Genomic DNA, 144,179 nt, shown 5'->3' on the forward strand with positions numbered 1-144,179 from the left:
TTTTTCTCAGCCCCTACAAGTCTGAGGAACCAGTCACAGTAGTCTAGTGGTAGGGCGCTTAGTGATCACTAGCCCCTGGTTCGATTCTCGTTTGCCGTGCCCTGTCAAACCTAAGACGTAAACATAGGTAGTGACTGTTCCTTCGCAAAGTCAGGGGTCTTTCAGATGGGACCTTAAACAAGAGGCCCAAGGGCCTTGAATTGCTCTTCTGATAAACTGTACAACCTATCACTTCTATTTGAAGCCTCTAAGTATCCTGTATATTTAGATAAACCCTAGAAATTCCAAAGGTAGGTAATCATGACCTACATTTTAGATAAAACACTCTGAGAACCCAAGATGATTCTAAGCCAATTAGTACCTGAGAGTTGGTCATGGTGACCTACTTATCACTTGTCATTCTCTGAGGACCCATCAACTAAGTTTGATGATTCTAAGCCAATTAATACCTAAAATATTTTTTAAAATTATAACCATAAAATTTTATAAGTAGGTCAAAGTGACCTACTTTTCAGTTGTTGTACTCCACGCACCCAAGATTCATAGACTAACGAAGTTTGATGATTCTAAGCCAATTAGTACCCGAAATATTTAATTAAAGCCATAAATTTTCAAAAGTAGGTCACGGTGACCTACTTTTCAGTTGTTGAACTCCGAGGACCCAAAATGCATCAACTGACAAAGTTTGATGATTCTAAGCCAATTAGTACCCTAAATATTTAATTAAAGCCATAAATTTTAAAAAGTAGGTCACAGTGACCTTCTTTTCAGTCGACCTACTTCGTAGACCCAAGATGCATCAACTGACAAAGTTTGATGATTCTAAGCCAATTAGTACCCAAAATATTGAATTATAGTCATATAAATTGAAAAGAAGGTCACAGTGACCTACTTTTCAGTCAACCTACTTTGAGGACCCTAGATGCATCAACTGACAAAAATTGATGATTCTAAGCCAATTAGTACCTGAAAATACTTAATTAAAGCCATAAATTTTCAAAAGTAGGTCACTGTGACCTATTTTTCAGTTGACCTACTCTGAAGACCCAAGATGCATCAACTGACAAAGTTTAATGATTCTAAGTCAATTAGTACCCGAAATATTTAATTAAAACCATAAATTTTCAAAAGTAGTTCATGGTGACCTACTTTTCAGTTGACCTACCTCGAAGACCCAAGATGCATCAACTGACAAATTTTGATGATTCTAAGCCAATTAGTTACTGAAATATTTAATTATAGTCATATAAATTGAAAAGTAGGTCACAGTGACCTACTTTTCAGTTGACGTTTTGTGAGGACCCAAGATGCATCAACTTACAAAGTTTCATGATCATAGACCTCAAAATGTCCAAATTATGCCTCTAAAACGTTTTGAAATAGAATGCCTGGAAAGTTCAAAAAGTAGTAATTTTCCTAATTATCTCCCCTTGTTAAAGGGTCACAACCCTAGTTTTAGTATAAAAGGGAGCCCTTGGGCCAAGGATACCCTGTGACAAATTTGACAATAATTGGCCAAGGGGTTCTTGAGTTATGGCCCATATTCTAAAAAGTTTACACACACCACACAAATGGCCATAGCATTAGTTCTTTGAGCCTTTGGCTCAGAAGAGCTAAAAACAAGATCCCGTGTCAAGGTAGGCGTTGGCACAATAAAGAACCCTCACTGCTCCTGTGTGCTGAGTATAGGTCTAAATTTGAAGCCTTTCACCGGCATACACTGACATGTCTATATGAGTGAAAAATAAAATGGGTAACATTTATATTGTAAAAACTTTCTCTTATTCAGATTTCTGAAGTTCAATACAATTCAGTATAATAACAGGGAGAGATGTGCAACAATCCAGACCGACTCTAACCATAGTTCACTGACTTCTAAACAGGTGCTGCATTAACTGAGCTACATGTACTTGGTCAATTGCAAATGAAAGGTATACATGTAACAACCACACAGTTTCCTCTCCTAATGACATTACAGTCCACTCAGCTGATTAACCTTTTTTCACACTGCCCAGGTTTTCAACATAAAGATGACTTCAACCTTGAATTCTATTCTAAAATTAGCATAAAAAATAAACTGAAAGCAAACTTTTTTCTAAAGTTTTATTTTTTCACACAATACTCAAAAGCATGTTCATGTATCAATGTAAATACACATGAAGCAATATCTGTACGTAAACCGGTATTCTGCAGGAAAAAAGCTGCATAGAATGCTTATTCTTCAATGCTTCAGAAAAGTGGAATATGTACATGTAGCTTTATTTAAGTTTGACATAAAATGCAATTTAAACAAAATAAACTTATTAAAAAAAAAAAAACTCCATAATGCTGAAATACATGATGATTTATGCATCTTGTAAAGCATATACATATATATAATTTTAATACTTCGAAAAATGAAACAACATTGAGGACATGCTCATAATCTTTTATTAAAGCACCTTATACAAGACTAAAAAATCTTGACAAAAAAAAGAAGTACATTATTTCAACATCTTGAATTATATACCTCATTAAAATTTAGTCCCCTACATCAAATCTGTATTTCATAAAAATCTATTAGAAAATCAGCACAAAGAAATTCTCTTTTCAGCATTTTTGCTCAGACATTGTATTGTTTGAATTTGAAAGGAAAAAGTATACTTCTGGTTCGGACATATCAACACTGTAAAACCACACAGAATTTAACAATAAAACTTTACAACAACTCGATCCATTTAATTTCATAATCTACCAACAATACCAATGTTTCTTATAAAGACGTGAAGATTACAACCTTCTACTTGATTAGATACATGTATATCTGTGACAAGTTCTGAATCAGATCTCTACACCTGAATCTTCTCTGCCAAACTGCAGGTTAAACCAGTTCCATCTGGTTCAACATTCACAGACTCCACCACGCCATCTTTTACTACCATAGAGTACCTAAAAAAATAAAAGTTTGAAACAGATATGACATTTTAATATTTTTAAGTTTAGTGCATGAAATGTATGGACTGCTTTCTGCATGGCCAAAAAAAATTGTTAATTTAACATTTTGCATAAAAATATAATACTGAGCATTATAAATCTAGTGTTTGGCTAATTTCTGTTTACCTCTTTGAACGCTTGTTTCCAAGGACAGCTGCTAGATCAATTTCCATGTCAACAGCCTACAAAAATTAACACAGGTTACAATGATATTATAATATCAAAAACACTATCATATGTAAAAGATTATAAGCATTAATGACAAATATAAGCCCCACCAGAATTAAAGTTTGAAAATCAATCAAAATTACACATAATCTACACAGAGATCATCAGATGTCAGGAAAAAGAATATCAAGCACAAGTTTTGAAGATACTGATCAGATGGTATTTGATGTGGGAAGTGATTAGGTCCAAACATCATTTGGTCTGGGGAAGTGCATATATAAGATTTGATAAAATCAACTCCCAATAACTGTTTTATTTTTTAGATCGAGAGGTGGGCTCATATTTAATTCTTTGCTGAAGGTACTCACACTCATTTCTGTTAGATTAAAAAACAATGCAATTTCATGAAGCCTGTTTTTTAATACCTGGACTCTCAGAGGAATTTTTTTTAATAGGAAATGAAAGCATTAAGTCTCCACTTTATATTGATGTTTGAAATGGGACATTGGGTCTTGGTCAGTTAATTGGTGTATGGGCAGGGCCATTTTATGATCATGATGATTAAAGTGAATCTAGAACTTCTGAAGGATTTAAGCTTCAAATCTGTGTCTATGCTTTTTTAAAATATGTAAAATTCAACAAATGATAACTAATGTGCTTTTTTACCTTTGTGAACTCTCCACAAGTATCTGCCAACATTCTGATCTGTAAAGAAAAAACTTGAGCATCAGGACATGTTTAAGCACTTAAAAGGTTCTAAAAAATACCATAGGAAATAAAGGTAGGGCAAGTTACAAACCTTTCCATTGGCTCCCTGTGCCTCACCCCAAGCATCCATGACAAACGGGTCATTGACAGAGATACAGGCAATGCTGTCTACTCCCTTGGATTTCAAGGCATCACACTGCTGAACATAACCTGGCAAGTGGGTCTAAAATAGAAAAAAAAAAAAAAGATGTGTTTGTGAAACACCGATGCTCCCATATGGCAGCTCAAGGCCAAGGTTAAAGTTTTCCAAACCCAAGAGTTCAAAAATGTTGGTATCCCAAAGAAAGGTCTTGTCACAAGGAATACACATGTGAAACATGACAGTTCTAGCACCAATCATTCAGAAAATTATGGCAAAAGTTAATTTTTTTTTCAAAAGTAAATCATTCTCCAAGGCCAAGGTCTTGAGGTCAAAAATACTGGTACCAAAGGAAAAATCTTGTCACAAGGAATACATTAGTGAAATATGAAAGCCCTAGCACCAACTGTTCAAAAGTTACAACCAAGGATGGAGTTTTTACAAATGTAGAACTCAAAGGTCAAGGTCAGGAGGAAGAAATGTTGGTACCCAAAGGAAGGCCTTGTTATAAGGAATACAAATTTGGTATATGAAAGCCCTAGTAGCAACCGTTCAACACTTGTGGCCAAAGTTAGAGTTTTTCAAAAGTATGTAAAACTCCAAGGTGAAGGTCAATAGGTTAAAAATGTTGGTACCCAAAGAAAGGTCTTGTCACATGGAATAGACAAGTGAAATATGAAAGCCCTAGCACCAATCATTCAGAAAATATGGTGAAGGTTGAAGTTTGGTAAAATTTTGCAAAAGTAGGTCAAACTTCAAGGTCAATAGGTCAAATAGGTTGGCACCCAAAGAAAGGTTTTGTCACAGTGAATATACTTGTGAAATATGAAAGCTCTAGCACCAACCATTCAAAAGTTATATGCAATGTTAAAGTTTTTGCGGACAAACTGACAAAAAAATTAACAAACAGATGGACAGACCAAATCTATATGCCCCTGAATCTTCAATTACGGGGGCATAAAACTAATGTAATATCTTCAAATGCTATGTGAAACAGAGATGGCATACCTTAATAAAAATTCTTGAAGAGCTGAGGGTGTCACATATGTATTTCTTAATATTATACTTTCATGTAGATTAGTTGAATCTGATTCGTCGAGAAACATTTGTAAAAAACACTATTACCCGCTGAATGATGAAGCCATGCCCTCCAGCATAGCAACAGTCAACATTGCTTGACGACAGGTGATATTCCAAAAAATAGTGACTGCGCAGAATTTATGCGCATAAGGTTCACTGTTATATGTATTTGTATAAAACATTCAGTATTATATAAATAGTGCACGTTTTTGGGGGTAACAGTTGAAATTGACACCCCAAGGAAAACCATTGTCAACCGACGCGTCAGCGGAGGTTGACAATGGTTTTCCGAGGGGTGTCAATTTCAACTGTTACCCTCAAAAACGTGCACTATTTATTTTATTATACTGAATGTCTTATTGACTTCGGATGTCATTAAAAAATTCGGAGATCGACGTTAACTTCACGCTTAGAAAGCTTTCAAACTCCCCACTTCTATTTTTCCCAATAGGAAAGCTTCGTAAAAGATTTACCAACCTCTTTATTATTTGTTCGCTACTCAAAAAGTCCTTTATCACCTAAAGTTTGCACTCGCAAGGATGTTTCGTCTGTCGTTTGTCTTTTTCAAGTAAGCCACATCGGACGCAAGCTTTTATTGACGTCGTTTATTCGGCTTCTTTCAAACGCACAACCGACGTTTTGAGAATTCTACGGTGAACCGTACGCGCATGATTTGAACGCATGTGATATTTTCGTAATGTTACCCGTTGTCAAGTGTGTTGCTAACGCTGAGGGTAATATTACGGATTGTTAAATGTGTCTAAACCAATCAGATTTTAGTATTTAACATGAAAGTATAATAAAATATAATAAATATTGCATGTAGTTGAGTGTAACATTGAAAATTTTCACCCCAAGAAAACCATTGTCAACCAAGACTGTACCTCGGTTGACAATGGTTTTCTTGGGGTGAAAATTTTCAATGTTACACTCACCTACATGCAATATTTATATACTGGTAATCACAGCTACATCGTTGGATACCCATGATATTATCTCATCAGACAAGATCACCCCATGGGTATCCAACGATGTTACAGCCACTACTTGTTGCTAAATCCCTTCATATTAGGCTAATTATTTGTTCTGTGTACCCTTTGTTGAGACAATCAAAGAGAATTTAAAATCAAGTAAAATCTGAGAAATTTTATTTTTTTTTAATAGCCAAAAGGCTTAAATTAATTGAAAAACATGGTTTAGAGACATTATAAATTTGGAGGTGCTTTTGTCAGAACATTTTAGTTGGAGTGTACCATATATTACATAACATGGACAGATGATACAAAATTAATTGCTTAAGACTGATTTCCCACTGAATGTTTACATTATCCTTTATTATCAATAAAAAATAATGTATTTCTTCTGTAAAAAAAAAGTCACAGTTTTCATGAAAAGAACAATTTTACTGCTTCAGTGGTTAAAATAAAATATATGAATTCTGTTCAGAATTATGAACTGATTAAGTTCTCATTTACACTTTCTAGGTAAAAAGAATGTTCTGTTAATTGAAATGTTTTAGATAAAAATTCCTTTACAATATTTCAGCAAGAATAAGCTGAATATTTCAATATAAGTGACATTAAGGATTTAAATAACCAAACTTTAAAATCGTATAAGAACTTTTTACAAGTCTTTGAAAATCAAACTACACATAAAGTCCAGTACAAATTTCACTTTTAAATTGTACATGAAGACTGGTTTTAACTCATAACTAGAGATACTGTATGTGAGCTCACAAGAGGCATCCCCTGCTACTCTTATTTCTTTTTTTCTCACTTTGACCTTTTGTAAATAACCTGTGGTCAGTTCAATACCAATTCTTACATTATGAACAACCTTTTTATTTATAGGTACTTTATAATCTTTGATGCATTTTGGTTGCAATGCTAACACTTTTTGGGCAAGTGACATTTATTTATCAATATGATTACAGAAAACAAACTAATCAATAAGGTGATCATCAGAAAGTAAAGATAAATATTCTGTATGGAAATTCCACACACCTACACGAATTATATCATAAGTATTTCTTATCAGAAAGTAAAGATTAATATTCTTTATGGAAATACCACACATCTACATGAACTATATCATAAGTATTTCTTATCAGAAAGTAAAGGTAAATATTCTTTATGGAAATGCCAGTACCACACATCTACATGTTCTACATGATACCATATTAAGCATTTCTTATCATGGCATGCTTATCATGTATCAAAATTTCACCTCTAGTTTGAACTGATAAAAAATACTTAACAGTGATAAGACAAAATGAGAAATACAGATGAGAATAAATCATTAAGTGTTATGCAAACACAATGTGCTCAATTTTAAGTATATTAAGTATATGCATGGACTCATAATTCACAAAAATTAAAGTCAACGGAAGTTAATACTTAGCATTTCATAAGAATAAGTATGAAACTCAGCAAACCTTTGAACATCCTGGTGTGAAAGCCCCTGGTACAGCAAAAATAATATGCTTTCCCTTTCCGAATAATTCACCAGAGTTCACCTTTCCACCTGGGTCCTTTTCAAACAAATCCACAGCAGGAAGCTTGTCACCAGCCTACAGCAAATTATCATTTATTTATTTAATCAAACTTCTTTATATGCACAGAGTGCACCTTTTAATTTCTATTATCATTCAGTTTTTCTCTTCATACAGATGAATACGGTAACAATTATTGTGTACATATTGTTGCATTATATTCTTAATTTAGAGCATCTTCGCTAGCCAAGGGTTTCTGATACGCTACTCTCCTCATAAGCCCTTGGCATACGGTGTTAAAAAAAGTTGGGATTTTTTTCTCAGGCTGTGATTGGAGTTGATCGACATCATTCGACCAATCAGCAATTGTTTTTTTGTAAATGACGATATCTGCATTCGGGATATATCTTGACTCTTTAATATCGGGAATGAAAAACGCAAGTAAACAACGATCCGTAAGATAACATGCCATTCTATGAATAGCCATATGGTGTCATCCAATATCTTAAGCTACGTGCAAAATATGTGATTAAGAATCTATACTGAAGATGTAGATTTGCATTTTAACATGTTTAAATAACAAATTAACATAACTCAATACCTTCTTGTTAATTATTCTTTAAAAACATTATATTTTTAAATACGCTTTTTATTTCTGTCGATGACGCAATCTGTGCGTACCTGGTAAGAAGCGTGATCACGTGACAAAAACAATCCCATCTTTAGTCAGCACCATATGCCAAGGGTTTATGAGGATAGTAGCGTATCAGAAACCCTTGGCTAGCGAAGATGCATCTACTGTTGGTGACCCAATAAATACAAGTGACCCTAGGGCCTGGAATCACTCATCTGAAAGTTGTACAACCTATAATCTCATCTGTGTTAAGCATCTTGGTAACCTATAATATATATAAGGATAAAACCTTGAAATTCCAAAAGTAGGTCAGCATGGCAACAACTGACAAAGTTTGATAATTTCAAGCCAATTAGTATCTGAAATATTTAAATTTAGCCATGAAGTTTCAAAGGTTGGTCACCATGACCTACTTTTTGGTTGCTAAACTCTGAGGACCCAAGATGCATCAAGTGACAAAGCTTGATAATTTTAAGCCAATTACTATCTGAAATAGCCATAAAATTGCAAAAGTAGGTCCTACTTTTTAGTCAACACATTCTGAGGACCCAAAAGGCATCAACTGATAAAATTTGATGATTCAAAGCCAATTGGTATTTGAAATAGCAATCAAATTCCAAATATAGGTCACTAAGACCTACTTTTATATTGACACACTTTGAGGACCCAAGATGCAACAACTAACAAAGTTTGATGATTCTGAGCCAATTACTATCTGAAATATCCATCAAATTCCAAAAAGTAGGTCACAGTGACCAACCTTTTTGGTTGACATACTTTCAGGACCCAAAATGCATCCACTTACAAAGTTTGATGATTCTAAGCCAATTAGTACCTGAAAAAAAGCAATCAAAGTCTAAAAGTAGGTCACAGTGACCTACTTTTTGGTTGACACACTCTGAGTACCCAAGATGCATCAACTGACAAAATTTGATAATTCCACCCCACTTAGTATCTGAAATATTCAAATTAAGCCATGAAATTGCAAAAGTAGGTCACAGTGACCTTCTTTTCAGTCGATACACTCCGAGGACTCAACATGCATCAACTGACAAAGTTTGATGATTCTAAGCCAATTAGTATCCAAAATATGTCTCCAAAACAATTTGAAAATGAATACCTGTAAACTTCCAAAAGTAGGTCAGTGACCTACTTTTTCAAAAATCTGTTTCAAGGCCCCTAGGTGCATTAACTTACAAGGTTTGATGATTCTAAACCTCTTAGTCTCTGAAATAATGACCTTTAATGTTTAGAAAATGAATAGCCCTAAAAATTTAGAAAGAAGGTCACAGTGACCTACTTTTTGGTTGACACACTTCAAGGTCCCATGACACAGTCTTCAAAGTATCCATGTTATGCATCAAATTTAAATGAATACCTGCAAAGTTCAAAAAGTAGGTCACCATGACCTACTTTTGAGTCAACATGATATGAGGTCTGAAGATGCATCAACTGAAAGACAAGATATGATGATCCTAAGCCTTATAGTGGGCAAAATATCAAAGATTAAACAAAACGTAAATTTTGGTCAAATTTGAAGTGACCTTGAGACCACACCCTTTACCCCAGGGTGATGCCTTGAACAATTTTTAATCTACAACATATCCTCATCCTTGTAAGTAAGTTTGGTGATAATCTGCCGAGTGGTTCTTGAGAAGAAGATTTTTTAGCAACCACTACTTTTGTTTTTATTTTCCTTATATCTCCCCTTGTTTAAGGGACACATCCCTAGTTTTAGTATAAATGAAAGCCCTTGGGCCAAGGATACTCTGTGACAAATTTGAAAAAAATTGACTAAGGGGTTCTTGAGATGTGGCCCATTTTCCAAAAAGTTTACGCACATCGCACAGCATTAGCTCTTTGAGCCTTTTGCTCAGAGTCAGACATGTCAGAAGAGCTAAAAATTGAGTCTTTGTTTCAATTTGTAAATACTGTGGAAAATAATCATGCATGTGATAAATATCACATCATAAAGAGAATAAACTCTTACAATGATTTTTAAATTTTGAATTAAAAAAAACAAGATGTTATGAACACCCTATTTTGATTTTTTTATCATGTTTAGGCCAAATAAAATAAATGTGTGGTTCCGGTTACCCGACCTTCCCTATTTTATACCCCCGACCCTTAACTTTTTTTGGGCAATTTTCATATTTTTTCCGGAATTTTCCCCAATTTCCATTAATGGCTCCAGTTTAAGTTTTAGTTTCAGCAATGACAGCCTCCTTGCAAAACACAGTGCAAGTGTTTAATAGTGTTAAATCCAAAGCAAGCTAGCATGTAGGTGTCTCCTACCAATATTGACTAGTATATTATCACACCTCATCTATATGCCATTTGCAAAGCAGTGATGATATTATTTAGAAAAAATTAAGAAAATCATTTTGTTAAAAAAAAAAAAAAAAAAATTCCCTACCTACCTACCCTAATTTTTTTGGAAGTGTAACCGGAACCACACATATTTTTTTGTTTGGCCTTATTTCTTTGAGCATGGTAAGTAATCAAATTCTGTAGCAAACTGTTCTCAGAAGAATTGAATTCAGAATTACAAAGATCTCTACTTCCTGCTTCTGAAATCAGCATAGAAAGGATAATTGTAATTTTTTCCTCTTTTACTGCAAACATTAGCTGTTTTTAGACATGTTAGGTTACATATTTATCTCATTGACTCAGCACGGGAAAATTCGCCAGGCTCGAACACTATAAGGATTGTTGCTGATGTTACACCATATGTGCAAGGTAGTACATGTTTTATCACGTGGTAGTCCACATTTTTTTCGAACTTCCTGGTAGAAAACTTAAGCATGAGCCAAATGTTTTGACTTTATATCCAAGGTCGTAAGATGAACGCTTAGCAAAAGTTTATCCAATTCATTTGCTTTTATCAAATCACCTACCTTGATCGGCATTGCGGACGAGGCACTAACGGTAAACTGGCGAGCAAATGCGGTGCGTGTTTGTGTCACAAATCGGTAAGAGTTGATAAGAGGAATTCGCATGATCAATTTAACTCTCAAAGCCAATAAATTTAACTGGTAGTTTGGGAAGGGTACTAGTTGAACTAACCTAGTAATGAAACCTTTACGGTCAAAGATTATTTCTCCGGATTACCTCAATCACCAATTTTCCTCGTCCATTTCCAAAAGATTTACTATGATGAATTTTTATATCCAGTAAGTATTCGAATCAAAGGCGAGCAAACAAGTTGTACATGATATGTGCCACTACAAAAACATCTTACAAAAGTATGATAATCCATTGAGCTCATTTTCATAGGTAAAAGAAATATATATTTTACATCAAAACTTCGCAAATAAACGCTTATCTTTCGCCGTTTTGCATTATACACTGTATGAAGATCGCAAATAAATACGTTACATTTTAATGCCACTTTTTTTTTATGCCCCCGTTTCGAAGATTTGGGGGTATATAGTTTTTGCCCCGTCCGTCTGTCTGTCTGCAAAAACTTTAACCTTGTCCATAACTTTTGATTGGTTGGAGCTATGGCTTTCATATTTCACTTGTGTATTCCTTGTGACAAGACCTTTCTTTGGGTATCACCATATTTGACCTTGACCTTGGAGTTTGACCCACTTTTGCAAAATTTTACCAAACTTTAACCTTGGTGCTAGGGCTTTCATATTTCACATGTGTAATCCTTGTGACAAGACCTCCTTTGGACACCAACAACTTTTACCTTTTGACCTTGACCTACTAGGAGTTTGACTACTTTTGAAAAACTTTAACCTTGGCCATAACTTTTGAACAATTGGTGCTAGGGCTTTCATACTTTACATGTGTATTCCTTGTGACAAGACCTTTCTTTGGATACCAACAACTTTGACTCTTTGACCTTGACCTTGGAGTTTGACCTATTTTTGGAAAACTTCAACCTTGGCCATAGCTTTTGAACAGTTGATGCTAGCGCTTTCATACTTTACATGTGTAATCCTTGTGACAAGACCTTCGATCCTTTGGATACCAACAACTTTAACCCTTCAACCTTGACCTTGGAGTTTGACCTACTTTTGGAAAACTTTAACCTTGGTCATAACTTTTGAATGATTGGTGCATCTGCTTTCATATTTCACCTGTGTATTTCTTGGGAGAAGGCCTTTTCTTGGGCACCATTAATTTTGACCATTTGACCTTGATGTTTGACATACTTTTGAAAAAACTTTAACCTTTTCCAAATCTATTCAATGATTGCTGCTAGGTCTTTCATATTTGACAGGTTTGTTCCTCGAGACTAGACCTTAGTTTGGGTACCAACATATTTGATTTGCATTTGAGAAAGTTTAACCTTAAAAATGCTATAAGTTGCCATACGGGGGCATCAGTGTTTCACAAACACATCTTGTTTTTCTCTATATATTCTCTATAAGTTAGTCCTCACCATTTAGTGTTTTCTTCAATCTTCTCATATGGAAGTTTTTGAATAAATTCTGCTTCATCATGAAAATAAACATAGGTAATCAGAGATTACAGAGCTCACCTCAACGAATGTTGTCTTTAAGTAAGGCAAAGTCCCACACTAAACTAATAATCTAGTAGTGTGCATCCCTAGATGCAGCATTTATGCAATTTTGGTCTGATATGGCTTGCTGCTTGGGAATGGACTTATCTAAAAACTTAAAACTAGTCACTCATCCAGAAAATGTAAGTCAAATCCAGCATATGAAGCAAGTTTGAGAGTGTTTGTCCCTTGATGCATCATCCATGCAAGTTTGGTTTCAGATAGGCCTTATAGTTACTTGGAAATGAGATCTGCTCCAAAATCTTTTACCTGGTCACTCATCCGGAAAATGTAGGTCAAGTCCAGCATCCGAAGCAAGTCCAATGGTATGCATCCTTAGGTGTATCATCCATGCAAGTTTGGTCAATATAGGGCTTATAGTTACTTGGAAATGAGATCTGCTCCAAAAACTTTAACCTGGTCACTCATTCGGAAAATATAGGTCACATCCAACATCTGAAGCAAGTCCAGTAGTGTGCATCCTTAGGTGTATCATCCATGCAAGTTTGGTCAATATAGGGCTTATAGTTACTTGGAAATGAGATCTGCTCCAAAAACTTTAACCTCAGGTCACTCATCCGGAAAGTGAAGGTCAGATCCAGCATCCGAAGCAAATTCAGTAGTGTGCATCCTTAGATGTATCATCCAAATTTGGTCAATATAGGGCCTATATTTACTTGGAAATGAGACCTGCTCCAAAAACTTTAACCTGCTCCAAAAACATTAACCTGGTCATTATTTAGCTGAAATTGCAGCATCTGAAACCTTGACTGGTACAATGAAACACAATAGAAGCAGTCTCCATGCATCTCTGATTGACATAGGGCATAGAAGTACATGAAAAGAAAACTGCTCTAAAAACTTTAACCTGGGATGGCAATGCCGAGGGTATTACATAAGCTCCCCCAACTTCGTTGAGGTGAGCTAAAAACAGATCGGCTAATAAAGGAGCACAGTTAGTGCCCATCTGAATTCAAAAAATTTGTTGGAAAGATAAATGTCAACGAGGAACTCCAGCATCATTTTAATATAAACTCAAAATACTTGTTTGTAGAATCAGAATAATGACGGAACAAACTTATGAAGTTAAAATTTGTCTTTCTTAAAAAGTTTTTTTTTAAGCTGTATGCTGGGCAGGGATATATACTTTTCTACGTGTAAATTACAGTAGAAATGCCTAAACCTGTTCTGACATTAAATATGAGATTTGGTTACTTTCAGTGGGTGAGATTGTAGTGCAAATAGGTATGAATTATTAAAGAAATAATTCCCTTGTCGTCAGAATTGTTGGAGAATATTGCCTGATAGTCGGGAGAATATGTTGGCAAATAGAAATTGAGCCCTTTGGGCCTTTGGGCTCGGTTTTATTTGCCATCAGATTTTCTCGACCATCGGGGTATATTCTCCAACAAATCTGATGGAATTATTTCTATTCTGCTACGGCGAATATTTCCTTGGTTATCTTCCACATAGAGAAATGCAGAAGCTAGATTTAGTCGTCATCAGAAGTATTTTATGATGTCAAAATTGAATGCTACTCCTTGTTCATTTGCATTTAAAGCAATTTAGAAAAAGTGCAATGTTATCCACAGGTAAAATAATTTTTTTAAAACCTATTTGCATCATAATCAATACTACCTTATCCTTTTACAGTGAAGACACTCAAAATAAGAGGAAACCAATTTGAATTTAATAATTTGTTGATGGCATTTGTGATTTATTTAAGAAATAATTCCCACATAGGAGGAATTGTTGGAGAATATACCCCAATAGTCAAGAGATTTTGTTGGCAAAGAAAAACCGAGCCCGAAGGGCGAGGTTTTTATTTGCCAACAAAATCTCGAGACGGAGTGGTATATTCTTTAACAATTCCGATGATGAGGGAATAATTTCTATTCTACTATGGCAAATATTAAAACCTGCATGAAGAAAAATGCAGAAGCTAGATTTGGATGTCATCATAAGTGTCTTAAGACGTCACAATTGAATGCTTTCCTCGTTCATTTGTATCTCAAGGCTTAGAAAAAGTACAATGTAATCCAAACCCAATGTAAATGTTTCCCATCAATTTGCGTCACAATCAAAAGATACCTCTATCCTTTTCCTAGTGAAGGCAGTCAAAATTAGAGGAACCCAATTTAAAATTATCGATAATTTGTTGATGATGTTTGTGGTTTATTGGAGAATAATTGCCGCAGCATCTCTTTGATCTTTGCAATAACCATAGTAGAATTAACAATATGCTTTTGTGACTTTGACATTTGAACCTCTCACATCATAATCAACTGGCCGAATTGGGGTCATGTTTTTGTTATAGATAATAGAGAAGACACTATTTTCAGTCAATTTCCTAGTCAGATTGATGAATCTCCTTAGTGTTTCAAGACGGTTCCATGTTTCCTAGGAGGAGGTCCAAGGTCATTTTTTCATTACTTTTACATAGAAATTAAATTACCCCAAATTTTTTTTAAAAAGTCTGGTCCCCCTTCCCAGATCTGCCCTTTTATTACCAGTATATACCTCTGAAAGAATTACTGTTTTTTTTATGAATGTTACATAAACATGTAGATAAATTAAAAAATAATCAACAGAATTTCAATCAAGTTTAATAAGTACCAATGACTAGGACTGTCATTGATGATTGGCATTTATCATATAAAATCTGACAATCAAATAGAAATATGATCCCCAAACCCTGAAAACTAATATGAATACTGATTTATGATTTATTAATACATGTTCAATCCAATCATATATCCTCCAAAAGATATTTCAGTCTGTCTTTACAGCAGTTGTCACAATCAGAACATCACTCAGCTTTTTCCATGAAGTCAAGAGTTTTTCTCGACACCGCAGAAAAAGCCGAGTGATCACTCCGCCTTTCCCTTCCAGTTTCATGTTTTTCTTGACATGAGGTTAATGGAAAAGGCTGAGTGATGTTCAAATTGCAATACTGTCAGTATACAACAATTCTTTTGATATATCAATCCTGATGAATTTCTTAGTACAGTCAAACCTAGTTATATCAAATGGGACCAAGAAAAAACTTCCGAGATATCTGAGGATTCAAGATATCAAAAGTAAAATACTTAAAGAATAAGGGGTTAGGACTTCCAAATCACTTCAACATATCCATGGCAATCGAGATATCAGTGTTTAAGATACTGAAGTTCAAGTGTATTTAAATTTCAGTTTGTGTGATTAATGTATTGCAAACAGTTTCAAACAAAAGTTTCATGAGCTCATAAACATATGATATAAATGCTCATTATCAAAACCTCTCAAAATTCAAAAGACCCATGCGACACATGCGAAATCAACTATTCAGAGTATTTTTTGTAAAGTAGGTCAAAAGTCAAGGTCATGTGACTTGAACACTGGTATTTTTATTATACAATTAATTACCCCTTATGAGGTCAACATGGTGAAATAAGGACCCTCGACCTGGCCCACTCGCTGACCTGACCTGACCTCGGCCGCGTGATCCCTAAGTGTTGTTCTGCTCTGCAGGCAACACAAAAAGTGACTGATTATTAACAAATCACCTGAAAATATCTAACTTTAATGCATTGGTTTTCATTCACAGTATCAATATTATACTGAAGGATTTTAAATTGATATATGGATACTAAAATCCATCAATGACAGCCCAACCATAACTACTGTAAAATCTCAAATTGACAAAGTAAAACACTTTAAAAGTTAATATTCCATGCTATAATAATGGAAAAACTTAAATGTAAAAGAACACATGGGTGGCTGTTCGTCTGAGGGATTTCCATCTACCGAAATGGACACCCATTGGCCCAGTGTCCCCTGTGACCTGAAAGAGAATACAAAGATTTGAAAAGTAATTCAAGTTCACTTTTCCTGTCCTTTAAAATTATCCCCCTTTGAATTTTATTCTATGCTAAATATTTTATGTCCCTGCATGTACATATTTGTGCACATGCATATCTGCAGGATAAATCTCTATAGACAATCATGATTTTACTGGTATAAAACCTGATTTTCTTTTCCTTCATAGTAAACTTAATATTTATCCATTTACTTACTGGAAATTGGCAAAAACAGAGTCATCATATGGTATCACAAATATTTTCATGTATTTGTATGAGAAATTGCCTAATTCTTTTCTGAAGTGATAGATAATTTATTTAAGGAATAACTGTCTAATTTTTTGGTTTCATGATGTGACCAATCGATTGGCTTGCGTGATAATTTGCATAAATGCCGAAGGCGTTTATGCATAAAATTATCACGCAAGCCAATCGATTGATCATCGTCATGAAACCAAAAAATCTGACAGTTATTCCTTATATTTACATGCTCTTGATTCTGCAAATTCACGTGCTACAAGCCCCGCTTCTGTCTCTATTTGTCCCGCCCCGCATGTGATTTTTTTTTTCACCACGCCTATCAATGAACCAGTAGATTTATGTAGAAATAAAGTATTTTTACTATTTGAAATTTTATCTCGGACAAAGACATTGGAAATGTAAATATTCATGTATACAAACCACAAACATAACAATGGCCATATCCTCCATAATAAACCCCTTCCTCTCCCTCTATTGAATCACTGTCGGAGGGGTCACTGTAGAAATGGGCATTACTGTCACTACTACTGACACTCTCACTGTCACTTAATTCCTCCGCTTCAACCTCCTCCCCAACCACTTCCTCTTCCACTAAACCAACCTCCACGTGTCCTCCATCTGTCTCATCATCACTCTCAATTATGATTGGTCGATGTCCTGCTCTGTTTTCAACGGTGTTCTGGGCTTGACGTTGGCCCCTCCCACCTCTACCCTGACCCCTTCTCCTTCCCCGCCCACCTCTGGCTCCCCTGTTATTTGTTCTATTATTGGTTCTTGCTGGCTCTTGCTTTTGCCTTTCAGTATTTTCCTGCTCCTCTACAAATATTCTATATATCATATAAATGTGTTTTCATTTGATGGATCCAATACAGGTAAAAAATCTTACATGTTATTCCAACCTTTATTATGGGATATTTCAGCTCATTCTATGCATTTTTGATAGAGGGTTAATTTTTATCTGACTTGTGCAGTACATGTAAATGCCCTTTAAGACAAAACTGCAGTAAAAGCAAGCATTACCTTTTCTGGAAGTGACAAGCTGTTTCCTTCTTGTTTTTAGCTCTTCACTGAGATGCTCTACCATGGTGTCAATATAGTTATCCAGAGCAATGGACTTCATTTGTGAGGTGACTGGTGTTCTGCAGATTGGACATTCTCTTTTCACTTTCATCCACTCGGCAATACACAGAGCACAGAAAGAGTGTGAACAATTCAAGGATGTTGCCTATAAAACAAAAATTATTAAAATTATAGTAAATTCAAATGATTTAGTGGTTAATGAAATGGAGATAAGCCACGGGTTTTGTGTCTGTTCTATTTCCATAAACCTGTGGCTGCCTTCTGCAAACTAAGAGCTTTCTCTCGTTCTCGTGAATGAATCACTGAAAATTTAATTATACTCTTGACCAATAAAATCACTGTGTAGCAATTTCTGGTAGGTTTAAATGGCGTCACCCATTATGAAATCGTTCTCTATGCGTGGCTGATTTATTGATAAAAATATGATGGATGCTGAAGAAAAGGGGAGAGTAAAATATATATTCTTATATACTTACACAGCTTAACATTAAAAAGACAGTGGTTTTATGCAGATTTGTGTAAGCTGAATAGCATTACTCGTTTTGACAAGGAAATTTGAACCAAAGTTGAAGTGCGCTTGTGGTTATTTCTACATCCAAATATAGGATAGATTAATCATTTTCATTGGACAAAGGGTAATAATTATGAGAGCAAGAGAAATTATTTAATATGCAATAGGCAGCCATAGGTTTGTAGAAATACAATGGACACAAAACCCATGACTTGTGACGATGCATTTTTTGTAGATGCTTCCATATATATATGACTAATCATGGCACTGCTTTTCTTGAGAAGAAGATTTTTCCTATATGTATTCCTATGAAAAACTTTGATATCCTAATGTGTTTTGAACAAAATTGAATCTATACTAGGTAATGAAGCTTTCTACGTATGAAACAGATGTGTCAGACTCTGTATTATCTTTTATTTCAAGCACTCTGGAATATATCGTGACGACATAGTGGTTTTTGAGAACATTTCTGAAAGATGCCATTAAATTTAACTTTTTCTTAATTATCTCCCCTAGAAAGAGAGTGTCGTCCTTCATTTGAACAAACTTGTATCAGCTTTACCCAAGGATGCTTTGTGGTAAATTTGGTTGAAATTGGTCCAGTGATTCTGGAAAAGTTGAAAAAGTGAAGAGTTTACAGGTGACAAACAACAGACAGATGTACACCAGACACTTTTTATTCAGAAAAGCTCACTTGAGCATTTCACTCAGATGAGCTAACAAATCTTGTTAATGATGTTTGCTATGTATTAGACTCCCTTCTCTACTCCATCACCATAGCCTTGGATCTAGAAGTTTTATTAAAAAATCTTAAAAGTGAAGTTCAAGGTCATAGGGAAGTTTAAGATCAGAAAAATTATGACATTGTTCAACTGCTCAGACATTGTACCAATGTAAGAAGTTTTATAAAATATCATGAATAGCTACCGGTACTTTGAGACTGAGACAAACAAGATTTGTTTGTGAAAACTTATGCCCCCACATGGCAGCTTATGGCAAAGGTTAAAGTTTCTTAAATGCAAGTCAAACTCCAGGTCAAGAAATCAACAATATTGGTACCCAAAGAAAGGTCTTGTCTCTAGGAATATACCTGTGAAATATGAAAGCCCTAGTACAAACCGTTGAAAAGTTATAGCGAAGGTTAAAGTTTTCTTAAAGTAAGTAAAACGGCAAGGTCAAATGGTACCCAAGGGATGTTCTTTTCACAAGTGATACACATGATTGTGAAATGTGAAAGCCCTAGAACTGAACGTTCAAATGTTATGGCCAATGTTAAAATTTTTTAAAAGTAGGTCAAACTCCAAGGTCAAGGTCAATGCCAAAATTGTTGGTATCCAAAGGAAGGTCTTGTCACAAGGAATATACATGTGAAGTATGAAAGCCCTAACACCAACTGTTCAAAAGTTATGCCTAAGGTTAAAGTTTTTCAAAAGTAGGTCAAACTTTAAGGTCAAGGTCAAGGGTCAAAGTTCTTGTTATTTAAAGGAAGGTTTTGTCACAAGGAATGCATGTGTGAAGTATGAAAGCCCTAATACTAAATGTTCAAAAGTTATTGCCCAAGGTTAAAGTTTTTCAAAAGTAGGTCAAACTTCAAGGTCAAGGTCAAAGTATCAGAGTTGTTGATATTTAAAGAAAGGTCTTGTCACAAGGAATGCATGTGTGAAGTATGAAAGCCCTAACACCAACTGTTCAAAAGTTATGGCCAAGGTTAAAGTTTTTCAAAAGTAGATTAAACTCCAAGGTCAAAGTCAAAGGGTCAAAGTTGATGGTATCTAAAGGAAGGTCTTCTCACAAGGAATGCATATGTGAAGTATGAAAACCCTAGCACTAAATGTTCAAAAGTTAGGTTAATTGTTTTCAAAATTCAAGTAAGTCAGACTCCAAGGTAAAGGTCGAAAGGTCAAAGCTGTTGGTATGCAAAGAAAGGTCTTGTCACAAGGAGTATACATGCAAAGTATAAAAGACCTAGCTCAATTTGTTCAAAAGTTATAGCCAAGGTTAAAGTTTTTTCAACAGTAGGTCAAACTCCATGGTCAAGGTCAAAGGGTCAAAGATGTTGGTATATAAAAGAAGGCCTTCTAACAAGAAATACACTTGTGAAGTTTGAAAGCCCAAGCTGCAAGTTATGCCAAGATTAAAGTCTCATAAAATTTTGCAAAAGTGAGTCATACTTTAAGGTCAAATATGATGGTACCAAAAGAAAGGTCTTGTCACAAGGAATACACATGTGAAATATGAAAGCCATAGCTCCAACCAATCAAAGTTATGGGCAAGGTTAAAGTTTTTGCAGACAAACACACAGACAGACGGACAGACAGGGAAAAAAACTATATGCCCCGAATCTTCGATTATGGGGGCATAATAAAAATGCAGAATAGGGAATAGGAGGTAAGGTCATAGGGAAGGTCAGAAAACAAGAGGCCCATGGGCCACATTGCTCACCTGAGCACCTTGGCTAGGAAAGAGTACAAATAGGTTTAGTATTGAAAAGATTACATGGGAAGGGGAGGAGGGGGGGCTTGAGCAGAAGATTTTTAAAGATTTTTGTAAAAGATTTTTTACTATTTATTCCTTTGAAAAAATCCTTCCTACCCCCAGGGGTCATGATTTGAACAAACTTAAATCTACACTACCTGGGGATGCTTCCATATCAATGACTAAACATGGCTTTGCTATTCTTGAGAAGAAGATTTTTTCCTATATTTCCTATCGGCTATGTAAAATTTTGATCCCCCGTTGTGGCCCCATCCTACCCCGGGGGTCATGATTTTAACAAATCTAATTCTACACTACATGAGGATGCTTTCATATCAATATGTCTAAACATGGTTTTGCTGTTTTTGAGAAAAAGACTTTTAAAGATTTTTTCCTATATATTCCTATGTAAAACTTTGATTCCCCTTTGTGGCCTTACCTACCCCTGGGGGTCATCATTTGAAAAAACTTGAATCTACACTACCTGAGAATGCTTCTATATCAATATGACTAAAATAAGGCTTTGCTGTTTTTCAAGAAAAAGATTTTAAAATATTTTTTCCTATATATTCCTAAGTAAAACTGATCTCCCATTGTGGCCCCACCCTACCCCTGGGGTCATCATTTGAACAAATCTGAATCTACACTACTTGAGGATGCTTCCATATCAATATGAATAATCTTGGCTTTGCTGTTCTTGAGAAGAAGAATTTAAAAGATTTTTTTTCTTACAAATAGCTATGTAAAACTTTGATCCCCCATTGTGGCCCCAACCTACCCCCAGGGGTCATGATTTGAATAAATTTGAATAAAACTGAATCTACACTATGTAAAAAAAGTTTCCTATAAGTTTCAATTATTTTGGCACTGTGGTTCTTGAGAAGAAGATTTTTAAAACATGCTACCAAATTTCCACTATTTCTGAATTATCTCCCCTTAAATGAGGGCATGGCCCTTCATTTGAACAAACTTGAATTCCCTTCACCCAAGGATGCTTTGTGGCAAGTTTGGTTGAAATTGACTCAGAGGTTCTGGAGAAGAAGTCGAAAATGTGAAAAGGTAACAGACGGACGGATGGACAGACAGAGGGAGAGATGGACTACAGACAAAATGTGATCAGAAAAGCTCACTTGAGCTTTCAGCTCAAGTGAGCTAGTAATGATGCAGTTGAATAGCTCATACCAATATATATCAGTTTATGAATTTTGATGGAAAATATCTTGAACAGTGTCTTTGAACCTTAGCTATTGGCAGATTCAGATTGTTTGCAGATTGTGATGGATGGACAGATAGAAGGAGGAAGGACAGAAGATGGAACACTATATGCCCAGCCATATTCATAGTGGGGATAAAAAATAATGTGTTTTTCCTCCTTATATAGTTTCCTAAACAAAACTTTGGATTCCTTCTGTACCTCCATCCTGACTCTAGTCGCCATGATTTAAATACCGGTACTCTTGAATTTTCAGTGAATAATAATTTTCTACTGAAATTTGGTCAATTCTGAGTCTGTAATAATTCATAATCAAGAGGCCCATGGGCCACAACACTCACCTGAGTAACTTTGTCCCTGCTGCTTTTTAACCAGATTTTCCCCCTTGTACAGTGAAATTTGTCTAATCCAGATGTTGTGTAAACCGAAATCTTGTCTAATACGGAGTAAATTTTATGTCCCTTGCAGTAAATTCAATTGATTTAAATGTTGTCTAATCTGTAATGTTGCCTAATCCGGCTAATTTCTTTGGAACCGGACATGTCCGGAATAGACAAGTTTTACTGTAATACTTATCGTGGCCCCACTCTATCCCCGGGGGCAATGATTTGAACAATTCAGAATCTACACTACCTCATAAAACTTCCACATAAGTTTCAGCTTTTCTGGTCCAGTGGTTCTTGAAAAGAAGATTTTTAAAGATTTTTCCTATATATTTCAATGTAAAACTTTGATTCCATATTGTGCCCCCACCCTACCCCTGGGGGTCATGATTTGAACAATTTAGAATCTAAACCACCTCAGAAAGCTTCCACATAAGTTTCAGCTTTTCTGGTCCAGTGGTTCTTGAAAAGAAGATTTTTGAAAATTTTTCGTATATATTTCAATGTAAAATTTTGATTCCATATTGTGCCCCCACCCTACCCCCAGGGCCATGATTTGAACAATTAGGAATCTACTCCACCTCAGAAAACTTCCACATAAGTTTCAGCTTTTCTGGCCCAGTGGTTCTTGAGAAGGTTTTTTAATGACCTCACTCTATTTTTGTCTTTTCTTGATTATCTTCATTTGTAAAGGGGTTTGGCCCTTCATTTTAACAATTTTAACTCCCCTTCACCTAAGGATGCTTTGTACCAACTTGGTTAAAATTGGCCTGGTGGTTCTTGAGAAGACAATGAAAATGTGAAAAGTTTACAGACAGATGGACAACGAGTGATCAGAAAAGCTCACTTGAGCTTTCAGCTAGGGTGAGCTAAATAGGTAAATAAACAATCCCATCATTTTTACTTTTGCTAAATTATCTCCTCATAAATAAGGACATGCTCCTTTACACAATATACAATTTCCCATGATCCATACATGCTTTATGGCATACCGTATAACGGGTATTTTCTGCGGTTGTCCAATTTTTGCGGAATTTTGCGGATAGGACAAATCCGCAAAAATTACAATCGCAAAATATTTTTCAGTATTTCTTCAGATATATATTTTATACATGCAAGTATGATAAGTTGTGCGTATGTCACAGGATTCTCATTAACGCAAGAATCTGCGTACTGGATGCAGCAAAATTATTTGGGACGCAAGGTTCTTAAAAACGATGCGTCCGCAGACTCATGAGTGGACACGTCCTCGTTAGCGAGAATATTCGGGTGTCATCGAAATTCGAAGATTTTAGATGTAAGAATTTGTCAAAAACATATTGAATCAAAACGTTCCTGTAAAGTCAATTTAATAATTTTATACAAAAACATCTTTTCTTGTACCTATTTCTTTATTTTATACGGATAAGCATGTAGGCCTACATGTAAATGACTAAAAGAGATTTCACAATTATTCGTCCAAACTCCGATAGCTGCAAACAACACATATTAGCTTTTCTTTCTTTCTTTAACACTTTTTTTCAATCTTGTGTTTTATCTTGAAACCATAATTACTCCTTGTATACACAATGTGGCTTGATTGCCTCGTGAATTTCACTCAATGCAGACGACTGACAGGATTAGTTACGCCTCATTGCACATGGCACCTGTGATTGTATACGGTCAACTTTAGATTACTTGATTATGCAACTGTTTGTTTGAGCTTAAAATATAAACACCAGGTTAATTTTGATGGCAATTACCTGTAAGTGTATTTTTAGAATATGGCTTGGATGCATTAATTATTTATATATTTAAATATTTTAATAGATCGCATAAAACGTTTGTTACAATGTAGAATAAAGATTTTCGTTGTTGCTTGGGTGGACTGATACTGTAATAATTCATTTCAGTTGGGACTCGACATAATTTTACAAAGACTAACTAAAAGATAGTAGTTTAATTAAGCTTAATAGCTTAATACAAGTTCTCATGCACCTTTGATCAATATGTCTCAATGAATTTATAAAACGTAAACATGGCAGCTATCTGATAATTCTTAGAGTTTGGTGATTATACCCAGTATATATTTTTTTGCGGTATAATGCACCCGCAGAAATTGAAAACGCAGAAATTAATTTACTATCTTTTAGGGGTTAAATCGCAAAAATTTCCAACCGCAGAAAATACCCGTTATACGGTATTTCATTGAAATTGACTCAGTGGTTCTAAAGAGAAAGTCCAAAGTTTATGCATGACAGACTCACATCTTAATTTCAGAGGTCCTCATAAAAAGTGCATTTCAAATTCACTGCCACAAATATATCCGATGAATGATCTCTAATGTATTAAATTTGATGAGTATCTGATACTGTTTAACTGAGGAACAGTACCTGTATATATAATTCATTACAGATGCTGCACTGTAGCTCTGTCTCCATCAGGTCAGAAAAATTGGTTAGTATGTCTTGTCGAGCTTGAAGTATGGCATCTGACTGCTGGTTATTCTCTTGTTTTGTGGCCTGTAGCTGGGCTTCCAACATTTTTTGTTCCGTTTCCTTCTGTGTAATTACCTAAGAAAATAAGACAGAACATAAGCAGTCCAAATTCTGATATAGCCTATGATAGGAAACTTATAAATCAAGTTCTCGCTCAGTATATAATACAAATTCTGATGCTGTCTGAAAAGTACCTTCTCAAGTCTCTCCTTTTCTTTATGAAGTTGTTCTTCTAGTTCTCTATTTTTCTCTTCTAGTGCTTTCTCCATGGCTTTTTGTAAATTCTCCTCCACTCTTTGTTTCTCTATAATAAGACCCTCTTTTTGTGTCTGAAGCTGCTCAAGAAGCTCAGCCTCTTTGCTCATCAGCTGGTTTTCTAATTCCTCCTTCATTTTCCTTTCATCCTCCTACAATGACAGAAGCCATTACTGGCATTAGTGGGTTTGAAATTTGTTTCCATGCATGTAAATGCCAATGTACATCTCTTGTTTATCAACAAACAGTATACAATAATATATACTTAAAGGGTAGGACATACTCAGTGTACTACCAGCTTCTGCAAGGGTCTGGAATTTTTTTTTAAGCCACTTGCCCACGGGCAAGTAACGACTGGGAATCCACTTGCCCAGTTTCAAAATTCACACACACACCCCAAAAAATAGAGAGAAAACCATCTAGTTTTACTGATTTATTTATCTGAAAACATATCAGAAAATCGTTTAATTTTACTTATTTATTTATTTCGGAAAATATCATTAATTAACCCAAAACAGAACTTGAAAACTTAAACATTTTTTAAATCTAGAAAAATATAAACAACTCTATTTTGTTATTATTTTTTTTATTGTGAGTTCTTAATGTATACACTACTTTGAAAGCAATTAGTATGTACTTGTTTGTTATTTTGTTAAAATATCTACTGATTTAATTACATATGTACTAAGACAAAACATAGTTTTCATATCATTGTTTCTGTTTTTAAAGCCATTCCGTAATTTTGAGATCTTTCCGGATTGGTTCTGATATTATACAAGCAACTGGACTTCAAGCTCCAGACAGCTCAGCATAACGTTACGCTACAACTCCATATCATTATTCGAAAGTAGTCCCCGAGAATTGACACTGTATGGAGTATTACTGGACTTCCAATGATGAGTCTTGGAGATTAAATAAACGAAATGTAGCAGACTTGTGCAGATTCTAAAACAGTGTAGTTGGATGTTTATTGTTATTGATTTATTTTAATAAAGTAAATAAACTCAAAAGGTTTTGATGGCTCAGCCTGAAATTTATTACTTTCCCGTTTGGGTAAGACATTTCACTTGCCCCTGGCAACGGGAAAGTGTAATTCTAGACCCATTTTGAAAATTAAAAGTTCTCTTTAATGAGAGTCCAATGAGCAGCAAAAAGGTTACTTCCTTGTGCTTAGACAACAAGACTCAATGACAGCAAACCAAGACCAATTTAGCCTCCAGGCTAAATATACAATTAGCCATACTAACATGAAGAATGAATTGTTTCTTTTGTATTTAAAAAAAATTCTAAAGATGACTATATGTTTTCTAGATTTACAATTGTGGAGATATAAATGGTAAATGCTATACATGTACCTCCCGTTTCTGTAGTTCAGCTGCTAACTCCTGTTCTTTTTCCTTTAATTTTTCTCTCATTTCATTGGTCTGGTGTTCCATCTCATCCTCCTTCTCCTTTAGCCTCTCTTTCATCTGTAGTGTTTGGTTTTCTCGTTCCTGTTTCTCTGCCTCTAGCTGCCTCTTCATCTCTTCATGCTTTTCTTCCTTTTCTTTCAGCATTTTTTGCATCTCTGCAAGTTTGGTTTCAAATTCTTTTAACTTTGAATCTGCTTCTTGCTTTTGCTTCGTTAGCTTCTCCTTATAATCATCAAATGGTAGCTGCTTTTTCTGAATATTTTGCTTAGAGCATGAAGGTTTGTCATCCAATTCATTTTCAACAGAGTTCAGCTTTACTCGTTTTAGTGGATTGTGGTCTTTATTAATCTGATTGTTGTTAGAGCAGTCTGGTTCATCAGAACTCTTTGGTCTTACTCGTTTAACTCTAATCTTGTAGTGAAACTTGAAGATAAATTCGGCAGCCTTCTCACCATCCTTTGGGACTCCAAACTGAACTTTGTCATCCTCTTGTAAAGTATAGGGCTTGTGTGGTTCTAGTTGCTTTCCATTTATGAATACTCCATTAAGACTCTACAATAACAGATGAAGTTTTAAAGAATTATGATTTTAAGAGATTTATTAGCAAATTGCAATTTATGCATATCAGCTCATAAATTGATGATTGAAGTTGGTAGATATTCTAGCATTCCTAGAACATGTAGAAATGATAATCTGTAAAAATGAAATTCTGTATAAATGCAATTCTGGTGAAATATGAGATGAGATCTATTTTTTGACTGCATGTGATAATTTTGTTAATGACAGAAAACCTTTTATTTTTTAATTTAGAAGAAAGTATACGCAATTTTTCTACACTTAATAAACAAAAAAAATGATATTTATACATGTATTATGTTCTGATAATACATTTATTTGAAATGCCCCTGGAAAATATATTTTGAACAACATTTTCAACTAAGCCCAGTATATGTATATTGCACTATGAAATATTTTATGTTTTATTTAACTATATGAGGGATTTTCAAAACATTCATGGACTGGCACCATAAAATTAAATTCAAGTCAAAGCCAAAGTCAAGTGATGATCTTTATCTTTTGTAACAATCCATTTTAATACTATTTTGTGTTTTGTAATCATTTACAATTTTGTGTTTTGAGATTACCTATTCATGAAATTTTAAAGTCATGTAAACAAGATGGGTTTCAGTCAGTATTCAACACTATGGTTTTTCATTAGGAAAAGTGAATTGAGGCAAGAGAAGTGTATTGAGAAGCAACGATGTTGTTGAATTCATTCAACTCAATGACAACAGCCCCGAGAGACCATATAATAATGTCTTTTGTATTTAATGATAAATTGGCAAATTATCAACATAATTAACACGCAAAAATTTTCAACTTAGCATTGATTTTATCACCTCTGTCCACAAACTTTTTGATAGCCCCTGGTATATTCCTCTGTCATAATCAACATTGTGCCTCTCTCTATATGTATTTCACACTCATGCTGCCCCATGAGGGTCCTTAATTGGTAATAAAAGATACTAATACATATATTTCTATATTTGTGTCACTGTCTAGATTATGTACGTTCCACCTTAAGCCTTGTATAAGAAATGGAGCTATGTTACATGTAGGAGCACATATGGGCATATTAATGTGAATTTAGTGAGACACTCTGTTACACAGTCAAATTACGACCTTGCCTTGTTATCTTTGATGCTCCAAGTATCTCCTTCTTTTTTAAACACAGCATGGCATCTTGAGATCATCGGGGACAAGAAGCAAACTGTGGCATCCTGTGATCTTCCTACTGTTATCTTTAAAAAAAATGTTAAATATGTAAACAAAAGATCTGAAGGTATAGACAAACAGCTAACTTATTTCAGACTTCAGAGATTTAATGATGTTTTTTTCCCAAAAGACAAAACAGTTAATCACAGCGAGGTTCGTCGAGACTAAAAAATTTGTACTGACGCCTGACGTCTTAGTACAAAATTTTTAGTCTCAACGAATCTCGCTGAGGTTACAAAACAGTAAAATCCCTCAAAAGGAATATAATCTACTCAAAACACAGTATAAATTTTGCTATTAATATCAAAATACGCATTAGTAATGTGTATTTATATCTTTCTAAGATAAGGGATTTTTTTCTTCGAGGAAATTCGAAACACGTTATCTCTGGTATTATTAAATGAAAACAGTTTGCTGCAGCAGAAATGCTACTTCTAATACCTCATCTTTTCCACAAAAATCAATCAGCTTATACTTTTTAACATTATCACCAACTCGTATGAGTCCAATTGTGAAGCCCTCTTGCGTCATTTGACGTTTTCTTGAAGAAAAAATGAAATCTAATATCCCCGCTCTTGGTGTTATGAAAAAAACGTCACCATTTTTTGTGCATTTGGGTAATGCTAGCTTAAACTATATCGAATTCGTACCAGACTTCACCTTTTATAGGGGATAGATTTCCCCCAAAATGTTAATTGACTTAATTTTATTTGTACATATATTTAATTTTAATATTTTAATTAAGTTTTATATATGAGGAAAACGCAAGAAAACGTTTAATTTTTTCGTGAGAATTTGTTTTATGATCAAGTTAGCCATTTTCCAAAGATGGAGCTGCAAGAAGAAGATATGAATCGTTTGATGAAGTTATTTACTGAATTTTTGAAAGTATGTGTCTTAAAATTGTTCAAGACAGTTGCACTTTTCTTCTGAATTTTTTTTTTTTGGAAAAATATTATATATAAAACTATGAATGAGACGAAGAAGAACACGTGTTTTCTGTCATGTATATGTATGTATAATATGAATGCACTAAAAGAACTTTTTTTCTTCATAGGTATTGTACAATGATTTCAATTTATTAGACGTTTTACCTAGAGATTCATTGGAGCACAATGTAGATGTGTGTACAGAAGAATTTATCAACAGTTTAAAGAGACTCGTAACAGATTTAAAGGTAAATAGTAAGATTCAGAGGGTTGGTTCAGTCCTATTCGATGCCTAATAAATGAACTAAGACTTAAAGAATATTCCATATTAAGAACATTCCTACAGCTACACAAACGTTGGTCTACAGTGACAGTTTTGTCGTGAAATACAGTAAAATCATTTTGTTAATTGTATCAAGTAATCATTTGGTCAGTTGAAAAAAGTAAGACATCTTTCAATGACAAATTTTGGTGAAAAAAAATATAAAAATTTGGGGGTTTTTTTACAATACAGTACTAGTACTTGTAGGTACTGTAATATTTTGCTAAATTCATTTAAAAGGATATACAAAAGAAATTACAAGAAAATCAGGACAAACTCAACAATGATAAAAGCACAGATGATTCAGTGGAATTAGGTGACACAAATGTAGAGATGGAGATGATTGAATGTAAGGGTGATAGTTTACAACATAAGACTCAGGATACCTATCAAACCCAGTCATCTGTCCAAGCTTGTGAAAAAGACAACATTGCCAACAGTAACATACAAATTAAAGCTTCTAGCCAAGAGGTAAGGGATTATTCAGGGATATTAAGAGCATCATTACTGGATACAGTATACAGTTATGGAATGGGTACTCTGGAAATAGCAAATTTATGGTTCCCCAAGGGAGGAAACCATAAATTTGATATTGCCCGAGTACCCATTCCATAACTGTTTTATTATACCGTAACAAACAAAGGAGATTTATTAACTAGAAACTTAGACATTTTTAAAACAATATAGAGGCATTTATATAAATAATCCAAAATGCATGTGATTCCAATTTTGTTAAATATATTATGCATCAATGCGGAAAAAATTATTTTAAAAAAATAATAATTTCACTGACATTTTGAAGGATTATCGTTGTCCTCTTTTTGCTTAGAAATTCCAGTATGATTTTTATATCGCATGTCGAAAAGTTTTGACGTCATAGTTACATTGCTAATAACATTATGTCACAGACTCGAGATTCCTTGAACGCTCCGCCCACTGTTCATTTTAATTGGTTAAAATTAATAATAAATATTCATGAGGGAGTAGCTCTCATTTTTCAGGGAGTAGTCCTCAAATTGGGGAAATAGTATCTTCTTCGGGGAAATAGACAGTTTTATGTATTAATTTTATATAGAGTAGAGGTATAATAATCTTTTTTATTTCAAATGAAAAAAAAGGAAGAGCAGGGAGTTCCATCATATATGATACCATTAGATTTGTCAGAAACTATCAAAGAAATAAAGTTATTAAAAAAATGAACACATACTTTGATACCACTTATGTTAAGTTTTATTATGCAAATTTTTATGAAATTAAACTTATAAATATGCATGTAATGCAGTTTCTTAAAAAACAAATTTCCATTAGCTGTGTTTCAAATTATATCCATTCTGAGGCACCAGCATGTCAATTTCCTGTGTAGGTTTTACAATAACAACTGTACATGTTTTAGAGAAAAGCTTTTTTAAGCTCGTCTGAACCAGGGTTAGGTGGGGCCATGATGGATGATCAATGTCTTACATGGGAATACATACAAAAAATATTTTAAAAATCTTCTTCTCAAGAACAGCAAAGGCATGATTACCAGTGTTTTTTGAATAGGATTTCCCCCATAGCCAGTTTTCTCCCCTGGAATCTGTACTCTAAAGTAGGATTTCCCCCCAAGGGGAAATCTCACACCATAGCCAAATTTCCCCCTCTTTCTTTCTCAGAGTAGGATTTCACCTCTTTTATTTAAATGCTTAAATCATATCAACAATATTGTGGCAAAAAGTTTATATGAAAGTCAATCCCTGAAATGATTTTTTTAATAGAAATGGGTGAATTAAAAAAAAATGACCACCAAACTGAATTTTTTTGGCAAAATTCAACTACTTATAACATATTTTTCACTTATATCATCATATTGCAAATGCATTCTAGTTTAAAATCCTGAAGTAGCAATGGAATAGACAATCGGATTAAAAAGTTTCAGAACTTTTATTAGCAAAATTTCTTTTGAAAAAAGAAAACATCATTACACCTTGAAAGACTTTCTAAAATACATAATCACAAGAAATTATAGATTTTTATGCTTCAAAATGGTAAAAGGGGTATAAATGATTAAATCTATACCTTGAATGAGTATCTTCTCTTGTACATGTGACAAAAAATTGGCTTTTTGATTGTTATTTTACATTATTTTTTCAATTATGGTTTGAAAAGTTTTAATATGAAAAAAATATGAAGCAATAAAATTCCCCAAAGTTCACTTTTTTGTCCGTTCAAGTCAATTCTTTAAATCTAGGCCAAAAAAGAATTGTTATATACGAGTTCTCTTACAAAAAATACTAGATTTTGAAGTGACCCTATGTTACATTATTGTGTTGCACTCCTGACATCTGATATGTATTTTATTTAACATTGTTTTAAAAATTATAACACACAATAACCCATTCTTACTTTGTAAATGAATTTGTCGTTTTGATATTTTTCATCGTTTACAGCAGGTTTTTCATATTTTGAAGACCTTAAAACATGATTATTTGCAAAGTGTAATATATATAAATTGTATTTAAAATATATGTGAAATGATGAAAAATATTCCCTGAATTGACTGTAAATTTTCTGTAATTTGTTGATAGACATAGTGTTTTGAACATCAAATAGTATCAAGCATTTTTTTCAACTTATTTTTTAGTAAAGATAGTTAAAAAGCATCGGTAATTATGAACCAGTTTTGTTGCACTCCTGACTGCAGTAAAGTTTAAAATTAAAACCATAGAACACAAAAATTCATGAAGTGTTGGCAACATCAAGTGGTAATGAAATTGCGCAATACTTATAGTCCAATACTTCATAATTAAACAGATGAAAGTATTTAAAATTCACATTTTATCTGGAATTATACCCTATTTTATGCCAAAAAAACTAGCTTAAATGTATATTTAGAAGATAAAATATATTTTAAAGCATATTTTCCTTTAGAAGACAAACACAGTAACCCACCAGAAAAATTCTACTCATCATTTTTTCTTTATTTTTATTCTTATTGGATGATTTATAATTCTAACATATTTGTTGCACTCCTGACCAAAAGCATTGGTGCCTTTAAAGTAGAATTGTGAAGTGAAAATTACATAAGAACTTGTTCTGTTGTTTCAGTGAAGTTGAGGAGGAATTACTTGAATTTAATGACAATGTTTTAGTGTGTTTATTTTTAACGTTCATTAAAAAAATCACAAAAAAGATAAAAACACATCTGAATTGATAAAATTGAAAAAGGAAGGATTTTAATAATAAAACTGTCAATAATTTAGCATTAAATTATACAAAAAGATCATTATTAATTAATGAATACTTCTAAGCATGAATAGAAGTCTTTTCTTCACACAACTTGAATCTTTAAAAAAATGTGTTGCACTCCTGACCATAGAAATATGGATCTGAAGCACAGACAGATCCTGTAATTGATAAATTTATTTGGTAAAAATGTTCTTAGTGTCTTTATTTTCCAAAATAAAAATCAGAAAATCATGTAATGATAATAGTTTTTTCATGCTTGGGAGCAAAACATCAAATGTTGCACTCCTGACATTTTTGGGTATGCACATATACTTGACTCTCATTAATGCTGCTTGTGATTTATATAACATTTTTAAGTTTTAAAATGTATATCAGTTATTATTTTACACTTCCAAAATTCTTTTTTGTCTTAATTTTCTATGAGAATTTTACAATTGATGTTTTTTTGGCAACACTACATTTTTTCTGTTGCACTCCTGACATGGTATAACATTTTTTTAAACATCAGCCACGACCACAACTTGAGTAAACAAAAGTTATGACAGTCCACATTTAAAGCTCAATACTTTGGTGTCAGAAGTGGGATCTGTTTTTCCAACGACAGGTCCAGTGATACGAACCTCATAAAAGACCTTGATTATTTTAAGGTCATCCACAGAAAATGTACACTAGGGGCAGAGCTAAGAATGATGCTTCAGCTAGCAGTACAGATGATGAAAGTGTAAAAACTCTGAATGTAGAGTATGATAATGAAAACAAATGTCAAACTATGAATGAGGATGCATCAAAGTTACCGGTACATGTACACACATCTGAGGTTAATACTCTTGAAGTGATTGAAGTGCATGCTACAGATGAGAGCACTGATGAAGATGACAAAGGGAAGATAACTCCTCCTACAATACGTCAAAATAGAATGCCCACAATTAATCCATCAAACAGGAACTCCCCAATCCACAGAAATAGTCCAAGATGCAATATGACTGGAAATCCGGTCATGCATCAAATGGTGAACCAGTTACATGGTATAGATACCTGCACCGTGGATCCTCTCCTTGATGAACAGAACGTTGGTCAGAGTACTATGGGTGAGCCCTGTATTCTGCCCAGTAGAGGTCAGATTGATCTCGTGGACACTATGAAGTCTTTTATGACTACTATGACATCAACTGTAAAATCCATGCAGTCTGTTTTGGATGCAGCAGTCAAAACTATGACACATCAAACAGAGGGAGGAGGAGAAAGTTTGATAGGTCGCCCAGAGAGCTCAACTAATCACCATGGTAACCAGTCTAACAAAACAAATATGGCCCAAGTCATCAACAGAGAACAACTAAAAAGTCCTGCATACAGTGATCATGGATCAAACAGCCAGCAGATGTTTGCAACAAATACCACAGGAGTCACAACAAGGGAAATAACCCCGTCAAAGTCTTACAAAAAGAAGCATAGAAGGCATCACAGAAGCGTTGTTCAAAGAGAAACAAGTGGGTCAGAAGATGAGTCAATGGATGATCACAACTCTGATGTATCTACAGTATCTACAAACAAGTTGTTTAAACCTAAAGCTAAAGAGTCCTCTAAGCTACCAGTTTATACAGGCAAGGAAAACTGGGCAGTATGGCACACACGATTTGAAGCTGTAGCTGAACTAAGTGGATGGAATGATGAAGAAAGACTACGTCAGATTTTACCCAGAATTCAAGGACTTGCAGCAGATTTTACTTATGGTCAACTGAAGGCGACAACTCTTAAGAATTATAAACAGTTAATTAAAGAATTAAAGAGTCGCTTTGGAGAGATAGAATCTTGCAAAAGTTATAGAACAAAATTCAACTATAGGAAACAACTGAAATACGAATCTCCAGAAGAATTCGCAGCAGAACTCAAGAGATTATATGACAAAGCACATCCTACAAGAGATGCAGAGACTAGGCAGGAAGATCTAGTTTCTCATTTTCTAGCTGGTCTTACAGATAATCAAGCACGCATATATGTAGAGTTGAACAAAGATCCACAGACAATAGATGAGGCTGTTCTTCATGTCGTGCATTATAATGAAGTAATAGAATACAAGACCTCCAATCGCTATGGTGAGAACAGTCCTAACAGTGGTCATCACAGAGTAAGAAAAATACAGCTCTCAGACAGAGGAGATAATGGGGTCAATCAAGACAAAAGAGTGCACAGACCAGATACAGGAAAAGAAGAATACAAAAGAAACTATGGGAAAATAGGATCACAAACTACAGAAAGAAGAAACTACAGACAAGATTTAAAACAACGAGACTGGACAGAAAATCTATGTTTTACTTGTCACAAACCAGGTCACTTCAGTAGGGAATGCCCAAACAACACGTGGAATAAAAGCCATCATGAAAGTTCAAAAGAAGAGAAACTTAACCCAAGAGCTAGAGAATTTAAACCAAGGCAGAGGACAGAAGAGACTCAAACTGATGAAGTCAGCAGTACTTTAAATGGCAGAGGGTTGACTCTGCAGGCCTAGAGGAGACCCAGAAAACAGAAGAAAATGGTCTACTGGACAATCAACTAGATGTAACCATTAGGAGAGAGAGAACATTGTATGATGGGTTCTATGTACCAGGAAAAATTGAAAATGTTGATGTTATGTTTACTACTGACACTGGAGCATCCAGAACTTTAATATCAGATGAAACATATGGGAAGATCCCAGAAAATACAAGACCAAAATTAGTATCAGCCACACCACTGAAGAGTGCAGATGACTCAAAAATACAAGAATATGGTAAAGCGGTATTTTCAGTCGAACTTGGTGATGAGAAACTACAACAGGAGGTAGTTGTAGCGGACATTTCTGACGAGGGTTTGTTGGGAATGGATATATTGCAAAATGGCCCAGGCGGACCAGTAGATATACTACTATCACAAGGAGTGATAGACTGGCAGGGTCGAAGGATTCCAGGGTTCCGGGTAGGAATGCCTGATAAAATTTTAAAAGTAAAGGCTTGTGAAGATTACCATATTCCGAGTGAGAGTGAGGCTATAATAAGAGTAGAACCTGATGTCAAGGAGACAGATTTTGACCAGAATGTAGATTACGTACTAGAACCATCTGATTTATTTGTAACACGCTGTGGAGTTGCAGTAGCCCATGAAGTAGTGAGTGTATGTCAAAGTCCAGAAGGCCAAGGAGTAGCAGTAAGAGTGCTCAACCCATTTTCTACACCTGTTAAGATAAAGAAATGTGAAGTCATAGGCCATTTAGAAGAAGCTGAAGTGCTGACAACAGATCTGAATAATGTAGGGGCCATTTCTAGGAAAGTACAACAAACAGAACCAGTCCAACAGGACATCGAATCTTCCCACTCTCTAGAGAATAGGACTGTACCACCCCACCTTCAGACACTGTATGATAAATCTATCATAGGCAGAACTCCAGAAGAACAAAAAGTGATTAAAGATGTCCTTATCAAATTCCAGGCAGTATTTTCCATGAATGAAAATGATATAGGAAGTACCAAGCTGTATGAACACAATATAGATACAGGAGATGCCAAACCAATTAAGCAACATCCACGCCGTGTTCCTATTGCCTTGTCAGATGAAGAGAAGAAAGCAGTCCAACAAATGAAGAAACAAGGGGTGATAAGAGAATCGAATTCACCTTGGTCATCACCTATTGTTCTTGTTCGGAAGAAGAATGGCAAAATAAGGCCATGCATAGATTATCGAAAAGTAAATGAAGTAACAAAAATTGATGCATTTCCGCTCCCACGGATACAAGATTGTTTGGACGCTGTAAGTGGAGTAAAGCTTTTCTCTACATTTGACTTAACTTCAGGATACTTTCAGATACCAGTTAGGGAGGAAGATATACCCAAGACTGCATTCGTGACAAAGTATGGCTTATATGAATTTACGTCCATGCCATTTGGCCTTTGCAACTCAGCAGCAACATTCCAAAGAGTCATGGAGATAGCTCTAAGTGGACTGCAGTGGTTGACCTGCCTGATATACATTGATGATATTATAGTATTTGGGAGAAATTTCGAGGAACATATGAAAAGAGTAGAAGATGTACTTGACAGGATAAGAGCAGCAGGTCTGAAACTAAAACCAGAAAAATGTGAATTGCTACAGGAAGAAGTTTGTTTTCTTGGTCATGTAATCAATGAAAAGGGAGTACGACCAAATCCAGACAACATCAGTAAAATACTTACATGCCCAGTACCTAAAAATGTTACAGAGGTCCGACAGTTCTTAGGCATGGGAAGTTACTATAGACGGTTCATTCAAGGTTTCTCAAATATTGTAAGACCACTGGTAAATCTGACCAAGAAAAATGTTCAGTTTATTTGGGACGGTAAATGTCAGACAGCCTTTCAATCCTTAAAGGAAGCACTTGTTAGTTCTGAAGTAATGGCCTATCCCACGGATCAAGGAACATACATCCTGGATACTGATGCCAGCGAATGTGCAATTGGAGCAGTCTTAAGCCAAGAACAAGAAGGAAGGGAGAGAGTAATAGCTTATGGAAGCAGAACACTGAACAAAGCTGAATCAAACTACTGTGTGACAGACAAGGAACTTCTAGCAATCCGCTATTTTGTAGAATATTACCGTCAGTATTTATTGGGCAGAAAATTTAAAATCAGGACAGATCATCAAGCGTTAGTATGGCTGTTTAAACTACGTGAACCAAAAGGAAGGGTAGCCAGATGGATCGAGATTTTGTCACAATTTGATTTTGTTGTTGAATACCGACCAGGAACCAAGCATCAAAATGCTGATGCTATGTCTCGCATCTGTAATCCAAGAGAATGTAACTGTTGTAATGCAGATATGCTTGAATCACTGAAGTGTGGACCCTGTGAAAAATGTAAAAGAAAGTCCCAAACAATGATAGGACCAAATCTAAGTGTGTCGATGGAACAGGAAATCAAATCTAGTCTAGGAGATAAGTCTGACATACCACAAAAGGTCAACAGAATAAACACCAGATCAACAGCTCTATGTCAACCACTTACCAGTTTTGGACTATATGGAATACAAGAATTAGCTCAACTTCAAAATGAGGATAATACTTTGAAAGAGGTTGTGAGATGGGTAAAGAAGAATCAACGTCCCGATTATAAAACCATTGTAACTGAAAGTCCAGCGCTACGTCATTACTGGCATTTATGGTCATCCCTGTTCATACGAGATGGAATTTTGTACAAAGAGTACCATACTAAAGATGGACTCTCAAAACATGCTCAGTTCATGGCTCCCGACAGCATGAAATCTGAAGTTTTACGGTTGACACATAATAGTCTACTTGGAGGACATTTAGGCCAAAAGAAAACAAAAAGGAAACTACAACAGAGGTTTTACTGGTTTGAAATGAGGGAGGATGTAAACATATGGATCTGTAAGTGTGATGTATGCTCCCGAATGAAGTATGGTTACCGAAAACCTCGAGCTGTTTTAGGAGATATGCATGTTGGAGCACCGCTCGACAGAATATCTATTGACTTAGTAGGACCATTACCAGAAACTCCTAGAGGAAATCAGTATATTCTTGTCCTAACTGACCATTTCAGTAAATGGGCTGAGGCTTATCCAGTCCCAGATCAAACAGCCTTGACCTGTGCAGATGTAATATGCAGAGAGTTTATCACAAAATTTGGATGTCCTTTATCTATTCACACAGACCAGGGGAGATGTTTTGAAGCAGAATTATTCCAGGAAGTCTGCAAGTTATTAGAAATACAAAAGACACGAACCAGTCCTAGGAACCCTAAATGCAACGGACTTGTAGAAAGATTTAACAAAACGTTGATCCAAATGATTAAATCCTTTATTAGAGGGGATGGTACAGAATGGGACCTCAATCTGCAATACCTGACTGCAGCCTACAGAGCTAGCACACAAGAGAGCACAAAGATGACACCGAATTTGATCATGTTAGGGAGGGAAGTAAGATTACCAGTCGATTTAATATATGGCAGAACAAACGATGTACAAGAGCTGTTGAATGTAGGGGAATACGTTGAAAAGTTGAGAGCCACACTTACAAAAGCACACCAACTTGCAAGAAAACATCTAGATAAAGCTCACAACAGGCAAAAGGACCAATATAATCAACAGAGTAAGGACCAACATTTCAAACCTGGGGATTCTGTCATGATTCCGAATGAAACTAGAAAACCAGGAGAAAGCAAGAAGCTCCAACCCTTATACTTGGGTCCAGTTGTAGTTAAAGAAAAGATCAACGATTTGTTATACAGGATACAGATGGATCAAAAGGGAAACCAGAAATGTCTGAATGTAGACAAACTGAAGAAATATGAGGGAGATAATCACCCGCCATGGAAGGAAGATATATAAAAAAAAAAAAAAAAAAACCTGCATACTACAAGATTACCCACTTAAACATTTGTTTACTATACGACGTATTAAGTAGATTGTCTTCTACTATCGTGTATCTGAATGTATGCCATGTTTTGTAAAATATAACCTTGGCTGATTGCTTCCCTTTATTACCTGGTGTATGATCTGTTAATATCCTGGGATGCCCTTTTAAAACTTAAAATAAATATGTTAGGAAAGTTTATATAGTATATTTGAATAGTACATGAATGTTCATTATATTCATGAGCTTCATCTTTCTTGTTAGCTTACAACTATGGAGATGGAGAAAATAGACAAAAGGGGATTTGCATATGAATGTCTAAAGTGCTTAACATACAGAGGGGAGAAGAGATACGTGGAGGCGCACATTTATAAAACGCATCTTAAACCAGAGGAAGTGCCATTTTATTGCACTTTGTGCCAATACATGTCTAGGACAGAGAGGGACCTGACCAGACACCTGAAGGGGTACAAACCCCATAAAACTGCTATCCTAGAATTGACAAAGAATGGAAAAGCCACTCCAGCACCTGAGGAGATGTTGGTTAAGAACCCTAACCCCCGCCCAATAGATGGAACCCTGATGCAAAGGTTGTCAGAAACAGAAAGCAAGAAGGTGTGGAGTCAAAGGGTCCAGGTGACATCCATTCCATCCAACATTATAAACAAGGATAAACCTGCTACTATTACTAATGGAGAACCTGCGGAAACATGCAAGAACAACCAAACTAAGCCAGAACCTGCTAAAGAGACACCATGTTGGACAGATGACTTACCCTTACTTAATGATCAGGAAGAATATGACCTGTTAAAGGATATTTTAGCAGAAGATTCCACGGAATTTGATGTCCCTGAACCTGAGGAAAGCATTATCCACAAGGAAACCTCTGATACTCCTATTCTACAAAACATTCTCACAGCCATGACAGACCTACAGAAATTACTATCACAACAGAATCAGCTCCTCACCTCACTTAATACTGGCATAAGGAAAAACACCATGATATCGGATGAACTTGTCGGATGTTTCAGAAGCATGGAGAGGAGAGAAAGGGATAGAAGAATAGCAGTGTCAGGGTACAGAAGAAGGTGGTTTGAAAGACCTAGCAGAGCATCGCCAAGGAACCCAAGAGTTAAGTCCCTTGTAGTAAAGAAAAATTAAATATCATAAGGTGTATACAAGAGTGTAAAAATGAGTTAGTAATGATTATAGTCTTATTTTAAGTGCACACTCTTGTCTTCATATATTTCAAGAATCATTTTTTTTGTTACTAAGATGGTTGAAATTATTGTACATTACACCTATACATGAAGAATTTTGAGTGAGTTGGATGGTGTTGTATTTGTAAATTACAAATATTTTTACTTGGCAAGACCTAGTGCTTATTTAAAGGTTTACAACACTTTAATTCATTGAACCTTACTGTTATTTGAATTAGCATATTGTCCCAATTTAAGAAAAATATGTTGTTTGATGTTGATATGTTATTAATGTTTATAATGTTGCATAAATATTTTGTGTTAATATGTATAGTTTCATGAGGACATTGAAACTTAAAAAGGGGAGTAAAATGTGGAGCCATGTGTCTCTGATAGGCATACATTATGTTATGGCATTGTCATGTTGATATAAATAATAATACTTGTAGTGATCATTTATGCAAACGGTTGATCGTTTTCTGTGATCAGCTGATTTAGTAATATTTTGTGTTGTTATACGACCCCTAAATTAACATGTGCTCGATGTTTGTAAATAACGTGGTATATATGAATGTTCATGACTTGATGCATTGTTGTTTATAACATATTTACATTGCATAAACTTCTTTTATCACAGTGTTACAGGGATATTGTTAAACGCTACTGATATGTCATGTAAATAACAGAGTTTTCATGTTCTATTTACCTTCGTCACATGTGAACTGCCATTTTACCGGAACTGATTGAGTTGTAATTTATGCATTTGACCTTAGGTCACTGTCTATTTTCGTCTGGCGGTCTTTTTGAATGTATATTGCCATTTCTTCCGGGTTGTGACATTTATTTGAGTGACGAAGATTCTTTGTAGTAAAATGTTTACAGTTATGTTACTTTATGTATAATTAAAGTTGTATTAATTATTTTATATGGAAGCACCGATAGTGTCTCCGGTGGTTTCCAACCTTGCGCGTGTGTTACCCCGGTGGATTGAGAAGTCTATATAAACAGCCGGTAGACTTTCTCCGGCACTTTTTCCAGCTTTACTTTTGGCATATACACGTTACCAAAATCACGGAAGTAAGTGTAAGGAAATAGAAGGTTATTCCTTCTGCCTTTGGATAAACGGTAATCTAATTAACGGGTTAATCCCTTAATTAATCACCTAATTAGTGCAAATTAACGAATTTCGCAGTTTTTATAGAAAAAGGACTAGGAATTAGCGTATTTAATTAATGGGTTAATCCCTTAATTAATTACCATCTGAATTTTAATAGGAATAGAACTAGGAACAACTTTATTTTCATAAAAGTCAACTAATATTATTATCTAAGATTATTTAGAGATTATTTCTCTGAATTCTGGACTTCGTTGATCATTATTGAGATCTCTTGATTATTTTAAGAGACTTAATATAATTCTTCAGGCATAAGAGTTTAATTTCACATAAATATATATATATATATCAAGGGTTATTCCCAGGATATATACTTCGGATAAAGTGATCCCCCCATTTCTATAATTTGGAATTATAAAATAGAGCCAAGGTTGTATTGATGTTGTAGTGTACGTATAACAAAGTGAATCTTTGTGTGTTGTATTGACATATGGTGTGTATTTATGTCATTGAGATGGTTGTATATGAACAATAAACCTGTAAACTGAAAAGTCTGTTTATTTAAGCTGGAAAGTCAGTCTGGTTATTCTGGACTTAAAACAAATCCTGACAAGAGTAAATAAAGAAAACATCCTGACATCCTATTTTTAGTAAATTATCGTAATAAGCTCTACCTCTGGAGAGCGTCACAATACTTTGAATATTATCAGGAAAGTCTTTATTTTCAACATGAAGCATTATTTTTTATTTTACAGATCTCCAAAAAATATTGAAATTTCAAAATGTCACAAAAAGGTGTTGCACTCCTGACAATTTTAGCATCATTTTTGGGCATAACTTTTTTGTTAATTGAGATATCAACAAGATATTTGGCAGGTATTTAGACACTATCTAAAGACAAATGCTGAGACATAGAAATCTATTTTCATTGCATGTATTTTTAGTGTGGGTTGATAAATATGCGTTTGGTCATTTTTTTTGAATTCACCCAAATGTGAGTGTTTTTGACTCAAGAATTGTCAGATTTAGTAGAAATCTTAAAATATATACAGTAGTTCAAATTCATTTGTGGTAAATTTTAAAATTAGTCACTCAAAGAATCTTAAGACTCGATGTCTCAACACCCTCTAGGCATAGCGGTATGTGTTTGCTCACAAGCTTAAAATTATATCAGGGCACTTTTTAATTAGTGATTTGATAATATTTTTTTTGCATTTCAAAAGCCCAGTATTTCAGCATAAGTATGTCCCTTTGACCATAGCAATGTATTAATATTGGATTTGAGAACAGAGGGCAAATACTCTCTTAAAGTTTTGCAAAATTATTAGAAAATTTTAGTTCTGAATCCGTGGAAATATTTAAATACCAGAATTTTGAAGAGACACGCATCAATATCATGAACATGTAGTCTGAAACATGACTGGAGAAAAAAATCCATTTAAAATAAAATTTCTGTTTGCTTCTATGTATACAGTTAAATGTCAAACCGATTACATTGTACTAATTTTTTTTTTCGGAAACCAGGTTGACCAGATGAAAAGAATAAGATTTTAATGCTTGAAAAAAAGTTGGCCGGTTACTGAGAAAAATGAGATTTAAAATTTTCATTTTTCCAACTTCATATTTTTCTATAGAGCTGGTTGCCATTTTGAAGAAGGGACACTTATAACAATATGTTGCGTCTTACCCCCTCATAAATAAGGACAGCCATGATATTTTATTGGGGGGGGGGGAATTGCACTCTATAACTATTTCACAGAGTAGGATTTTCCCCCCGGAAAATTTTATCTTGTGTGGGATTTCCGTAGGGAAAATCCTATTCTAGAGTCATTTTTCTGTCGGGGAAATCCTAGTCTAGAGCTTATTTCCAGGGGGAAATCCTACTCTAGAGCCAGTTTTCGGGGGGGGGGGGGGGGGGGAATTTTACAGGGGAAAGCCTACTCTAAAAGACCTGTAGTCATATTAACATGGAACTTTCTCAGATAGTGTAAATACAAGTTTGTTCAAATCATGACCCCCACCAAATAGGGTGGGGCCGTGGTGGGTGATCAGAGTTTTACATCGGAAGATATCTTTAAAAATCTTCATCTAAAAAACATCAAAACCATGATTAGTCATAATTATATTGAATCATCCTCATTTAATGTAGATTCAGTTTTGTTCAAATCAAGGCCTCTTGGGGTAGAGAGGGCAATGATATGGAATTAAATTTTTACATTGGAATATAAAGGGGGAAAAAATCTGCAGATGAAGAATAGGAGGACCAGTGGCTCAGGTGAGAGTTGTGGCCCATGGTCTCTTGTATAAAAAGTTCAAAATCTTGTCAGTTGTGTTATAAGATTTTTCTTTGAAATCCTCTAACAAATAAAAGTTCAGTGAGTTTTAATAAGGGTATCAGAGAGGATAAAACTGTTCTTTGTTTTTAGCTTATTCATCATTCAAAAGTCAGTTGCTTTTCACATTAAAGTGCTTCTGAATCATCATAAAGATGTGATATGGATTGAATGAAAATCAAATTACAAATTTTAAATCTTTTATTAATTTTTCATAAGGTCTCATATTTCTTAGTTTCATTGTGTCTTGTACAAAGTGCAGAAGCACTAAGGGATTACTCTACCCTGTGTTAGTCCCTCTGTGTAGCAATTTTTATACATGTACTTAAACAAGCATTCTGAGAGTATTGCATTAGCAATACTAGTCCCCTACCGGCAAGTGTAATCTGGTTCCGTTCCCGTTAAGAATTGAAAATGCCATAATTCCGTCAAAAATTAATGAAGCGGGACGAAATGCAAACTTGATCTATAACTAATCAAGGTAAAGTCACATACCAAAAATCAGCTCAATATCTACAAGCGTTGAGAAGAAAATTGTGGAAAACCCGTAAAAATTGAAAAGGTCGTAATTCCGTCAAAAATCAATGAAGCGGAACGAAATGCAAACTTGATCTGTAACTCATCAAGATACACTCACATACCAAAAATCAGCTCAATATCTGCAAGCGTTTAGGAAAAAAGTGCGGAAAACCAAGTGGGACAGACTGACAGACAGACAGAGGGACAGACAGACAGACAGACAGACAGACAGACGGACGGACAGACTCAGAGGAAACCTATAGTCCCCTCTGGTTTCACCGGTAGGGGACTAATAATTAATAATTTAAACTCGTACACTGATATTGTGCAGTGTTTTCCCTAAGAACCAGCTACCTGCCAAATAGACCACTTCAACTGATATAGATGCCACTTAGAAATCAAAATTTACAACATAACTGCTCTCAGGTCCACAGAGATTTTATTAGTCCCCTACCGGTGAAACCGGAGGGGACTACAGGTTTCCTCTGAGTCTGTCCGTCCGTCTGTCCCTCCGTCCCTCTGTCTGTCTGTCAGTCTGTCCCACTTGGTTTTCCGCACTTTTCTTCTAAACGCTTGCAGATATTGAGATGATTTTTGGTATGTGAGTGTATCTTGATGAGTTACAGATCAAGTTTGCATTTCGTTCTGCTTCAATGATTTTTGACGGAATTACCTTTTCAATTTTTCAGGGTTTTCCGCAATTTTTTTCTAAACGCATGCAGATATTGACCTGATTTTTGGTATGTGTCTTTACCTTGATGAGTTATAGATCAAGTTTGCATTTCATTTCGCTTCATTGATTTTTGACGGGATTATGGCACTTTCAATTCTTAACGGGAACCAGATTACACTTGCCGGTAGGGGACTAGTATTGCTAATGCAATACTCTCAGAATGCTTGTTCATAAACCTCAACCCCTACCCTTTTACAATTGTCCTCAAACCCTTTACTTTGAAATAAAGGGAAAACACTGATTTTGTCTTTTATTAATTTTCACAATGTTTTTATAATGTATGCATTTTGTACTGAATGTGGTGTTCTTGTATTTTAATCCCTGTTCTTTTGATTGAATTAGGATTTTTTTCAAAAATTTTCATTGGTATAAGAATTTGTGGATTTCTAAGTTCCATTGTGTTGCTGTAAAAGCACTTGGGGATTACTTTACCTACAGTGTCACTACCCCATGTGAATTAATTATTATACTTGTACTAAATAATGACAATTTCAAACCCTTGTTCAGAGTATGATTTCTCATTCTATTTGTAGATAGAAAGGAGAATTGCTGCTTTCATTGAACAAAAGAGACAGGAGGTGGATGAACTAAATATAAGAGAATTCTGCTCAACGGTCTCACCAGTGTCAGGTAGGGAGCACCTGTCCCTTGGTAGTTGTGATATGAAAGTTAAAAAGAGATTTTAATGAATTTTTCATTGTTATATCAGGTATGGAGCACCTGTCCCTTGGTAGTTGTGAAATGAAAGTTAAAAAGAGATTTTAATGAATTTTTCATTGTTATATCAGGTATGGAGCACCTGTCCCTTGGTAGGAGTGATATGAAAGTTAAAAAGAGATTTTAATGAATTTTTCATTGTTATATCAGGTATGGAGCACCTGTCCCTTGGTAGGAGTGGTATGAAAGTTAAAAGAGATTTTAATGAATTTTTCATTGTTATATCAGGTATGGAGCACCTGTCCCTTGGTAGGAGTGGTATGAAAGTTAAAAGAGATTTTAATGAATTTTTCATTGTTATATCAGGTATGGAGCACCTGTCCCTTGGTAGGAGTGATATGAAAGTTAAAAGAGATTTTAATGAATTGTTCATTGTTATATCAGGTATGGAGCACCTGTCCCTTGGTAGGAGTGATATGAAAGTTAAAAAGAGATTTTAATGAATTTTTCATTGTTATATCAGGTATGGAGCACCTGTCCCTTGGTAGGAGTGGTATGAAAGTTAAAAGAGATTTTAATGAATTGTTCATTGTTATATCAGGTATGGAGCACCTGTCCCTTGGTAGGAGTGATATGAAAGTTAAAAGAGATTTTAATGAATTGTTCATTGTTATATCAGGTATGGAGCACCTGTCCCTTGGTAGGAGTGATATGAAAGTTAAAAGAGATTTTAATGAATTGTTCATTGTTATGTGTATGGTACAAGTGCCAGCTGCCCTCTGTCTATTTCATCAGTATGAAATAACTGTCACCTATTTCAAGACAAGGGACCCATTTTACATAGAAAGACAACTAAAACCTTAAAACAGTAATGCAATTATTTTACTCTGTAAAATCATACCCTGAACGGCTTTATGGTAGATATGATCACATGCCAACCCGTATTTACATCAGGATAAAAGTAAAAAATGATACCTTATTATTTACATTTACATTTGAGACTGATTTACAATGTATACTATGTATGAAAGTTTTAAACCCATAAAATGATTTAATTTTTTCAAACCTCAGTGGTATAAATTGAATGAAGTTGAACTTGCCTACCACTTATGATGTCACTGTGAAATTATGTCAATCATTTATGACTGAACAATGAATTTCAGGACACGTGATGAACCTGTTTTTACACAGAATTAAATACGCCTTGCTTAGATAGTGTTATATAAGGGAAAACATTTGCAAATATAAATATTATACATGTATACTGTTTACAGATTTCAGAAAATGTGAGAAAATAATGAACTCATTACAAACATGTTTGCACATTGTGTGAAAGAATTTTTACTTAGTATATTGCATGTATAGTATTTGAAGAATTGTAACTATGTTTCCTTTATTTCAGAAACTGACAGTAGCTGTGCCCGTGTTGATTCAGTGTTTGATACCAGAATTGGTGGAAAAAGTCATATCAAAGGTGTTAAATTTTACTTTGATTAGCTTCTCTCAAAATATCACGATGTAATGTAGTAAGCAAGCTGGGGCATGATTTTACTTATTTATGCCAGGAAGAAACTTAAATACTTTAAGATAATACTTTGTAAAAATTGATAATCTAACAACATTATTGTACACTAATAATGCTATTACCTTTGTTTCTGAAATCATGTTGTCATTGCTGCAAGAAAATTAAAGCTGCTGTATTCATTGTTTATTTTTAGTGACACGAGTGGTAAATCTTCAAGGACCACAAACCCAGGTCAGTCAGCCTAACCATCTTACTGTGGTAAAGAAGGAACCCGTGGAGGATCCAAGTTTTTCTGCTGGGATAGAGGAGCGTCTTCAAAATATAGAGACCCACCTCAAGCTTGATAAAAGTGGGTTATTAATGTCATCATCACCAAAATAGATTTCTCTTTAAGTCATATGTACAGTGTATCTATGGCAATAACACCTGTAATTTTTTATCAATATACAGTAAAACACGCTTATAACAAAGTGCCAGGGATGGATGATTTTGCTTCGTTATAAGTGTAATTCATTATATCCGTTAAGTTTACAATATATTTTAAAGTCATGGGGAATGAAAATCACTTCACTGCAAGCGTCAATTCATTATAAGCATATTCGCTATAAGCGTGTTTTACTGTATTGAAGATTCACATATATACATGTATATATTCATGTTATTACACTGTGCTAGAACTGTCACCTGAAATTTTTATGACTATGTCAATTGACAAAACTTTGAAGAATTTTGTATCATTGTGTAAAAATTCATAAATAAAATAATCAAACAGCAATAAAATCAAACAGACAACCAATGAGGAGGGAAAATTTCAGTTGTCAATTATTAAATAAATTGCAAAATTGTCTTAGAAATTAGTGTGTACATGTTAAGCATTAGCTGAGGAGAACAAGGAGCCTAACTGTCGGCTAAAATAATTTATTTTCATACAGACTGAAGTGTTGCATTTTTAGGTCACCTGAGTCACTCAGGTGACCTATTGCTATCTGTTTTTGTCCTGCGTCGTCCGTCGTGCGTTCTTCTCTAAAACCGCTCAACCAATTTCAACCAAATTTGGTATATAGCATCTATGAGTGAAGGGGAACATAAATTGTGAATTTCATGATCCCTGCCCCCCTGGGGCCTGAGGGGTGGGGCTAAAACCACCAAAATTAATGCAATCTTTAAAAATCTTCTTCTTTACTCCTGGACATCAAGCAGTCAAACTGTTGGCATCATTGTAATAAGCATGGAGCCCTCTACCAAAATTGTGAAATTCATGGCCCCAGGGTCAGGGGTTCTGGCCCCAGGGTGGGGCTATATAGATCATATAGTGAAAGTGCATTATTTCTTTGAAAATCTTCTTCTCTGCTCCTGGGTATTAAATAAAGTTACTAAGTACATAGTTATGAAGAGCAAGAGTGCCTCTTCCAAAATTGTGAAATTCATGGCCCCAGGGTCAAGGGTTCTGGTGTTAGGGCGGGGCTCTATAGATAATATAGTGAAAATGCATTATTTCTTTGAAAATCTTCTTCTCTGCTCCTGGGTATTAAATAAAGGAACTAAGTACATAGTTATGATGAGCAAAAGTGCCTTTTTAAAAATTGTGAATTTCATGGCCCCAGGTTCAGAGGTTCTGGTGTTAGGGTGGGGCTCTATAGATTATATAGTGAAAATGCATTAATTCTTTGAAAATCTTCTTCTCTGCTTCTGGATATTAAATAAAGTAACTAAGTACATAGTTATGATGAGCAAGAGTACCTCTTCCAAAATTGTGAATTTCATGGCCCCAGGGTCAGGGGTTCTGGTGTTAGGGCGGGGCTCTATCGACTATATGGTGAAAATGCATTAATTCTTTGAAAATCTTCTCCTCTGCTCCTGGGCATTAAGGTGGTAAACTAAGTACATAGTTGAGATGAGGAGGTGGGCCTCTTCCAGAATTGTGAAAGCCATGGCCCCTGGGACAGGGGTTCTGGTGTTAGGGCAGGGCTCTATTGATTATATACTGTATAGGGGGAAAATAACTCGCGGTGTTAGTATTCGCTATATTCACGGTGTTAATAAATCCGTGAATTCAAGAAACAGTGAATAAGTTTTCAATGACCTCATGTTTTATTTGGAAATTTGAGAAAAGACTACGATAGGTATATATACCTGCAGTACATGGGCATTTCAGTAATTAGGAGTAGTACCTGTCATTCAATTATCTTAATTATCACGCTTTACTTTAATTTTAATAGCCAACGCTACATGTTTCATCAATCAAAACACGTGGGTCATGGGTTTTGATTACTCGTGCGTAACTGATGTTACCACGTGTATTTGTTACCTGCATTATTACTGCGTATTAGTTTTTATCGACATTTTGGTTTTAAGAAATCATTCAAATAACTATCGAACTTGCTGAAGATGTGAAAGGATATTATTTCGTAGACCTACATTAATTAACATATTTATTACCGTCCAGTGGTTTTTATCGCCGCGATGATTATCCCTTCGGGAAGAAGATCTTGGGGTGTACATGCACTCATCGTAATAGCATATAGGAAAGTCATTCGACGTTTTTAATAACTGTACTTTTTTTTAATTAATCGTCAATTAATTATTAAATCTAACTATTTTATGTAAACCTACCCTGTTGTTCGTGAAGTGAATACATAACTCTGATTAATGTCGTTCTAGCTATGCTATGGATTTAATATAGACAAGGGAGGTAACTTTTACTATATAACATTTCCGCGAATTCAACAAACCGCGATCGTGTCCGAGGAGAGAAAAACGTGAAAATTACAACCCGTGAAATTAATCCCCTATACAGTAGTGAAAATGCATTGATTCTTTGAAAATCTTCTTCTCTGCTCCTGGGTATTATTTAAACAAACTAAGTACATGGTTATGATGCATAAGGATGCCTTTTCAAAAATTGTGAATTTCTTGGCCCCAGGGTCAGGGGTTCTGATGTTAGGGCGGGGCTCTATTGATTATATAGTGAAAATGCATTGATTCTTTGAGAATCTTCTTCTCTGCTACTGGAGATTATTTAAACAAACTATGTGCATGGTTATGATGCATAAGGATGCCTTTTCAAAAATTGTGAATTTCATGGCCCCAGGGTCAGGGGTTCTGGTGTTAGGGCGGGACTCTATAGATTATATAGTGAAAATGCATTGATTCTTTGAAAATCTTCTTCTCTGCTACTGGAGATTATATAAACAAACTAAGTGCATGATTATGATAGACAAGGATGCCTCTTCCAAAATTTTTAAATATATGGCCTCAGTTTTTGGAGTTCTTGACGAGGGGGGGGGGCTCTATTGATTATATATAGTGAAAAAGCATTAATTCTATTAATCATTAATTAATCCTGTCTGCTCCTTAGTGTTGAGCTGATAAATAAATTGCTTAGCTATGATGAAAATGGGAGCTTCGAACAGAATTTTTAAATCTTGTGGTCCTAGGGTCAGTGGTTCTGGCATACCGAGGGGGGGGGGGGGGGGGGGGGCTTTTGATAATATAGTGGAAAAGTGTTAATTCTTTGAAGTCCATAGTTATGATGATGAGGATAACTCTTCCAAATTTGTAAATTTCTTGACCCTTGGTCTTGGGTTCTGGTGTTAGGGTAAGGCTTTGTTGAATCTGTAGTGAAAATGCATTGTACCTGTGAAATTCCTTTCTGCTTCTGGGCATATTGGAAGCAAACTGAGTAAAAGTTTAAATGATATGAGTAAGCGTATTTCTACCAGATTTTTAAACATCTGGACCATTGGTCTAAGCATTCTGGTCCTGGGCAGGGCTCTATTTGTATTCTACTGAGAGAAGTTATTCCTCTTTTCCATTCACCTTTGATAATTAATCACTGTAAATAATGTATTTGAAAGGTTAATAGAATAAGATAATTATGCAAGAATGTTTATCGTATAATTAAAAAAGTACTTTCTTAGTTTTAATAAACAGGTAGACCTGTAAGTAATAGATAAATAAAAATGAGACAAAAACAACTTATCTTATTAAAAGTTCTTCAAAGACCATAAGAGAGGTCAATGCTAGAGGTCTTAATATGGGTTTAAAAATAGTACAGAAGCACTAATAGTTTGTTAATAGTCTGCATAGTGTTAAGTGGGGGACAGATTAGAACTTAATTTATGAGTTGATACTGAATACTAGACTAATTATTTTGTTGATCCTGATCTTCCTACTTCTCTTGCTTTAGGGCAACAAAGCTTCAACTATCAGTGTATTTAACTTTTAAATTGTTGTATTATACTCAGGTGACCGTTAAGGCCCTTGGGCCTCTTGTCATTGGTTTAAAAGTGACATGTGACTGGCAGCTATATTTTTGTTTCCAACAATATGGCCAACACCTAACCATCTCAATATTTTGATCATCAGTTCTTGTATATAATTATGTCTCTCACGTTGTCCTTAAGAAAATATATCACTTATTAGGTCAATTGCATCTTTTCGGGCCTTTCTGACAATCTCTGAAAAATACCTTGAATATATTTACTTCCCCGGATGTTAAAATTTTGTATAAGATGGTGTTGCTTCCTATTTATAAAATTACTTGATAGACAGAGTTGAAAGTCCCTTCTGTGGTGTATTTTAGGTAATATCTTTACATTCAATGAAGTTTAGCTCCATAATCTACAGATAAGAGGTCTCCTTACATTTATTTTAAAGTTTATGAAAAGGGGGGTTGTCATTGTCACCTGTGTAACACATTCAAGGTTGTTTTTCACCTTGACGGAAAGGCTTGAGAAGTTGCGATTGCTATTAGGTAATGTTACAGACTGTCTACAGAAAAATATCAGGTTGATCAATCTCTCAGATAGTTTGATTTCATCACATCATCTATGAGATTGATCAACCTTATATATTTCTGCAGACAGTTAGTTTCAAACCTAATATAATAATATTCCTGCTGCAAATGTGACTTAATTCCTCACTTTTTCTCTGATGAAAAATGTTTTTGAAAAATTTTGACATTGAAAAATTATATTGTATAAATGTGTCAGTTGGGTTCATCTATTTCATTTTCAGTTTAAATCACTCTAACTGCATAAAATTACCATGGAATTAGAACTCTTAATATGCAGTATATAGACTACAGAGCGTCCTTAAAACTCTGTAGTAAATAGATTCTTGCAAAAAGTTTTGATATTGTTTCAACACATTTTAAATTGATGATACATATATGTAAATTTGGAATCCATGAACTGAATCTTATTTATTAAACATGAAATATTACATAATAATACTACTACATATTTTGACACAGGAGAACAAAGAACAGATCTATTCACCAGGGTTAAGAAAATGGAAGAGCGAATATTATACTTGGAAAGTCTGTCACCAGAATACTTCAGTAGTGGAATAGTGAGTAACATCCCTTAGATTAATGACACATATGATTAAATTTATGAACATGAGTTTTATATTCATGATATACAATTTTATGATAAAGGATCCTATAAAAAATCAAGTGTCGCAGAAAGTTTTTGGAGATTTGTTTTTCATAAACATATATACACATACATGTATGTTATTGATAATTTGTGTTGGTGAGCTGTCAAGTTATGCAGAAAACTAGGAGACGTTTTTCAAGCATTTTTGATTTGTGTGGTAAAAATCATTCCAATAATATTGATTTGCAGAAAACAAATGGTATACATGCACTAGTACTGTAAAACTGCAGTATTATATACTATACATGTATGATGGATAAGAATTCATTGCCTTTTGGGGTTTTTTTTGACAGCCTTTACCCATGTCTTCCAAAAGAAGAAGAGCATCAGCTAGACAACCTGTGAATTTTCAGGATGTGAATGTAAGATACTTCATAGTACAGATACCATGTTAAGTTCTTGCTGATATCATATTAGATTCAATTCAGCAAGATAAGTTTCCATATTCATACATGTACAAGTTATCCTTTAACATAAAAGCCAGTGAACCAGCAAATGCTACAAAATATTTTTTCTCTCATTCTTTATTAATAATTAGAGTCATGTTCATTTCAATTTACATGTTTAATTTTATGAATCCTGAAAATTTGTATTTGTTTTCAAATAGAATATGACAGTATCAGATATTGATGATCGAATTCATATGCTGAGAGAATCTTTGAGGAGGAAGGCCATGAACAGAGTTTAACAATTCAGATCTCTACACTATCAAATAGGGACATTTCTGTACTACATGTATTCTTTGCCCAAACTTCGGTGTGCAGTATGCAGCTTGCATCATTATCATTGTCAAAGCATGAAAAAGAGTTAGGGTATGGATTTTCATTGAGGAAAAAAAAAACAAATACATGTAAAAGGAAATCTGTTACTTTATTTTAGGAAATTTCTACTTGGATGGACTTATCCAATAATACTTTCTGTGTTGGCACTGTAAGATAAATGTGTATAATGATAAATTATGACAAGTAGGCATAGAAGATAGAATGTCAGCGATTGTGCTTTGCAAGTCTCATACAAAATATTAATGACATAAAAATAAAATGTACCTGTGTATTAAAAATATTGATAAAATGAATGGTAGTTTGTCACTTTTTTTTTTTTACATGTATTTATTCCTCTCTCCACATGGGTACCTTGTTTCACACAGGAAGTTATTCTGAACTTCGCAGCTCTCATCGTTCCAGTTGTAGTTCTCGTGGTGTAGGAGGTCCATACAGTCCTCTCCATTGTTTCTAGCAGAGTTTGGCTCCCCCGGATACCACTTCTGGTAATCCTCTTTCATGATGTTTTTACCTGTAGTGGTCCACAACCACTCTCCCTCTACTAGGGCATCTGTCCCATCAATCCAACAGCCATCTGGCAAACCTAAAGATGGAACCAATCCACTAGATTGTTGGGAACAAAAATGATCATAAGATATCCTTTGCACCAAAGAAATCTTTGATTAAGAGCATACAAGCTTTTAAACATATGAAGATTTTTCCTTAAGAAAGTCTCCAGGTAAAAACGAACTATTAGTTGTAAAATTCTTTCAGTCGATTTAATAGTGCATACGAATATAAGTATAGCTTTTCAAGTAACAAAGTAAAATTACAGTAAATGCAAAAGCACATCAAATTTTACCACGGTGGTACTCCCGGCGTAAAAGTCCCTCAATGAAATTCTGTTCTCTCTCTGATTCAATAACGGCTAAATGTGACTTGAACACTTGGCAGTACATCTAGAATTACAATATACTGACTAATTATATAGGAATTTCTGTATGTTTCCTTAGGAAATCGTTCTTCAAATCTTAGTAGCTTGCTGATTTGAAATTGAAAATTTCATCGCTTCATCTCACTGCAACAAAAATGAGATAAGCTTATATAATACACCCAACACCAGTTTCGGATTAAACAGGTCGATTCCCAGGTAATTTCTAATCCACAACAGACATACACAGATCTCTGAGGGGTTGTAAAATGTTAAGGAGAGTGATGTTTATGGTGAAAATTGTCTTTGGGGAAAAGTGACTTGTCATACCCTCCATGTCAATAAAATTTATTAATTGCTTCAAATGTCTTATCTATGGAGTGCCAAATAAATACATGTATAAATTTAATAACTGAAGAGACCTTAAATTATTTGAAGATATCATAAATTTATTTGATGTGAGCAACTATTGAATTAAAGATCTCTTCAAATAATTAATGCTGACTTACTGCACACATTTATTCCATTGTTGACATCATTAAGTAATTTGATGAATTAATGTGAATTACAATTGATTTTTTTTTTTTAGGTCACCTGAGTCACTCAGGTGACCTATTGCTATCCGTTTTTGTCCGTCGGCGTGCGTCGTGCGATGTGCATTAACATTTGAACATTTTTAGCTTCTTCTCTGAAACCGCTCAACCAATTTCAACCAAATTTGGCATATAGCATCTATGGATGAAGGGGAACAAAAATTGTGAATTTCATGATCCCTGCCCCCCTGGGGCCTGAGGGATGGGGCTAAAACCACCAAAATTAATGCAATCTTTAAAAATCTTCTTCTTTATACTCCTGGACATCAAGCAGTCAAACTGTTGGCATGATTGTAATAAGCATTGACCCCTCTACCAAAATTGTGAAATTCATGGCCCCAGGGTCAGGGGTTCTGGTGCTAGGGAGGGGTTATATAGATTATATAGTGAAAATGCATTATTTCTTTGAAAATCTTCTTCTCTGCTCCTGGGTATTAAATACAGTAACTAAGTACATAGTTAGGATGAGCAAGAGTGCCTCTTTCAAAATTTTGAATTTCATGGCCCCAGGGGCAGGGGTTCTGGTATAAGGGCGGGGCTCTATAGATTATATAGTGAAAATGCATTACTTCTTTGAAAATCTTCTTCTCTGCTCCTGGGTATTAACTACAGTAACTAAGTACATAGTTATGATGAGCAAGACTGCCTCTTCCAAAATTGTGAATTTCATGGCCCCAGGGGCAGGGGTTCTGGTGTTAGGGCTGGGCTCTATTGATTATATAGTGAAAATGCATTAATTCTTTGAAAATCTTCTTCTCTGCTCGTGGGTATTAAATAAAGTAACTAAATACATAGTTAGGATGAGCAAGAGTGCCTCTTTCAAAATTATGAATTTCATGGCCCCAGGGGCAGGGGTTCTGGTGTTAGGGCAGGGCTCTATTGATTATATAGTGAAAATGCCTTAATTCTTTGAAAATCTACTTCTCTGCTCCTGGGTATTATTGAAACAAATTAAATACATAGTTTTGATAAGCAAGGATGCCTCTTCCAGAATTGTGAAATTCATGGCCCCGGGGACAGGAGTTCTGGTGCTAGGGCGGGGCTATATAGATCCTGTAGTGAAGGTGAATTATTTCTTTGAAAATCTTCTTCTCTGCCCCTGGGTATTGTTTAAACAAACTAAGTACATTGTTATGATAGGCAAGGATGCCTCTTCCAAAATTGTGAATTTTATGACCCCAGATTTATGGGTTCGGGGGGGGGGGGGGGGGGCTTCTATTGATTATAAAGTGAAAAAGCAAAATTTATTTGAAAATATTCCTTTCTGCTTCTGGTTAAAAAAGTAATGAAGCTAAGTGTATACCGTATATACTCGCCTATAAGTCGGTCCGCCTATAAGTCGGTTGTATTTTTTGAGGTTATTTTAGAGGGATTTGCCATTGACCCACTTATAAGTCGGTACAACTTTTTGTTAGAATAAGTTGACAATTTCAAACCAATGCTCTGATGTTTTAACCTGGTTTCGGTTAATATTCTTAGAAATGACACCGATATTTCATTTTAAATCATTAAGAAAAATGCATAATGCACACTTTAAATAAAAATAAAGTTATTAAAATATGTAAATACTTGTACTTTATGTATAATCTTAGAATGCATAAATGATATGATATATCCATACTACATTTCAAAGTCCAGATAATACTAATCTTTTTATGACTCGCCTATAAGTCGGATCTAGAGTTTTGGACCAAAATTTAACTCCCAAAAAACCGACTTATAAGCGAGTATATACGGTAGTTATGATGAGCAAGAGTGCTTCTTCCAGAGTAGTGAATTTCATGACCCCTGGGTCAGATGTGCTGGTGTGAGGGTGGGGCTCTTGATAATATAGTAAAAATGCATTAATTCTATTAAATAATCATGTTTGCTCCTTGGTGTTAAGCAGATAAACAAAGTGATTAGTTATGATGAGCAAACTTATGGTCCCAGGGTCAGAAGCTCTGGTGTTGGGGGGGGGGGGGGGGGGCCTATTGATAATATAGTGAATCTGTAGGAAAAATGTGTTATTTCTTTAAAAATCTTCTCCGCACCTGGGCATATCAGAGGCAAAAAGAGTAAAAGTTTTAATAAGGAAGATTATTTTTACCAGATTTTTGAACATCTGGACCATTTGGTCAAGTGTTCTGGTCCTGGCCAGGGCTCTATTATTTTGTATTCTTTTGAGAGCAGTTATTCCCCTTTGCCGTTTACTTTTGAAAATTTATCACTGTAAATAATGTACTTGAAAGGTAAATAGAATAAGATAATTATGCAAAAACTTTTATTGTATAATACAAAAAGTACTTTCGTAGTTTTAATGATCAGATAGACTTGTAAGTAGTAGATAAATAAAAATGAGACAAAAATAACTTGTCTTATTAAATGTTCATCAAGGACCAAGAGAGGCCAATGTAAGATATTTCAACAAAGGATTAAAATAGTACAGAAGCATTGATAATTTGTTAATATACTGTATGGTGATAGTGATAAATGGGGATCAGATTTAAAGAACATAATTTATAAACTGTTAATGAATATTAAGACCAATTATTTTGTTGATCATGATCACCCTATTTTTCTTGCTTTTTGGCAACAAAGTTTCACCTTTCAGTTCATTTTATACTCTATGCATCCTTTAAATTGTTGTATCATACTCAGGTGACCGTTAAGGCCCTTGGGCCTCTTGTTTCAAATAAATAAACTATATCAACAATTGAATTGATGCATGTAGTTCACACAGGAAGAGAGCAATAATTAATGCATGCAATAATCCAATTAATGAACGAAATAATTGAATCATTGCTCTCTTCAATTGGATGCATACATTTCCATTGATGCATGCAATGTATGTAATTTATTTATTGCTCTCTTCAATTGAATTGATGGTATAATTAATTAATGTGCGCAATAATTCTTTTAGGGAGAACGACTATTTAGCTGGTGACATTTTAATTTAAATTTAAACAGTGACTTCTTTAATTGAATTATTGCTCTCTCTAAAAGATCTGATGCACGCACTTTCCCCTAACAAAATCGTCGTCAAAGATATCTTCAGTCAAATAAAAGAAATCAACAAATCATTTATGCCGAATTTTAAATTAATTTTTGCAAGCAATAATTCCATCCATTTGCACGCATCAAATGAATTGTTGCTTTCATTATATTCAATTGATGAGAGCAATAATAGAGTTGGTATCTTCAAATATTTTTTTCTTTTTTTTCAAAGATTTTTTCAATTATTTTAGTTTTAATTTTTCGTTCCATCTGTGTAATCTTTACATTCTAAATGATTGACCAGGTTACGCAGCTCGATTCCAAAGCGATTGGAAGCCCCGTCGTCGCAAACCACGATCAAAATGTACGATCCTCTGCCATTCTCCGAACCATGGCTTGAGACGATGTGGAAGCCCTATATCCGGATCAAACTTGAAGAAATGCTTAAGGTATCCAATGTATAACGAAGGGATTTTGAACAATTTTGAATCGTTTTAAACTAGTTAAAAATACATTGCTAGATAACGATGAAAGTGAAATGAACCAAATTCACATGACTGATAACAAATGAGAAGCTGATCATTTTGCACCTGAAAAGTTTTTGAAGAGTTATCTGCCCTTGAAGAAAAGAAGAAAATTTTAATTTTGTCAAAATATCTGTGGTAAATGATTCATTTTATTTCATATTTTAATAAAAAGAGAGTTTATGCATATTTTCACCAAGAGAGTTGTATGAAATTCACACTACTTTTTACAATATCTTAATAAAACATGCGCTGCCCATAGACATCAGTGTAAAATTTAAGGTGCAATAAATTGGACAATAATTAAAATTTTGTAAATCCCTTTGGTGGAGCACGTTTATTTCATAATATCTTCAAAATGCTACCATGATAAATCATTTTGGAACATTCATTTATTAGGTACAAAATATGGTCGTTATACATTGAATACCTTAAGAGGCTACATCTGACATATATTTTTCCGAGATCAATGACCAGATTTAAGTTTCTTGAAGCAGGTTTAGTAACTATGGAGCTTTCCTGGACGAAACTTGCAAAGATAATTAATGCATCTGGGCTTTCTACATGTACCTTATGTGTTTTACGAAGTATCATATATATATATATATATATATATATATATATATATATATATATATATATATATATATATATATCTAGTTTATGAAAAAGTTTCTAGAGCATACCCACTCCAAAATAACTTTATGGATGTCCGTCTTTCAGGAAGGAACAGTAACTCTTGAAATTATCTATTGTTTTTAATGTCTCAAAAAGAAGCTTTTTATTCTTCCTTCAAAATATGATGCTTGGTCTTGTTTAAAGGAGTTTGGATACAGATTTTAAGTTAATATTTTCTGAAATTTTCAGTTTAATATCATGAATTATATGTTGCTAGAGCATTTCACTCTAAAATATAATAAAAGCGTGTTTAGAAACTTCTATTTTCTGGAAATTACTAAAACTACGAATTTCCGGACGTGTTTGATTGACACATATCCTTGCACTTTCACGTCGTAGACTATCCATAATACGTAAGAGAAGTATTTTTGATTTTCATTATTTTTCATTGATAAACAATTTTGCTGTGTATTGATGAAAAATATTAAAACTATAACCAAGAAAATTCAGAATAAATTGTGAGAAAGCATAACCAATTAACCAGTATTGTCAATTAATATCTCTAATATTTAAATATAGCAATAAAATTTTTAAAGTAAGTCATGATGAACTTTTTTACAGTTCAGTTGACGTACTTTGAGGACCCAAGATGCATCAACTGACAAAGTTTGATGATTCCAAGCCAGTTAGTACCTGAAATATTTAAGTATAGCCATAAAATTTCAGAAGTAGGTTATGGTGACCTATTTTTCAGTTGACGTACTCTGAGGACCCAAGATTCATCAACTGACAAAGTTTGATGATTCCAAGCCAATTAGTACCTGAAAATATTTAAATATAGCCATAAAATTTCGAAAGTAGGTCACAGTGACCTAATTTTCAGTTGACGTTCTCCGAGGACACAAGAAGCATCAACTGACAAAGTTTGATGATCATTGGCCTTAAAGTGTCCAAAATATGCCTCTTAAAACAATTTGAAAACGAATGCCTGCAAAATTCAAACAGTAGGTCAAAGTGACCTACGTTTTGATAAATGTTTTAAGGCCCCAAGATGAATCAGCTTACAAGGTTTGATAATTCTAAACCTCTCAGTATCTAAAATAATGACCTTAAATGTTTTGATAAAGAGTCATAAAATTCAAAGAATGGGTCACGGTGACCTACTTTTCAGACAACTTGATATGAGGTCCTAAGATGCATCAACTGAGAAGATTTGATTATCCTAGTCATAATAGTAAGCAAAGTATCAAAGTTTTAAAAAAAAAAAAAAAAAAAAAAAAAAAAAAAAAAAAAAAAAAAACATAATTCTTGGTCAACTTTGAAGTGACCGTGAGACCACGCCCTTTGCCCCAGGGTGATGCCTTGAACAATTTTAAATCAACATATCCTTATCTTTATGTGTATGTTTGGTGATAATCTGTTCAGTGGTTTTTGAGAAGGAGATTTTTTAGCAACCAGTACTTTTGTTTTTATTTCCCTAATTATTTCCCCTTCTTTAAGGGTCACATCCCTAGTTTTATTTGCCTAAGAGGCTGCTCTGTGACAAATTTGACAAAAATTGGCCAATTAAAGGGTTCTTGAGATATGGCCCATATTCTAAAAAGTTTACGCACATCACACACCGCACAAAAGGCCATAGCATTAGTGCTATGGGAATTATCATTTGCATCTACAAAAATTTTTCATTTCTTCAGCAACATCATAAACATTTATAAGAAATAATAGAGGTCCTAACAATGAACCGTAATATTAAAGATTTTTGTCAGATAACAAGCTTCTGTAAAAAAAAACTCTTTGTGATTTACCTTCTATGATATATAATTCTTATGCCACACACGATAAAATACTTTAGAAAGGTAAAAAGGTAGCCCCATCCCTGTGATCTACAATCAGTAGGTTAGGCATACGTCATCTCACTGCTCTCTTAAGTATTAAAATAAAGGAAATGCTTCTTCATTTATCAATTAAAATTTATCAATTAACGATGAAGCTCTATTGTTAGCTCACCTGAGCTGAAAGATCAAGTGAGCTTTTCTGATCACATTTTGTCTGTAGTCCGTCTGTCTAGCTGCCCGTTTGTCTGTCTGTCCGTCCGTCTGTAAACTTTTCAGATTTTCGACTTCTTCTCCAGAACCACTGGGCCAATTTCAACCAAACTTGCCACAAAGCATCCTTGGGTGAAGGGGATTCAAGTTTGTTCAAATGAAGGGCCACACCCTCATTCAAGGGGAGATAATTCAGAAATAGTGAAAATTTGGTGGCATATTTTAAAAATCTTCTCAAGAACCACTGGCCCCAAAAAGTTGAAACTTATAGGAAACCTTCGTTATATAGTGTAGATTCAAATTTGTTCAAATCATGACCCCTGTGGGTAGGATGGGGTCACAATTGGGGATCAAAGTTTACATAGAAATATATAGGAAAAAATCTTTAAAAATCTCTTTCTCAAGAACAGCAGAGCCATGATTTGTCATATTGATATGTAAGCATCCTCAGGTATTGTAGATTCAAGTTTGTCCAAATCATGACCCCCGGGGGTAGGGTGGGGTCACAATTGGGAATCAAAGTTTTAGGAATATATAGGAAAAAACTTTAAAAATCTTCTTCTCAAGAACAGTAAAGTTACGTTTAGTCATATTGATATGGAAGCATTCTCAGGTATTGTAGATTCAAGTTTGTTCAAATCATGACCCCCGGGGGTAGGGTGGGGTCAAAATGGGGGATCAACGTTTTACATAGGAATATAAAGAGAAAAAACTTTGTCTCAAGAACAGCAAAGCCATGTTTAGTCATATTGATATTGAGGCATCTTCGGGTAGTGTAGATTAAAGTTTGTTCAAATGATTACCCCTGGGGGTAGAGAGGAGCCACAAGGGGGTATCAAATTTTTACAAAGGAATATATAGGAAAAAAATCTTTAAAAATCTTCTGCTCAAGAATAACAAAGCCATTTGTTATATTGATATGGAAGCATCCTCAGGTAGTTTAAAATCCCCCCCCCCCCCCATGTAAACTGTTCAATACTGAATTGATTTTTGCTTTTTCCTAGCCATAGTGCTCAGGTGAGCGATGTGACCCATAGGCCTCTTGTTAATCAAGTATTCAAAGGACATGCATCATTTTGGATAGACCTAACCCATGCGCATGAATACTAGTATTAGAAGCGCAACGTATTCGTGTTTCACCTTACCATAGCCTCTGCCCATGTTGCTCTTGTAGAGTGGAAAAACTTGTAACAAGACGCATCATGTTGAAGAAAGCCATTAGGACAGTCGGCTATTGCTGCAAAATTTCAAACTTGAATTGTTTGCATTTTCCTATTTTTAGTGTCTGAATGTAATGGTCGTTAAGCAAATACTCAGATTTATGACTGATTTTTTTTTTTTTTTTTTTTTTTTTTTTTTTTTTTTTTTTTGCCAAACATTTGTTGGTTGACACGTGGATGCACAAACTAGACAATGGCAACCACAACAAATTCCTTTAAGTAAATACTGTAGTTATAATTTTGAGGTTTCTTGGGTTTGGATATTCACCGATATATTTTTAGACATATTCGACTAATAATATTGTCAATCATAAACACATTTATACCAAACTGACCAGTTGTTGTTTTTTTTTTTTAATTTTGAATTAGATCATTCAGCGATTTTATTAACAATTTCTGTTCATTTCCATATTTCTTTGTGATTTTTCAACCGTACGAAATTTCTACTAACCATTGTTTATTTTAAGAATTTAATTAATTCGTATTCCAGGAAAAATGGTTTTATTGGATGAAATATATCCATGGTGTATATAACTTCATCAGTAACTCACTAAGCATTCTTACCAGTAGCTAGACCAGTCAAAATGACGGCAGCAGAAATCCAGTGCGCACCCATTATTAGGGAACAGTCTATGTGCTAGTAATCGACATTTGATCAACTTGACGAACAGATAAGATATTTCGTTAGATAAACACTGCAATGTTAACAATGAAAGCGATTGCTGTTTTAACTTTGGCTGTCACTCTTTTTCAAGCAGGTAAATGATGAGCTTTTTGTAGCTGCTGTGAATACCACTGGATAAATATGAAAATATTCAACAACGATCTCTAATTTACACGACAGGTGTATATTCTGAAATCAGAAAAAATTCTTAATTACTGCTATTTATAAGCAGCTTTGTGATTTACACCAGTTTGCGAGTGTAAGCGTATTTTTTTTTCCAAGGGAAATTGAGCTCTAAGTTGGTAAATATCGATTACGAAAACAATAGATATTCATTATTCATGTAATCATTGCTAACGATTCCTCAATAAGTATGTATATTTTCTGATTTGACGTAGAGCTATCATTATTAGCATCTGCAGTATGTTATAATTCATTTCGAACAATGAAACTTGATATAACTGAAGAACTTTTTAATACATGTATAGTTATAACATTTCAAAGAACATAATATTTCTGAGAAGTGTAATGTGTATTATTTTGTTCTTGCTTCTAGTGTCAGTGTACGGTCAGGGCTGTCCAAATGGCTTCATGATGCACGGAGAAGCCTGCTATCTGTTCTCCATTCTCCGAGTGTCTTGGATCCAAGCAATGGTCTCAATTAATCAGTTGATGCTATATTTTTGTATTTTCAATACGCAGATAGTATTTCAAAAGAAGCCTCTTCTTTCGCTAATTTTCTACATAAGTATAAAATATCATATTTCTGTTGTATTTCAAGAAATTTTGCGAACTTTACGGAGGAGAACTGGCTGTCATAGAAACTGAGCAGGAACAGCTGTGGGTGGAATCTTATCTCAACAGCACCTGGACACATTGTTAAGTATTACAGTGGCATAAAACTCTCTTATTTAAACACATAATACATGTATATTTAATCCAAGAGGTGACTTTACTTTGATTAGGAAAGCAAGGCTAATTGCCGATTGATGTACATGCATATGCATGTACTAGTATTTTGATAAGCTATATATAACTACTCCTATGCATCATTTTTCATCACTATTATTAATACAACAGACAATCAGACAGACGGGATTTGGCTCGGAGGAGCGGATCTCTTAGTGGAGAACGAGTGGGAGTGGGTGAAGGAAGGAAGACCTTTCACTTACACCCGATGGGCGCCCGGGGAGCCAAGTCACTATCAGAGGGTGGGAGCCGACGAAAACTGCCTTGACCTTCTTCCACATAAACATTTCATGTGGAATGACGAGAGTTGTGCCTGGAAGATGAACTTTTTATGTAAAACAAGGTACTTGACTGTCCTTCCTATTTATCATACCAGTAAACTTATCAATATTCATACAATACTGATAATTAGCCAAATCAAAATGTCCAGGGACGTAATTTTGAGCTGGCAACGTCCATGGACCACTCAGTAAAACCTACAGGTGTCTCTGGTATTCTCCCATTTATAAATGGACAGAAAAGTAAAAGAATCATCGGATCCCTTAATCAGGGGTTGCGTTCTGTTTATGTCTTTGCTTCATGTGTTGAGAATATATGTATGTATAAGCGTACTGTGTAGTGTACATTTAAGAAATGAATTGAATTTTTGAAGATTCATGAGGACATGAGCTACGACGCTTCACGACGGCATATTTCATGAAGCGCGTTAGCGCTTCATGATAAATATGCCGGCGTGAAGCGTTGTAGTTCATGTACCTCAGGAATCTTCAAAAATTAAATTCATTTCTTATATTTACATTATTTTTCTGATGAGTCCCCACAAATTACGCCATTCAATTGACATTTTTTTAAGCAAAACAGTTTGCACTATAGTTTTGAAGTACAGTATGGTATTATGACGTAACAATGGAGATATTCATGCTCATACATGGTAGTTCATGAGAAAATGAACTGTATTCTGATTTGCAAAGAATCTTAAGGAAAAATATTTGGAAATGTAAATATTAAGATTTGTTCACATGATGACCCAAAGAGCAATCACATACAGTCAAACCTCATTATCTCGTACTCGATGGGACCGGAAAAAAACTTCGAGATATCCGAGGGTTCGAGATATCGAGGGTAAAATACTTAAGAAATATGTGAGTAAGACTTCCCAATCACTTCGACATATCCGTGGTATTTGAGATAATCCGTGTTTGAGATACTGAAGTTCAACTGTATTTGGGGTGAAATGTTTACATCGATTTTTTTTTGGGGGGGGGGGGGGCGGTGAAATTTGTAGGGAACAACAGAAAATATTATTTGATATTGCTTTCTAAGCATCAGCCTTTTTTGTAAATTAAGTTCTGCTTATCCCTGGGGTCGGGGTTATGTGGCCATAGCAGGGGTACACAGAACATAAAAACTTCCTTTAGAAATGTGTAAACTTCAACTTAGTGTACCTTAAAAATATTGTCACCAAGGGCTTTAAGCTTCTGGTCACCTGGTAATGAGTTTCTTTTACCTACAACTTCCTGTCATAGAAATATGTCTCAGGTGAGCATTGCAATCCATGGGCTTCTTATTTTTTCTTGCAGTTTGGACGGTGATCCATTGACTTTAATAGGAAAAAGGTCGAACTCAGTCTAAGAATATCATAGAGAACGTTCTGAATCAGAATCTTCACATTAATACAAATAAAGTATGTTTAAAAAGCAAAGACGTTTTCGATTTACTTGAAGTTTTAAGGCACCGCGCATAAAACTTTATTTAACATTAAATTAAATCACATTGCCATGGGAATAGTTATACCAGTAAGTACTTCCGGCTTAAAAACCTCAAAGCTATAGAATTTTTAATAAACTGATGGAGATTGATAGTAAAGCAAGTGGATTCTAATCAAACTGTGAAGGCTTTGCCAAGCCACGTTCTTCTGTATATTGCCCTGCTTTTGCCAATTACCTTTCAATTAACACAACAACATTTCTTTGAAGTTTTAATAATATTTCTATTCAAATTAATACATGCGAGGTTGTTACAGGATATTATCAACTTTGTCTTGTAAACATTAGTCTTGTCAAACAGTCAGTTACAGATACAGAGCACGTTCGCACCTAAACCTTTTGTAAACAATTACTATTAACAACCAGACACTAAATTGGCAAAAACAGCACAGACAAGAAACATCATCTTCCTTTTTAATTTTACTTTTTAATACATGCACCAACTGCTCTTGTCAGAACAATAATTTACAGAAGAGGTATCGACTGCAAATTAATGCAACAGAGCAAGAAATTGAAAACTTTCTGTCATGTTTCAACTTACAAACCATGTTTCAAACACGCACCAGTGTGTCTGTACATAACACTAAGTAAGCAATTGTAGCTCAAAATTAACACAACTGTGACGTCTTAACAGAGGAATTTAATCACCCTCTTTTGTGGGGTATGGTACCACTTGGTAAGGTTTGGGGTATCTTATTAAGCCGTCCTCTGCTGTAAGCGAAGGATTTGGATTATCTTCCGGTGCTCGGAGGTCAAATTTGTTGATTATATTCGCAATAATAAGAAACAAAATTTGGTCCATGAAACTGTTAAACTTAGTCATTCGATGCCCTAAAAAGATATAAATTTACACAATAAAGCTTTTACCATCTTATTTTAGTTGCATCTTAAATACTGCAATCAATTAAACTAAATTTTAAAATTATCTCTTTCGATGTTTTAAATTAAAGTACAGAGACAGAATTTCTGTAAATCATATCGGTATTAAGGTTCATTGACCCTCTGATAAGGGAGATAACCCGAACTCAAATAAATGTCCTTTGCACAATTGTCAGGTTAAAGGGCGATTTCTGTCAAATTTTGCCCGAAAAGTATGCTAAAAATTGTGTGCATTTTAATCATAAATAAATTTCTTCTGGAAAAATCACTATCGTTTATAGGCAAAATTTTATCATGAGAGAACCAAGGGATTATAAACCTTAAGTCTCCAATTTTCTAGATGTGCTCTACAACTTACCCAGTCCATACGGCAAGAATCCTTCATGACGGATAAGTTTTCCATCAGAATCCGTGAAGTTTTCCGGTCGAAATTCCGAGGGGCGTTTCCAGTACGTATAATCCATGTGACAAGATCGTAAGTTTAGCAAAAGTAGGTCTCCGCTTGGCACTCTGTAACCCCCAACCTCCGATTCCGATGAAACTTCATATGGGTATCCATATGGAACTGTGAATAAGATACTGAATTTTAACTTTCTTAGTTTTTCCCAATCAAAAGACTGAAACCGGAAAATATTGTAGATCTGGGGTAATTTGCTTACATAAAAATTCAATTCATTGATTTATTTATCTCTCAAAAAATGTGAAACAAAAAAATGCGAGACAGCATTTTTCTAGGGCACAGAAATAAAATGATCACATGCTGGTCATTGTAAAGAGCTACAAGTAAGTACATAAAAAAAAAATGCATGACATTTAGCTAGCACTGACCAATTGAAGCATTTCTGACAAACATAATTATATAATTTTCAGGAACTGAAAAGATTTTTTTTCTGACTCGATCTTGATAGTAGTATTAAACATTAATACTGCTGCAATAAATTATGGATTTGAATACATAATTTTGCATAAGAATTCTTTTTTTAATGCCATTTTTTTAATGCTTTGATTATTTTTGTTTTAATACTTTATGCTGTTTCTGTTGGATCGATAAAACAGTGATAAAGTTAAAAGGATTTCCAACAGCCTGCCCATAATAATAGTTTTCAAATTTTTAGAAATACAATACGTGAGAAAAATGACGATAAGAAGATATTTTTGTTAATGAAAAGAAGATAACCATACACATCTTAAGCAACTGATTAAAGTATAAAATAATCGAAATGATAGTACAAAACCATAACATCTACGCCCCTGTTGGCTTCGCGCTGTGAACAGACCTGGGTTAGAAAATCTCTGTGCTTCTTGTATTGTCGCTAGGATAAACGGGAGCTTCTCTCGGTCACCCCAGGAAACACATCCATCATCCCTTATCTAAAAACATCGTAATCGGTGTTGTAAGTTCAGAGATTGTAAATATTTACGGGTTGTACGCACCTCCCGCTACAGCTTTACAATTTGATTTTAGGGATGTTAGCTAACTTCATATCATTCGTTGAAATTATAAATGTACCCCCTTCTTTTAAAATTATTTCAGTTGATAAGCTATGTTAATATAGAATTCAAAACATCAAATACAGTGGAAATATAGAGCAAGCTTATCTCTTTCTGTGCTTTCTAAATACAAATGTCGAGAACACTGCCTACGCAAGCTGGAAAAACATATTTTTGCCCTTTGTATTTTATTCATGGCCTCACACAAAGTATTTAAGTAAAATGTTTTTTTTTTTTTTTTTGGTTAAGCTGTTTACCTCATTAATTAACAGTTGCATTATTCTTAATCCTTCATGATGTTTGAAACAAGTCAAATTATAGTATGCAAACTTTTGTTCATTTGAGACTCATGCATAAAAACCAAACTTTTGGCAAATGAAATTCAGAAACTAGGGATATCCAAAGTACCTGCAGCTTAATGACATGGCGGCACTTTTTCTGAAGTTCAGGATATCGTATCAACATCAAAAATGTCCACATCACCACGCTAACGGTGGGTTCACATCCAGAGACAAAAAGATTAATCACCCCCTGAAGAATGCCTTCATCTGAAAATAAAGATTAAGCTGAATCATTAAAGTTTTTATCCTTAGACAAGCAAAATATTATTGGAAAAATTATGAACTAAAATGGTCTCTGGGAGGTATTTACAAATGATTCTGGTATATCTATCATATATACGAATTGACTGTAATGTATATCGTATACCGTTGACAACTTTCCCCTCTGTAGCGTTGTACTTCAGGCAAACATCAACAAAATCCGGGAGCTCTTTTTTAATCAGAGATGTTTTATGATTTGTTAATCTGGGTTCCAGGAACTCTTGTACATACTTGACGGAATCTCGACATTTTGAAACCTGAAAAAATATTTATAGTTTTTGCAATGCACATAGTAAACAAAGTTTCAGATTAGGACTATATAAACTGCTAGTGAATGGTCTATATAATCTGTGTGATTTCTAAATCTTTTGACGAACCTTATTAGAAGAGAGAAGTTGTAGTACACTGAAACCATTCTCCGGTATACCAAAATTGCCACTTTTGGAAATCTCTTGGAGACATTCTTTAAAACGTCTACACGAGGGTCGGTCAAACTCGAGTCTGAAAAATATTCTGTTATGAAGGCTTGTACTACAGTACACAATACCGATCCGAATTCATCAACACTAGTAATCAATTAGAAAAATATTCCACAGAAGGTTTTCCATTCCGCCTTTTCCGTATACACTTCTTTTATAATGTTATTGTATATGTACACAAGGATTCTCGCAAACTTGCATATTCTGTGAAATTGCAGATCTCGAAAAATTCTAGCACCAACCAAAAACTGGATTCTCTTCCTTTCCTCCAAATTAATGCATTGTTCTAAGCCCCCACCCTACCTCTTTTAAAGCATAATTAATTGACCTTGAGTTTTTCGATCCCCAAGTCATATTTTGGAATTTTGAGCTACAACAATCTTTATCATAGATGTTTCCTCCTTTTGTTTAATGCGCCCTCCTTAATTTGTAATCATGGCCATCATGACCTTGAGGATTTTTTCTTGAAACAATATAAAACATCTTATGCAATGGTTAACAACACCAGGATTGAACACATTTTAATCGACGGTTCAAAGTTCTCGATTTAATAATATTATAACAATGAGTTACTCTCTTGAGCCACCTTTGGGTCACCAGAAAAATACTCAACTTATCACGGTTCCTAAATCACGGCTTGGGCATGATTTCAATATGTCATTGCCATTCGACCCTTACTCTTAATATACATGTATCACCTTGCCTTAAGATCATGACACGTCCTTATGTCATGAATAGAATTTATCATTCGAATCAAGGGTTCTAGCGTTATGGCCCGAACACGACTTTGTGACAGAACATGTCAATGCTATAATGTTAATGTGTGATAACCTTATAAAATCAGGATTGGCAACGTTGAATGCCGATAATCTGGAGGAGAAATATTCCCAAGACAGCGCGATTTCAGTCTATTTTAGTCAACATGCAAAGACAGCTCGGGATCCCAATTTAATTCTTGATTTTAAAATAATTCCTTGTCAATATGAATAATTAACTGTATTTATCTCTTAAGTAAAATTCCCTGTTTGCCACTGAATATTTTAAGGCGATAATTATGCAATATTCAAGATCTGTTTTACTGTATTCATGCTTTCAAGAAAAAGCAATAAGTCACGAAAAAATAAAGAAAAAAATGAATTTCCCCGATAAAAGGATTTCTAAATTCAGTTATAGTCTGACGGGAATTATGTAACTCCCTCAGTTTCTCACACCTGCATTGTTTCTGGGGTGACAGTTTCCGTGGCTGTTTATTTTCATATGTCATATTCACTCCTAATATAACAAACAAAATCTTCGTTATTGGAAACATCCTCATACCAAACCGAGAAAAAATCATTTTCAAACTACCTTACTTTCCATGTGTTAGAAACGCAATAATTTTTAATTACTGTGTTGTCACACTATACCAATACATCCATGCAAAAAAATACCACAGAGATAATTTGGTTAATCATTAACGTGCCCCAATATTATACAGTATTAAAGCATTGTTTAATATACTTATTTATGCTTTAACGATACATGTAGGCATCCAAATCTTAATTAGGAATTGGATACAATGAAGTTGCCTATAATGTAGGCTACTTCTTTACATTGTGTTGGAAATGGTTATTTAAATCAGATAAATGAATGAACCTTGGTTTTTGACTTAAATAAATGTATCTTAAATTTTTATGTAAGAGGAATATTTTTCCTTTGTCTAAGATACGCTTATAAATAAATATTGTAAAACCTTTCTCCAATTGTAATAGCTGATACAATGTTGTACACAGCCTCTGTGATAATAGTCAACATGCTGAATTGGCGACATTTCTCTGCTGAAAGCTCCGAGTGAAGGAATCGGATCTCCTCTAAAATCGTCATCTCTATAGAAGACTTCTCCTTTAAAAAGTTATCCACCGTCTCCTCGGTCAATTTTTCGAAAATTCTCCAAAGCTCGGCGTTTCCCAATGAAGAGCCTAGTATTATAAACTGGATTAATTTGAACCCCATTTTCATAATAACTTCAAACATTTAGGACAAAAAACCTCAATGAGATAGATATTTCAATAGTTTAAAGAAGGCTGGGTGGGAAACAAATTACCAACAGATCAACAGGCACTTATTTTGTATATGGGGTCACGCCCTTCTTTTTCTTTCCACAAAGTACCTAACTCAATTTCTGGCACCCCCGCTTCAAGCTCGTATTTTGCTAACATATCAATCATTAACCTACTTTAAAATGACATAGTTCGCTTTGAGAGACTTTTTCCCTTGTCAAATAAATCGTTTCAGACGTCTCTGGTCGAGCCTTTGTATTGTAAACCACTCATTTATTCCTCAAGAATTACCTCCATACATTTTAAGACTGTAGACGAAATACAAGAACTTCTGGTTTGGATAATAAATGTAGGATAAAACCAGACACTTCCGAGTTTTCCATTCTGAGGTCTTTAGTTTTATCGTACACTACAACCCTCACCAGAGGTTCTTGTATCTGAAATGATTTATTTGACAAGAAAAAAAGTCTCTCAAAGCGAGCGATGTCATTTTAAAGTAGGTTAATGATTGATTGAGTTAGGTACCTTGTGGAAAGAAAAAGAAGGGGGTAACCCCATTTACGAAACAAATGCCTGTGACAGATCCACCTAAAATATGAAATGATTTTCTTTAGCCATAAACTATTATTCATGAAAAATAGTGTTTCAGCTATATTTTTTACTACATTTCCTTATTTTTACAGAGTTCTTCCGTTCCAGAAAGTTTAAAATGTATAAAAATTGTCCTGATAACCCAGTTGCAAAAGTAATCTGAATTTTGCCACGAAGGTAATAAATGATAACTTATCTTCAGTACATACTTTTTTGTGTAATATTGAGTGTAAAAGATTTCTTTCTCAAACTATACTCAACTTGATACTTTAAAATATTAAAAATTGGCTGACCTTGGGAAGGCTGTGACGGCGTGATATACGTTGACCAGTGTCGGTAAGGCTGCAGTGAACCCTGTTCCAGGACTTGTTTAATATTTTCAAGACCACCAACCACAGTTACATGATGAGCTCCTACTCTAAACCGAAATATACTGCCATATTTCCTCTCCAAATTCCTCAGAAAAATCATCAACTTCTTGTCATTTGAAATGGCAGCAATATAGGGCCATCTAAAGGGTCCTGGGGGAAGTCCACGGTTTTTCAAGAAATAATAAGTAAACAGAATCACCATTGCACTAATTAAGTAAGGTCCATATTTAAGAAAACTCTCCCAACCCATCATTATTCAGTGAATTTTTTTTTCAAATTAAATTTTTAATAAGAAGTGAATTCCTTCAAGAGCTGTTTTCATGATAAACGTCGTTTTAGTTTATCTCTATTCCGTCTACGAAAAGCCAAGTTTTGTTTACAAGCCTGCAAAAGCTCATAGCGCACGTTACTCTTAACTATACGGGATATATAATCTACGCAATGGTTGTAAAAAAAAATATCTGCCAAGTTAAAAATGTACATGCCAACATAAGAATATTAACAATTTTTGAAATACCTAATGTATAATGCAAAATTTACTAGTAGTGTTATCAATTAAAATATATATCCTGTTAAATGTTAGTTTTTTTAAGTGTCTTTAACTCGCATGTAAATTAACACATGATCATTTAAAAGACCATGACCATGGACCACTTGGGCCACACCATTATCAGCCTTCATCGTGTCTTAAAATTAAGTTGATACTTGAGAATTCAACTCAGACAGAAATTTCAATTTCGTCTCTTGGCTAATTCACACTAGTAATTAAGCGTAACTTAGATTACAAGTGAAGTTCCCGTGTAAAGCTGTTAAATAAGTGAGCCATCAGAAAAATCACAAATACGTTAATTAAAGAAATATTACCATCTTGATTTTTCCATGTCGTCAAATTCGATTGAATACAGGTGTTGAATAACAATTTTCTCTCCTCTGAGCAGAAGCAGGGGAGATCATCATGAAATTCTATCGCCATAACAAGATACAAGACTCCTGAAAGACAAACGCAAGGTAATTTGAACTTTACTTTTTTCCTGGAATTCCAGATTCCAATACTTGAAGAACCCGTGTGCTACTCTTGTAATGTCTATTTATGGTGCTGGGCATCTCTTCTAAAACAAAACTGGATGGAAAAAAAACCATGTAGAATATATGTTTAGTAATTTTTGTATATTTTTCTTTGAATTATACAAGAATTTTCATCAATTGATATCTATTCAAAACCCCTGGTAATGTTTGTTGATTTTGTCTACGAACATCTGTAATATATATACATCTGTAACATACTGTACTATAATTAATAATTATAAATATTATAATATGTACTATAATTTTAAATTAAGAATATCTTGAAAAATTATCAGTAGGTGAGGTACGTTGCGTATGTATTTCCTTTACCCGCACTGCGATAAAATTCGGTCAATTCTGCCACTGTCGAACACCAAATTGCAAAATTAATATGATTTAGCTGATCCCGCCCACAATGTGACGTAAGCAGTCCAATATCTCATCGAAAAGGTCCAATATCTCACTCTGCGGTCAAACATCGATTTTTTATGACCGCTTAAGTAAAACATTGGAAATGTTAGACTCTTTTTAATATAGATTTATATATGAAACAATGTTTAAAGGTATAACAATATAGATGTATTGCGAACCGATTTAATTTGAGCTAAGAATACTGTACTTTCATTAGAATCCGCTCTGGAGATTGTATCCCTGCATAACTTAAATAGAACACATACAACATACTGAGGATATAGAGGTGCAATTTATATTGACTCGATTGCCTTTTTTATTTTGAAGTCACTTTTTGTTTTGTTTGTTTGTTTATTGTTTAACGTCCCTCTCGAGAATTTTTCACTATGGAGACGCCACCACTTGCCAGTGGAGAGCTGCATTTTGACCTATACTCGGCACTTAGGGCCATTGAGCAGAGAGGGATATTTTTCGTGCCAGCTCCTACTGCGACACGGGACCTCGGTTTATACGGTCTCATCCGAAGGACCGGTCTCCACATCCCACAGTGGGATTCGAACCCGCGACGTAAGGGTCAACTCCTTACTCCTCGACTCTAGAGCGAACGCTCTAACCACTGCGCCACGGTCACTTTTTGAAAACTAAACCTACAACGGGAAATGTTTTCCACAATTCGAAACCCCTGTCGGTTAGGGAAAAAAAGCTGGTAGTTAAAGTAAAGCCCCCTTAACAAAGGGACAGATATGTTATCTAGCTTATCCTTTAAATCTATATACAGGGTAATTTTTTTTTCCCTATTTTTCAAACAGGCATCTCTGGAAATTTCAGGTGCCGAAATATCTTGTGTGAATTCCTTAAACACAGCATGGTATGATGTTGTATAACATGCGTTTACCACCATTTTTCTGGTTCTCTAATAAGGGAACTGTATTTCACTAACCTTGCTGAATCGTAAATCTATTCAACGAGGTTATCTTTCCTTAACCAAAATTCAGAAAGGGAACTAGTACTTGTGCTAAATGAAGGAAATTCTAAAAGCTGTATGCCCTTGTTGAATAAATAGTTAATTAAAGAATATTTTGCATTGTACTCACCCACGCATTTTTGTAGAATTTACACACTCTCTTACCAGGAGCTTATTACAAAATCTACGTCTTTCTTTCTTCTTTTTTTTTTTGGTTTTGTTTTTAAACTTTATTAACTTATAGTTTTAACTCCAAGTGGTTTCAATGCAAAATTAAATGATTATATGAAAGAGATAGCGAACAGTATTCAAACTCAGAAGTCCAGAAAACAATACAAATTTTGGAGCAGAGCAAACACGGACCTCTAAAACATCAGGGGTGGGATCAGGTGCCATGGAGGAGTGAGCATCTATTGCCGACCGGTCACACCCGCCGTGTGTATCTTGTCATGATCGGGAAATAACGGGAAAATAGAATACTATCTTTTTTTGAAAAATCTCTTAGATTCTATCATAAGGTCCTTCAGAATGGTACTTGGTTTAAATCCTCTTGTTCCTAATTCTAAATCAGAATCCGAACTCAGTAGTACTCTGTTTAGTACCGCTTTATAATTGCATGTTGTTTAATGTGGGGGTATACATGCATGATTCTCAATATAGCCTGCAATTCAATCAAATACTCTGCATTTCATACACACAACCCACCCAACCCTTTACATTTTATACGTCTTACCCCCCCCCCCCCCCTTTAGGGTCTTGATTTGCGTAATATATATGTTATATACGTTAATATTACTGTTATATAGTGATGAACTGTGTTGGCTTACTTTGTTTTGTCTAAATAAATTATTTAAACTATATTATTTATTAGGTTGCTACTCACCGTCCAAAGAAATATTGACAGCATACATGTGACATTCGTTACCCTATGACAGAGTGTCACATTAGTCTGAGATAAGGCCATCTTTAAAAATATGTTTGTTTGCCCTCTCCCGACTCAGGATAAAAATATTGGGTCAGTAGGGGGGGGGGGGGGGTATTCAAAAACACTTGCCAATATGATGTTAAAATTGTTATTAATGGGATTAGAAAATTCAGAAATGAAAAAAAAATGTCTTCTAGAGGTTAGAAAAGTTTTGAGTCGGGGCATTTTTAGCCAGTCGGTCGGGAGAGGGCAACCAATTGAAACAATTTTTTAAAGATGGCCTAAAACAAAGTCGTTGTCCAACTTTAAAACTGGAAGCAATTTTACACTGACTTGTCAATTGGCGGACACTCAGTAGACAACTTGTTATCAGCTTTAGGTGGAACTTGAGGTCAGAATATTTAATTCTTTGTTGCCTCCTTTGTAATTCAAAGTGTTGATGGACAGTTTTGTTGTTGTTGTTTTTTGTTTAGCCTGGTTCCGAGACAGGCCAGGATTGAATGAACTAAACTTCCATGCAATAGATAGTGTCCCTACTATTCTTACTGCGGCTAAGTTAAGGTAACTCTAAACAGTATAGTGTGAGTTTATCTATACATAAATTATCACAAGGTTTGAAGTAGTGAGTTTTAAAAAAAAACACATAAAACTAACATAACTCATACCATATGTAGGAGAATGACCCCCCCACTCCATCTGTCTATTTATATTAGTTCACCAGGCCCCCACCAACTTCCATGTCCAAGCAAGTGAACAGCGATACCATACAAAACGCAAACCAACAATTATCTAATGAAAAGGCATTTCTGTGAAATTTTCCCGAAAGAACACCTTGCTGAATTGTTGTTGAATCTTAATATAATATTAACATCATGTTATGTAATGAAGATCATATGACACAGGGATTGTTTAGTCTCTAGAATGTAAATGAAAACTTTCTCTCGAAACTGAATATTTTATTGGAATTTTTAATTAGATTAAGCCTTTATTTCTGTCTAAATATCGGCAGTGGGGTTTTAAATTCTGAATTGTCAAAGTTAAAAGTAACATAACTAAGAACAAAACTAATCACCAAATGAAACCACTGGTGTTGGATTACTCAATTAATTTACAAAAAAGCAATGTAGCTGCTTTCATTCCAAAGACCAGGACGGCATACTATAAAACCTGGCCTACCCTCAAAATTGGCCTAACTTTGAAATTGGAGAAAATTTAAAAAATATTATAGATCATGACATTTTTCCTTCTCTATTTTTCCAAATCTGAAGTAAAAAAAAATTAATTGTCTAAAAATGCTTCATTTTCAATTAAATACCAACATTTTTGCGGAGATCACGTCAGACCAAGCCGAGGAAGAAAGTTTTATAGTATGCTGACAAGATGAAAGAACTTGTGACTCTGCCTTCTTCCTCCATATTGACATTAGATCTGCTTTCTGTCCATTTCCTTAAAGACTCACCAAAGAGTTCGTGTGGCCGAAGATGTTTACGCTTTCGTTTTAGGAAAATAACTATAAAGAAAATCTTAATTGTCACAGCGTAAATCCAGGATACGCTAAACTGTTGGTTTATCGGAATATCACGTCGATTTGTTACCGGTCTCTTTTCATTGATTGCATTCGCTATCTGAAGACGTTCATTAAAATGAGGGTTCCATGTTTTCGCTCTGTTGAAGTAACTGGGTTTAGAAACGGCATATAAATGATAAATGAACTCCCTTACATGTTCATAGAATGCAAAATTAACTGAAAATGTGACATATTCCACTCTCTATAATCGAAATCGTGCTATCCTACCATTTTCTTCAGAAGCTCGTTTTGTGTATAGATATACTAATGACTACCTTATCTGGTTTTTAAGCAACCAAACATTTGCTGAGTGTCCAATCTGGCCAAATCAATCCAGTCTAATTAGAGAAGAAATACGACAAATGTATGCCTTGGGGACTATATTCTTATTTACACCAAATTTAGTTTCAATTTGCTACCAGATCCTGACAAGATTGGTCTGATTTTTGTAAGATATTTATGACATTAATTGCATAACCAGCTCAGAAGCCAATATGCACTTTAGCCAAATTGAACACTTTAGAATGATTTTTCTGGTGGTCTGAACTGATGGCCAATCCATTACGAAAATTATCGATCGTTCATGCATTTTTGAATGAAAGCTGACTCCTGTACGAACTCGTAAAATAGGCAATGTGATACAGAAATTGCTATTAACCTAATCTCATGTTCACGATGACACCAATTGCAAATCACGTCATTATGTCCGTCTTTCTAATAACACTAAAGGCTATTTATAGTTTCAAAATTGCGTTATTTGTAACCTAAGACTCTAACGCTAAGAACTAATCAAGGAACTTTGTGATGTAGATCTGTCAAAAGAGAGATATCATTCGCTACTTCAATCTTCTTCAACTTAAAGTTTGTATTCCATTATGTGCTTTTATGAGGATTAATCAATTCTATTTATGGAGAGTGACGAGGTTTTCAAATTTCAAACTCAACCAAATTGTAGTCAGGACATTAATATTTAAAAAGATGTGATAAGGGCAAATCTCTTTAATATAACTTTCATATACCAAGACACATAAATCCAATAATTAACAAACAACCATATTTAAGCGTTTTAGTTCAAGATTTTTGATATTCAGTTACCAAACGTAAAAAAAAAACATTGGAAACTACATTTGAACAGATCATAAATTTCCACTAAACTAGAAATTGGTGATTCTTAAGTATGCTTAAATATTATCAGAAAGGAGTGCCATATTTGTTCAGGAGCAGGAACAGATACCAGGAAATTCAAGTGGTGTTGGTGGGTGGGTATGGAGGGTACTTGTATATTAATTTTCATGATTTATGAAATTTATGTGAGATTTTTTTAAAGAAAGTTCCTAAGAATCTTTTACGTTCTCAGTGGGTTCTCGGGAGAGCAGGGGATTTGCATAAATTCAGTTTGAGACTGAAAGGGTAAATAGTACTCCGTGCATCTTATTTGCAACACTGTTTGGAACGATGCGCGGATGCATTTACGGGCCAGTTATTTCATCCTCTTGCAATTTTGTTGCGTGAGGATAATCTGAGTTCTCTACAATAATTTCAAATCCAAATTTTTAATGAGTATGTTAGAAAGCTATGCCTGTAACCGATGAAATTTTTGTTCTATTTAATCATTCATTTCAAATATATATACTGTATTAGGCAACTGGTATAAGTCCCCATCTTCTCCAAAGTTCAAAACGCTTAACCGCCGCCTGAGTCAAGTACAGCAAACCATTTATGAAAACTGAAATAATCAATTCAAACATTCTGCACATTTAATTAGGCCAAGTATTTGCACATCTTCATTGGTCATGAGCCAGGTTAACTTTTGATCAGTGTCCAAGTTATGAAAATTCATACAAGATATATCTGTCAATTCAAATAAAACATTTTTTCCTCTTTGTCATGATTACATTGTGGTTATAATACCGATAACATTATTATTGGATGTAAAATGAGATTTATCATATAATAACGTGTGAAATTTCTGCAATTTTTTTTACTTTATCAAATCTGCTGTTGCAATTTTCGTCCCCAATGACAAATATCGACATTTTCATATGACAGGCGCTTTCCATCATTTATTTGAAAACACAGCTTTGCTCTTGTAGAATGGGATTGTTCCCCACTGAAACTAGATATCACTAACACCACTAACTTAATAACTAGGGAAGAGTAATATCTGGCTTCTGCATGTAAAAGAATTTCGTCGAAAATTGAACAAAAAAATAAATGCTATATTTCAATCCCCCTATTTTTACTAATATTGAAGTTTTAATCGCACAATTTCTTCGTCCGCACCCTGTCTTCAATATTCACAAGATTAATACTGGCATATGCTAAAATTAAGACCGCATATTGTGACAATGGAAACATTTTTATTCAGATCTTCATCGGAAATTAATAAGAATATTTTCAAAGCTATATGACCTCATTCTAAATAACAGTATTGTGTAAAAGTTGTATTAAATAGTTTGAATAAGATTAGTGCAAAAAAAAAAAAAATATTTTAAATCTGAATAATATTCAGGCTATATTAGCTAGCCACAAATGATACAAAATCCAGTAATGAAATAACATACATCATTAAGTCGAATGGTGACTGACTTTTTTCATACTTATTGTTAGGCCATTATTTACACACTTGTCTACGGATTTTTCCGTTTGCCCGATCTTGACAAGGAGCACACGGCGGGTGTGACCGGTCGACAGGGGGTACTTAGTCCTCTAAGGCACGTGATCCCACCTCTGACGTTTTTTGCTCTGCTCCCGATTTGTATTGCTTTAATGGACTTTTGAGCTTGATTACTGTTCGTTATCTCCATATTTCTATCATGCAGCACTATTGGATTAGTGATTAATATTGTGATTGAATTAATGACTCCAATACATGTATATCATGAATGAATGCAAAGTCATCCGATTATATCATATCACATCAATAGTGGATTTGATGTCAGTAGTGGTTATTGCATCCAATAATTATATATTTATATCATTTTTATCATTAGTGGAAAACATATAGTTTTCCATAAATGATAAAACTTGAATCATTCGTGGATGTTGTATCATTAGAGGTTTACATGATGATTGATTTATGATACAAATATACATGTATCTATAGAATGGATGCTGTCATCCACTAATTCTACACCATTAGAGGATTTTATGTCATTAATGGTTTTCTCTCATAAGTGGACTTTTATTTTATTAGTGGTTAACGAATGTTATCAGTTGAATACCAACCTCGGGTAAAATTGTTTTCTATTGAATAGACTAAAATAATATTTGAAGTATGAGATTTCTTTATTCTTTCTGATTCACGACATTATAACCAACAGAAACGATTCAATTACGACAGCAATTTAGAAAATAAATATGATTTAGAATAATACCACCATACTATTGAAATTCTATGCAATATAGATTTCTGCCTATTGTTTGATTGAATGCAAGGGAGCAGTCTGATCTTATGTCCACCGACCCTGAAAGATCTGTGCATGTAGACGAGGTCCTACCTTATATAAATAGCAAAATACTTGTGCGAGATTTCGGATTTCAATTTATTCACTTTTACCAAAATATTGATACGTGAGGTAAAACTTATAAATAGATAGATTATTGTTCAAACTAGTCAGTGGTACATAAAGAATAAATAAAAAAAAACGCGACAGAAAGTGAATAGAAAAAAGAAATCAAGGAGAATATACAGCTTCATAAAGGAGGAGTTTCGACAAGGCCGTTTTTCGGCCCCTCACAAAATATTATGAGATATTGATATTTTGTATCTTCCTGAAAATGTGAAAAAATTATTTTGCACATTTTCCGTTCAGGTGATAATTGAAAATTTAAGTATACCCCTTTTCTTATATTTTTGAAGTAGACATTTTTATAAGGGGATAGTGGACTTTTTCTAACGTCAAAATCGTAAATGGAATAGGATAAATAGGAATAAAGACATTTATTAAGCAATTTCAACTTTTTTGGTTTGTTTACAGAAAATGGTATTTATTTTATGCGAATGTTTTTTTTTTATTTACATGTAGGTGCGATATTTTTCTGGTGTGTTAAATGTTACTTTTCTTTAACAGAGGATGAAATTAACTTAAAAAACTTAAACATATACAATATACGTTTAAAAATCATAATTAATCGACAGTTTATACATAAACTTTAAAATGAATATTTAATATTTTCACATATGGAAAATGCAAATGAAAAGATATATAAACATGAAATAGGTAAACGTCAAAACGTTCATATACAGGTAAATGCAATATATTTTCCTCAATAAAGGTATAGAACTACATGTATTATAAAAACATACCTTAATAGCATCAAATTGAATTTTAAAAAAATGTTTTGAAATATAACAAAATCGGTACGATTAAAAAAAATAAATGCAGCTATATATAAATAAATAAATAAAAAGTTTATTTAAAAGCATCCTACGGAAGTCGGTAGGTACCAGGTAACAAAAATATTTTATCTGGCGGCCGCCACGTAATTATTCTGCAGCCGCCAAATAAATATTTCTGGCGGCTGCCACATAAATAACTAGAAGCCGCCAAATAAACTTCTTGCAGTGTTGACATATACATTGTAATCTAATAAAACATAAAAAGAGAAACAACCTTATTAAAAGAGAATTTTTGTTTAAAGTGTAGATTTGATCTTTGCTCATAAGGCATGGAACTCTCAAATTTTGACTACAGAAGTTATAGTTAAAGCAACAACACTACACTTTTTCTTCACCAACAATTACTGTCTGTCAAGTCAAAAATACAAGTTCCGTCATATTCCAAGTGAAAACAAGACTGATGTGTTTATGAAACACTGATGCCCCCGTATGGCAACTTATAGCAAAGGTTAAACTTTCTCAAATGCAAATCAAATATGTTGATACCCTAAGTAAGGTATTGTCTCGAGGAAATTGTTTTGCAAAACTGGGTCAAACTCCAAGGTCAAAAGGTCACATATGGTGGTACCCAAGGAAAGGTCTTGTCATAATGAACACTCATGTCAAATATTAAAGCCTTACCCTTGACAGCGCAATATTTATGGGCTAGGTTAAAGTTGACAACAGACAGGCAGACAAACGGGACAAAAACAATATATCCCCGGGATCTTTCGATCCGGGGGCATAAAAATCAATGATTTTTCATACATATCGGTCATAGAATTTAAAATCCCTTTCTTAATCAGCATTAAATGCCTAAATACATGTAATTTGTTTACGGTAGAAATACATGTAAAGCCGAGAGTATAACTGTGTAGCAGTTAATCAAGAGCATGCATATGGATAACAACAAATTATCTGGCGACCGCCAGATATTTCAATGGCAGGCGCTATGAACTTATCGGTCGGCCGCAGAAAACTATTTGGCGGCCGCCAGATAAAATATTTTTCTTACCTAGCACATACTGGCTTCCGTATATTGCAATGTATTTGATAATATCAATAATATTAATTCAAGTCAAAATATTTTATCATGATACGTTATTATGTTAATAGCCAAATGATGAAAACCCTTAAATACATTGAGTGTTTCCTTTTCATTATGAAATTGTTAGAAGTATTTGCCCATGCACATAGATCTGCGTTATGTTTTCAGCATAAATGTACACGTGTAACTGAGAGAATCTCAGCCAGGATTTATTTCCTCCCGCTTTCTAACTCTCGATAAATATTAATATTGCTTCACCAACTCTAGTCACTTCTCATTTAGAGAGTTTTAGAATTCATTATATATGATTTGCTAGACCAGATCCGCAGTTCGAAATACATGTGAAAACGCCAAAGACATGTATTTAATCCTGCAGAAATATGCGCCTCAACATCCAGACTTAAAACAATCCACGTTCCCTACATCAACCACACGGAGATATGTTGGCGCTTCTCTAGCATGTTGGAGCGTGGATTTCTGTTTACAAGAAAGTCTAAAATAACTATGCATGATAAATAATGTTAAGGAATGGACTTGCTGCAAACATTTTTTTGTTCAGCCAGTCGGAAAATGTAACGAAGATCCAGCATCGGAACCAAGTCTGGTGGTGTGCAGTCCTAGATGCATCATCGGTGCAAGTTTGGTCATGATAAGGCTTATAGTTACATAAGAATGAGACCTGCTTCAAAATCTTTAACTTGCTCACTCATTAAGAAAATGTAGGTCAGATGCAGCACCTGAAGAAAAAGTCTGGCAGTGTGCATCCGAAGATGCATCATGAAGCAAGTCTGGTCAGCAAGTGCTATATAGCTGCTCCGTTCCAAAACCTCTAACCTGCTTTAAAAACATATACCTGGACATTCATTAGCCGAAAATGCAGCATCAGAAACCTCACTGGTGACAAGGAAACACACTAGATTAGGCGACTCTGATTAATATAGGGCATAGATATACTTGAAAAAAAAAAACTGGTTCAAAAATTTTTACCTGGAATACCAATGCCGAAGGTATTACAAAAGCTCGATCCCCCAAGTGAGAGGTGAGCTAAAATTGTGACGTTAACGTTATACGCTGGCGGCGAAAGAAGTATCGAAATGAAGACAGGATCCGATAATGTTTTCTTTTATTAATATTTTCCAGAGTCCTCTTTTTGATTTAAAAAAAAAAATGCTACGTTTGGCTAAGTATTTTAACATGGCGTCAGATAAAAAAAAACCCAGGAACTTCTAATTTTAGATATGCGAATTTTATACAATTTTCAGGGTTTTTTTATATGAAGTGCACACGCGACACTCATCATATTAGTATGCAGAGTATATCTAATTACTGGACAAAATTAGGTGAGTTTCCCTCATGCACTTCATATTCTAAACATCAATTTATAAATGTAACCCTCTTAAATTTCCCCCATAAGCTTAATGTTATCGCATCTGAGGGTACATCTAAGCATGTGTCAGCTACGGTGTGAATTTATCTTATATTAACTTTGGAAATATTAATTACAAAAGTCAAAATTTTATCTTGAATTCTAAACTAATTTTGAAAAAAGAAATTGTTTAAAAAAGAGTTTTTTTTTTGAAATTTATATTCTATTTTATATACTTTTTTGAAATTTATATTCATGAAAAAAGTGGGCCGCTGAGCGGCATATCGATATATGCTCTTTTCAGGATAAACATATATTTTTTTCTTCATTTTTTTTCACTTTTCATTTTGAGTTGACATAAGTTCTACCTGAAAAGAAACAAGAGATGTTTGTGACCCCCCCCCCCCTTGGACATACATTATAGGGTGCACAAGCATTTGGGCAGTATACAATATGGGCAGTGTACATGGAAATGAAATTGACCTTTTGAACTTAAAATCAAAAGGGGTCATCTACCAGTACTATCTGAGATGCATCAACCAGAAACAGTCTTCTACATCACATCTTTGGCAAAAACACGTTTCTCATGATATATCAGTAATTAATTTGTTCAACCTTTGCAGAGATAATAAAGCGAATAATTGGAATTTTTCTAAATCCAAGGGGGATAACTCTGTCAAAAACTGCTCGATCGTACCCAAAACAGAACTTGACCTAGATATTCATATGATAAACCTGTATACCAAATTTCATTTTAGTATGTGCAACCTCTTCGAAGAAAATGAACGGAAACTGTTGGTGGACCGACACACAGGCAGACTGACAGACAGCGGCAAAGCAATATATCCTCCCTTCTTCGAAAGGGAGCATAATAATAGGATATGAATTAGTGTCACTTATTATATCGTGACAATTTTGTACGTTTTTTAAAGAACGATCGTCCATTTTTGACCAAGTTTGCCATTCATGTATATATAATCTCTTTTAATGTCCTGTCAGATGTGTATCTTTTGCAACAAATAAACTGAAAAAAGATGCAAAAATATTCTTTCTAGTGAATTTCAACTGAACTCCTTTTCTTTACTTAGACCGAATTAAAACACAATACAAAACCATTAGGTTTAATCTAAAATCCAAAGTGGTAGATGTATGTGTGAGCTTTTGCATATGAAACACTTCAGAAGGGTACAGGTATATATCAATTCTTTTTAAGGAGATTATATTCTCTTTAATTCTGATTAAATATCGTTTTCCCCATAAAAAAAATACAAATATCATTTTTTTAAACATCTTAAACTTACATCTTGAGTGTCATAAGAAATGCCCTCATCTGTCACTTATTTAATAAACGACTTTAAAACTGAAATATAAACCTGTTATAACAATAAATACCGAGTATCATATTGATTACGTTCAGTTCTGACAACAGTGGAATGCTAATGTCTCACAACCTGATGTGATGAAGATCTCACAATTTCCCATCCTCCATCATCTTGTCTATTACGTAGTATCCTGGCGTAAAACTTAGCTTATTTATACCCCTGCTTAACATTGCAAATATGCAAATGTCAGATAATGTTTCCGGAAATACGAGATATTTCATTCGAGATGGATTTCGAGCGATGATCTTGCGCTTTAGCCAACGATATTGTGTGCAAGCCGTGAAGACAATGTCAAAAGGAGGAAGGTCTCTCTCTCTCTCTCTATTTGGATTCATTCTCATCGCTTTTTCCACAAAATATTTAGCTTCCCACAGAATAACATTATTCAGTAATTAAAAATATGAAAAATAAAGTGGTTTTATTCAATATTTTGGACGTGGTGTTCACTTGCTTTTAATTACGTTAATTCAAATGGTGACAACAAGACTATTTAACGTTGTCGAAATAGTGCATTTCACTCTTGTATCTCTAACATTTAAAGAATATATATAAATACATGTAGATAATAAATTTTCTTATGTAATCTTAGAAACGCCATAGCTGTCTTTTTGTACACCACCCAAGTCACCTATGTAGCCGTCATTGTATGGCATCATCAAATAGTTCACTTGGCGCAACAATTTGAATTTGCATTAATATAAATCAAGTACAAGTAGTTTCTGGTTAAATTATAGTTTTAATAACAAACTTTTCATAAAATGCCTATAGATTTGATTCTTCTTTTTACAGTTGATGTCATTTGGCACCGTTTGTTTTTGCTCAAGAATATTTCCTAGTCACTGAGATCTACTACTAGCTCCATGACAAGAGAAAGTGCATTATTCCTCAGTATTGAATTCTTGATTTATAAAGTAAGTAATGCATTAATCTTACTAAAAATTGGAAATATATAGTTAATAGGATAATTGAGTAATAGATAATTGTCTTTCATTATTTAAAGTAGATCTACATAGATTCGCACTACGTCATTAACAAATAGTAAAGCTGGCACCAAGCTTTTTTCTTCCGATTTTTAACTACATTGGTTTGACTTTTACTCGGCATGTTAAATATCTGGTAATGATTTTGCTACAAGTCGGTCTCGACAACGAAAGTGTAAGAGGAAATTAAGTAAAAGGGAAAGGATGAAAAAAAACTTAAGGTTGACAGAGACACGATGCGGCAATAAAGATATAAGATAAACGACCTTTCTATGGATGAGAATGTGCCGATAACATGGACCATGAGTATGCTATCAAAGCCGATGCGAGACAGACAGTCAACAGTGGTCAAACACTAGCACCTAGGTAAACTATATATTGTGAAAAAGATCAAATATGGGATGATTATTCAACCATCGTAATGATGGCTTTCAGGTCCTCTGTACATGACAGAACCAATCAAACTCCTAATAAAATGAAACTTGGTAGGGAAACAGTGATGCCTATACAAGCAGTCAGTGGACAACAAATACAAATGCATGTTTGGAGGATGAAGAAGACTATGTACAGAACCTTAAAAACAAATAACAATCAACTCTTGAACTGGCAAGAAATTATACAAAGCAGTATAGATTACAGTACCAGACGACAATCTCCATGCAAAGAAGCATAAACTTAACCCCCCGTTCACACAGAGCTGCGACTTTACGACGATCATCCCGATCAAGCCACGATCTGAAAACGTTTTGGATCGGGGCGGATCGGAGCCGATCGGCGTCTAAATCAAGCAATTTGGCAAATTAAGGTCTTCATTACGACCGTGCTACGATGCCCCTACGTGAAACGCGCTGCTAACACGCTTCTACTACGATGTTACGCAGACCGTTGCTGACAGCGGCCGCGTTTACTGCGTTTACGCTACGCTGCCGCTACGACATTCAAGATCATACTACGACGCTACGCAGACCTAGATGTCTGTACGACGATATCGCTACGATGGTGCCGATCATATTACGATTGTATTACGCTTCTAGTACGATTTACATGGTAGTGGGAACGTAGTAAGAACGTAGTGGGAGCGTACTTGATAAGTTCCCGACTGTACTACGCTTTTACTAAGATCACGAAGATCTCTCCACGATGCTTCCGCGCTGCTTGTACGATTACGGCGCTTCTACTACGCTCTTTTTACGACTTTACCCCGATTCTTGTTGGCCATGATCCCGCTACGCTTGTTTTGAGCATGTTCAAAATAAGCGTGGCGAGAGCGTAGAGCTCTCCGATCATGAAGATCCTACCGCGATCATACTGCGCTTACGAAGACTCCAGTACGTTTCTCCTGCGATTTGTCACACATAGACACTGCTTCTACTACGATCAAAGCGTGACCGAAAATGTGGCAGATCGTGACAAATCGCAGGAGAAACGTAGTGGAGTCTTCGAATTAGACGCCGATCGGCTCCGATCCGCCCCGAAACAAAACTTTTTCACATCGAGGCTTGATCGGGATGATCGTCATAAAGTCGCAGCTCTATGTGGACGGGGGGTAAGGGGCAAACTGTTTGGATCCATGAGCCGACCAGATCTAAAGGAGAGTGTAGTAAATTATCTTTACCTTGGAAGGGTCTATTTGTTGTGACGAAATGTATAGATGTCTGATGATGTTACACACAATGTTAAAAGAAGTCGGTCTCAGATTCCAAAGGTGTACCATATCAATCGCCTTGCATTATGGCAGAAATACCAGGGTAGATTGGGCAGTTTTGTAGACAGCACGCAGCAAATTAATTGGCTGCAAACACAACAGACACATTTATAGACTGAGAGAAACCTTGTAGAGGAAACTATTTAGAAGAAATCTAAACGCTTAGGGGTGATGATGTAATTGGGAAAACTGGCCTGATCACCAGGAGTTTCTCAATTTTCATTTTTTTTATGTGACATCATTTCGTCGATGCAGTTAGATATAGAAAAGTTCAAGATGTTAGAAGAAAATGTCTTAAACGAGTCAAAAAGATGTTCACTGTTGCAAATTGTTGCTGCACACTAATGGTGATCCCCCCCCCCCCCCTGCCATTTGAAGAGAAGAAAGAGGAAACAGAGGGCAGAAAAACAGCAGTAAAATGAACAGAAGATAGACCGTATAAAGCGAGGTCCCGCGTCGCAGTAGGTGCTGGCACGAAAAAGATCCCTCACTGCTCGATGGCCCTCAGTGCCGAGTATAGGTCATAAGTTTGCAGCCCTCCACCGGCAATAGTGGCGCCCCAGTATGAGTGAAAAATTGTCGAAAGAGACGTTAAACAGACAAACAAAAAATCAAAGGGCAGATCACAACAATTGCATAAAATTGCTATAAAATTAGAATTTCTTCAGTGAGGCAGTGTTTAAAGCTTCCTTAATGCTTCAATTCATTTTAACTAATTTCAAATAGACAGGATGCAGAAAAATAAAATTAAATCAAGTAAGAAAACATTGCAAAAAAAAAAAATAGAGCTATTGTCATGTAGACCTTTGTGGTAAACCTCAGTCATGATTTCTCAATCAGAAAAATGGAACTTGAATTCTTAACCAAGACGACATTAGTATTACATTTTGACAGAGGCCGCTTTCGTGCTCTGCTGGAAATAATTGTAGATCGCTAAAGTTAATGAGTGAAGAAGGTGTCTAAAAATATATTGGATGTTCATATATGACACAAGTTAGTACAAATCTTCGCCGAGAATTTTGTATTAGGAAAAGTTTATAAATTTCAAGATTTTATACCTTAATAACTTAACAAACAGTTTATCATTTTCAAGAACACGTAGTAAAGAAAATCTTACAGGAAATAATGCATTTAAAAAAAATACATTAATTTTCCTATTGTGTCCCTCCTTCGGACAAACTCCTACAACCAGCAGACATGAATTTCATCTTTCATTCATTACGGATTTCTGTTAGGATTCAAAGCTTATCATCAAGCAAAAAATTGTCAGCTGGATGTACAGAAATTGGGAAAAAATGCATTCTCAATTTTGCTTACCCCCAAAACCCGAATCCTAGCTCATCATGTCGACAGACCGTCACAGTAGTTCAATCGATAGAGCGCTCGCTCCGCGATCGGAAGGTCGTGTGTTCGAATCACGGCCGCGACTGACATAAGTCGATAAAAAATAGGTAGCAACTGTTCCTTCGCAAAGAGCTTGGCACTTTGAAGTGAAAATTGCGAGTCATTCCGATGAAAATATAAATCGAGGTCCCGTGTCACGGCAGGCGTTGGCACGATAAAGATCCCTCACTGCTCAATGGCCCTGAGTGCTCATTAAAGGTATAAATTTGAAGCCCTTCACCGGTAAATGGTGACATCTCTATATGAATGACAAATTCTCGAACGGGACGTAAAACAATACACAATCAATCAATCATGTTGACAGTTTGCTTATAGATAAATTAAGCCTTTTAAACTGAGGGGAATGGACACAATTTTAAATTTCATAGCCATGAAAAGTTTTGGTAGAATTCAATAGTGAAATACAGCCAATTTTTATCCATAAGAAAAAAATACAGACCCATTGAATTTTATGATTTTTCTGCCAGTGACCCTGAATTTGTCACTATGACCTTTTGTCACTATGGGCCAAGGTCATGATACAACAATTTTACTAATTATGAGCTTCCAATTATTCTCCATTTCAAAGGTATATGCCGGATAAAAATTTTACATTTTTTCTGCTTAGTGACCTTGAATTTGCCATAATGACATCAAATTAAGGTTCTTACACACCCTCAGATCATAAACAATTGTTTTACCAAATATGATTCTCCATAACAAAGTTATGCCCAGAAAAGAATTATATACTTTTTCTGCTAGTTCCCTTGAACTTGCTGGAATGACCTTGAATGAAGGTCATGACACACCTTCAAAACTCAAACAGTTTTTGTGCCAAGTATGAGCTTCTAATGAATTTCCATTACAAAATTATAGCCCAGATAAGTATTTTATACTTTTTCTGCTAATGACCTTGTACTTAGCGGAGTGTGGAACAGCACACTGTATCATGAACTTGATGATTTTGAGAGGGCATTCGACAGCTTACATCGCCAGTCTGTCTGGAAGATCCTGCATCACTACGGCATCCCATCGAAAACGTTCGTACCATCCAGTCCCTCTACGAGAACTTTGAGGGCCGAGTGATACATAAAAACAGCTTACAGAGCTCTTTGTAGTAACACCGGAGTGAAGCGAATCATGTCGCCAATGTCATTCTCCCTAGCAATCACCTGGGTCACGAGGAACTTACACAAGGTAGAAGACAGCGATGGTCCCTAATCTCAATCTCAGAGGACCTGGATTATTCTGATGACCTTGGCCTCCTATCTACCAGACATCTGGGCTAGCACAATTAGATTGAAGGTTAACTTGCAGAAGATCGATGCAGGCCTCACGAGTGAACACTAACAAACAGCAACCAAGTCATGATCAACAGTAAGCAACTAGAGGAAGGCGAGGAGTTCACATATCTGGGAAATAAATTTGCAACAACAGGCAACTGCGATAAGGAAATCTACTACCAGGGTCAGAAAGAAAAGCCAAGATTTTCAATGTTACAGTTGGTATGGAGATCCAAAATCTTCCAAATCAAATCCGTTAGATGCATTCTCAGGGTCTTCTGGCCTAACACCTCTCTAACGAAAAACTGCTGAGTAGAACCAGGATGCCAACAATCCAAACAGGACGCTAACGATGATTTGGTCACGTTCTATGCATTCCCAACTCACTTACCAGGATTGCTCTTCGATGGTCATCCTAGAGAAAAGGAACAGAGGCCGGCAAAAGGAGACCGGAGGCGAACCGTTCTCGAAGATCTGAAGATTAGAGGTCTGACCATTGAAGCAGAGTCTCGAGTCGCTGGAGACGGAGCCAGTGGAGATCTCTTGCAGTCGCCTAAAGCACCAGACGGCGCGGAGATTATTGAGTGAAAGTGAAATATGAAGATAACAAACAGTATTCAATCTAGGAAGTCCAATGAAACGATGCGAATTTGGAGCAGAGCAAACACGGACCTCAAAATTTAGAGTTGGGATCAGGTGCCATGGAGGAGTGAGCATCTCCTGCCGACCGGTCACACCCACCGTTTGCTCCTTGTCATGATCGGGATACAAAAACCGGAAATATCCGTAGACAGTTCAGTGTATAAATAATAGCTTAACAATCCTTATGAAAAACATCAGTCAGCATTTGACTCAATGACAGGTTGTATGTGCTGACAAGGTCATTGTGTCGACCGAAAAACTTGCGAAAACTTGACTTCAAACGAGACTGATGATATCCTTGTTTCATCAACTTGTTTGTCAATAGCTTGCCTCGTTTGTTAGTGAGAAAAGTGAATAATAATCCTGAAAAGTGAGTGAGAAAAGTTCATACACTGCACACTGAAGAGTTCAAATCCATGGTAGTTTTCTGCAGTTCGAGTGATCGGCGTTTAGATGCAAGGAATAAATAGAATGACGAAATTTGTGATTAGATGAAAGAATTCTTAACTCTATATTATATCAATATAAAGTAAATGACTACATTATTTACATGTCCTTTTCACAATGCAAGTAAACAGCGGTGATTTTTGTTCACTACTACTTCATTGCCTTTGACAATTTTTCCTTGGGATAAATGACAGATACTCTAACATGATGAACAAGATAAACTGAATATTTACACCTTTGTATGATTAATTTTCTCTTATATTTGTAAGTCTAAAAACATTTTTCATTAGTGTTTAGGGCCTCCTCAAGACTTTGGTGAAGGTAAGCTTAAATCAATATCATCAGTTACATAAAAAAATCGCCACTTAATGATAGAAATTATGCTATGATCATTAGTGAAAAGTTTTTTGCCTTCCCACTTATACTACATGATTTATCCTTGGAGTCATTACCATAACTAAACCCTCTTCTTTGCGAAGTAGACTAAATGGCAGTATTGAGGATTTTGCTTTAGGGTTTTCAGCATAGTCGGCAGTAATTTCGATAAAAGCTACAAACACTTTTGCATATCAGACCTTTGCTATACTTTTATACCTAATAATAAGCAATTATACCTAATAAATAAGCAAATAATTTTACAAATTATATTCATCATTCAATCTATACTTAATTATAATTCATAATAAAAAAGTAAAGAAGGCCAAAGTTTGCCGTACATTTAAGCGAAAATAGGCAAGAATACTTCTTATCATGTATCATACATGGTTTTCAAGAAAATACAAGAGGCCCAAGGGTCTTAACGGTCGCATAAGTATATTATATTAACGATCCATAGATTAAAACAACATGAAGCTATGTTGCCAAAACCAAGAGAAATAGGGTGATCAGGGATCAGCAAAATATGAATTTAGTAATCAGTAACAAATATTAAAGATGATCTATTTATTTGCCTGTACTTTCCCCCCATTTGTCACTATCCCCGTGTTGACTGAACAAAACAATAGTTCTAGAGCACTGTTAGTTAACACGTTTTATTCCCGTCACACTGGCCTCTCTTAGTCTCTGAGGATTCATGTACAAAGATACGGTTTTTTGTCCCATTTTCATTTAACTATTATTTAAAAGTTTACCTGACCATTAAAAACTATGAAAGTACCTTTTGTATTAAATATTATAAAAATATATAAAAATTCTTGTATAATTCTTCTAATCCTGACCCTGGGGTCATGAATTTCATAATTTTGGTAGAAGGCTCAATGCTTACAATCATGCCAACAGATTGACTGCTTGATGTCCAGGAGTAAAGAAAAAGATTTTTAAAGATAGCACTTATTTCAAAACTGGTGGAAATTGGTTCAGCGGTTGCAAAGAAGAAGCTGAAAATGTTCAAATGTTAACGCACGACGACGGACGAAAACGGATAGCAATAGGTCACCTGAGTGACTCAGGTGACCTAAAAATTAAGACGAAATTATGAGTTGGAGCAAATACATTAATTATAATATTCCTTTTCTGAAAGCTTAGTTTGAAAGGAAAGCAAACATCATATTTTGAAATGCTTTTAGCAAGAGAAGGAATATTGTGAACAAGAATTTCTCTTAATGCAATGTAAAAGTAAACGTGAAAATGGAAACGAATATTGGAGGAATAGGAATAATGTTCTTTAACTGTACTAAAGAATAGATTTGTTCATTTCATTCCCTGAAAGAAATATTATCATAATGAATTATTTTGACAATAACACTTCACAAAAAGGGTGCAAACATAGATGAATGGAATCCTTTCACGAACTTATCAGCCAAGATTTCAACTGTTTTCCATTATTTTGATTTTGCTCTCACTTGAGTTCTTGAAATCCTACAGTACTGGACATTCCATTGGTTCTTGCTCTTTGATTTTCCAGCGGATTATCTTGTCTTTGGGCAACCCACTGATGATCTCGTCTTTTACTCACCACCCGCTGAAATATCGTCGTAAAATATGCTAATTTGCTGATTATAGATAGTGCAAAACAGTTAAGGCGCCAAATGGAAATATAGGCGATTTTTTAAAGATAGAAAATTCATTCTTTACAAGGATGGGCGATTCTTACACAACCATTCCCCACGATAAATTAAAATCCAGGCTTTTTGATATCATTGACAGCTGCTTTTTCAATAAAAATGGAACTCGTAAATTTACTTACCTTGTCATTGGTCATTTGCAAAATTATTTTGTTAAAAAACATTCCGATTGTACACACAAGTACTCTGAAGTTGACATTAAAAAGATGCTGGAGTTTCTGATTGACAATATTTATGTGGTTTGTGCAGACCTGATCTTCCAACAATCTATTGGAATTTCCATGGGTACCAATTGCGCCCCGTTATTAGCAGACCTCTTTTGTATTCATATGAAGCAGAATTTGTCAAAAATCTTATAAGTGAAAAGAAGGAAACATTTGCTGTGGCCTTCAACTCGACATTTAGATACATCGACGACGTATTGTCAATTAACAATGGTTATTCCCATTCTTATGTCGATACGATATTGAGCTTGAGATAAAAGATACTAAAGAGTCTGACACATCTGTTTCATATTTGGATATTTTACTTGAAAAAGACGTTAATGGTAATCTAACAACCAAGCTTTCTGATAAACATGATGACTTTAACTTTTCAATCGTCAACTTCCCTTACTTATGCAGCAATATACCTTCATCACCTGCATACGGGGTTTATATCTCTCAGTTGATTCGATACGCAAGAGCATGCTCTACGTATGTACAATTTCTAAAACGAGGTGAATTATTGACAATCAAGTTGATAAAACAAAAATATCAGCAGTCTCGTTTAAAGTCATCATTTCGTAAGTTCTACGGTCGATACAATGACCTTGTAAGCAAATACAATTCATCATTGAGTCAAATGCTGACTGACGTTTTTCATACTATTTGTTAGGCCATTATTTACACACTGAATTGTCGATGGATTTTTCCGTTATTCCTGATCATGACAAGGAGCACACGGCGGATGTGACCGGTCGGCAGGGGATGCTCACTCCTCCATGGCACCTGATCCCACCTCTGATGTTTTGGAGGTCCGTGTTTGCTCAGCACCTACTTTGTAATGAATGTTTAATGGATTTTTGAGCTTGAATATCTCCATATATTTCATTTTTAGGATTTTACTATTATCGGACAAGTACAATGTGGTTTTAAAACTACTGTTCAGGACAATTATTTTTTTTATTTAGACATGTCACATGATGTGGCAGTCACGTGATTTTAGCAAATACACCTGCAGTATAATTCCAATATTGCAAGGGCAAGTAAAAAATCAAAATTTAATTAATAATTATTTTCAACACTCTTCGAAGTTTGTGAAAAGTTGCTAATCTATATAGATTCTACTATCTAATTGCTAACATTATACATTTGTTAGACCGTATGTTGAATATTTTGCTGGTCAACTACATTAAATTTTGATATAATTAATTCATTTGCAAGATTTTATCAGATTCGCAACACTTTTCAAACACCTTCATACTTCTTGAGTGTATGTGTTAAAGCTTGTCATGATCCATTGAGGGTATGCCCTTGCAATACATAGATTTATTAAGACCCTTCTATTACTCTTCCAGGCGCGGAACCAGGAATTTTTTCCGGGGGGGGGGTCCACTCCAGTCAAAAAAAATTCCAACCCAAAAAATTCTTGACAACCAAAACAAAAACAAAAAAAACATAAAATCAATTTCCATATCGTGAAAAAGACCCCGACCCCCCTTTAGATCCGCGCATGTCTTCAATGAATCTGCATATAAATAAAGGCAGTATCACTTGTCTAGGAAATGTACGGGAAATACATGAATAAAATTATAAAATAGACATCGCATCCAAGTTAAAGGCCTATTATAATATCTTATTTGATTGCAAAATATATTTTTCATTGTATAAAATTTAACTTGATCCGCCTCTCACTGCATACAAACTGCGTCAAATTTTATGATATGACGTCGCATTGACAAATGCATTGCGATCAGTGAATTGTTTACATTTTGCTTTGTGGGATATAACCTACGACAAAAAATCATGCAACAGTAAGTATTGATGTAGTTTTAAACTATCTAACAGTTTAAAATAGCAAGTCATTTCATTTTGTGAAAGAACTGATATTTTTGATCAGAAACCCTTGCTAGCGAAAATGATACTTGTGATATAGTTGACTGTATAAAAATACAAAACTTACGTGTAACAAGTACTCAATAATACAACTTTATAACCTTATTTCCTATTTTTCCAGGGCGCTCATATCAGGAGCGATCGATATATTTGTGGGTGTATTAGAAAGTGCACATGGGGAAAGGAGATGTTGATTTTAATAACCGATAAAATATTTTTTTTTCCTGGTAACATGTATAATAATAATACATGTAATAAAAAAAGAAATGATTAAAATTTATTTTGAAAATTAAAAAGTTAAAAAATAAATTTATATTGAATATGCTTCGGCTGCGAATGGCACAACTAAAAATTTTTCGACACTTCACATTTAATGTGATGCCCATAAATGCGCCCTGCAGCAGCATGTTGATCAGGCGCAGTATGTAGAAATTATGTGGCGGATTTAATGCTATGCATCTTGATATCTGTAGTAAATAATAATGAATATGTTTGGTCACATTAGTTTTCATTGAACAATAGACAGTTTTGGTTTTAACATTTTTGTTTAAATGATTTCAAAATTTAATGGCGCATTTCTCTATCCATTGCATATTTGTTTGTTGTTTAACGTCCCTCCCGAGAATTTTTCACTCATATAGAGACGCCACCAGTTGCCGATAGAGAGCGGTAAATTTTAAACTATACTCGGCACTCAGGGACATTGAGCAGTGAGGGATCTTTTTCGTGCCAGCACTTACTGCGACACGGGGCCTCGGTTTAAATACGGTCTATAGACTATATGAAGGACCAGTCTCCACGTCCCACAGTGGTATTCGAACCCGCGGCCGCCATGTAAAATGATAAATAATTATTTTTAATAAATTCAATTTAATTATTCGTTTTAGGGTTGGGAATCATATATTCTTTGTCAGATTCTATCACAGTCTTATGCTGTGCGTGGATGCTTTTTTTCTGTATGAACTATCATGCTAATAGTAAATAAATAGCTAACTACATGTGTACACTAAGATTTATTTACATCTTTAATGAAGCTACAAAGCAGGCGACACATGCGTTCCTTGGAACACTCTAGACTTTCAAAGCAATTTGTAAAAATAAAATGCTGAACTACTATAATTACCTTTTAAACGGGTACCTGTAAAATGCGAAACGAAATAGAAACGAAACGAAATCAAAACGTAACCTAACGAAACGAAAACTACAGAAACAAAAAAAACGAAATAAAATCGAGCAAAATGAAATATATATATAACCATTATGATTTAAAATATATTATATAGTGTATATTTTAGAAGTAACGAGTCTCTTGTGATACCCAGTGAAAGATACAAAAGATTTTGCGCGTTTCTAAACGTGGTATTTGTAAGTATGGATTACACTTTTAAATAGATATTGCTCATTTTAGTGCAAAACAAACACATTAGACTGAGCCTATATATATATAACCCAAGTTATCACTTTCGGGTTCTTGTTAATACAGTCCATTTGTATGTATACTTGTATACGCAAAATCATTTGAATTCTTGGTCTGCTTTTGTCCAACCCCAAACTATATATCAGATCACTCACTTTCATAAACAGTAAATTAAAAGCGGAGGATAAGCAATTTTTGAAGAAATAATACGGTAAAATTTTAACATCAAATTTAATTTAAATTCAAAGCATACATTTATCGAAATTAAAATTCAATTTTTTTCAAATCTTTTGAACAATAAAATACCAATAGAAAGCCTCAGTGATAAGACTTTCAGAAGACCGAGCTAATACATGGTCTCCTCTCTCTCTTGACTACTATAATTATTATAATTTCAATGGATATGAACCAAAAATAAGTAATAAAGTGATAACGTTCTCATCAAATTTTAATATTTTTCCTGCTTAGACATCAACTCCAGTGGAGAGGAACTTTGCTTTTACCTCCTACGGTATAATTAATCTTTAGAAATAGCTAACATATCTTCTTTTAAAGTCTGGGAATTTTGGCTTTAAGGAGACGTTTTGCAACTGAAAATAAGAATGTTGTCACTTTTTCTTTTTATTCTCCTAAATACACGTACTCCCGTTTGCAATATTTTTTCATAACGAGGTTGTTTTGGGGCACCTTCAAAATTTTAATTTTATATAATAAACCAACGAAAACATAGGCCTTGAAACCACCAGGGGAGAGGGTCCTTCTCGGAACTACCTCTCAAAAAAAAAAGCTGGACCCGACAATAATCAAAAGTATAATAATAATTAGGCACTTAAATTATTAAGTTTAAAGACATTCGTAATACAACAGTACAGTAACTTTATTTCGATCCGTAAATAAACAAGCCTTTACGTGTAACACATTAAATTGTGAGAATTTTATTGTATTTCGATGATTAAGTGCTAAAAATAAGAGTAAGACATAAAAATAAGAGAATACTATTCCTATTTTGAAATTAGTATTTTGAAAATTATATAGTATGCTCGCGCATATTTGTAGCTGGCAGTTGATTAACAGTATATATATATATATATATATATATATATATATATATATATATATATATATATATATATATATATATATATATATATATATATATATAAGTAAACACATCACTAGAGAAGGGAGCATTTATCGGTGTTTAAATTTTATATTAACAAGTGCTTGAACTATATAAATGTCATATGAAGTAAAAATAGTCCATATGCAGTTACACATTGTATATAATGGTATACCTTGATTTGAAAAATATTCTGATAATTTTGTCACGTTAGGTTTCGTTTTTAGTTCGTTTCGTTTCGCATTTTACAGGTACCCGTTTCGTTTCGGTAGGTTTCGTTTTGTTTCGGTAGATTTCGTTTCGTTTCATTTCGTTTCGCACTTTACAGGTACCCTTTTTAAACAACGTCAAAACAGATATTAACTTGAAAGTTTATTTCGTTATTTATTGCAAACACAGTCAAACCATATTTTCACCGATATTCACAGAACATTTTTAAAAATTTATTCATTGGTCACTGTTGATGACTGGCAACTTCACAACTTATTCTTATGAAATCGCTCTGATGGAATTGCAAGAAATTTTATACTGTTAAAATTGAATGTTGTAGAAATTTTGCGCTATCATCATGCATACAGGGTGTTTCAGAAAACATGCAACCATTTGCTTTCCTCACGTTATTGGTATGCAAACAGAAATATATAAAAGTTTTATTTAAAATTATAGTAAATAGGCTCAAGGTTTTATTGATAACAAAAATTTTGGAAATAATTAACATTTTAATTAATTATGACGTCATATTTAACATCATTGAAAAACAGGTCATTTCATCTGAATATGGAATTTACTAAAGAGCAATCATCTGTCAATTGACACTGTTTTATCAAAGCATGTTGCTAGTTATTGTGATTAGGACAATATAGATAGGTATCCAGAATGCAAAGAACTTACTAAATAAAAAGTGGAAGTTGTACAAAATTGTTAAAAGTTTTGAATATAATGGAACTTTAATTATAAAAGAAAGGAAAAATTGGAAGAACGAAAACAATTAGAACACATGAAAACATTGAAAGTGATAAAGACGTTTATTCAGGGACTCGCATGAAATCCTTAAAAGTAAAATAACTGATCTTGTAAACGAATAAGACTCAAAAATGAGAACTCAGGTGTATATCAAATGCTGAAATATGATTTTAATCTTACACATTGGACTGGTTGAAACAAATATTTGGAGGACTATTTTTCTCTTCCAAATCCCAAAAACATTGGGCCTCGACATTCACCTGACTCAACCCCCCCCCCCCCCTTGACTTATATCTCTGGGGACATTTAAAGGTCACAGTTTATAAAACACACACCATCACAACATGAACTCAAAATAGTAAAAAAAAAAAAAAAGAGTCAAGGTTCATAACAAAGAAATTTTGTGCTCTAGTTATGGTTATGAGAAATTTCCAGCATCGATTACATTTATTCATTCAGCAAAACTGACGTCATTTAGAACATATTTTGTTACTAGGTGAAATTTTAAAGGTTTTCTTTATTCTTCCGTAACTCATTATCTATTTGCCAGATTAATTTTATTTTTACAAGAATAAATTTTGAAATTGTGCCTATTACTTTAACGTGTTGATGGATGGTATTGGATGAAACACGAGTAAAATATAACTGTTCAAAATGGTTGCATGTTTTCTGAAACACCCTGTATGTCATCACTGAAAAGGGGGAGTGGGTCTGATCACAGACATTCACTCCATTTTAATAACACACAGCGAATTAGTGTACAATGGCCATATAAACAAATACGATTTTTTTTTTTAAAAATCAGATTACAATTGCATATTATTACATGTATCAGAAAAAAAATCCTCGATAACAAATTATTTTCAAGAATTTGAAGCTTAAAAGAGAACTTTCTCTATTAATCACGTGTAACCAGCTCGATCTTATAGCAATTAAATGACTACTTGTCTAGTTGCATGACGAGTGTAAAATTAATACCATGTTTATTTGTAGACCTTATAAAATAGGCGATAACAACTGCAAACGATTAATCACCCATATCAGAGGAAAACAGACATTCTTGGAAGCCTTACCTTATGATTTGTATATATCAAAACAGAAACCATCTTAAGACGAGTCAGATAATGCGTGCATGGATGTGTTAGAGAAAATGAGAAATTCTATTAAAATCCCTGTACAGTAACAATAGAAATGTTTAAACGTTACAAGACTTTATTTCTAACGAGTATACACGCCCTGATCATGACATGCTTATCTGCAACCTTGGCTAGCATCTTTCTTTCAATATATCGGTTGAAAATCATTAAGAGCAATGAATATTTAGACCGTTTCTCCAAACTCGAGATTACTTTCAACCTGTTTATATTAACCATAAGTTAAAGAAGTTAATGGGGATCGGAATGCTATATTTCAACAAGGTCTAGGAACCACCTGACCCGCCGATCCAGCTTTGTATACACCTATCTACAGACGTAGCTGTACTGCTATTAAACATAGTGGAACCATTCCTTGTTCAGTTAAGTATAAGAAGGCGACATACGAGCGTATTGATCATGGCATCACAGCGATTCAATGCGGCTGCTCGCTGATTTCACCATCATAATTGGTTTCTACGAGTATTAATATACCATACGCATGGAATATTTGTGAGTTCGTAATATAAATTGATGGTCATGTTTTAACAGGGGGGTTGACAGTCCGAACTTTGGACATCACTCTGTAGACAAACTGATTTCAGTCTTAAAGGTTAACAAACAATGACATAGCGGGAAAAATTTGAAAAGGAAGTTCCGGATATTTGAGTTCTTTGAAAACCATGGGTTGTATAAATGCCAAAAAAAGAAGGAAGGAGGCCTTGCGACAAGGACTTGAAATTTCGTCATCGAAAAGAAAAACCTACCTGAAGACCAACGAGGAATCAGCAAACGGGCCCCCCTTCCACAGTCGGGACCCTGTCCCTCCAATACCAAACTTAACGGAGCGACAAAAAGAGCTGATAATGCAATCCTGGCAAAAAATACAGGAAGACATGTCAAAAGTAGGCGTTGTCATGTTTATGAGGTAATGCAATTTTTTACATATATTTTTATAATAAAATACTAAGTAATCTCTGATTTTTTTATCAGAGTGTAACGAATAAATTCTTTACGAAAATGTTGGCATTTCTTCACTTTCATAAAATATTAATTATGTGATCGCCGTCACAACGCTGGTAAGTAAAAACTAGTTACTTTACTGTAAAAATGTAGAAATCCAATTAAAATCAAAGTACAAGTATTTTCGTTATCTTGTATATCTTAAATAATTAACCTGAGAGAAATTAATTGCATGGCTTGAACGCTCCGAAATTCATTGTATGCTTCGAACAGAAAAGGGCAGTTTTTTTTGGAAATCGCTTTGTCTTCCTATAGAAATGACTCTTAATTATAAAAAAAAAAAAAAATAGAACAGATAAAGATACACAGGGTCGTAAAGGATATACAATTACAAAGAATTTACAATTTGAAAGATCGGATACTTTTCTACACCTTAGTGCAAATGAAATCCCACCAGTATTCATATATATATATATATATATATATATATATATATATATATATATATATATATATATATATATATATATATATATATATATATATATATATATATATATTAATAAAAGAAAGAGAGAAAGTTAAGTTCATTTCCAGGTTAAGCCTTAGGTATATTATACAACTTCCCAACAGAATTCCTTGTAATGCGATCAGGTTTACAATGTATTTAGATGCAAAGTTCGATTTTTTTTTATATAACATCATGCAAAGATGAGCAATCCACAGCTAAGAATACTCATCTTGTAAATAAGTCAAAATATGCTGTCTTTCCTCGTAGTCACCTATAAGACAGTATTGATCTACACATAATTAGTTATTGGACAGATTTACTGATCATAAATATTTGCGTTGAACACGGGGTGTTTGAAGCCTTTTTTATGAACGTTCCCACTGTTCAACCATGTTCTTATATTACTAATTATATATTGTTATTTGACTTTGCTGTCCATATTCTTTTGATGTTAGAAAGCGTGATGGTTCTAAGGATGTTATAGCTGTAAAAGTTCGTTAGAAGGAAAACAAAGGCACAGTATGTGGTCATCAAGCGTAACAATTTGCTACCAGGAAAATGCAGCACTGAAAAGATGTTGTTTTAACAGGATTTCTGTATCATTGCGTTTGTGTCACATTTCCTTTGATGGCGAGAACGATAGAAATAGACAAGCTTGTTTACTAGAATCAAACGTTCCAGAGTGATCTTAAGTTGATTTTAAACTGTTGTTACAGCCACTCTAAAGTTGCCAAAAAGTATTTACTGAACTAGAAAGTAACAGACCAGACACATTTATTTTCTAGCAACAAAGAAATCTCTTAAAATATAAATTGTGTACTTATTGCAGAAGCCCTGCTGAACAAAACTAGGAATTGTGAGTTTCCGTCCTCCGTCCATCCTCAATGAGCGTTTTTTTAAACAAAATGAATTCCAAAGCCAATCTTTTTTGAGTAGATATCAATTTCAATTTTGATGTTTATTTGATTGATCTGAGAGCACGTGGTTCTTTCTTGTTTTATTTAATACATGTTTCATTCAAAATCATATAATACGCATTATGAAGCCGCCTTCGTGTCTAATAAAAAAATACTTTGGTTCTATTCTCACCAGCAATCAACAGCATTGAATTCATTGTTTTTGTGTGGAAAATTGAAATTTTAATTTTACTCGAATAGTGCGCTCTTAAAAATCTTCAAGAAACAACAAATTATAATGCAAAATGCATGTTCTATCTATTTGGGTAGATCAGACATTTATTGAAAAAAATTAACCAAACTAAAAAAAGGGGGGAGATAGTTAGCAGAAAAGAAACCTAGCTTATATCTATATATAAACTCCAGCGAGTTGCATTTAATTAGCAAAAGTTTATTTATAAAACAGTAAGAAAGAAAAAATTTATTCAATTGTCAATAAAATTAAATGATTAACCCCCCCCCCCCCCATTTATATTGAGCTTTTGAAACACCAGGCACACAGACACACTTAAAAAAATATTTCCGGGGGTTATAATGCAACCCCTTTGCGATAATATAGCGTTGAATAAACTCTGTTTCCAATGTCCAAATAATTTAACTATTGACGATTTGTGAATTAAATCATTGGAAAATGTCTCTGAAATTGATCTAATTAAAATAAAATTCTGTTTTGATGGGATAGAAAATTAGTCAGTCAATAACTTTATTTCAATTTCTGATACTTTATTCCTGCAAACTTAATCTCGTTATTCGGTGTTTTACAAGTCGAACTTATGCATATGTATCCGTTGTCCATTCTAGTATTTGTGCTTTTTTTAAAGTCCCGTGCCTGCATTTTGATCAATTTGAATGTAAGAGCATGAACGAATAAAACTAGAAAAATTAAACATTGTTGAACAAATTTGAATTTAACTTCAACGAAATTTTCTTTGGTTATATTTAAGCATCAACTAGATATCATTGAGATGGTGGCCATCTCAAAGGGCCCCGCTTTCAGCAACGAAAATGAAAATGTAAGGTAGCTGAAAGGGTTTATTTTGAAGAGGAACATTTGTGTACTATTACGGGATGTGTTGTTTGAGTCTAAAGGGCTTCTATGTCATCCTTGTTATAATAAAAAATGGCACGAAAATCACAAGTGTTCCATACACTCTATCAAAAAATGGCTCAAAAATCAAGAATGTTGCATATCCTTTACAAATTGTTGCATATCCTCTATCAAAATATGGAAGGAAAATCACAAATGTTCCGTACCCTAATGGCCGGTTGCGTATCTCGGATTTAAACCTCCGATCAATGATTCCAGGTTTAAATCCAAGTTTACACGTTGCACACAGGTAAGGCTTGGCTGAGTACAGCTCAGAATTACGGTAAATTCTGAACCTGGTATAGGGGTGGTTTAAACCCAGCTTGATATCGTTTCCATGGATTTTTGGTAGAATATATTGATATTTTGAACTGTTTTGATGTTCCAGAAATGTTTTATGGTGACGATGATTGTATTGAAAGATTTCGCCATATTAAAAAGGCTATTCTACAAGAAATATTTTATGGTCATATTGAAGATTTTTTTGGCACATTTCTTCAATGTGTCGTTTTAAATAACACTGATGCAGCTGAAGTCTAAAGTTACTGGAAATTTTTAAATGGGAATTCTTTCGGGTACACAAATGTAAAATAACAAAAAAAGTTATATAAACTTTCTCATATACCAAATTTAAATCAAATTACGAATTTCACACTTTCAAACAATGCAAACAGCTGGTGATACACATTCCAATAGTTTCTAATAATGCCGAACCGAATTTCTTAGAAATTAAAAGTTTATTTTTTATCATTGTGTAGGCTATCCACATGGCCGTAGGACCGGGGGGGGGGGGGGGGGCTGCCCAGCCTTAATAATTTTGCCGATATATAGAATACTCTAGAAAATATAGCTAATGTATGATTGTGCCTTCTCAATAATAACGTATGATGACGTTTTGTTTGTTTTTTAATTTGCCTGTCAAGGATATTTGGGTTGTGCCCCACTACTAAAAATGTTTGGCTGTGCCCCCCCCCCCCCAACTGAAAATGCTTACGGCCTGATCCTTGAGAACATGACAACAAACTCACATTTATCAATACTTGTACCGAATTGAGTGTTTCACTGGATTGCTGGCTATATGAATAATGCCCAAATAATCTCTTTGTTACATTAGTTGTATATCAAACTAAACATTCTAAACAACTAAGTACTAATGGCTTGATATCTACAGAAAAGGTATCATTTGATATTAAATTGAAAATTTGAATTTATCCCATGTTTACCCCTTTATCCCGTGGATATAACTCATTGGATAATTTTTTCATAATCCACAGTTGTGACGTCACAATGGTTTTTGCGTTACCGCGATGAAGTAAAATAAAGTGGAGTCCTATATAAAACAGTGTAAAACATTGGTTGTGAAGTATTAAACATGGGATAAAAAGAATCTCCCATGATTTGTAGTTGGATATGACTTTTATCCAACTCGTGTGTTTTTATCCCCTCGCCAAGGCTCGGGGATAAAAAACACACAACTCGTTGGATAAAAATCATATCCAACTACAGATCATGGGAGATCCTATATATATACATTGTTCCTACCTCTGTCTTAAGTTTTGGTATTGTTTCTATTGTTACTTATTCCCAAGATCCCCCTACCAGTTTTTCCTCTCTTCAGTCTTTTGGAAAAGCTGTATTATGCTTGCCATTTCATATTTTCTTATGGTTTGAGTTTCGATGACAGATCCTGTGGTTTGAATTAAACTGTATTGCAGTTTTTTATGCATTTTAATTAACAATTTACCATCAATATATATCTTTGTTTTTAAATATATCCTTTCGAGATTCAACCAGATTTATCAAAAATGTTTGAAGAGCTGTAAAATTAGGAAACTTACTAGCCTTTAACAGTTTCATTTGAGTAAGTCAAGATTAGGTAAGCCTTACTCAGTTTTATAGCGTGCAACAGAAGTACGTCTCAAGTAAACCCGACTCAACTGGGGTTTAAACCCGGCTTACGTGATCCGCGGATCAGCGGCTGAGCCGTACTCATCTGAGCCATAGGTACGCAACCGGCCATAAGTCAATTGGTAAAGTTTGAGGCTGACTGACTTAAGAGAAAGGAATTATGCACCGAGCAAAGATTTTAAACAGATAGGCTATTTTTGACCTTGAACGTTGACCTAGAAACTTCGTTCAAAGTCACTGCACATCCATTTATCAATGGCACTCTGTGAGTGAAGTATGAGCCACATTGGACCAAGGGGAGAGAAGATATGCTCCAGACAAGGATTTTTCATATAATTCTGATATGACCTTAACCTTAGACCTAGAAACATGTTTCAAGGTCACTGCACACCCTTTACCCAAAGACACTCTGTGGGTGAAGTATGAGCCAGATTGGGCCAAGGAGGGAGGAGATATGCTCCGGACAAGAGATCTCAGACGGACGGACGGACGAAGGTCTTGCTTAGTTGTAAAGTGTTGATGCCCACTTCGCGGGTTCGTATGTGGAGACCGTTTTTTCGGGTGAATCCGAAGTCCTATGTCGCAGTGGTTGCTAACAAAAAGAAGATCCTGAGGCCTTACTGCTCAATGACTGTAAGTGCCGATTACAAGTCTAAATTTGCAGCCTTCTACCGGCATTTAGTGGCGTCCAACATGAGTGAAATATTCTCGAAGGGACGTAGGAGCAAACATACAAATAAAACTAGAGGCCATCTGAATGACACAATGAAAGTTTTATTTATGACTAACACTATCTGTGTGAATTTCAATTGTTTACCTTTTTTCTAAAATTCTGAGAGACGTTAAGTATTTACATTTGGCCCAAAAAAAGCAATCATTCAGACAAATTTAAATTATACAAGGATATATTTTATAACAAATTGGACTCTTGCTCTACGAAAGTTTTGTTTCTTTGTTTTTCTTTTGTTTGTTTTTATTTCTTTGTAATACAGTGTAAATGAAAAAAAAATACTTGATTCTTTATTGGATAATGATTACTCCTCTAGAAGTGTAAATATGTATATGTAGCTGTATATTATTGAGATAAAAAGATTTTTTTTCAGATTTTTCCATCCCTTCCCGGAGTAGGGACGAGGACAAATATTGTCCAGAAAACAAATGTTTCGAATCCACCGTAGCACTGAAAAGAAGAAATCTATTTTTCTTATATATTGTCAGAGTAAACATTTGAATCTTTTTATGTGGATCCGTCCCTGCCCCTGGAACCATTTTTTTAAATTGAATTTTACTACATTAGAACTTGCATATCAAGTTTGACAATTTGGAGCCTTATAATCCTCGAGGAGACGATATTATGGATTTTTCCCCGATTCATTTCTATGTAAAACTTGGAATTTCCTGTACGGTGATTCCGAGGAGCCTTTCACTTTAGAAAATATGGTTTATTGCTATTATCTTTTGCTAATGAAATATGGAGATAACGAACAGTATTCAAGCCCAAAATTTCACTCAAACAATACAAATCAGGAGCAGAGAAAACACAGACCTCTAAAACATCAGAGGTGCGATCAGGTGCCATGGGGGGAGTAAGCATCCCCTGCCGACCGGTCACACTCGCCGTGTGCTCCTTGTCATGATCGGGAAAAACAATGTAGAATTAGGTGATTTTACCTGACAATGGATTTTTATTTGGCAAAACCTGAGAAATGACACTATTAGTGGTATTTCTTGCACTATGTCATCATTATACAGGATAGTGATAATCTGTAAACCAAGTATTATTCGGGAGAACTTTTACTGAGCCAGACTGAAATCCTTCTGCGACTTTAAATGGAGGTACTCTACAAAAATAGACAATAAATTGTTCACGGTGGAATATTCAGGCATAGACGAGGATCACAAACTTTCGGATATTTCTAGCACGCGAATAAAACTTGGTAAACATTATCCCGATCGGAATATATACCCTAATCGGAATATATTTACGTACTCCGACCGACTGGGATTATTTTTCATTTTCGGAAAATATTTTAAAAATTCTTACGAAAACGTCTTATGTCCTCGCCCCATCAGATAAGAGCTAAAATGTTTTCAAAATATTGCGGCGTCAAAATTAGCCAAATAGTAAGCATCCATATGTTGTGTAGATGCAATGGCCCCCTCGGCAAGGACTGTGCAATAACTAGGGAACAAAGTTTTATACGGAAAGATATTGACATTTAAAAGAACAACATGATGTAAAGTTTTGTTTGTTTTTTTTGCTTCAGTATACTGTAAATCAAAATTATTGAAATCATGGACATAGATTTTGTCACCACAATTTTCCTATATCTACTTAATCAGAATGGCGACTCAGGCGAGTCCTCAGACCTCTTATTTTATGCCCCCTGCGCTTAAAAAGCGGGAGGCAAATAGTGATCGGGGTGCCCGCCCGTCCATTACATTATGTCCATGTCCGCAACTCGTTTGACAGCACTGAATCGAATTTCATAAAACTTTCACGAAATCATTATTACATATTGGCATTGTGCATCTCCTATTTCACGTTTCGATCGAACAGATATTGGTGTTTTCCATAGCAGATCGTGGACATTGCCATTCTTCCTATAACATTTGGATGTACCCATCTTTTATCCGCAACGCCTCCTATACCACTGAATAAAATTAAATGAGGCTTTCATAGAATATTTATAAGATAATGCCTTTGTTCACCCCCTGTTTTACGTTTCATTTTAAGTTTCGATTGGACACATATTTGGGGTTTAAATCCCAAAAAGCAAAACATGGGCTTTGCCATTATACTCGATGTACCCGCAACTCCCCCTAACCCCTGAATGAAATTCAATAAAATTTCAGAGAATCTCGTTTACATACTTAATTCCAATAAAAGTACTTTGCCATTGTACTCATATGAGAGCGGGGATATCATTTTGTGAGCTCAGTGTTCACAGTACGTCTATTTTTTTACTGTATGGTTTTAAGGTTTCTTAAATATATCACACAAATATATGTACCTGGCATCAAATTAAAATAACTCTCATTTGTTTATACTCATGGTGTGATAAAGATACATTGTTCCCAGTGATGTGTTATCATTGTCATTAAACCAGCAAGTTCGTATCAAAGGTCTTCGTGACAGAAAGTGATTGAAACAAAGTATGCTATTACCAATACATTGTAGTAACTATCTTTATGACGGATTACTCACATAAGCCCTGTATTTAGCTTTTTACCGGTACTGGTATGTAAATAGCTAGCAACACGAAAGTCTAGTAATCAGAAAGAAAATGTACTGCAATGTAAGATCTGTAAATTAATATCATTACCCTCTACAAAAAACACTTTTCAGTATGTACTGCATAAGCTATAAGTCATCATCCAAACTCGATACTTCAGTATGCTAATCACTGGTATTTAGTATTGCAACAACTAACAGTTTATTTACATTTCATCATTTACGAGGGCTCATAAGTAAGAATACAACATACATGCATCTTAATTAAAAAAAAAAGACTTAATAATAATTTCAATATGAAGAGGCCTACGCACGCTAACTCTCGATTCCTGCTATTGTTTTTACACACGCATATTTCAACATCCTTGGAAATTTTGTCATTAAGTTTTTTCAGTATAGTAACTGATTGAAAATTCTAGCACAAGTGTCAATTAATTATTAATTACAACTTTTTTTGATAAAAGGGTACACCTAAAAGAAATCTATGAAATCAGACTTTAAAACGTCACAGGATTTTAAAGTACTACTGGATATTGATAAATAGCCACATAATCTGTCAATTTACATTATATTACTGAGTAGAAAATACTAAGTCTACATTTTCTTTTTATTTGATAACCTGTAAAATGCCTTGGACTGTTTTTCGGTCACTGAAGGTCACACAACTATATCAGATGCCTGGGACTCTATAAAAGACACGGAGAGTATCATAAGGAAAATTATAGTTCATTATGGCTGAAACTTTAACAGATTGGGTCTTTTTTTTTTAATTTCGTTTTAGACAAGGACTGATCACTGGAAAAAATTATATGAATTATGTTTTATAGATATAGGCAATTGATCCCTTATATATTAGAGTCATTATAATACTGACCAGTCATGGTATACAGATAGAAACAATATGTTTAACTTACGTTAAATTTACATTATTATATTCTTACACTATCAGCGGTGTCCATGCATGTAAGTACATATTTAGAGCTTATATCCTGAAAATCGGGTAGTGTTTTTATACAATACTAAGAATCCTTGGAATTCTCAATGGTTTAAATTTTTATGATCATTAAAAAGAAGTCTATATGGCGTCTAAAAAAAGAATTACTACATGTCTCTTGGAAACTTAATATCGTGTGGGAAAAAAAATCTGAAAACTGCTGCTCTAGCACGTCTACAAAAACTAAATTGTTGTAGCCGGTAAATGCCATCTATTGAAAGCTATGAGAAGGAATAGAAATTAACGCCCATTTAGATGTGGATGCTACATTCTATTCCCTCGAGAACTCATGATAAAAGTTGCATCTAAATCTAAAGAAAACTGTTTTTGTACTTCAATCACAATCTATGCCTGCAAGACAAAGACAATTTGTAACATTTAACATCGAATTGACATCTTTAATTTAGATCCCACGAAATAGAGTAACAACTCTTTCTTGGATTGATACGGATATAAAACCTTGAAATCAGAAAAAAAAATACTGATGTGCAAAGAAAACTCTTAATCATTCTCTCGTTTTGACATAGCTGGAGTTTCCAATTCTCTTATCTTCTTTCTGGAAATTCAATAGTCTTGTTTTTGACAGAATTTATCATTTCCTAAGAAATGCGTATGATATAACGGTCTGTACCAATATCTACAATTCATTCTTTATAGTTTACAGAAATTGACAAGTACATAATTTTATGCATTATGTATTTGAATGGTGTTGCTCCTTCAACTCGTTTTACGCAAAGGCAGTATTAAATAATAGCAATTCTTTTGCAGTTAAGAGTTGCAAAAAGTAAAACTCACAATATAATTCATATGAACATAGACAATTTAAAAAATATATTCTTCAAAAACACAATGATAAAGTTACATTCAGTAGCTAGGCCTTATCAAAATCAGTTCATCAATCTTAAAGAAGGATTTACTAGTCTAGACTTGTTTATATCTATCTTGGAAATATATCACCTGATAATTTTTGCGGTACAGTTCTGTATAATGTCTGCCATAAGATTCAAGCAAACATATTACAATGAATAAAACAATATCTTTAGAACACTGTGAACCGAGTTTTCATTTATAAACTACATATATGTTGTTTTAAACAAATCTGTTTCATCCTCACTTCTTTAACAAATTAATATTGCAGGTTGTTCGAAACGCACCCTGATGTTCAAGACGTGTTCATGCCATTCAAAGGTTTGTCGCAAGACGATCTCCGACACAGTTCACAACTTAGAGAGCATGCGCTAAGGGTTATGGGGACTGTTGAAAAATGCCTGGCAAGAATCAATGAACCGAAAAAGATGGAGGAAATGCTCCATGACCTAGGGACAAGACACGTGATGTACAGCGCCAAAGTGGATTATGTTGACGTAAGTAGATATGGCCGGACTGGGTGACCATGTGATGGTTACATACATGTAGAGCGATTTCTTACAATTCAGTACTTAAATTTTGATTCTATATAGATGTTAGTGGAACCCAGTGACTAGTTGACACTCCTTCCGACGATTAGAAATCATCCTATTCATATAAATTTTATTTATTCTATTCCTGTTTGTAAGTATTGCATTTTTCTTTACCCGGATGTAATAATCGAATGAAATTTTACATTTCTTACTTATTACTCTAACGATATGGAGTTGAACTGCTTGTAAACAATCCACCTGTCATGCATGCAAATATCATAATTAAAAGAAAATACTCCCATCTTTTACCCCAGATTCAATCGTTTCTATTTATTTAACAAATCTCTCAAAAAAAGCAAGAGAATTCGGGGAAAAAAAGTGAAGTGTCTAAACTCTGTATAACCGTTATCTTACGATAAAATACAGCTGTTGTTATTAAAAAATGTGAGAAATATATCAATTTGACAAGTTTTTCTCCAACTTTATCTTGGGCTTTACATGTTTTTGTTGTTCATCTCTGAACAACAGAATGTGGTTTGCAACGTCACAATCTTCATTTTTTTTCGTAAATGTAGTCTCTTAAAGAAGGAGAGCAGCATCACAGATGATGGACGCTGTTTCCTCCGAAGACAAGCTTAACCCATCAATATTTATTTTGCAGCCTGAGCGGACTAAATGAAAATCCTGTCAGAATCTTCCGTTACCGAATGTTAAACATCTAAAATGAGAACTCTAATGGGATATCTTTGCAATTACCAAGTCATTATTATCCTAAACGACATTGTCTTTCCGACAAATCGCGTTATATTCATATTGTACAGACATTTTGAAAAATTATTAATCTTTTATATGCTTGTAAAGTGGGATTTTCTGAGGTCCATGTAGCTAGGCCCTTGCCTATATAGTAAATTATAAGGTAGCAGTTGCAAACAAGCTGTAATTAAGCTACGTTGCAATGAGATATCAGCTAGGCACACTTTTTTTTGAGTTCGATTTTTGCTTGTCTTTGTTAAAGCTAGAATAATTCTATGTCATTGTTTAAAAAGCGCAAAATTATTTTTGCAAAGATTAAATGCTGTAAATAAGGTTCTGTAAAACTGCAATGTAAAGAACACTAAAATTTGTCCCAGTTTAATCTTATCGTAGATAGAGTGATAAGCATGATCTCAGTTTTTGATTTAGAGCCAATTTTGTTTAAAATGACTGATAAATAAATGTACATATAAGACATAAACCTATAGTCTTTGCATTACACAATACCTGGTCAGAAATATCTGTTTAGTAAATTCATTAATCACACAATAATTAAACAGCTTCATTCTAGCTTTAGGATTAGTGTAATGTTGGGATATAATATGTCTGGAACAATAACATTAATATCACTCTAGTCATTCCAATTTCTAAGCTTATCATTATAGAAACTATAGTTATAAAAAACAAAACTTCTAAATGAGTAATGAAAGAATTATGCCCCTTTCCCCTAAATATAATAATAAAAAAATCTTAGAATCAGCGGTGAAGTAAGAATTGTTAAATATCCGCAAAGCAAAGAAATTTAATATTTTGCAAAAACGCGATAAAAAATCTTTTCAGGCTTACATGGAGCGAAAGATTAAGTTCAACGGATTGAATCAAAACCCTCAAAAAGGAAATTTTCATGTAAAGTAACAAGAAATTATCATTTGTGGTCTTTTCAATACTGACTAGACAAAAATTTTCAATGAATACCTACAGTCACCATGATCTTGGAGGAATACGTTTTATTTCCATTAGTAAACTCTTCAAAATTAGAGGCGCGTTTGGTCATCTTACTGGGACAGCATGGCGTTGCGAACAATACAAAACATGCCAATCTCAATCCAATTTTAAATGTTAAATGTATTTGTCATTCCAATTAAAGAATAGAAGAACTAAAAGACATATGTAAGAGAGCGAGAACCCTAAATTTATCATCCATTAATTAAAATACGATATTTCCGAGGCATGTGTATTGTATTTAGATGTACCATACGATAAATAGATACATATACGATCAACAATGGATATAAATTGATATCGTTGTCATTCCTACTCTTGATGTATATAAAGTCCACAACAATAAAATATTTCATTTGCATTTTCTTAGGAATTGTTCAGCGACATTCAACATATGTAAACACGAAACGCCGAAATGTCGGGTTTCTGCCGAAATGTAAGTAGAATGCGCCGAAATGACCGATGAAATACTGCAATGACTGTGGATATCAATTGATACGGATACTAATACCCCAAAAACATAAACTTTTTGAGGTCAATCCTTACCCCTAAGGTTTTAGAGCCCATTTTATCGTAAATATTGGAGGAAGTCAGCCGCCATTGACGGGCTTCATAGTATACCGTATACCACGCCCGATTGTTTTTTTTTTTTAATCCGCTTTGTAATAAGTAATATGTCAGTCTCGTATTACGTTTTTATTTAAATTGTAAATGATATATACCTTATTAAAAAAAATAAAAATTAATGAGGATGTTGATCATCAGGATAATATGAATATTAGAATATTAGCTAAGAAAAAAAAATAATATTAAGTATTAAAACTAAATAAATAATAATAGAAAAATTTATAACATAAGTTTCTTATTAAAAATTTTTGACTTAATGTTAGAAAAAAATTGTACTTTTAGATTATCAAATATTGAGATAGTTAGCCGTTTTTAAAATAGACTTTAAAAAAGAAAAGTCTGATTACGTTGCCCAGCTCTTGCCACGTGGAGGCCACCCCAAATACATGTAAGAGCCATAATTTTAAATTTGAAAAATAAATATTTAAAAAAAAAAAAAAAAAAAAAAAAGACAGACAGAAAATGGAAAATTAACCCCTAAAGAAAAGCCAAACAAACATATTTTGGATATCATTTGGGGAAAAATAAAAATATTGTTATTTTCCACTTAAACATTTAATCTTTTTAGAAATGAATGAGAAAAATAAAGAAAATTTGTTAAAATGAGTTGGAAAAATTGGAATTAGAGCTTAAAAAAACATGGAAACTATAAAGGAATACATACACAAAGAACACCAAAACTTTGTAAAATGCATAAAGCTAGGTTATTTGGTCAATAGCATTTTATAAAAGATTGAACTAAACAATAGCACATAATATGTTCATTAAAACTTAATTAAAACCAATGAAAACCATAGGAATTACTAATAATACTAAGGATGAGATTGTATTTGGAGAACTGTCAAACACAACGCCCTACCAGGGCCCAGACTCAGTTCCCCAATACACAATCTTTTTCAAAGATACATAAAACTTAATATACATGTCTTATAAGGAAGTGAAAACAATTAATGAGAATTTAGGAATTAGTTTATTTACTAGATGTAAAAATACTGTAAGTTAAACAATGTAAGATCAGTGAATTGGAATTCAGATTCATATTACTAGGTCAGGTGTATATCACATGTATACAAATTATACCATGTGTGAACCAAACAGGTGTTTAAACAATAGGAGTCGACTGTACCACCAGGTCCAGGTGTCAGTAAGTGTATACACAAGATGCTTCCCTGTGTGTAATTGAAGATGCCTGACTTGTATCAGGTTCACTAATGATTTTTAATGAAAGGGGAACAACATATACAGTAAAGGCAGGGACCTATATACTTAGTATATAGGTCCCTGGTAAAGGCAAATGGCAGAAGATTTATAAGATTAAACTAAATTCAATATGTAAACATATGTATTTATATAGTTAAAAGCATTTTTAAGAAACAAAAACGTGAAAACGGAAAATACATGTACGCCTGCCGAGAAAATCTATACGCCTGCCGTGTTATTTATCGAATTAATTTGTATTTTGTTAGATATATTACTTTTATAGACCATGTAGTTGATGTTTTACCAAACAAAAATAATTTAAAAAGCACAGTTTGGAGTTTTAATTCGTTTTAAAGTTTGCATACTTCGTAGAGCACGCCTGCCGAGAAAATCTAAACGCCCGCGGTGTTGTCTCTCTAATTTCTTATTATACAATATTTGATATATTACTTAATAAAGTATTTGGTTAACATTTGACAAAACATTAATTCAAAAAATATTTTTTTTAATATTTGATTCAATAAATTAAGCGTTTGATACGAGAGTTAGCAATATTAAAGGAGATAACTCTTACTTGACAATAGGAACTGCTGTGTATAAACCACGTACCTCGTGTTTTTCTTTCTTTCTTTCATTTTAATAAAAACTTAAGGTATTTGATTTCATATTCGTTTACAGAATTACGAAGGCTCAGGAGCACATGTGCACATGTCAGTTAAAGCTATGCGTTTTACGGGTAGTCGTTTTGAATCAGAATCTGAAATATTCAATGTTGTCCTTTTTTAACATCAATGTATAATTATTATTTCAGGTTATATGCAACAAAGTTATATTTAAATAAATACAAAATATTACAGGTAAGAGAAAGGTAATAATTTAGGCTATTCCTATACAACCATCTATAAGTCTAGCAGAGAAGGAAATAGATAAAATGAAAAACAACATGTACATATATTTGACATGTACATGTACATACGAAATATCTTTATCAGTCATTCTACGATAAAAGGACCAATTCAGGGTATAAAACCTGGAAAAAAAATAATTGTTTTAAATAGCAAAATGAACATCATAATTCTCTAAAGAACATATCAGTTAACTTAAAAAAAAAAATATTCACAAATCGGCTATATATCGTTAACGTTTTACAATTTCAATATAACATTGATTTCAAGGAATGTTACGGAAGTTAATGCTTGAACAAGTCTTATTATTTTTTAAATAAAGCTGATTTTGAACAATTTTTGTTTTCTGGTGTTCAGTATATGTCTGAAATGATATGGATGTCTGAATTTATGTTTACTGTGTATACACAGACTGTAAATCTCAATGAAAATTATCGATCTTCATGTATACCCGACAAGTGCGTAATATTATGTGGTATTACATAATTAGGTACATGACAAACATGAAGTTTTGCACGTGCGCTATACACACTCCATGATGGAATAATGAACCATAAAATCAGAATTAGTAAAAAAAAAAATTTACATATTAAGTTAAATAAATGAATTTAAAGAAAAATAGAGGGATTTAATCATGTTAAAAAAATACACTTGCATGTTTTGAAAACTATAGAAAAGATCGCCGATTTACATCCGAATGCTGCATTTTTGACCTGACTGAGAATGTATTTAATCCCTTAATAAAATCAATATAGATCAATAAAAAAATTAATAATAACTACTTGACGTACATATATTGAAGAACAAATATAATTTTAAAAAAAAATTAAAATCATTCCATTTTTTTTCCGACTAGGTCGTAAACAGTGGTGTATATGTCCTTGTTTTTTTTTTAATCTATATCTAAAACTATTGTAGGTTTATTTCAGCAAAATTTATACCAAGCTAATTGAATTTTATTGCATGCTAATATAGCTAAAATATGTAAATGAATCATGTCTATAAAACGCATCCTTTACAGAAAAAACAACATTGTCATCAAACATGTATTTACACAATCCTTTTCTTTATGCTTCTTTTTACCCAAAGAGTATTGTTTTCACTAGTATGTTTAGTATAAAAATTTTCATTCAAGCCCCTCCCCCACCAAATGTTTTTACCAAAAGAATGAGAAACCTCAGCAGGGACCTATATACTAACTTAGTATATAGGTCCCTGACCTCAGTCCCAAATCCAAAACACACACATACACAAAAACACACACACACGAACGAATATACGCCTCTTCTTCTTCAGATTAGTATTATAGAGATTGTTGTATTGTTTACACAATCTGTATCGTGAATCAATTTACACATATCATCATAAATGGTTTCCGAAACTTTCTTTGATTATGATTCGTTTCATTTTTTTTGGGGGGGGGGGGGGTGAAGACAGAAATGAGAATTAGAAACGTGAAAAGAAATTCAACATATATTTACAATGTCACATCACGATCTCATAACTAGATGTTTAGACTAATTTGATTCAACCAAACTTTAAAAGTTCAATCGCTACCAGCATTTATTGCACAAGTTGTGTCTAAAAAATTAATGTACACACCATATGAGACACAATTTTATTTTATTACTAAAGGTGATTTCCAAATTCTCAAAAAAATCATTAAGTTCTTGATCCATCTGCATGAAGTTGATAAACATGCAATCTTCTTGTTCAAATTAATATATATTGCATGTATGATGTAACTGTAAATTGTCTCAATTTATTTGTTATGACAATCATATTTTATACACTGTTTGTATAATGAGGAAAGGATCTTTTAAGTTGAAATAACTTGCATCCTATCCTTTTCAAAATTTATTTAATTAATACAAAAAAATAAATAGATAAATAAATAAATAGATAAAAACAAACAAACAAAGAACAAAATCTCCAATTTCCAAACATCGTTTGCGATATAAATCTATCAATTATATATCAATAATATATGATATTCACAATAATTTATAATTGATAATTATATTTTTAAATCATTTATTCTTTTATTCTTGAAAAAATATTGTATTTCGAAGAGAAGATAATTAATGAGCATTTAGAAATGATTGTGTAATGATTTATTCTATATAATTTCAAATATTTTTTAAATGTTTTTTCTCATAAATAATAATAATTGTATAATGAATGAAACATTTATAACATATCTGTACTTTATAAGACAAAAAAAAAAAAAACAAAAACAAAAACAATCGGGCGTGGTATACGGTATACTATGAAACCCGTCAATGGCGGCTGACTTCCTCCAATATTTACGATAAAATGGGCTCTAAAACCTTAGGGGTAAGGATTGACCTCAAAAAGTTTATGTTTGTGAAGTATTAGTATCCGTATCAATTGATATCCACAGTCATTGCAGAATTTCATCGGTCATTTCGGCGCATTCTACTTACATTTCGGCAGAAACCCGACATTTCGGCGTTTCGATGCACCGTTGTTTACATGTTTATATTACGTTTGTCCCAGAAATCCCGCGAGATTTGGACATTTTCCGACATTTTCACAAAAGAGCGCACTAAGAAGTATAACTCTTCCATAGTGGAAATAGAACGTATTATTTTGATTCATGTATGATCTTACCAAAAAGCAGCTACTGGGGTGTGATGTATTAAGGTCATTTTCTTCAGCTATTTCAGAGCCGCAAGTCGGACATTTTAATAGTCTGTTTCCGATTTTTAAAAAGAAGGCTAGGAATAAGTTTTTACGGCAAATAATTATTATTTGGTCCAGCATAGTGTTTTAACCTATTTTAACCTATATGCTGAATCCGAAAAAAATATGCTGGCCTTCTAAATATGGCGTTAAAAAAGGTCAAAATGGGGATTCAAAATGGCGGACATCCAATTTTTCTAATTTTCTATTAATAAATGTCTTTCAAATTGGAGAAAGAGTGTGTAAATATCTCACTGAGTGTAATGCAACTATAAAAGTGATAAAAGAATGCTAACATTATTACTTATATTCAGAAAATTTAGTCGTTTCTACACTTAATTCTTAATATTCATGCCTGACTTAACATGTATATTTCTCGCTTCCAGATTACTTTGTGAAAGTAAAATGAAATACTTTAACTCTACGCTACGAGCATTGATAACGTTTTCCGTCAATTTTTTTCTTTGATACTTCGGTCAAAGAAAAAAAAAATACATTCATTTCTTAAATTAGATCAAAACTGTAGGAAGAGTAGCGTTTTAAAAAAATTGTTTACAGACAGAAAGACGGACACTTTACTATGGCATAAGCTCTTCTGGTCTCTAACTAGTAGAGCTAAAAAAAATGTCCAGATTCGAGAGAATTCTAAAAAGGGGGGGGGGTTAGGTTTCAACTACTTTCATAACTATATTTTATTCAAACATTACCTCATTACCAGGATTTGACTATACTGCAACAAAAAATGGGACTAACCAGCCTTTCAGTGAACATTTTCAATGGTAAAAGGTTATGAACTGGGGGGGGGGGGGTGGACCCTCTGATACTACCGGCCATTACATAGTGATGGCATAAAAAGGTATTGATGATAGCAGACATATTAGTATACATGACCGATCTACTAGTATTCTTTAGCAATTCTGAAGTAGAATCAGATTTATTTACAGAAATAACTACTATTAGGTTTAATTATTTTGAAGGTGCAATCAGTCCATTACATTGCGTTCTGCTGAATCAACACCCTTTCAATATCATTTTCTATAAAGACGTATCATACAAAAACGGAATTATATTTTTCTTTTAACCTTTTTATCCTACTACTAGATTCCAGTCTTAAGATGTCCGAAATACAACACTCAATAGGAAATTACATCTAGAGATTCTTCGGTTAATAACTCTGTTTTCTAGATTAAATGATAATGGTGATAGAAAATCAATGGCTTTTGTATTGTGAGTGGTAAATTAGAAAATACATCACCAAATTACTTAAAAATCCGCACTGCAAGAATTAAACTTCCATAAAATGATGACGGATTTCTATGGGTTTTACATGCCGACTCCAGACGGAACTGAGAGTGAAATTGGCATGTCTGTGGATTTTCATGATTGGAACTTGTTAAAGGAAATATGCTAGAATTTATTGTTAATTGTCGATTCAGACAAGAAATCCATTGAGGACAAAGATGACTTACCTCTTAAGGACTCATGGTAAAGAAAAAATTCCGGACGGAAGGCATTGTTAGTCGTGTTGACAGGAAATTGAGTTGGCTGCGTTATAGTGCTGATGTATCAGCGATGCTTATATGGGTGGTCAGTTGCTTGTACTCCATTGCCAAGATATTACCAACCTAAGGTCACTGCAAAAACAGAAGTTATACTAATATTTATGATTCTAAAATAGAAAACATTAAGTATTTTAGATTTTCACCCATGCCCGGGTACTTTCCTTTAACCCCTTTCCCACTGCAATAGTTGTTCTTTCCTTGAACCCCTTTCCCACTGTATTTTAGCATATCCTTTTGAAAGTGTTGCGAACTCAATTTCATTCTAGGATGCACTAGGTATCAAAAATAAACATAATTATCTTGCATTTAGACTAAAGAAATGCAGAACTTGAAACATTAGCAAGAATCCAAGCATAAATGAAATAGACGTACTGTTAGCAATGAGCTCACAAAATTATACCTCGCTCTCTTTTGAGTGTATTGACAAGTTGCACTTCTTACGTACTTGGCAGTACGTAAATTAGATTCTGTGAAAGATTCAGGGGTTTAGGAGGAGTTGCGTTAACACAGTGGGTACCCCCTTTATCGAGAACAAAGGTAAAGTCCATCTTTTTCTATGGGAGACCCCAAATATCTGTCCGATTAAAACGTAAAACGGGGTGCAAAATGGCACTATATAATAAAGATTCTGTCTGATGAAGATTCGGTGAAAGTCTCATTAAATTCCATTCGGTGGCATAGGAGTAGTTGCAGATAATAGCTGGGTACCTGTGTTGTTAAGTAAAGAATGGCAAAGCCCATTTTATTTACTTTGGGAAACCCCAAATATCTAATCGAAACGTAAAATAGGAAGTGCAAAATGGCAATTTGTAAAAAAGATTCTGTGAAAATTTCATTTAATTGCATTAAGTGATATAAGAGGATTTGCGGATAAATATTAATAATGGTTACCCAAAAGTGTACCAAAAAGTGTTCATGTTTTGATATGGGAAATCCCAAATTTAAAATAGATATGCACAATTCTACTGTGTGTGTAATAAAGAATTTGTGAAATTTACCTTAAGTTGCATTTAGTGGCGTTAAGGGAGTTTTGGATAAGGGATGGGCACTACCATCACTATATGCCCACACATGTTAAGCAGGTGATATAATGATGGCTTTTGTTATGGCCTCGTCATAAAATGACTGGGGGCATGTAGTGTTACCGTGTTCCGTCATTCCGTCATCATTGACTTTCCGTTCATTATTTCGGCAACAGTTACATGCATTCAACTCAAATTTGACATATGGATACGTCATAAAGTTTGAATTTGGTCATGGTCCGATGATTTTTGACAGAGTCATCCCTCTTGAACTTAGAAAAAAAAAAAGAAATCTTCAGTTTCCACTCTCTACCTTTTGCAGGGATGTACATGTATTTATCAGATTGATTGAAAATACATATACCGGTAAATGCAGGTATTTTACCAGAATACGCAGGTCAAGTTCGCATTTGGTTGTGGTCCGATGATTTGTGACATAGTTATCCCTCTTGAACTTCAAAGAAAAAAAAAGAAATTTTCAGTTTCCGCAATCTAACTTTTGTAGGGATGTATGTATAAGGGTGAAATTGCATGTGCAGGTATATTACCGAAATACGCAGGTCAAGTTCGAATTTGATCGTGGTCCGATGATTTGTGACATGTTACCCCTCTTGAACTTCGGAAAAAATGAAGAAATTTTCAGTTTCCGCTCTCTAACTTTCGTAGGGATGTATGAATAAGTTGAAATTGCATGTACAAGTATTTTACCAGAAAATACAGGTCAAGTTTGAATTTGGTCGTGGTCCGATGATTTTTGACAGACTTGTCCCTCTGGAACTTAAAAAAAATAAGAAATTTTCAGTTTCCGCTCTCTTACTTTGTTGAGATGTATGTATAAGGTTGAAATTGCATATGCAAGTATTTTTACCAGAAAATACAGGTCAAGTTTGAATTTAGTTGTGGTTCGATGAATTCTTTCAGAGTTATCCCTCTTGAACTTAAAAAAAAGAAGAAATTTTAAGTTTCCGCTCTCTAACTTTTGTTGAGATGTATGTATAAGTTTGAAATTGCATATGCAGGTATTTTACCGGAAAATACAGGTCAAATTCGAATTTGGTCCTGGTCCGATGATTTTTGACAGTTGTCTCCTTGAACTAGGAAAAGATTTAAAAATTCACAATTTATAATCATTATCTCGGCAACAAATGTGCAATTTTCAATTTGCAGTTTCTATTAACTTAGTTATAAATGCACATTTTGTGCATGGCACTTTAAATTTTGGCTGCTTGTGGGGGCATTCGTGGCGTTAAGACACATCTAGTTTTATAACGCTACATCCAACTATCAAATTGAAAGATGTTTTTTTTAAAAGTATAATTGCAATTTCACAAAATACTGGACTTAATCTCATTTGTCCATAATATTTAACTAATTACATTTAGTAATAAAACTGTTTTATTGAGATAATGTGATTTGGTAGTTTTTACCGAAGTGTTGCTGTAAAAGCTTTTCTGATCACCCGTTCAGCGTCCGATGTCTATCCGGCCAGAGGCCAGAAGAACCGATAGTACGATGTACGTCGCTCCCTCTGTCTTTCTGTTTGCTACGCCTCATAGTCTTGGTCTAATTTCAATAGAACTTGGTAAATATATAGACTACACTAAGGTACATAATTTTGTATACCAGTTTTTGATTTCGATGAACGGGATTGCCAAGGTTACTAAAACTAGAATTTTCTGTAAAATTCTTTCAAAATGTTACTCCTCCTACAATTTAAATCTGATTTCAATTTATCTTCATACACTAGTAGACTACACTAAGATACATAATTCTAGAGTTTATATCGGTTTTTGATTTCGATCGAAGGTGTTGCAATGGTTACTAAAAATTTTGATTTCTGTGAAATTCTTTCAAAATGCTCCTCCTCCTACAGTTTAAATCTGATTTCAGTATATCTGTGTAAACAAGCAGACTACATTTAGAAGCATAATTTAGTATATCGATTTTTTTCGATGAACACTTTTGCTATTGTTTTTAAAAATAGAAATGTCTATCAAATTCTTTCAAAACGCTACTCCTACATTTCAGTCCAATTTTAATAAGACTTGGGACATAAGTAGACTATATATTAACATACATCAATTTCATTCCAATAAAGCTACAGTATCATCAGTGACGCCTGGTAGATCACTGGGCTAATTTCAACTATACTTGCCTTACAGCAACCTTAGGAGAAGAGGGATCAGATTTGTTCAAACAAAGAGCCTAATCTCTTTTCCACGAGATATAATTATTAAATAATTTAAAAAGTTTTGTTAAACGTCCCTCTCGAGGATTTTTAACTCATATAGAGACACCACCACTTGCCGGTGGAGAGCTGTAAAATTTTGACCTATACTAGGCACTCAGGGCCATTGAGCAGTGAGGGATCTTTTTCGTGCCAGCACCTACTTTGAATATGTACAACATTGATCCCTTAGAATGGCGCCACAATAAGGGACCAATGTTGTACATATGGATTTATTGGGAGATAGCTTTTAAAATTTTCTTCTCAAGAACAACAGTACCGTGATAAGTCGTATTAACCTGCAAGCATCCCAAGGTAGTGCAAATTCAAAATTGTTCAATTCATGGCCCCCGCGAGTACAGTTGGCACATCGGTAAATCGACATTTTGATGGGGATATATAGGAAAGACTCTTAGAACAGCATTAGTTTGTTTTTGTTTGATTCTTTGTTGTTTAAAGTCTCGAGAATTTTTCACTCATATGGAGACACTTTCACTTGCCGATGGAGAGCTGCAAAATGTGACCTATACTCGGCACTCGGGGCCATTGAGCAGTGAGGGATCTTTCTCGTGCCAGCATCTACTGCTACACGGGACCTCGGTTTATACGATCTCATCCGAAAGACCGGTCTCCACACCCTACATTGGGATTCGAACCCACGACGTAAGGATCATCTTCTTACTTCGCGACTCTAGAGCAAACGCTCTAGTCTAACCAATGCGCCACGCGGGCGACATATAATTAATAAGTATTTATGGCATCATTTAAAAGTCCCCTTCAACAGTCTATTTGCCAGAATGACAAAACTCAAGTGAAAACTTCCTTTAAAAAGAGGAGATTTAAACTTGTAGGATAGGATCATTGCGCCACAATGGACTTTTGCGAGAAGCCCTGACTTTTACAATCGACGGCTTACTTTTACACTAGAACAGTATATGGAAGCTCTTTTTGCGAAATAAATATTAAGCTTAACAGTTAATTAAACGACAGTAATGGCCATTTCAAAGCACATAAATACGTTGTCTAGGAAGGGATCGGCAAGCACCTTCCCTCAACTCTCTCTCTTACATTAACCAACTCTTGCTTAATTTTCCTTCCGGAATGTTTTATTTGATTCCTTCAGAAAATGAGAATGAAAGAAGATATTACCGCTCGCGAATAAGGTAATTTATGTAATTCTGCTTCCCATCATCTCTTGCGTTGATTGCATACCAGTTATTCGTGTTTGTTCCCCTAACATCTACCTATAACCACTATTAAGGTTTTCTTGTCTATTATCAATTCCGTGCTTCCGTACATTAGGCAGGTAAAAGTCAGTGCTTCTCGCAAAAGTCCAACAAGGGATCAATGTTTTACATACGGATTTATTGGAAGATAGCTTTAAAAAATTCTTCTCAAGAACAACAGTGCCATGATAAGTCGTATTAACTTGCTAGCATCTTCAGGTAGTGCAAATTCAAAATTGTTCAATTCATATCCCCCGGGAGTACGGTGTGCACATTAGTAAATCAACGTTTTGATGGGGATATATAGGAAAGACTCTTAGAAAGCATTAATTTGTTTTTAGCTCTACTGGTCAGAGACCAGAAGAGCTTTTGGTCTGATTTCAATATAACTTGGCACACAAGTAGACTACACTAATGCCCTGTTCACACGGAGAGTTTAATTCGCAGTAAATTAATGCGAAGTAATGCCCTGTTCACACGGAGAGTTTAATTCGAATTAAACGTAAGTTACTGCGAATTAAATTTGAACCGCGTTCACACGGAGAATTTAAAGCGAATTAGTTTAAGTCGAATTAATTTACTGCGCATTAAATTACTTCGCATTAGCTCCGTGTGCACGCTAAGCGAAGCTAATTCGAATTAAATTTTGACGCATGCGTAAGGGCAGAATTAAGTCACAGGCCACATGTCGATGGTCAGATATGGGTACTTGTGCTACTCTTGAGTGGAAAACAAAGGAAAACTATGATAATCACTAAAATGTGTACAGACACTATGACATTATGTCAAATCAGTGGTCAAATATATCTGCTCGGCACAATGTGACGTGATTCGCAAAATGACGTCATTATAGCCTTACTGAATAGCCTTACTGTAGAAATAAAAATTTAATTCGCATTAGTTTACTTCGCATTAGCTGTCGTGTGAACGCAATTTAATTCGCATTAGTTTAATTCGCATTAGTTTACTTCGCATTAATTTACTGCGAATTAAACTCTCCGTGTGAACAGGGCATAAAATAATGCGAATTAATGCCCTGTTCACACGGAGAGTTTAATTCGCAGTAAATTAATGCGAAGTAAAATGATTCGAATTAAACTAATGCGAATTAAATTGCGTTCATACGACAGCCAATGCGAAGTAAACTAATGCGAATTGTAATTTTATTTCTACAACAAGGCTATTCAGTGAGGTTATTATGACGTCATTTACAAATCACGTCATATTTTGCAGAGCAGATACATTTGACATAATGTCATAGTGTAGATCTGTACACATTTTAGTGACTAACATAATTTTCCTTTGTTTTCCACTCAAAAATAGCTCAAGTACCTATATTTGACCATCGGCATGTGACCTGTGACTTATGCCCTGTTCACACGGAGAGTTTAATTCGTAGTAAAATAATGCGAAGCAAAATGATGCGAATTAAACTAATGCGAATTAAATTGCGTTCACACGACAGCTAATGCGAAGTAAACTAATGCGAATTAAAATTTTATTTCTACAATAAGCCATTCAGTAAGGCTATTATGACGTCATTTACAAATCACGTCATATTGTGCACAGCAGATATACATTTGACATAATGTCATAGTGTCTGTACACATTTTAGTGATTAACATAATATTCCTTTGTTTTCTACTCAAAAATAGCACAAGTACCTATATTTGACCATCGACATGTGGCCTGTGACCTAATTCTGCCCTTACGCATGCGTCAAAATTTAATTCGAATTAGCTTCGCTTAGCGTTCACACGGAGCTAAAGCGAAGTAATTTAATGCGCAGTAAACTAATTCGAATTAATCTAATTCGCATTAAATTCTCCGTGTGAACGCGGATCAAATTTAATTCGCAGTAACTTACGTTTAATTCGAATTAAACTCTCCGTGTGAACAGGGCATAAAATAATGCGAATTATGCCCTGTTCACACGGAGAGTTTAATTCGCAGTAAATTAATGCGAAGTAAAATGATGCGAATTAAACTAATGCGAATTAAATTGCGTTCACACGACAGCTAATGCGAAGTAAACTAATGCGAATTATAATTTTATTTCTACAACAAGGCTATTCGGTGAGGCTATTATGACGTCATTTATAAATCACGTCATATTGTGCAGGGCAGATATACATTTGACAAAATGTCATAGTGTCTGTACACATTTTAATGATTAACATAATTTTTCTTTGTTTTCCACTAAAAAAAAGCACAAGTACCTACATTTGACCATCGACATATGGCCTGTGACTTAATTCTGCCCTTACACATGCGTCAAAATTTAATTCGAATTAGCTTCGCTTAGCGTTCACACGAAGCTAATGCGAAGTAATTTAATGCGCAGTAAACTAATTCGAATTAAAATAATTCGCATTAAATTCTCCGTGTGAACGCAGATCAAATTTAATTCGCATTAACTTACGTTTAATTCGAATTAAACTCTCCGTGTGAACAGGGCATTAAATTGCGTTCACACGACAGCTAATGCGAAGTAAACTAATGCGAATTAAGATTTTATTCCTACAGTAAGGCTATTCCGTAAGGCTATTATGACGTCATTTGCAAATCACGTCACATTTTGCAGAGCAGATCCACTTGACATAATATATGTAGTGACTGTACACATTTTAGTGATTAACATAATTTTCATTTGTTTTTCACTCAAAAATAGCACAGATACCTATATCTGACCACCGATATGTGGCAGGTAACATAATTCTGCCGTTACGCATGCGTCAGAATTTAATTCGAATAAGCTTCGCTTAGCGTTCACACGGAGAAAATGCGAAGTACTTTAATGCGCAGTAAATTAATTCGAATTAAACTAATTCGCATTAAATTCTCCGTGTGAACGCGGATCAAATTTAATTAATTCGCAGTAACTTACGTTTAATTCGAATTAAACTCTCCGTGTGAACAGGGCATAAGATACATAATGCTGTTTATCCGTTTTTGATTTCGATGAGCGGTGTTGCCATGGTTACTAAAAATAGAAATTTCCTAGAAATAATTTCAAAATGCCACTCCTCCTACAGTTTTGATCTCATTTCAATATAACTTAGCGCACAAAGATACATGATTCTGTGTATCCGTTTTTGATTTGGATGAACGATGTTGTCATGGTTACTAAAAATAGAAATTTCCTTGAAATACTTTCAAAATGCTACTCCCCCTACAGTTTTGGTCTGATTTTAGTATAACTTGACACACAAGTAGACTACACTAAGATACAAAATTCTCTATACCAGTTTTGGATTTTGATGAATAGTGTTGCCATGGTACCTAAAAATAGAATTTTTTTGAAATACTTTCAAAACGCTACTCCTCCTACATGTTTTGTCTGATTTCAGTATAATTTGGCACACAGGTAGACTACACTGAGATACATAATTGTCATTATTGCTTTTTGATTTTGTTGAATGATGTTGCCATGGTTACTTAAATTGAAATTTCTGTGAAATTATTTAAAAAGTCTACTCCACCTACAGTTTTATTCTGATTGCAATAAAAATCTTGCCACAAAATCAGACTAAACCAAGGATCATTATTCTACTTATTGCTGTTTCAAAGTTTCAAGTCCAAGTGCTACTTTCATCTTCCTTTATAAGTACAACCAGTAGAGCTACAGTCTCATCAGAGACTTCTGGTTGTTGTTTAATGTCCCTTTCGTTTTGTTTGCTTGTTGTTTAACGTCCCTTTCGAGAATTGTTCACTCATATGGAGACGCCACCACTTGCCGGTGGAGAGCTGCAAATTTTGACCTATACTCGGCACTTATGGCCACTGAGCAGTAAGGGATCTTTTTCGTGCCAGCATCTACTGCGACATGGGACCTCGGTTTAACGGTTTCATCCGAAGGACCGATGTCCACGTCCGACAGATGAGTGATTCGAACCCGCGACGTAAGGATTAACCCCTTACTCCGCGACTCTAGAGCAGACGCTCTACCACTGCGCCACGCGGGCGGCGAAACAGCATTAGTATGATTAGTCGTATTTATATTCAAGCATCCTCGGGTAGTGCAGATTCAAAATTGTTAGGGTCCTGATCCCATCAGTTAGGTCCGGGCCACGGTACGGGATCTAAATTTTACATCGGAACCGTCATTATAAATCTTCTCAAGCTGTACAGATATCGTTAGGTAGCGCACACAATTTAAGTTTCTTTCCTTCAATTGGGGGGTAAAACAATGTACAATCAATCTTCATACCGGTATAACACAACTGAGTGGGAATGGGATAGGGGATCAACTTTAGCATGGGCGTATAAAGGAAACTCTTTTTAAGAACAACCAGGACATTTTAGTGTTGAAGATTTAGTGAATCCATCACCATCCACTCGAATAGGAATATCCATAACGTTTGTTTTTAATAGGTATACGTAGTTCTGTACTGTTTAGTTGTATCACTCACTCCCCCTTGGAATATGATTTTTTTTTTCTTGAAGACTGTTTTATTAACTCTTGCCAATGTAATCAAAATAAATCTGGAAGTTGTGTTTAACAACAACAAAAAATTACAAAAACGTTTCCGTTATGTGACACTAGTATATTAGAATAAAGATCCCTTCTTACCCACTTTATTTGAATATTAAATATTGATCAGAAGCATAGGTTATATCAGTGTAGTGCTTTAAGCATGCTTGTGCTAACACCTTCTGGTGTAAATACTTAGTGGAATCTCGACAAATTTGTAATACTTATCGTTAATTGTAATCCCTTGGGTAGAATCCTTACAGTGTCACGAGTAGATCTCATTTGATCATCCAGTTGTGCCTTATAAGCCATTGATCATTCGTCTTACAAATCCAAGCAGCGTAAAATGTTTCACACTCCATGCAGCCAATATAAGAAAGAATTTCCCTATACGACACAAAGGACAGTGTTAATACTTGTTCATTTAAATGAGGTACAAAATCAATTGTACTTCTTTCCCATCACTCAAAACACAAATTTCTCAGTAATTAAGTCTTATATGCAGTATGTATCAAAATGTTCTCTCGAGTATTCCTGCTGCGCAAGAAAAAATGAAAATGTTATAAATAAGGAAATTGACGTATGATGCTTTCGTGAGCGCAAGGGGGCATTAAATCGCATTTATCTGTCCCTCTGTCCGTCACACAAATTTTATCCTTGGTCATAATTTTTGAATGAGAAAAGACAGGACTTCCATATTACACATATACATTATCTATGACAAGACCTTTCCAAAGTACTATGATTTTTACTACATGTATATACCTCTTTGACATTGAGGTTTGACCTACTTTTTAAAATTTGGTTATAACTTTAATGACAGAAGATTGAAATTTCATATTTGACCTCTTCATTACCCGTGACAAAACCCTTCCGAACATGATTTTTAACGCAGTGACCTTGACCTTAAAATTAAACTTATTACTAAAAATTTTAAAATTGGTGGCAACTTTTAAATGAGGGAGGATAGCGCGTTCATATTTGACAAGAACATTACCTGTGATAAGAAGCTTTCGAATGTGCTAACTGCTATGAGATCTGACTATGACCTTGACCTTCAAGTTTAACTAAATTTTAATATTTTTATCATTGCTGCTAACTTTTGGAGGAGAGAAGAAAGGACATTTATGTTTAACATGTGCATTATCTGTGACAAACGGTTTCCAAATATTCTATGATTTTTAACCTCATGACTTTAACCTTGAAGTTTGACCTAATTTTCAAAAAAAAGAAAGAAAACTTTTCAAATTAACTCTGGCTTTTGACCTCGTGACATTGACCTTAAAGATTAACCTAGTCTATTTCTTTCTTTTTTTTTTTACATTGGTAATAACATTTGAATGAGAGAAGATAGGGCTTTCATATTTTACATGTACATTACCATTGAAATCAAATTTCAGAAAGGAATATCATTTCTGACTTCATGACCTTGACCTAGAAGTTTGAAGGACACAAAAACAAGAGAATCGCAATATGTCATAAATAATTGCATCCAAACCACTAAGACATCGAAAAGAGGGACCACATTTGTTTACACTTAATATACGAGTAATAGCTTAATTACCCGTTTTTAAAACATTATATTCGTAGCATTACAACGTTTAATGAAGCATGTGGTATCGGGGGAATATTTATCAACATGTAATTAACACGTGTACAGTAAATAATCATCTTAGAAAGCGAACACTTTTATCATGTAATTAATTAAGAGGATCTTTTTCCCTTATTATTTTAGAATAATTAACATCATTGCATTGATAGAAACAAGAGCACTGAACAATTTTGTTTCTAATCGATCCCTTCAACTGAATCAATATTTTAATGCCGTCCTTTTTATCAAAGAAGAAGCTAAGGTACTTTACCGGTAACCTGAGTAAAATGTAACACTGTAAAGGATCCATAGATTGAATATAAAATAAAACAAAATAAGCTGATAAATGAAGCTATGTTACCCAATTTCTTCATCTAGTTGTATGATTGATTGATTGTATATAGTTTTACGTTCGAGAATTTTTCACTCATAAAGAGACGTCACTATATACCGGTGAAAGGCTTCAAATTTTGACCTTTACTCTGCACTCAGTGCTATTGGGTAGTGAGGGATCTTTATCGTGCAACGTCTGCCGTGACACGGGGCCTCAGTTTTTAAGGTCTCATCCGAAGGACCCGCAACTTTCACTTCAAAGTGCCGAGCACATGGCGAAGGAACAGTTGCTACCCATTTTTTATCGACTTAGGTCAGTCGCGGCCGAGATTCGAACTCACGACCTCCCGATCACGGAGCAAGCGCTCTACCGACTGAGCTACCGTGAACGGTCATCTAGTTGTAAGTTAAGGTGCAAAATCTGCAAAAAGTTGACCTGAAAAGTTAAAAATCTGCTTTGTTTACATATGTTTGACAGTAAGAACTCCTGGATCCTTTCATGGTCAAGCAAATGGATCTGGGGCCCGTTTTACAAAAAGAACTTACGACTAAGACTAAAATTTAATTCAGCTTATAACTTTCTAATTTACATTAAATTAAATTTTTTTTTATTATTTTTAAAAGGAATATAGTAAGATATTTTTACTCTAGGAATTTTAAACAGTTTTATATGCCTGTCAATAACCAGTCATATGATAGTATGGAGTTTCCTTTCCGTCCGTATGTTAGTTTTTTTCATGTCCAGCGTGCTACTTCGAGGCCTTACACCATCAAAGCTTGTCAGTTGATGAATCTTGGAATGAAGATGTGTCTGAATCCAAAATGAGTTATTGGTAGCCTCATTTTGAAATTTATTACGAAACATAGTCAAGACATCAGGATCATCTCTTGCAAAATGTGAGCCAGAGACAAATACGTCATGGTGGCATCATTTTGGAATTTTTTAGCATTGCTAAGGTCGGTAACCTTGGTATTTTACAAAAGCCGTAGTGCCAGGCAATATATGTGCAAAAAATCAAACCTCATATAACTAGGTCATTTAAGCCGATGGTCGGGCGACCATATTTTCTCGTATCGTCGGCTGAAAAAAAAAAAACGTGATCGGACGACACTAGTATCGGGCGAAGCAGAGTAGTCACATTAATTCCTAGGAACATTGATGCCCTTATAAAGGTTAAAATATTTATAAGTCGGCCAACCGTCGCCCGATCATCGTTCGCTGAGCCGCAGTTTGATTTTCACTGTCGGCCGACATTTGCAAAAAAAAAAAATTCCTAAATATTAGGGCTGGGACGATATATTGAGATATCGATTCAATGTGAGATGATATGCATATCGATACGTATGAAGAAATATGGAAATATCGCCCAAAAAATCTGACATGTTTTTTTCTTTGTTACCTTACATTTTTGGTTAAATATAAAAAATATAAATATGTTAAATATAAATATGAATATGAAATACATAATAATAAATATCATTTGTGTAAAAATTTATGTTGTTTTACAACAGATATACAACTTCTTTGAATAAATCATTCTTATTTGTGAAAAAATGTTTTGTTCGTTTCAAAACAAAAAAAAAAATGTATAACTAATTCAAAATATCGTGGCTCAAATATTATTATACGTATCGATATAGAAAATGTTGTATCGTCCCAGCCCTACTAAATATCGACCGACCGACGACCGACTTAACAAACTGTCTGCCGATATTCGGACGATGATCGAAGGTTGGTTGACGGACTACTCAACGACTGCTTCAATTGAGGGAATCGACCACCGACGCAGAAAAAATTATAACTTATCCCGACGCACACAAAACTGTTCAAGCGGACACAAAATTGGTCAAGACAACGGCCAATGAAATATCGACTGTCGCCCGAAGAATCCTAATTTTGGTCGTTGGTCGTTTTTGGAAATGTGACTGGGGTTTTACAGTTTTTGAGATATAAGGTGGGTACAACCCACTAATTGTTTTCCCATAGGCGGCAATGTTAACGTTTCTTCACATAGGAATGTCCCTAATTTTCGTTCAGCATTGAGTGACCCCTCAAATCAAAGCACATCAAGTTGTCTTTCCTTGGTTAAAATCTCGAGGTGGCATGTCAGATTCGTTTTCCGGCAAAATGCCTCTGCTGCGTTAACCTCTGAAAATGAAAGTGAAAGTAGGGGATTTCAAGACTTCTCACTGGTGTTATAATACATAAAATAATTCTGCTGATCTTCTTGTTAAATTACATCTGCCAAGCTTTTTTGCAAGGGAACATACTCCTTATCAACAAGTCTGAGGCTCAGTTTAATACCTTATCACATTTTTTTTAATTCAGGTCTGCAAATTAAGGAACTTGTAATTTTTTCTGCACTACTTTCTTCTCCTACCGATTCTAAACATAATTAGAGGTATGTACTCAGGTGTGACAGACGGACAGACAGAAGCCGGGTAAAGTGATCCCTAAGTGTAGCTCTGCTCTACAGGCGACACAAAAATATGTTATTGCCAAAAAGTAAGTCACCTTGACCTAGTTTTGAAATTCTAATTCTATAACAAGTCAAATCATGTCCAGATCATATCGTGTAGAGTGTGAGCCAAGACTGACTTTCACTTCTCGTGCCGGGCGCTTGAACGAAGTCACTACCTATATTAAACGTCTAAGATTTGACGCGATAACACATGCACTTGTTTCTGTAATAATTTTTTAACCCATAGTGTAATAAAATATCTAACTCCGAATTACATGGAGTATTCCTCTCTCCAGAATCGCAGTCATTAACACTTTCAGAGAAAATGCACTGGGAAAATGTTTATTTCCATTCTATATGGCATGGTTATCTTTATTTTCTTTTTATCTCTGTAAACCGCGTCAAAACTCTGCTCGCCGACTTGAAAATTCTGTCTGAACTCTGACTGAAGAAAAATGACCCGATCACAGTTTGTGACTTTTGACTACGAATACATATATACGAATACATAGATATGAATACAATTCTAGACTGTTGTATCATGTACCAACTAACGGTGCACTTCAATATTTAAAATTGTTTCTAATGGGACAAAACTACCTTATATAGCACATGTATTAATTTCTTAATCAAAATATCAAAGGATGAATTAATTTTTATGATGTAAAAGTTAAACAAGAATAAATGTCAACAGCAAAATCATTATGGTTCGCAACTTGCATTCTCTTGAAATACAACGTTTTGCGTGGTTTCAGTAATTTTTATATTTGTAATATTAAACAGACGCCTTAATGATAAAGGTCGTGCATGGTGCCTTTAGGATCTTAAATACAAAATGGAGTTAAAATTATGTTGATATTCCTTGTGAAAGCCACGTTTAGTGCACGTCAATGAATATTTATGTTACCCAGATATATGTTGAAGAAGATCATATTCCTGGATACTGCTAAATTGTCGAAATGCCTCTTAACTTAAATAATCAAAGTTTGTCAGGTGTTGTTAACTGTTAAAAATATGCTATATATTTGTACTACGAACCATTTTGAAAAGTAGGTCGTAGGTCAAGTTCAAGGGTTTCAAAATTGGTAACCATAGTATTTTACAAAAGTCACAGTGCCAAGCAATATATGTGTAAAATATCAAATTTTTATCTTACAGTTTTCGAGATATGAGGTGTGACAAACGAACAGACATGCAGACAGACAGAATTATGATACTAGTGCTTTAAATAAGTAAATTTGGTACATAGACAAGCTTGCGCTCTGTGTTATCTGACCTTGATCTCTTAAAAAGACACTAAATCAAAATTGATTGAAAATTTCGTATTGCAATATATTGCAATTTTTGAAACTGTATTGCGATATTTATTGCAATATTTTTAATAACAGTTAAAATGCTCTTTTCTTATTTTAATAACCACCATTTATAAGCAGATTGTATAAAACTTTTATAAATACGTTGTAACAAAAAAGTTCTAGTTGATTTCACTACAGTTTGACAACGAAATGCACCCATACAACAGATCATTTACCTTTTGGTACTGTTTGGCACGATTTCTGACATCTTAAATTTCATATTTTACTTCATAAATCTAAAGCCCAATCATTTTGCCGGTATATCGGTACTGGAAAAACGTATCGCAATACGATACTTTTTGTTAACGAATCGCAATATACCGAAATATCGATATTATTGCCCAGCCCTACTATATATGCAAGACCAAATATCGTTTGAAGTGTCGGGCAATTCTCTGTTGTGGTCTGAGATTTGGGTTTGACGATATTTTCAACCCAACTGTTACCTTGATCATAGGTCTTACAATTAATATATTTGAATTTTGTTTTCTGAATAATACAGGCAAAAATATATTACTATTATGTTTGAATATTTGCAAAAAAAAAAAAAACTGGTGTTGCTAAAAAGCGGAACGGAAAACGGAACGATAGGGGAAAATCTTACATCAAGTTATATACATGTACTTGGCACAGAAATAAATCATACAGAAACCATTATTATACATTACTTCATATCTAATTAACAGTTATCAATAGAATGTGATTTATTCATGATTTTTTTCTGAGAACTAGTATATACATTGTACATACGATGGCCCATGTTATATACACTAAAATGTTAAATAGAATTACAGGCAAAGACTCAGAGGGTAGGGGGTCCGGTCTCCCCCCAGGGATGTTCAGATTTATTGAATTTCTATGTAAAGTAAATAAAAATAATAATAACCTTGGTCCCCCATTCCTCTAGGAAACGCAAAATCCATGTAAAATGAAGAAAATTGACTTGGGAAAGTGGATTATCCTAACCCCCCCCCCCCCTCCCAAAAAAGGTATTCATTGTAAGTTTCCCTGACCTTCAGGTTTGGGCAATTTGCTTACGTTTTTCATTCAAAATATTTACGAGTCTGATATTTGTTTGAGTTGTTGCCCCCCCCCCCCTCCCCCGCCCCCAAGAATTCCGGGATCAGCGTGTGCAGATATCGCGACCAAGTATTTTTGTAAAAAAAAAAAAAAAAAATTGGAAAAGCGTCTTTTGAACATTCAATAAAAAAAATGTGTTCGCGCATAACATGGTCCATATAAATATCAAATACTGGCCATTCATATTGATCAGAATAGACTTTAAAAATTAGTACAGTTATTCCACTTATACATATTTTTCCTGCCCGTACCTTTCTGCTATCCATATGTTCGGGGATCTTCACAAGAGATCATGACTAAATAAACTCGTATTAATAATCCATAATTAAATATTTATATAATGCATATGGTTTCTATTTATATAATGCATATGGTTTCTAGTATGATTTATTCATTTGTCATAACTTCTGTCTCTTTTCTTTTTTTGCAATAGTTAATCGGTCCGCAGTTTATTTGGGCCATGCAGCCGGCGCTGCAAGATCAATGGAACACTGAATTGGAGGAAGCATGGTCTGATTTATTTAAGATGATGGCGCACGTCATGAAAAACGCCATGCAGTTCTAATCTGTACCAGGATCTGTAATACCTACCAGTGCCTATATATGTACACCAAAGATCCAGATGATGTTTGTACAGTACAGTTTGTTTTCATGACATTGTAATATGAACGAGTATTAAGTTAAGTATTAAGTGGAAGTTTCCTGCCTGGCCCAAACCTTTACCATATATTAAAATATCAATGAATGTTTTTCATGTCTTGTTTTCTGATTGTATACATTTTTATCATAAACTGTCAGTAAATATTCACAAAATATTGTACATACGTGTTTTCTGAATTAAAATAAACATCTTAATTTCAAATAATTATATAAGCTTTGAATAATAATAAACACTGTTTATTCAAGATTCAGACAGAGGATGCTTCCATATATGTTTGACTAATCATGGCTTTGTTATTCTTGAGAAGAAAATTGTAAAAGATCTTTTTCCTATTTATTCATATGTAAAAAATATGCCCAATATGACCCTACCCTACCTCCGGGGGTGGGGGGTGGGGGGGGGCATGATTTGAACAAAGTTGAATCTACTCTATGAAAGTTTTCACATATGTTGCCCGCGGGGCGCAGTGGTTAGAGCGTTTTCTCTAGAGTCGCGGTGTAATCCTCGCGAGTTAATCCTTACGGCGCGGGTTCGAATCCCAGTGGAAAACTAGGAAACCGGTCCTTCGGATGAGACCGAATAAACCGAGGTCCCATGTCACAGTAGGTGCTGGCACGAAAAAATCCCTCACTGCTCAATGGCCCTCAGTGCCGAGAATAGGTCTAAATTTGCAACCCGCAACTGGCATGTGATGGCGTCTCCATATGAATTAAAAATTCTCGAGAGGGACCTTACACAACAAATAAACAAACATAAGTTTATTCTTTTCTGGCCAAGTGGTTCTTGAGAAGAAGATTTTTGAAAGATGACATTAATTTTCACTTATTCTTATTCACTTATTCTAGGAACGATCTCCCCTTGAAAGAGGCCTTCACTTGAATAAACTTGAATCCTCTTTACTCAAGAATGCTTTTTAGCAAAGTTTGGTTGAAATCGGGAGGAAGTCGAAAATGCTAAGTTTACAGACTGGACGGACAGAGAGATAGACAGACTCCGGACAAAATGTGATCAGAAAAGTTCACTTGAGATTTTAGCTCAGGTAGATAAGCTATAACTTGTTTACAGACAGACGGACACCTTACTCTCGCATAGGCTCTCCTGGTCTCTGACCAGCAGAGCTAAAAAGCGCGGAAAGGTCTCGGTACTTCAGGTTGTAGGGGATACGATATTCAAATAAGACTTAAAGTCATCGCAGATTCTTCTTTGAAATGGAATTCGTTGTATACAGAAATGTGGATTGACAGCCTGTTTCATAAGGCAAAATAATTTTCAACTTATAAAAGAAGTTTATATCTATTTATAATTTTCAGGTTTTCTGCAAAAAAAAAAAACTTAATTGGCAACCGGCAATCTTCGGTTGACTCTGCTATGCTCCATACAACTCTCAGATGTGATTAGATGAGGAATATGCATTTCTCCGCAGGAACTGCCTTTTAACTCATATCATATTTCGCACTACATAAAAGTTCACCAAAGGAGTTTCATATCTTGTCTACTTTTTCCTTGTATATTAGTCGTGATTACAAAATTCTGTTAGTAGTCTTTGAAAGCAGAAACATAGTGTTGGATGTGCCACAAAGTAACTCAGATTTCAAAGGAATAATATTTGGAGGAATTTCGGATCCCACAATAAAGCCTTCGTCAACAATTCATGTAATTTATGCTTTTGGCCGTCTTGTAGAGTAGGATTTCTCCATTAGCCAGCTTTCTCAAGGAATCTGAAGTCTATATAGATTTTTCCTAGGGGAAATCTCACACTAGAGCCAATTTTCCCCCTCTTTCTTTCTCAGAGTAGGATTTCCCCTATTTTGTCAGTTGCTAAAATATCATATATTTTGGTTTAAAGTTTATGAAAGTCAACTGATTTTTTAAATGGAAATATGAATTTATGTGACTCAAGAATGGTTTAAATTTATATGAAATCATAAAATATGTTGTTCGAATCATTGCGTCTCAACCATAAATTTTACTTTGAAAATTGAAATTGTAAAAATTAGTCACTCAAAAAATCGTAAGTTTCAACACCTCTCTTGGCGCAGCGGTACCTGTTTGTTCACGAATTTTAAAACTTATATCAGCTCACCTCTAGATTTAATTTCGTTGCCCTGTACGTTCCAGTATTTTATCTATAGGTCGATAAGTTTTACAAAGAATGATGGGTTCAACATGCCATTTTGTGAGTATTCGAATCGAGTAGTTCTTCAAAGGGGAAAAAAGCCACACACACAAAAAAAGAAGAAGAAACATTTATTTTGCAAGCCGTAGCATAAGTATGTCCACTCGACCCCAGCGGTAAAATATTGGATTTGAAAGGAGGGAGCAAATACTTTCTTAAATTTTCGCAAATTTCGAATTTTTAAAAATTGACCCATTTTAAGTTCCATGGCAACGGCACATATTTTAGATATTTGAACATATTTATGTACAAGTCAAGTAGTTTGAAATACAATTGGAGATATAAAATTCCATTTAAAATAAAATTCGTCCCTTTTGTTTCCATGGTTACAGATTTTAGAGGGGAAGGCTAGTCTACAAGATCGGTATTTTGGGACATGCGTAAAACCTCTTCAACAGTTAACATTTTACTTATATACTGCTTATTGTTATCCAGACAAACATGTACATTTATTAGCAAAAGGTTGAAGAAAAAGGTTTCATTACAATGTCAAGGCTGTTCATGTAGGAAAATTATAGAATACAAAAGCAAAAAGTCCGCTTCAGAACTAAGTGCAGAGTTGAGAAATAACGTAAAGAGAACTTGTTTTAGACCGTATATTAAGTGCTACCAATCACAAATCTACGTAATAACCCCGAAGAAAAAGGGAGGTAAAGGAAAGTAACCAGTATATCTTATCCATTTAGCGAAAGTATCAATGACTTAATAGATCAGCAAATTTGTTCAGTTACATATGATGAACATGTACATATTTTACATGTAGGTACTGATATGTACATATTTTACGTGTAGGCACACACACACTCAAAACCACATGAAGTGTATTATTGCTAAAGTATCTGTTACCCCAAAACTGTAATTATATGGACCCATACGTTGCCTAGGAAAAAGTGGACATGATCTTTAACCATGCCAATTCTGAGGATAAGAAATGTAGACGAAGGAGAAATAGCTCTTTGGCAACATTTGTTCTGAGAAACGTTAGGAGCTTCAGTAAAAAAAAATTGTGAATTTATTTCATTTTGGAGACAGCGTATTTGTAAATTAAAATTAAAAAAAAAAAAGGTTTGGTTCAATTCACGTTAACTTTTGAATTGCTGTCTCCACCCAACCTGAACCATAGTGTATTATTAGTTTATACATGTATGTATTTGATTGTTGTTTACGGTAGAATTTACAAAGCGGGTCGGAAATGGCCGCCAACCATTGTATTGGCGATGCGATTTAATTGAACATGCATGGTGTTGTAGTGTCGCTGTACTTTCCGCGCATTTAACCCATTATATTTGAAAGGTTATATTTTCACTCATGTTTGTCTTTAATAGGAGTGTGCTTTTGGGAAAGAAAAAGTATTTCAGTTTTATTTGGTTTCAGTTACAGATTTGTTCATTATGAAAAGAGAGATAACTCTGATTTGTTCACCTGCATGGGATGATGTGCTCTTTTTTTTTTTTTTTTTTTTTTTTTGGCTTATACTTTTAATTTCAAAACGTATTTGCTTTGACGAGATTGTAGATTTTTTTAGGAGCTAGATTCACTTCTTGCATCAAGTGGCCCTGTCTCTCGACCAATTGATCACTTCTTACGTTAATTTTAAGTAGCGACCACGCTTTCATTACCTGTCAAAAGTTTCTCTATGAAAGCCCTCATTATGGAGAACAAGCTTCTTAAATAGATAATAGTAATATTAATCTTTATTCCATATTAAACTGATAGGGGTAAAGCAATACTTCAATACAAAGAAAAAAAAATAGAGAACAAAAAATGTATATAAATTCGAGGGGTGTTCTGAAATTATTGAAACAAATATTTTACTCCAGAACGAAAACGGATAAATTATTGAAAATTCCTCAACATTGTATCAAGAACATATTAAAACAAATGTGCTTATTTCGAGTTACTAAGATCATTAGACTAATCCTGGTCAGACGCGTAACTGCCTATACGCAAGTGCGCACACATCATTTTCAAAAAATAATTTGTTGTTTTAATTTAGAAGAGAGAGAGAGGTGGTTATTCTGAGAGAAAAAAATGTCAGTACCATCGAACAAATTTTTGTGTTTTAGATTGTTTTGTGTCGTACTGTTTCGAATCAAATTTTATATTTTCATGTCTGTATAATCAAATTTGAAATCTTTTATTAAATCACTGACAAATCCAAATAAACCATTGATTAGTTTGTAATTGTTCTATAAGACACGGATATTTTTTTTAAAAAGATCTTGGAGAAATCAAAATTCAAACACATCGTTGAATGCTATGATCTACTCGTATATGATTTAAATACGACATTCTTCATTAATGACTAACATTTATTATACTTGTTGTTGAACTTTAAAAAGGAGTATATGATACCAAAATATCGGTAAATTTTTTAGCCTCAACTGCCCGTACAATAAGTTTCCGTGGAAGTACATTTATTAACTTTGCGTCATTTTAAAAACAATGTTACAATGTCTTATATTTTCTAAAAGGCGAAATGGCATAATTTTTATTTTGCAAAAAAAAAAAAAAAAAAAATGAATGAAATATATGGTGAAACTCAGGAGCTTCGCCCCCGCCCCCGGGCCCCCACCAGGGTTTCGTCATAGACCCACTGGGTGGGTGGGGGGGGTTCAAGGCGGCCCCAAGACGCCCTGCCGTTTTCTGCGTACACTTCACTTCCATTCTGGCTACGCGCCTGCTGGTGAAATTTTAAATTTGTATATGTCCATTGGCCAGGTGCAACATCGCTACGTCCTTTTAAAGTCACGTCACTTAGTTGAAACGACCGAGAAGCGTTAACTCTTCTTTTTCTGTCATCAATTATATAACATTCTACAAATCAAACTCTCTTTTTTCTTAAACAATTCTTTGACAAAAAGTAAGTTGTGCGTTGTTGCTACCCCACTGTAAAATTACACGAAGTGTCATATACAGTTTGACAAGCATCATGCAATACCGACTTTGCAAACCAGGTCAAATTTATTTAGTCCGTAATAATTGATGGTCGTTCGGCGCTTTTGCTTTCACTTTGGTTGAAAAAAAAAATGGTGAGAGAAAAAAAAAAATTCTTGACATTGTCATTGTTTTAGCAGGTCATTTAGTTTGGACGAAAGTTCTTCTCAGCTCTATATTAAATTTTGTCTCTATATCGTGATGATGATTATTTATAATCTCCGTATTTCTGGTCTATATTTATCAAATTTGCATAAAATGAAGTCGAAATAAAATTGAAAAAAATTATATAATTTTAAATAATTTTCCCACTTACTACGGCTCCAACGGAACTTAGTACGTAATAGTTACTGCTTTTCATTATCTGATTTCGTTACTGTGCCAGTAATCCTTCCATCGACTCACTGACATACCTAGAAAAGACAAAACAAGATAACAGTATGGTGCCATCAATTGTCGCCCGGGAAATCCTATATTCTTAAATTTAGTCCAACGCCATCACTGTTAAATTAAGTGAATGGTCTTTTTTTTTCATTTATAGTCCTAAGAGTTTAATCTGTCAACATCCGTTAATCAAGCAAATTGATCTCTCAGATTGAATGCTATTGATTTCATAGTCCTGTATTTATTAACTAAGAGAAATTACTATTTCTACTTTATACATGTATAGACATACCCCTGACCTTTAGACCTCAAAATCACTCATGAGTCAAGTGTGGAATAATTAACAGTTTCAATGGAAACTAGTCTTGATCATCAAACCGTCTCGATTTGTGTGATAAAGGCATGCGTCTAAATGATCGAGAGTATAGTCGAGAAGATTTACGGAAAGCTTCTAATAGGATGAAAACCGAACAAAAACGAAACCGTTTTAAACTTTATCATTCCCTCAGGTAACTGTTTTCTGCATAAAATATAAAGAAGATGGGCGTGTTTGGCGTGTGATCTGCAGGAATCATGTGTACGAAACATTTATAGTTTAAATGTCTACGATCTGGTCGGTTGACCACAGCTGGACAGGCTTTACAAAGCTACGCACATAGGAAAATGTTATACATTAGTATTTAGTTTGAAGTAACATGTCAAATTGTAATATTTAGGTCCGCTTATCCTAATAATCAAACTTTAAGAGAGTAATGCTTCACATAAATAATAAACACCTACAAGATAATAAGGGTATAGTTAAATGCAATTACAAGTACATGTGTATATTAAAGTATTAGTGGATTGGAAGAATTGCTTTCGCTCTTAATGCAACAGAACTAGAATATATCCATTTTAAAATAAATCAGTACAAAAAAAATAAACTGACAAAAGAATTGATTGCTTGCATTAAAAAAAAATATTAACGCTCCATGCGAGGATCGAACCAAAGAGTTTTCGACTCCATTTGCACTGGACGGGTAACGCATATTACTGAGCTATCACGACTACACATACAGGTTGGCTTTTAAAACGACAATGAAGCACCGCATTTACACATTGGAATTTTTTTGGAAAAAGTGTTCATTTTTTATGGTCTCTGGGTATTTTCTCCATTTTTCTTTGAATTAAAATTCATACAAATAACGTTTGAAAATCATGGAGAGATGACCCAGAGATAGCAAATTTTTAGAAAAACTTGTTTAAAAATGTGACATTTTGTACCAAATGAATCATCTAGCCTATTTTCAAGTTATTTTTTAGCAAATCAAGATACAATTTCGGGAAAATATTTCCCTTTCCTATTTCACAGGAACCCAAATGATCAAAAGAATGTTAAAATTTCGTGTGATAGATCAATGAAATTTTCACTTTTCAAGTACGCCCAGATTCCTGCCGAATGCCAATCAAAAGCGCCCTCGTTCTTAGAATCAGACGCATGTATCACCTATCATAAAAAATATATTAAATTTTGACTTAATGAATATAAAACACAAACTGTGAAGCACAAATTTTTATGCGTGATAGGAAAAATTTAATGTTCTAAAAAAAGGATCTGTTGTTTTGTCGATAGTAAATGATAAGCAACTTTGTATATTACACACAAAAAAACATATATTTTTAAAGATGTATTTCATGGAAGTAAATATATTGTGTATCTTGCGATTTATAAAGCAAAAGAGCATTCTGATGTATAATCTTTTTAACAAATAGTTAACATTTAATTCTGAATACCTTCTCCCACCTCAATTCCATACACCAACACTTAAACTTTTA

The 144,179-nt window shown here is 34.3% G+C and overlaps 7 protein-coding genes across 7 annotated transcripts; 3 read left to right on the plus strand and 4 right to left on the minus strand.

The window, feature by feature from the left end:
• Positions 1-2,086: 2,086 nt before the first annotated feature.
• On the minus strand, positions 2,087-11,252 carry LOC133182136 (peroxiredoxin-5, mitochondrial-like). The gene is made up of 6 exons (XM_061316864.1): positions 11,091-11,252; positions 7,503-7,637; positions 3,941-4,072; positions 3,808-3,846; positions 3,100-3,155; positions 2,087-2,928 (listed from the first exon to the last, which is right to left on the minus strand). The coding sequence occupies exons 1-6, from the start codon at positions 11,190-11,192 to the stop codon at positions 2,829-2,831; spliced, it is 564 nt and encodes a 187-aa protein (XP_061172848.1). The 5' UTR covers positions 11,193-11,252; the 3' UTR covers positions 2,087-2,828.
• A 5,003-nt stretch (positions 11,253-16,255) lies between these two features.
• On the minus strand, positions 16,256-29,003 carry LOC133182137 (E3 ubiquitin-protein ligase RNF8-like). The gene is made up of 8 exons (XM_061316865.1): positions 28,833-29,003; positions 28,304-28,417; positions 26,559-27,167; positions 25,143-25,355; positions 24,844-25,023; positions 17,830-18,034; positions 17,230-17,625; positions 16,256-16,532 (listed from the first exon to the last, which is right to left on the minus strand). The coding sequence occupies exons 1-8, from the start codon at positions 28,920-28,922 to the stop codon at positions 16,492-16,494; spliced, it is 1,848 nt and encodes a 615-aa protein (XP_061172849.1). The 5' UTR covers positions 28,923-29,003; the 3' UTR covers positions 16,256-16,491.
• Positions 29,004-29,212: 209 nt separating this feature from the next.
• Positions 29,213-53,842, plus strand: LOC133182138 (MAP3K12-binding inhibitory protein 1-like). The gene is made up of 9 exons (XM_061316866.1): positions 29,213-29,279; positions 29,449-29,568; positions 29,883-30,113; positions 45,675-45,771; positions 47,201-47,272; positions 47,517-47,672; positions 52,581-52,678; positions 53,061-53,129; positions 53,375-53,842. The coding sequence occupies exons 1-9, from the start codon at positions 29,220-29,222 to the stop codon at positions 53,453-53,455; spliced, it is 984 nt and encodes a 327-aa protein (XP_061172850.1). The 5' UTR covers positions 29,213-29,219; the 3' UTR covers positions 53,456-53,842.
• On the minus strand, positions 53,619-62,496 carry LOC133182139 (perlucin-like). Its single transcript, XM_061316867.1, has 4 exons — positions 62,361-62,496; positions 54,391-54,487; positions 53,901-54,132; positions 53,619-53,695 (listed from the first exon to the last, which is right to left on the minus strand). The coding sequence occupies exons 1-4, from the start codon at positions 62,361-62,363 to the stop codon at positions 53,668-53,670; spliced, it is 360 nt and encodes a 119-aa protein (XP_061172851.1). The 5' UTR covers positions 62,364-62,496; the 3' UTR covers positions 53,619-53,667.
• Positions 62,497-63,104: 608 nt separating this feature from the next.
• Positions 63,105-65,729, plus strand: LOC133183539 (perlucin-like). Its single transcript, XM_061318482.1, has 5 exons — positions 63,105-63,193; positions 63,656-63,753; positions 63,881-63,977; positions 64,180-64,411; positions 65,649-65,729. Exons 1-5 carry the CDS (start codon positions 63,136-63,138, stop codon positions 65,698-65,700), a joined length of 537 nt encoding a protein of 178 aa, XP_061174466.1. The 5' UTR covers positions 63,105-63,135; the 3' UTR covers positions 65,701-65,729.
• A 304-nt stretch (positions 65,730-66,033) lies between these two features.
• Positions 66,034-72,577, minus strand: LOC133182140 (cytochrome P450 2U1-like). The gene is made up of 8 exons (XM_061316868.1): positions 72,209-72,577; positions 71,018-71,243; positions 69,184-69,307; positions 68,913-69,063; positions 68,613-68,752; positions 67,991-68,084; positions 67,072-67,278; positions 66,034-66,665 (listed from the first exon to the last, which is right to left on the minus strand). Exons 1-8 carry the CDS (start codon positions 72,537-72,539, stop codon positions 66,475-66,477), a joined length of 1,464 nt encoding a protein of 487 aa, XP_061172852.1. The 5' UTR covers positions 72,540-72,577; the 3' UTR covers positions 66,034-66,474.
• A 28,336-nt stretch (positions 72,578-100,913) lies between these two features.
• LOC133182143 (neuroglobin-like) lies at positions 100,914-137,014 on the plus strand. The gene is made up of 3 exons (XM_061316870.1): positions 100,914-101,555; positions 111,420-111,645; positions 136,640-137,014. Exons 1-3 carry the CDS (start codon positions 101,311-101,313, stop codon positions 136,769-136,771), a joined length of 603 nt encoding a protein of 200 aa, XP_061172854.1. The 5' UTR covers positions 100,914-101,310; the 3' UTR covers positions 136,772-137,014.
• Positions 137,015-144,179: the final 7,165 nt, after the last annotated feature.

The sequence above is a fragment of the Saccostrea echinata genome, unplaced genomic scaffold (assembly GCF_033153115.1).
Source record: "Saccostrea echinata isolate AGI-Se365-2 ecotype Australia unplaced genomic scaffold, CSIRO_AGI_Sech_v1 ptg000009l, whole genome shotgun sequence".
NCBI lineage: Eukaryota > Metazoa > Mollusca > Bivalvia > Ostreida > Ostreidae > Saccostrea > Saccostrea echinata.

Bases quoted from the DNA above. Each gene is read 5' to 3' on its own strand.
- LOC133182136 (XM_061316864.1), bottom strand. From the start codon at position 11,192: ATGCGAATTCCTCTTATCAACTCTTACCGATTTGTGACACAAACACGC. The intron at 7,638-11,090 runs GTAGGTGATTTG...AATTTGCTGTAG, and splicing joins CGTCCGCAATGCCGATCAAG to GCTGGTGACAAGCTTCCTGC. The intron at 3,156-3,807 runs GTAAAAAAGCAC...TAATTTTTGTAG, and splicing joins CTTGTGGAGAGTTCACAAAG to GCTGTTGACATGGAAATTGA.
- LOC133182137 (XM_061316865.1), bottom strand. From the start codon at position 28,922: ATGACGCAAGAGGGCTTCACAATTGGACTCATACGAGTTGGTGATAAT. The intron at 28,418-28,832 runs GTATTAGAAGTA...TTTTTTTTAAAG, and splicing joins ATTTTTGTGGAAAAGATGAG to ATAACAGTAGGAAGATCACA. The intron at 17,626-17,829 runs GTAATGCTTGCT...GAATATTTGTAG, and splicing joins GCTTGTCACTTCCAGAAAAG to AGGAGCAGGAAAATACTGAA.
- LOC133182138 (XM_061316866.1), top strand. From the start codon at position 29,220: ATGGAGCTGCAAGAAGAAGATATGAATCGTTTGATGAAGTTATTTACT. The intron at 29,280-29,448 runs GTATGTGTCTTA...TTTTCTTCATAG, and splicing joins TATTTACTGAATTTTTGAAA to GTATTGTACAATGATTTCAA. The intron at 53,130-53,374 runs GTAAGATACTTC...GTTTTCAAATAG, and splicing joins TGAATTTTCAGGATGTGAAT to AATATGACAGTATCAGATAT.
- LOC133182139 (XM_061316867.1), bottom strand. The intron at 54,133-54,390 runs GTAAAATTTGAT...TTCCATCTTTAG, and splicing joins ACGCCGGGAGTACCACCGTG to GTTTGCCAGATGGCTGTTGG. The intron at 53,696-53,900 runs GTACCCATGTGG...TTTATCTTACAG, and splicing joins AACTTCCTGTGTGAAACAAG to TGCCAACACAGAAAGTATTA.
- LOC133183539 (XM_061318482.1), top strand. From the start codon at position 63,136: ATGTTAACAATGAAAGCGATTGCTGTTTTAACTTTGGCTGTCACTCTT. The intron at 63,978-64,179 runs GTTAAGTATTAC...TTAATACAACAG, and splicing joins CAACAGCACCTGGACACATT to ACAATCAGACAGACGGGATT. The intron at 64,412-65,648 runs GTACTTGACTGT...TTTTTCTTGCAG, and splicing joins AACTTTTTATGTAAAACAAG to TTTGGACGGTGATCCATTGA.
- LOC133182140 (XM_061316868.1), bottom strand. From the start codon at position 72,539: ATGATGGGTTGGGAGAGTTTTCTTAAATATGGACCTTACTTAATTAGT. The intron at 69,064-69,183 runs GTTCGTCAAAAG...ATATTTTTTCAG, and splicing joins AACTTCTCTCTTCTAATAAG to GTTTCAAAATGTCGAGATTC. The intron at 68,753-68,912 runs GTATACGATATA...CTTTATTTTCAG, and splicing joins AGAGGGGAAAGTTGTCAACG to ATGAAGGCATTCTTCAGGGG.
- LOC133182143 (XM_061316870.1), top strand. From the start codon at position 101,311: ATGGGTTGTATAAATGCCAAAAAAAGAAGGAAGGAGGCCTTGCGACAA. The intron at 101,556-111,419 runs GTAATGCAATTT...TTAATATTGCAG, and splicing joins GGCGTTGTCATGTTTATGAG to GTTGTTCGAAACGCACCCTG. The intron at 111,646-136,639 runs GTAAGTAGATAT...TTTTTGCAATAG, and splicing joins CCAAAGTGGATTATGTTGAC to TTAATCGGTCCGCAGTTTAT.